This window comes from Tasmannia lanceolata, unplaced genomic scaffold, assembly GCF_043159265.1.
Source record: "Tasmannia lanceolata isolate RefF3 unplaced genomic scaffold, GAP_Taslan_0.1 ptg000012l, whole genome shotgun sequence".
NCBI lineage: Eukaryota > Viridiplantae > Streptophyta > Magnoliopsida > Canellales > Winteraceae > Tasmannia > Tasmannia lanceolata.
Window position 1 is genome coordinate 35007994 of NW_027518689.1, and position 137746 is coordinate 35145739.

Genomic DNA, 137746 nt, shown 5'->3' on the forward strand with positions numbered 1-137746 from the left:
TATGGAGTAAAAAATGGACAGATTTGTGAAGGTTTTTACACGTCCACTAGTGTATATATATATATATATATATATATATATATATATATATATATATATATATATATATATATAACCTTATAGATCGGAGGGTTGCGATCATCCCATCGAAATGATTTTGGGGGCACAACCTATTTGCGTCGCGGCCCATCAAATAGACGGCTTGGATCATCCCATGGCGTTGACCGCAAACTTAATTTGAAAATTTTAGGTGGGGCCTACAATTTGGCCTTAATGTTAATGCACGACCCACACCATAGGATGATCGAAACCATTCATTTGATGGGCCACAATGTAAAAAGGTCGTGCCCCAAAAATTATTTCCATTGGCTGATCACAACTCTCCAATCTATAGAGGTTTCCGTAATATGCAGTTTTTCTTTAGATCAGAGGGCTATGATTATCAAATGGAGGGTTTGGATCATGAGGCGGTGCGTACAATTCACTTTGAAAAATACAGGTGGGGCCTACCTCGTTCAAAGATTTGAAGAAATTATTTTTTGGGCCCACCAACTGTGGGGGATAGACCAGTGCAAAGATTTGAAGAAATTAATTTCTGGGCCCATCAAAAAGATTTTGAAAAATATGGGAGGGTTTGACCCGACCCGTAAGTGTCCGGGTGACACGGGCCAGGTCAAAATGACCCGGGGAAATTTACGGGTCACGAATCTTGGACCCGTACCCGGCCCAAGAACTGTACGAACCACATCACAGGTTGATCCAAGCCGTCCATGTGATGGAACACAACATCAATAGGTTGTGCCCCAAAATCATTTCCATACGCTGATCCTAGCCGTCCAATCGATAGAGGTTTCCATAATATGTTTTTCCTCTTACATCGGATGGTTAAGATCACCCTATAGATTTTTTATTACAAAAGCATAAAGGAAGGGGGTAAGATTGAAATTATGTGGCTTTCATGGGTGCCTTTGTTAAAAAGCATAAAGGAGGGGGTAGGATTGAAATTATGTGGCTTTAATGGGTGCCTTTGTTAGAAAGCATAAAGGAGGGGGCAGGATTATAAATATGTTGGTTTTATGGGTGCCTTTATTAAAAAAGTAAAAAAAAGTGATGTGTAATTCTCACAGATTTTTGGGAGAAATTGAAATAATTTCCTTAGTTTTCATTCCTCTTTATATATATATATAGCCTAGCAAAAAACCCCGTGCGATGCACGGGCCAAGAAAGAATTGTACAGACCACATCATAGGTTGATCTAAAACGTCCATGTGATGGAACACACCATAAATAGGTTGTGCCCGTAAAATAATTTCCATAGGCTGATCCTGGCCCTCCAATCTATAGAGGTTTCCATAATTGTTGTTCCTCTTAAGGTGCGCAGAATTCGTCAATATTTTTACAGGTGCCCGCATTCGTAATATCAAACTTTCCGTAATTTGACTTGCACATAGTGAATAAGGAAAAGTAGTTTTTTCGTCATCGTTAGGGGTGCAACTTGGGTCTCAACCCGACCCAACCCGATTTCCAATTCGGGTTGGGTTGGGTCGTGTTGACCGGATTTGATATGGTACCAATTGTTGACCACCTCAATTCAAGCTGGGTTGTTTTGGATTTTGAGAACCAATAGTGACTCACCAATAATAAGTTTTTAACTCACAATCGGTTCTCAAAATCCAAACCAAACAGGGACTAATAATTAACAAAGGGAAATGTTATCCACACTACTATATTTTGATGATCACACTCCTCACTTTATTAAAGTACGGTATGGCCCGCACCATAGGATTATCCAAACCGTCCATTTTGGATTGTGGAGACTATTTCAATGTTGAAAAAGAAAAACACGTATACAGAATTTCTTCAGATGGAACCCAAATTCGGGTTTCGGGTCGGGTCGGGTTGCCCGATAGCTCAACCCGACCTGATATAATTCAGGTTGATTTTTCCCAACCCAACCCAACCCGATTTGCGAAAAAGCTTAACCCGACCCAACCCAAATTCGGGTTGAACCCGACCCGCGTGGGAACATCCAAGCAACAACGATGGTTTCAAATTATATATAGTGCTAATGTCCTCACTACCATATTTTATAATGGCACTACTCACCGTATTTTGATGATCGCACTCCTCACTTTATTAAAATGTACGGTATGGCCCGTACCATAGGATGATCCAAACCGTCAATTAGATGGGCCACTGCCTACATAGGTTATGCCCCAAAAATAATTTTCATAGGTTGATCCGAACCCTCCGATTTATAGAGGGTTATAGGTTGATCCAAACCGTCCATGTGATGAAACACAACATCAATCGGTTGTGCCCGTAAAATCATTTCCATAGGCTGATCCTAGCCCTCCAATCGATATAGGCTGATCCTAGCCCTCCAATCGATAGAGGTTTCCATAATTGTTGTTCCTCTTCAGGTGCCCTGAATCCGTCAATCTTTTGCAAGTGTCCTGCATGAGTAATACAAAGTAATTCTTTCGTCATTGTCATATGTCTATGCCTCTTCTTGGTAGTTTTTTTCCGTAATTGTCACAGACAGGTACTCGGTGTCGGTACTCTTTGTATGTAGATTACGATTTTACCCTAAAATAATTTCTCATAGAGATAGATGTTAGATATTAGTAAAGAGGTTAATGGTAAAAGAGTAATGCTGACGTGTAAATCCCAGAAAAAAAGAAAAGAAATTTCTTTTTCCTCCCGCTATATATATATATATATATATATATATATATATATATATAGGGGAGTGATAAATCGACTCCCCAAATTGATAAATTGACTCATCATGTGTCTTTCTCTCTCCTCTAGGTTAGAGAGAGAAAGAGGAGAGAGATAGACACATGGGGAGTCGATTTATCACTGCCCATATATATATATATATATATATATATATATATATATAGGGAAATGTTAACAGCTCTACTGTATTTTGATGAGGGCACTCCTCACTTTATTAAAAGTACGGTATGGCCCACACCATAAGATGATCCAAACGGTCCATTAGATGGGCCACAGCCTAAATAGGTTGTATCCGAAAAATTATTTCCATAGGTTGACCTTAACCCTCCGATCTATAGAGGGTAAGGATCAACCCTCTAACATTCAAATCGGAGGGTTAGGATCAACCTATCAAAATGATTTTTGAGGCACAACCTATTTAGGCCGTGGCCCATCTAATGGACGGTTTGGATCATCCTATGGTGCGGGCCATACCGTACTTTTAATAAAGCGAGCAGTGCCCTCATCAAAATACAGTAGTCTTGATAACATTTCCCTATATATAATAGAGAGAGAGAGAGAGAGAGAGAGAGAGAGAGAGAGAGAGAGAGAGAGAGAGGAAAAGGGTTGTACGCTCGAGCGTACCAAGCTTATGGTACGCTCGAGTGCCCAATCACATGGGTCCCACAATTTTTGTGGTGATCCAAAGCATTCATTTGCAAGGCCCTATCATAGATAGGGTGTGTACCAAAGAACCAGCTCCATTGAATCATCCTAACCCCTCCAAAAGTGGAGGGCAGAAATGGGCAGATTTGTGGTTTGTCCATTTTGCCCTCCACAAATGGATGGGTTAGGATGATCCTATGGAGCTGATTTTTGGTACACACCTCATCTATGTAAGGGCCTTTCAAATGAATGCTTTGAATCATTCTAACAAAGTGGGCCCACATGTGATTGGGCACTCGAGCGTGCTCGAGTGCCCAATCACATGGGTCCCACATTTTTTGTGGTGATCCAAAGCATTCATTTACAAGGCCCTATCATAGATAGGGTGTGTACCAAAAATCAGCTCCATTGAATCATCCTAACCCCTCGAAAAGTGGAGGGCAAAAATGGGCAGATTTGTGGACACACAGTGTCTGTCCATTTTGACCTCCACAAATGGATGGGTTAGGATGATCCTATGGAGCTGATTTTTGGTACACAACCCATCTATGTAAGGGCCTTTCAAATGAATGCTTTGGATCATCCTAACAAAGTGGGCCCACATGTGATTAGGCACTCGACCGTACCATAAGCTTGGTACGCTCGAGCGTACAATCCTTTTCCTCTCTCTATATATATATATTATAAAGAGAAATAGAGGGAGAACTCTAATTCTACCCAAGAGAAAGGGTCCCAAATAAAAATTTAGTTAAAAATTAGGAAAGCAAACCGGAATAGGAAAACAATATGGTATTCTTTGCGTCCAGAGAGAGTCCCAAATAAAAATTCAGCCAATTAGGAATGCAAACCGGGATAGGAGTTTTTTTTATTAGGAAACTTCTATTAAACCTTTCTTTAAGAGTCTGCGTTTTAAAGGTTTAAAGGGAAGAGAGATTTACCGGGATAGAGTGCTTTGCAAGGGTTTGGAGGATTAATAGGGATTTGGGGAATAGGAAACCTATACTAAATAGGAAACCAATGCAATTTTAGGCTTTTCTAGGCGTGTTTTGAAGGAGGGTGCCACGTTGGATCAAACGTCGGATGGGGGGGCTGTCCACGTGGGTGTGAACAGTGAATAGTAATAATTATTACTACATGATTAAATGATTGGTATGTTCTTTTTATTTAGAGTTTTTTTATGCTATCTCTACTAGTCAATTCAATTGTTTTCCTCTTCATGCTTACCATCCTGTCTCACACAGTTGGACCCGTGAATATTCCATGGAGTTTTTTTTTTCATGGTTCCCAAACATGGCCTAAATTTATCTTTACTGTGGTATTTTGAGCAGGATACCCATTGTTACCAAAAATAAGAAATGTCAAAATAATATTTTTGCCAAATCATTGAAATTAGATGGGATTTTGTAAGTATCAACAAAATCATGATTTTAAATTTCTGCAAAAAATCGACATAAAACGACCAAAATATTTTTGCTTCGATCCCTTAGGAAACTGATACCGTAACGGCCAAAATGCATAAAGCAAAATGAAAGTATAATAGTGGTATACCATGTAACATAATTATATTTATGTGAATTGTATGCAAAATGTGGTGTATGTATTAAATATCAAGATTTCCACCGAAATTTCCAACCGAAACCAAAATTGTGGTATACCATGTAACATAATTATATTTTTGCTTATTTTGTCAAGGCCTTGTTTGGATTGCGAGAAAAATGTTTCTGATGAAAAATATTTCTTAGAAAATAATTTTCTTTCTAAAATTCAGAGGAAAATGATATGATTATTGTTACTTTAGAGGGATAACAACTTAATTTAAAGTCTTTTTAAATAAAAATTGATTAGGGTTGTTTCAAGTTATCTTTTTCATGTGTAAAAAGAGTAGGGACTTTTAGATATATTTTTCCTTTCCAAACTTTTCCAGAAAATTCTGGCAATACAAACAGAGGCCAAAGGCAGTTAGTATAGGCGAACTCAAATTAATCTAGTCCCTGTTTATTTCTGATTTTGATAACCAATTCTGAGTCCAAAACTGATTATTGACTCAAAATTAAACGTAAATTTGAGTCCATTAATCAGTTTGGGACTCACAATCAGTTATCAAAATCCGAAAGAAACAGGGCCCTATTCATTTTGGATTTTGGGAATATATTCTGAGTCCAAAACTGATTATTGAACTCAACTGTGACAATTACTTAATTAAAGAAAAATTAGTCTGTGTTTTAAAAAACAAGAGTAATTTCATTAGTGTTAATTATAGTATTACAGCTCCATGAGTCAACCTGTAACTCGGTCGTGTCGAATGGACTCAACAACAAATTGAGTTGTTGACCTTCAACAGGAAGAAATAATGCCAACCAAATGGCAAATTATGTGAAATTCTTAGAAGTTTTGTTATACAAAATAAATATGCTCTTATAGAAAAGCCATGAAGAGCACAGTTTTAGCTATCTATTTAAGAAAAAGCTTAATTGATTAAGGAGAGTAACACAAAACTTGCAGTGGATACTTCATGATTGGGGTGATGATCACTGCTTGAAACTTCTGAAGAATTGCTATAAAGCACTACCGGAATCTGGAAAGGTTACAGTTTCCGAGTGGATTATTCCGGTAATTCCGGCGACTGATTGGGCCACTAACTATGTCTTTCATATGATGCTCATGGTTGCCTATAATGCCGGAGGAAAAGAGAGGACGGTGAAGGAGTTCGAGGCCTTGGCTAAGGGAGCTGGGCTTGCCTGTGTAAGAGTTGTATGTTGTGCTTATGGGTCTTGGATCATGAAATTCTACGAAAAACATGTGATTTCTAACATTGCTATGATAAGGAGTTTCTTTCGATTTATGTATTTACATTGACGAAACTGTCTAGTTTACGTGTTGTAATTTAAATCCTAGATAGAAGATGAAAACTTGTTGTCACTATTGTTTAAATAAGGATTTCAGGGATTATATTGCATCTATCTATCTATCTATCTATCTATATAATATATGAGGAATGATGAAGTCGGGTGCCCTTGCAAAACGGAGATGAAAGGGCGTCCCCATTGGCTGCACATCACTGTGCTATTTTACTTTTCAGTCATTATTAATGCACTTCGGTGACATGCAGCCAGTGGGGATGCCCTTTCACCTCCTTTTTGAACGGGTTCCCCTGAGTTTAGCATTCCTCGTAATATATACCAAGGGTGTTTCCTTTCATTATCATTTGTTTTCTCTTCAATAACATTTTTTTTCAGAAAACCATTTCCTCTAGAAATTTGGTAATATCTCTCTCACACAAACTCCCTCAGCTTTGTTTCCGATTTTCACTCTTACAACTAATTCTGCAACTGAACATATGGCGATTCTTGCAATGTCATAAGAGGGTTAGAGGGTAGAAATCCTCACTTTATTGAGGAGATTTGTCCACTTTATTGAGGAGATATTGGATCGGTTGGTGGCTTGCAATGTTTGGCTTGCCATGTTTCTTTTCATGGGGCCCACTATTTTAAACATGATACTTTGATGGGTGGGGCCCAAAAATTTATAACCACTCCTAGGATGTGACGGTGCATAGGGTCGGGCCACCATTTTACACGTAAGGTTATTGATGGGATGGGAGTACGGGACCACAACTTTACGCAGGCGGAACCTGCCATTTTAGTTTGAAAACAATGTAAAAGAGGGAGCTGCATTGTGATGTCGATCTTGGTAGTGTTTCTTGGATTTTAAGCAAGAAAATCAGGTTTTAAAAATCTCTCCAACATCCTAAGATTTCTAAAACCTCGAAATATAGGAGAATCAGCTGCTCTCTTGCTGATGGAAAGAAGAGAGAAGTAAAAAATGAGTAAAAAACGACGGCTGGTCCGCTTCTTCTCGTCTCTTAGCTACAATTTTGAAGAAATCCCGAATTCAAAAATCGGCATATCCAAACGGCCCCTAAGTGTGTTTCTTTTCTTTCTCGCTCATTTTCTTACCATGAAATTTTTTATTGAAAACTTTTTCCATGAAAAATTTTTATTTGAATTTTTTCTATTACAGATTTTCTTTTACATCTCATGCATAGCATGACTGGGGCGTATCATTTTTTGATATGGTAGGGCCCACCATCTCTATCCGGACCACATTTTGAACCCATGAGTGGGCTCACCGTGTCCACCCAAATCCATGCATTGAGTGGGGCTGCTAATTTACACTATGTTTCGATAGGGTTGGTCCCACCACCTACATTCAAACCCATGCATCCGGTGAGCCTGTGCGCGCCCACCATTTTACCTCATGTTTTCATGAGATGGGTCTCACGATCTCTACTGCGGCCTATGCTTAAGATGGGCCCACTATTTTACATGGGTGGGGCCATTATTTTACACCCATGCATAGCATGCACGAAGAATGTTAGTTTACCTCTAAAGCAATTCCTTAAATGGTAGGGTAGATATTGTAAAACGTTAATTGGGAATGCTAAACTCAGGGGCGCCCTTGCAAAAAGGAGGTGAAAGGGGGCCTCCCATTGGCTGCACATCACCATCCTGTTTGACTTTTTAGGGGCACCATTGCATTCTAGACCAATGAGTCGCGATGTAGTGGGTCTCACCTTTGATTAGACGGAACCGCTCATTTTATTGATCACGATTTGGATCTCATATGGCGAAAAATGACTCTAATTATGCAATCCCAAGTGTGAAACCAGTGGCCAGGTGAGACAAATGTCCATAGGAGCCTTTCTAACAGGAAATATGTCATTGAAGGACAGCATGAACGGCCACAGGAAGTCAGCCGGTCAAGGTCAGGACAAGAAGGTTTTTTTTTCCAGGCAAATTGTATGGATTCAAGCCTCTAGTAGGAATGAACCAAGGGTCATTTTGTTAACCGTGACCACCATCTTTTAGCTAATGCAAAGGGGGACCCACTTGTATGGCTTATTAGAGATAACAAGAGCGAGCTGCATGTCTTTTTTATTATTCATGCATGTTAGACTCTTCGATGGTCGTTGATTGACTTTTCCATTGATTAGGGCAGAATTGGATGGTTTATATGCTATTGGTGTACCCCCTCTTGGCAAAATTTGGAATGAAGAAATTGATTTCGAAGGATCAAGCAATAAGAAATAATAAAGAAAGAAGGGCAAGCAAAATGCTTTCTCTTAAATACTTTAATTTCTCCACTTATGCAGGTGACTACAAGGAAATAAGTCCCGAGGATACAATGCCTACACTAAGAATAAGGGCTGCACCCCAAATTCAAAGCAACTAGTATGCCCTCTAGAAAAAATGAAAATTGCAGAAAGAGAGTCAATATAAAGAAAATAGTAAAACAAAAGAGGGGACTGTTCTTGCAGGGAAAAACAGTAGTAGTTTTTACCCACTAGTGTTTAAACATCTTTTATAATATTCTAAAGACGTGAGACACCCCAAGAGTTTCTTAAGGCACCCATTCCCAATGGTAGAAGTGACCGTTGGACAAAGACCGTATCTCTTCCCAACCGTAGTATTGACAGTTGGAAAAAGACTGTTATCCCAAAAATTTAAACTTGTGTTTTAGACCATTGGGTTATGACCGTTGGCTCCCAAAAAAGAAATACATAAATAAATAAATAATAAGTATATATATGTATATATAAGAAAAAAAGAAATACATAAATAAATAAATAAATAAGACTAAAGGGTAAGAACTACAAACACACACGACACACACTAGTAAAAAACCCCGTGGGATGCATGGGCCGAAAAAGAACTGTACGGATCACATCATAGGTTGATCAAAACCGTCCATATGATGGAACACAACATAAATAGGTTGAGCCAGTAAAATCATTTCCATAGGCTGATCCTAGCCCTCCAATCTATAGAGGTTTCCATAATTGTTGTTCCTCTGAAGGTGCCCGCAATTCGTCAATATTTGTAAAGGTGTCTCGAAGTCGTAATATTATGTAATATGTTCACAAAAATTCGTAGTATTATGTAACATATGCACAAAATCCGTATTTCTGTAAAGAAAAAACGGCCCTATGTCCTTTTTTATTTATTACAAAAGCATAAAGGAAGGGAGTATGATTGAAATTATGTGGCTTTAATGGTGCCTTTGTTAAAGAACATAAATGAGGGGGTAGGATTGAAAATATGTGAGTTGAATGGGTGCCTTTGTTAAAAAAAGTCAAAAAAAATAATGTGCAATTCTCTTTGAATTTTGGGAGAATTTCAAATAATTCTCTCATCTTCTCTTCTGCTATATAGTATATAGATATTATATTATATATATTACCCTAGGCTAGCCTTATAAGCCATGCCTTAGGAGCCTCACTCACATGAGGGCTTGTGAAAAGAGCAAGAGGATGGAAGACTTATTTATAGCCTCTCCTATCCCATCCATTTTCTCTCCCAAAGAATAAATAGAGGATTGCTTTGCTTTCTTTTAGTTATTTTGTGATTTTTGTCTTCACATGATTTTGTTTTATTAAAAAACCACTCTTTTGACTTTTCCTCTTTACTTATAATTAAAAAATACACCAACAACCCCGACCTCTAATTAAGGCTATATCGGTCTTGGGTCGTGTCTTGGATGCAAGTGCGGTTTATGGGTCCCATGTCCCTTCTTTTTGAATTGTCTTTTCCTCAATCTGGGCCCACATTGGATGTTTTAGAGATACATCTAGTGTCTTTATCCCCTGGGCCACCCCCTCGCAAGGGAATGGCCGGGAAAAAAAGGGGGTGGATATATCATTTCCGCTTTAACTAAGTTTGTCATGGAGAGAGAGAGGGGCAACCCAAGCAAAATGCAGCAGATTTGGTAGTATGCACCATTGCTTTTGCAGTACCTTTTGGTTACCTTTGGTACAATAATCAGTTCCCATTTAATTTTGAGTCCAATAATCAGTTATGGACTCACAATCAGTTCTCAATATCCAAAACAAAGAGGAACTTAATATCCACCGGAAGATTAGTGGGTAATAAGAGTAAGTACTGCCTGATTCACCAAAGAGGAATGCGAAAATCAGGGGCGCCCTTGCAAAAATCAGGGGAAAGGGCACTCCCATTGGCTGCATGTCAAGAAACTGCATTTATAGTAGGTGCGCAATTGCAAAAATAGGGCAAATGGCACCCCCATTAGCTGCATGTCTACCAACTGCATTTATAAGGCTGCAATGTCAGTTAGTTGCCATGCAGCCAATGAGGGTGCCCCTCCTCCTCTTGACCAAAATATAAAACAAATAATACTACTAAGACCACATTAACCCTATTCTACATAGAAAAATCCACCTAGATAAACGATGTAAAAATTACCCTCACTAACTATGGCCTTATAACCCATCAAAAAAAAAAAAAAACTAAGGCCTTATATATATTCTTCCAGAATGCATTCTTTTTAGTTCCAATCTCACTCTTCTACTTACACATACCAGACCAACATGGCTCCGACTCTCAACCATTCCAAATCCTTGAACAAAGAAGCACAAGAAGAAGAATCATTCATATTCGCCATGCAATTGACAAGCGCTTCTGTACTCCCCATGGCTTTGAAGGCAGCCATAGAGCTAGAGGTACTAGAAATCATAGGCAAGGCAGGGCCAGGGGCGAAACTCTCCCCTTCTCAAATCGTCTCTCAACTTCCCACTCAAAACCCAGATGCTCCCACCATGCTTGATCGAATTCTTCGCCTCTTGGCTAGCTACTCCATCCTTACATGCTCTGTTATCACCCATGAAAATGACCAACTTGAGAGACTCTATGGTTTGGCTCCTGTCTGCAAATTCCTGGTTCAGAACCAAGAGGGCGGCTCCCTTGGCCCTTTACTTCTTATGAACCATGACAAGGTCTTCATGGAGACCTGGTAGGATGAGAAATAGAAAAGAAAAAAAAAAAATGATTCAACATTTCTTTTGATGTCGGTGGTTTTTTATTTGTCATTTGATGAGTCGAGTAATTATATGGTACTTTTGACATGCAGGTCATGTCAAAAGTACCACTCTTGACATGAAGGTGGTATGTCAAAAGTACCACCCTTGATATTTGATCCAACTGAAGCCTCTTAAAAAGTAGTCTACGGTTGGATCAAATATCAAGGGCGGTGCTGCATGCACGATACTTGATGCTCGGGCACCAAATATAATCTCTAATGACTCTTGAGAAATTAGTTTTGACTCTTTGTTTGTATAGGGTCCCAGACAATGAGTTATACAAGATTTTTTATTAAACGAGGTTTTTAACATAGGCATGTCGAATCACACCACCTTAATTATGAAGAAGATTTTGGAGACATACAGAGGCTTTGAATATTTGAAAGTGTTGGTGGATGTAGGTGGTGGTGTTGGAACAACGCTTAGCACGATCATATCTAAGTATCCGCATATTAAGGGAATTAATTTTGATTTGCCTCATGTGTTGGCTGATGCTCCTAATTCTCCTGGTATATGTATAATGGGTCTTCATTCTTCTTATTTTCTTCTTCTTGTTCTTGTCTTTCTGTTTTGTTACCTTTTCATGTTGGGTTTGAAGATGAATAGATGGTATCATCTGATTGCAGGTGTCGTACATGTCGTGGGAGATATGTTTGCTTTTGTTCCAAGCGGTGGGGAAGCCATTTTCATGAAGGTGAGTTTGGTTCCTTGTGAGAATTTTACTAAAAAAAATTTAGGTATTCTCTTTTTTCTGAAAATGACAAATTACACTTCTAGATTATCCTGTGATTCGGAAAGGCCTGAAAAACTCCAAGGGTGCGTTTGGATTGATGGAATCGGAATCAGTATCGGTATCCAATTCCAATTTAGTTGATTCTAGCGTTTGGTTTCGTTTGCAAAATGGAATGGGAAATGATACTTGACTCCGATTGGAAAAAAGAAGGGGATATTTGGCGCTTTTTGTTTCCCGTCCAAGAGGGTGGTATTCTTATTCTTGGGAGAGGAAAAACAACTTTAAATTTAGGGGTGCAACTCGGGTCGATTTTTGGGAATTCGGGTTGAGTTTTTACCTTAAAATCGGGTCAGGTTCAGGTTCAGGTTGATTCCAATTCATTTTTTACCAAAAGCTCAACCCGACCCGACCCAAGTTGCACCCCTAGTTAAATCTCCTCCCAAAGGCACTTAACCGAATCCGCATGAAAATGAATAAAATACCCCCATGACATAAAAAATGATCAAAATACACCAATCAAGTAAAAATGACCAGAATACCCCTGCCTCATGGAAAATTATCAAAATACCCTCATATCAGGTGAAAATGACAAGAATATTCGTACGTTGTGAAAATGACTAAATACACTTATGACATAAAAATGATCAAAATACCCCTAGATTGGCCATATAGGGTAAAATGTCTAGAATACCGCGAGTCATGGAAATTAACCGAAATACACCTATATCAAGTGAAAATGACCAAAATACCACTAAGTCATGCTAAATAAATAAAATCATCCTATGATATAAAATGATCAAAATACCCCATATCGTGTGAAAAAGACCTAGATAGCCCCAAGTCATGAAAAATGACCAAGATACCCCCAGTCATGGAAAACGACTAAAATATCTCCATGACATAAAAATGATCTAGATACCATGTACCAGGTAAAGATAACTTGAATAACCCTGAGTCGTGAAAAATGAATGAAATACCCCTTATATCTCGTAAAATGACAAAAATACCCTTGAGTTGTGGAAAATGACTAAAATACCCCTATAACATTAAAATGATCTAACTTCCACATATCGGGTAAATATGACAAGAACATCCTAGGTCATGGAAAATGACTAAAATAACATTACTGAAAAATAATCAAAATACCCCATATTAGGTAAAAATCATGGTTTTAAATTTCGACCGGATTTCGGTGGGGACTGAAACTGGTATTTGGCGAAATTAGAAATTTCGCCATATACCAAATTTCGGTAATTTCAGACCGAAATTCCGAAATTTCGAGAAAATGCATTTTTTATTTTTTTAAAAAAAGCGTTCCAAAATTTCATCCAGAATCTCGGTTTTTCGGAAGTCCGAAACCGGTACCGAAATCGAAATTTTAAACCTTGGTAAAAATAACCAGCATACCACTAGTCATGAAAAATGACGAAAGTGCCACTAGTCATGAAAAATATGATGATCAGGCATGTTGTTGCCACATATTGTTGCATATGACGTGTGTTTTAACCCCTAGTCATTGGCATAGTTTAAATTTCGACCGAATTTTGAAATTTCGGGTTTCGGTCAACCCCGAAACCGAAATTGGGTAAACTCGAAATGTTACAAAATCTCGACTGAAATTTTGAAATTTCGGTCAAAATTTCATTTTCTCAGTCCGAAATTTAAGGAAAATCTCCAAAAAATATGGGTTTTATTCTTTATTTAAGATTTTCCCGAAATTTCATTCGTTCGAAATTTTGTACGAGATAAAATATTATTTTATTTGATTACGTTAGATTTCGTCCGAAAATTTGAACTTTCGGTTTCGGTGAGTAACGAGACGCATTTCGAAACCGAAATTTGAAACCTTGGTCATTTGTATGGCCTTTAAATTGTTATTACAGTGAAATTTCTATAATGGATCTAATTTTGGTATCTTAACAATGACATTTTTATGGTGTCAGTGTGTTAGTAATATAGATTATTTAATATTTTAGTAAAAAAAGTCTTATTGATTAAGATATTATGAAAGGCTCACATTTTCCGGTTCGTTGCACCAGGTAAGTTATCTGGTCCATCGACCAGAAATAGGATGGGCCCACGTTGTTTGGGTGATGCAAACCGTTCATCTGATGGCCCCCGACATAGATAGGGTGCGCCCAAAAAATATCTCCATAGGATCATCCTAACCCTTCGATTTGTGGAGGTTTAAAATGGAAAAACCAGTTGATATTTATTGGTGTGACATGAGGGATCTATTTTTGGAAAAGTTCGCTCCAACGACTTTTCAGGAATGCAAAATACTACAAGCTAGAATGATTTAAGAGAAGAGAGCCAAAGCTCGTGTGGTAAAAGTATAAAATTATCTTGCCTGAAGATCTAGAAAGCTTGGCGAATGTACCTATCCAAGAAAGTATAAAATAGATAAGTTACTTTAGCCATCCACATCCAGGCTTGTGTGCAAGGATTAATAGCACAGAATGTGTTCGCTGTCAAGAGTCATACAAGAGCCGCACTCGTCCTCGGGAGACAATTCCGACAGCATGTAGCCTGCTCATATTATTTAAGGATTCAGAATGCGGCACTCTGGTTTCATCAAAAGTTAGCTCGTGAACACTGTTTGATTTTTAAAAGGGCAGCAACAGTCATCCAGCAGACGTGGAAGAGGAAAGTCATTTGGCATAATTAGCAAGAGCTTCAGAACATCCAACAAAGTCATTGATCGTAGTATTTGGATCCCTCCAAGACTGTAGTATTTGGATCCCTCCAAGACTAGTACTACTTAATCAAGTCTGCACAAACAAGTCTGCACAAACGAGCATCTACAAATCTAAGGAAGTGGAAGTGGAAGAATCAGAGTTTTTTCTCCCTAAGTTTGAGTTGTGTTACGTTTTTCTAACTTTTTGAAAAACTCGACATGGGTCACATTTGAGTCGTGTCGAGTTTTTTCGACTTTTTGAAATATGATCTTAGTAAGGGACTAGTGTTCTTTAACTTTTCTCGAAAGCACTTCTGCACTTTTTTCGTTGCGGAGAATAAAATAAAAGGAGAGTGGTGTTTGGAAAATCTGACCCATTTTTCCCGTTTCTCTTACTCTTGAGCAGTATTTGGCTTGGATTTGTGATGAATTCTCAAAGAGAAGCAGAGTTGCTCCAAACTATTCATTGTTAGAGTGTGTGCCCTAAACGCCAATCGTTGTAGTATTGGAACTATTGTTTAATGATAATTTATTGTTTCATGATATCTATTGGGTACTTTATTAGAGTGTGCAATGTGTTTCTAAACACACGATTGTCCTTAGGCAACACCGTAGGATTGGTCGTACACATAGAGATTATGTGGCAGGGAGATATGACCTTCCAGTTTTTTACAGACCTAGAATGTTTCTGACCTCACTCCATACACACGTTGGGGTGGCCTATCTCATTCGCTGAGGTAGTTGACCCTAAGCAGGTGGAATGGGTGTGATGATTGGATCACGCACTGAACGGATCACTTTACAGAATAACATGTGCATAAGGTTTGGATAGGGTTATTATGTGAGACAAGGCCCTCGGATATGTTCTTAGGCTCGATGATTCGTTTTGGTCTGTGGGCACGCCGCCTTATGGCTTTGGTATATCTAAGCGTAGTTCCTGGTTCAGGATTGCTAGCGGATAGTATTGGGTCATCGGGTAAACCCATGGGATGAATAGTGATGCCCAACAAGGAATCCTTCACCTCTCTTGTAGAGGAATTCCATTTACAGTTTCGACCTCATCTAGGCCTCTAAATAATGACTCGCCAGTCAATTTGATAAATTCTCTATCAAAGGTTTTTTTGAAAGCAATGGTTTTCATCAAAAGGTGTTTGCAAATGTATTTGCGGGCTCAAGCTGATAGAGCAAAAGGTATATCATTGAGTGGGTCCAAGGGGTAATTGATGTCTACCCCCCCGTAAGGACTGAACTCGGTAAATGAAGGATTGGAAGAAGGACGTACACATTGGATGTGATTTGAGTAATTTGATCTAATGGTCTTCCTCAGGGTAATGTCCTGGTGGGGGCCACTTACCTAATGCGATCGTAGTGCATGATAGATCACAGTAGGGCCCATTCTGGGTCTTACAGAATTGATCATTTGACCCCTATGACAATCCCTCTCATAACTCACTAGACCCTTGTGAATTGTTGGACGATCCAGATTCCGGAATTAATTGTACGCATGGAATGAATTGGATCCACTATATGTGATATAGGAAGGAGGCACACCATACATAGGGTGCATACTAGTTAATTAAAGAGGAGATACACCATATTGTGATGTATACATGTTTTAATTAATATGTGCTTATTAGTAGCTCGAATCCTTATGTGGAATCATATTGGTTGATTTAACCTAGTTTCCTATTGGTGGAAATTTGAAAATGAATGAGTAGAATTTGGAGAAGGTTTCTAACATGTGGAATCTTATTGGATTTGGAAACTGTACTTTATGGAAAAACATTTTTAACTATATATGAGTTTTGGAAAAAATAATAAAGGAGTTTTATTCCAACTTGGGTTTCCAAATTCAAAGGGATCGTAGAAGGAAGTGAATTCTCACTTGGGAATTCTATAAAAGCCAATGGTGATTTGCACACTTCAGAAACCTTTGAGCCGAAAATGTCCAACCCTCCTCACTCTCTAATTTGTTTTCTCCCTCCTTTCTCTAGTTCTTTGGAAGAAGAACAGAAGCTATAGTGATTTCAAGTTGGGATTGGATCCCAAAGTTCATTTCTCCTCTTCCTCCTTCATCCATGCGACAAAAGCAGCCACTACTTCGACTTTGAGAGCGGCTTGGGTTTGAGGAATGACGAGCACCTAGCAGGTAGTAGATCAAGCAATGATTGTCTTTGTAGACAATCTGTGGTAAAGTTCTCTATTCTTCTGAAATTTCAATTCATCACCACATCAATCTAGTAATTTGGATCTTGGTTTTGACGGTGGAAAAGATTTTTTTTCGCGCACACAAGCTTTCGCTGTGCAATCTTCTTCCACCACCGACGTTCTTTATTCTCCATCCGTTTTGTAAGCTCCAAAGTTTGGAAATTCAGAAGTGTTGAAGGAGACAGTTTTAGCTATCTATTTAAGTAAAACTTGACTATCTTGGAAGTGGAAAGTGGCACTTCTAATATAGTCTTGTGTGCTCAAGGATTTAGCAACGATCCACGAAGATTCGTTAATCTTACAGATAAAATAAAAGATGTGTTTGTTTGGTGTTTGCTCTTTTTTCTCTTGATCGAGCTTCTAGCAAATCATTTTATGTGGGGCAATCTTTATCCCCCTAAGTGCACTTGTAATCCATTCTTTTTTAATAAAATTGTTTACTTAATCAAATAAAAAAAACTTAACAAAGGAGACTTACATGAAACTTGCAGTTGATACTTCATGACTGGAGTGATGATCACTGCGTGAAACTTCTGAAGAATTGCTATAAAGCACTACCGGACTCTGGAAAGGTGATAATCGCCGAGTGTATTCTTCCGGTAACTCCTGCAACGAATCACGCCACTACCAGTGTCTTTCAAATGGATATGCTCATGTTGGCTTATAATCCTGGAGGAAAAGAGAGGACGGAGAAGGAGTTCGATGCCTTGGCTAAGGGAGCTGGGTTTAGTGGTCTAAAAGTTGTCTATTGCGCTTATGGATATTGGATCTTGGAATTCTACAAAAACGTGTGACATATTTCTAACATTGCTATATTAGGAAGTAATTTTATGTTTATGTCTGTATGTTGGCGAAACTTTCTAGTTTGTTGAAATTTTATTCCTACATGAAAACATGTTATCACTCTTGTTTGAATAAAGTTTTCAGGGATTATATTTCACTAGTAAAAATGCACGTGCAACCCATTTACATGAGAAAAATAATTGAATTTTCACATCTAAGAATTTGGAAGAAGGCACTCATAATATCTTCAAAAATCCTGATCTAAACATGCAAAGAGCTATAAGAAGTAACAATATTGACCACAAATAAATTGGCATTCACGTAAACGACTATAGAAGGTTAAAATACATGAGGGAGAGACCTAAATGAAGCATTTATTTTGTTTCTTTAGTGGCCTAAGTTCAATGTTATGAAATTGCATTCTATATTAAGACTAATGCATCTGATTTATATCGGAAAACTTGTAGGAACTATTTTTGTACTATTTTGTTATCAGTGCAATTTAGACCCAATCAGATTAAAAACAACTCATATATACTATCAAATGTGTGAAGATACAGTATCGCGGAAATCGATTTGAGCATAAAAATTTGATGATCTTTTGAGGAAATATTTGAATTATATGGAGAGTTTTATCACATGGGAAAAAAGACATAGCTTTACAAATTAGATCTTACAAAATATAAATGGAAATGATATCTCCATAACAGTTTTATAGGGAAAAAGGGCATTTGTTGTTGGATTAGCTGATAACCCAACAACAAATACAATGACAGAGACTAACATGTGAAAGCCAACTCATTCCTCATTAGCAAGAAAATTATCCTCTTCCTAATTAGCAAGAAAACTCATTGAACTCCATCTATAACGACCATCAACTTCCCACCAACTCAATTAAGACAATTAATTGATTATTTTGGCAAAATATAAAGGATATATTCCTGACTCAATTTTAAAAGGAAAGAACTTGCGGTACACACATACATCAATTTAATAGGGTAACCTATAAAAAGTACAACAAAACAGGGTGTGAACATCAGCTGTTGTCATAAAACCCATTCCATGAAGATGAAGACAATGGAATATGTATGTTGATCATTGGGGTGCCTACTTTTTTTCCAGGGCCAAAACAATGTCCAGAAACCTTTCAAAGTCCAATCTGCCGGGCATAACCTCCAAATTTTCTTAACCACTATTCATTATGAAAATCTTCAGAATCCATTCAACAGGTTCAATTTCTATCAAGATGAACTGTGTGAGATTTTAAGGGACCAATTATCTGTTGTTATAGTTGCAACAAAAGAAATACTAATGCTGGCTCAAGAACTAAGACCATGTGAAATTCTCCACGCAATGAAAACCACATTGGAAAGACACGAACAAAATCAACACATAAAGAAAACAACTTACCTTTCCTTTATATAGTTTGTGCAAGAGCATTCTTTTTGACAATTCAAACGTCAAACAAACCTCGTTGCACCACGCCACTTTTCTTTAAAATTCTTCTCCAGCCACACCTCATTGTCACCCCAAGGAACAATCTAATTAAAAATCCAATCCAAATGAAGAAAGAAAAGAAGATGTAGAAGAAGATATCATAGACTTTCTTCACAGTGCCTGCTTGTTACACCATAAACACATGCTTAGTTCACCCTGAGCTTGCAACATGAGTCAAACCTGGTGGAAATTGTGCTTTGAGAGCATCACATGAACTGAAGGAAAATGTAAGCAAACTTGGTGCAAATTGTGCTCTGAGAACATCACATGAAGCGAAGAAAAATTTAAAGTAGAATGATGAAGCCCATACGATCATTAATTGGTGGAAACACCCATACATGAAAGCATGATCTACCAATAAATAGCTCTAAATGTTACAAAATAATAAGGTAGAAAGTGGCAAACATGCATACTTCTTTAGGAATATGTGTAGCGAGAGGAGAATTTGAATATAAAATCTCGTAGGGAGACAGATAAGTCAGCAATGCAAGATGGAAATGCAGATTGTGCGTAAAAACATGGAGAAAAATGAATGAGAATGAAAAATTAGAAAAAAACGGAAAAAAAAATCCCAACTGAACAATAAGAGGGGTGTATTTTTTCAACAATTGATTCAGCAGTGAAAGATTAAAGAGAACAAAAGAAAAGAAAGAGAGCACCCAACAATTGGCTCAGATAGACAACAGGTTGTCTCTACATTGACACATGAAAAGTCTATAAACTTACAATACTATTTTTTCTCACAATTGTATAGTTAATTGTAGAGAAGATTAGAAGTAATAAAATCAAACCAGAATTAAACACATGTAGACCAAAATGACGAACAAACAGGGACATACAATGAAAGAGATGCTTCGCAGGCATATTGTTCGGCATGTACTCCCGTCTCTTTCCATCCCAAAGTCTGTGCGTACATTAAAATAAAAAAATTCCCTCGCAAAGTCTGTGGGTGATGGGTTACCTGACTGTCGGTGATTGAAAGGGGGGCAAGACACTGACCATGCTGGAACAGAGCAGATGGATGCCAAAAGATGGAAAGAAACATGAAAAGCTCCAAAATAATAAAATTGTGAAAATGAAATGCTCCAAAATAATAAAATCATGAGCAAATTGTGCAAAAGATTTTGGCCATATAAAATGTAGTATTCTACCTTCTTTATTTTTAAAATTTATACATCCTAGGCAGGTTTACAGAGATCAATAAGAGCAGTATATGACTTCTAGTGGAAACTGAAAAAATTAAAAATTTATTTTGATAACATGTGTATCATGTTAGTTGTATAGTGACAAATATCAATCTCAATAATTTCTCCCTAACTTATCATTTCAGAAGTTAAAATCCCTGTGGTAGGAGTGGAAGAATTTTGTGAATCTTCCAAATAAATTTAAAAAAAAGAAAAGAAAATGTGTTAAGAACAACTTGCAAATAGCTGGAAAAAAAAACTGAAATGGTGATGTAATGCATTACAAAAAAATTAAGAAAATGTGTTAAGAATATATGAAAAACCCAAAAATCAATACAGGCTAAAATCAGACCAAGAAAGTTTAACATGAAGAAACGCAAATCCATGATCACAGAAGCTTTCTATAATATCAGCACCAGGAATGGCCAATTTCAGTCAAGTCTAAAATCAAGAAATGCACTATTCGGTTCTGATTTTAGGCATTATATTCGCACGTATATAACTATGCATAAGTAGTCCACATCTATGAATTGTTTACCACTTTAACCTCATGACATTGGAAAAAAAATCCTTTAACCTCGTCTGCAGTCCCTTGTATTCATCTGAAAAATGAATTATTTTTTTTAACGTCGTATGCAGTCCCTGTATTCATCTGAAACATGTTAAACAAAATTAGGAGGAGTTAATAAAAACGTTCAAATAGCATTCCAAAAAAAAAAAAAAAACTCAACTTTGGTTCCTTTACCCTTTCAAATTGATATTTGAAGTTATGACTTACTATGCATTAGGTCTTACCTTATTGAAGTGAAAGTAAAAATCCAATTCTTTTCACTTTTACTGTTAACCCTGAGAAATGAAAGGAAAAAGAGTCAATCTAAGAAGACACAAGTGTGTCAGTGATATTCTATTAGAAATTTTCCCTCAAATCTAGTGACGACCGAAATATTCTCACCCATGGTTAAATATTTGAACTTGAACAAATAAAATGTGTGAAAACTCCATAAGCAATTTCCCAAAACTACGTATAAATTAAAGAGCAGAGTAATTGTAACTTGGCTTAGAAATAGAAGGTATGAAATTTGCTAAAATGAGTTTTAGCTCATTCCAAAAGATGAACATAGTGTAATCATGATTCTATCACTGTACCAACCAACCTACAAATCTTCACGCTATTGAATTTCATACCTGCCATAGTAAAAGATACAACTCCCAACATCTCTAGAGAAGAACTTCAATCTGCAATTTGTGCATGTTAGAATGAGATACTTAGTCTGCTGCTCTGTTCAATCAAACCGATTCACCAAATTATCAAAATCCAAGAAGAAATCATCAAAAGAACAAATCAATGCAGATAAAGCAGAGCCTACATAGTACCAACCAAGCTACAAATTTTCTTTAGTTTAGGACATTCCATGGCATTCATCTGTGGTATTTAAAGAATTAGAGCGAGCAAAACACTGAAAGAACCAGAGCAATAAATCATTACAGCCAATAGAACACAATTTGTCACATAAACTGAAGAACTTCTCTGCTTTTATATCACAAAAGTAGAGAAGAGGCAAAGGGCTTTAGAGAGCTATCAGATGCGTGGTTGATAGAAAGGGGTAGACAGAAGGGATATGATTGGAATTAATATGAAAGGGATGAAGAAAAAGTTAGTCGTTCTAAGGATTTACCACTAAAGCAATACCTGAAATGGTAGTGTAGATATTAGAAAAAATTGAGTTCAATAATCAGTTTCGGACTCACAATCGATTCTCAGATCCAAAACAAACAGGGCCTCAATGTTTATTTTTTTGCATAAGCGACCACATTCTAGAACAGTAGCCCACGCCCACTGGTACAATGTGGTGGGTCCTACCTTTGATGAATCCAACCGATCAACCATTTGATAGATCTTGCTTTGGATCTCATATTGCGAAAAAATTACACTAATCATGCAATCCTAACTTTAGTTAAACTCCCTAAACAGTAGGGCAAAAGGTGTGCACCCAATACAATGTAATGGGTCCCACCTTTGAAGATTTGGAACGTTCATTTGAAATGTCTTGCTTTGGATCTTCCTATTACCAAAAAATACACATTATGCAATCCTAACTTCCGGTAACTTGCATCTTCTACTGTTGTTACATACTTACATGTACCAAAGGCCCAGTTCGTTTAAGATTATGATATCCGATTGTGAGTGCCAAACAGATCGTTTGACTGAAACTTAAACTTAAATTTTAAGTCCAATTATGGGTTTGGCACTCACAATCGGTTGTCACAATCTTAAACAAACAGGGCCATAGTTTTCTGAGTTCATGTTCAATGCTGAACAAGTTCATATAATTGGCAGTGGACGTGATTTTCGAAAGCAAGGCCTTTAAAATGGACGGTTTGGATCGGATCATTCAAAAACAAGACGGAGTATGTTGGAGAGAGAGAGAGAGAGAGAGAGAGAGAGAGAGAGAGAGAGAGAGTACCGGTTGGACTTAGTGTTGTACTGGTTGTGGTTTCACAACCTGTTGTTAGGAAATTGGGGCTCCAAACAACTCTCCGCAGTGACACATTAACAGTCCGAACAAAAAAGTGTCTTTTTGATATTATGAGTTAACAATACGCAACGTTTCCGAAGTAGATTTGCAAGAACAACTAAAATAAAGTGCAAGACAAACCACAAGAAAAGTACACAAGATGTACCTGGTTTGGCCAAGCTTACATCCACGAGAGAAGACTTCAAAATAAAAGGATTACAAGAAGCACTCATTGGATTACAAAAAGTCCAAAATTTTCTCCGGATTACATGAGAAACAATCTCTATGCCGTCTAGGATCCAAGCACCAATGCTCCCTAGATGGATGTGCTTTTAAACTTCAACATTCTTCAAGCTTGCTAAGAGAGATCCAAAAAACTTTGTTTTCCCCTTCTGTTTCCCTTTGCCAAATTGCCAAAAACACCCACTCATTTTTCCACACTTATTCCGTAAAAACCCATCTTGAATACTATTTTGCATTTTTTCACTTTTTTACGAAGTCGTACGCAATACACCTTGTTGCTGTTCGCGTATCCAAACAAACTCAAGGTTTCCTATTGAAATAGGAAACTGCTCTCGATCTATTGCAAAACACGTATCTATATTATGTAACTACCTAAATAAATTCAAGGTAAGTTTAACATTTGTCCCAACCAGTGAGCTGGGGCTTGGAAACCCTAGTATGTCCTCGAAGACGGTGAAATTCCCTCGGGGAAGATCTCAGTAACCCCGGTGTGCTTCCGAGGATAGTGAAATTCCCTCAAAGAAGATCTTGTAGTTCCCACATTGTAGCCGCATGGAGGGGCGAGATTATCCATGTTGCTTCCGCGTGGAGGGTGAGATTGTTGGAGATTCCACGCAAAAGCAAAGATCCCACATCAGAAATGTGAAGAGATGTTGATGGGCTTATAAGGATTTTGGCACCCTCTCCTTAATGGCTAGCTTTTAAGCGTGGGTTCTACCCATGTCCCAACACCGGTAATGGGGGGTGAATTTATCCTAAATTTTATACCCTCGTTTCTAAAGTTGCCATTTGACAATTCAGCTCAACTTTATAAGGGAGTTGGTAGGGACCATCACATAAGGCATTTCGCGAAACGGCTGTTGCATGAAAGAGAAGCCACGTCAAATGAATTAAATGAATAAGACAAAATCTCTTGAAAAATGAGCCTATGTGGCTCTCTCATGCAACAGCCGTTCCGCGACATGCCTTCGGCAATGGTCCATAGCAAACCCCACTTTATAAACAAGGAATGCTGTATAGGTGAGAGCTGCATGAAACTTGCCAAACTTGCAGGGGATACTTCATGACTGGAGTGATGATCATTGCTCGAAACTTCTGAAGAATTGCTATAATGCACTACCAAACTCTGGAAAGTGATCATCGTCGAGCGGATTATTCCAGAAACTAGGCAACGAATCGTGCCACTAACAATGTCTTTCATGTGGATATGCTCATGTTGTCTTATAATCCTGGAGGAAAAGAGAGGACAAAGGAGGAGTTCGAGCCCTTAGCAAAAGAAGCTGGGTTTGCTGGTATAAGAGTTGTTTGTTGTGCTTATCGATTTTGGATCATGGAATTCTACAAAAAAATGTGATTTCTAACATTCCAATACTAGGAAGTATTTTTCTATATATTTTTTTGATAGGTTATTTTTCTATATATGTTTGAACGTTGGAGAAACTTTCTAGTTTGTTGTACTTTTATTCCTAGGTGGAACATGAAAACATGTTTTAACTCTAGTTTGTTGTTGTTAGAGTAAATCAGATTTGATGAGATAAGCATTAGATGAGAGGAGAGGTAGTTAAGATCGATTAGGCAAATAGTTAGGATTAGGATTCTCTAGATCTTATCTTCTTATCATGATTATCTGTAAGTGCTTATTTAAGCACCTTTTAGTGTTAATGAAAGCATCCAAGATTATTCAAATACCAAAACTCTATAGTTGTGACCGCATTCTAGATCAGTGAATCACGATGTCGTCGGCCTTACCTTTGATTAAACCGAACCGTCCATTTAATTTAGATCTATATCTGGTCTAGTGCAATTCATTAAATACATTAAACTGCCCATAATTCTGGAGTATTCTAATTGGGATATACTTTTTTCTTTATTTTTCTTAAGTTTTGAACTATGATCATATGGTACACTCAAAGGAGTACTATCAAATTTGTTAAATTTTCTAAGGATCTTTTCAACATAATGAGATTGTGTCAAAACAATCCTTTCTGAATTTCTAATTATCTCAATCTCTAAGATTACATCTGCCAATCCAAGATCTTTCATATCAAAATTCTTTGACAAAAGATACCTAGTGTCATTTATAACATCTAGACTCGTATTGATGATTAACATATCATCGACATACAGGCAGATTAAAACTCTAGAATTACCTTCAAATCTACTGTATACACATTTATCAGAATCATTTATGGTGAAAGTATTTGATAACAGTACTTTATCAAACTTCTCATGACATTATTTTGGCACTTGTTTTAAACCATAAAGGGATTTTATAAGTTTACACACTTTCTGTTCTTGACCAGGGACAACAAATCCCTCGGGTTGTTCCATGTAAATTTCTTCTTCTATTTCTCCGTTTAGGAAAGCGGGTTTGACATCCATTTGATGGATTTCTAAGTTATAGATAGCTATAGCTATCAACATTCTTATTGTTGTAATCCTTATTACAGGAGAATATGTGTTAAAAAAATCTATCCCTTCTTTCTATTTAAAACCTTTGACTACTAATCTAGCCTTAAATTTTTTTCATAGATCAATCGGTTCTAAGTTTCTTTTTAAATATCCATTTGCAACCAATTGGTTTACACCCAGGAGGTAAATATGTTAACTCCCATGTGTTATTTGACATAATGGATTATATTTCACTGTTTATAGCTTTTTTCCAAAAGTTTGCATCCAAAGAAAACATAGCTTCCTTAAAAGTAGATGGATCATCCTTTACCAAGAAGGTATAAAAGTCAGAGCCAAAGTCAGTAGCTTTCTTTGCTCTTAGACTTCTTCTAGGTTCTACCTCTAGGTTACCTTCTTCTCTACCTCTTTTTCTTCCTTTAGGTTCTTGGTTTTCTATATGAGGAATACCACGACTACTAGATACAACTTCTGTTTGAGGTATTAGAGTTTGACTCATACTAGTTTGTTTAAGAGGAAACACCTCCTCAAAAAATTCTGCATCTGTGGACTCTAATATAGAGTTTACATCTATGGAATTATGATCAGATTTCACCACTAGAAATCTATAACCTGCACTATTTTGTACATACCCTATGAACACACAATCCACTGTTTTAGATCCTAACTTAGTTTTCTTAGGGGGAGGTAAGCTTACTTTAACTAAACACCCCCACACTTTAAGGTATTTTAAGACTTGGTTTTCTACATTTTCACTCGAATGGAGTTCCATTTTCATTTTTATAGGGTATTTTGTTTAGTATATGACAAGCCGATAACAAGGCTTCCCCTCACATGTTGAGTGGTAGCCATGAACTAGTTAGCATGGCATTTACCATGTCAATTAGAGTCTTATTTTTTCTTTCTGCAATTCTATTTTGTTGTGGAGAATAAGGTGCCGTCACCTCATGAATAATTTCATTTTTTTCTACAATATTCAGAAAATTCATTTGAGGTATATTCACCACCTCGATCTGATGTAAGTATTTTAATCTTTTTGTCTAATTGATTCTCCACTTCGGTTTTATAGGTTATAAAATTTTTTTTATAGCTTCATCTTTAGTTTTAAGAAGATATACCATTGTAAATTTTGATTTATCATTGATGAAGGTAATAAAGTATTTATTTCCTCCTCTAGTAATAGTATTTTTTAGGTCGCAAACATCACTATGTATTAGTCCTAGGATTTCTAATTTTCTTTATATTAATTTAAATGATTTTTGCTAAATTTTGATTGAATACATATTTGACATTTTGGTTTTTGTTCAATGGAACCATTTGGAATCATACCTAAATCTTCATCATTTTGATAGATTGAGAATTTACATGTCATAATTTACCATGCCACACATCATAAGATTCAACAATATAAGCAGAAAACTCAGAAACTTTATTAATTTCATTCATGGATACATTGAGCTTGAATAAACCCCCACAAGCATAACCCTTTCCCACAAACATCCCCTCTTGATGAGGATAAACTTATCAGATTCGAAGACGAGCTTGTAACCGTGCTTGTTCAACAAGTAGCCAGAAATTAAGTTCTTCCTCACTTCTGGAACATAGAAAACTTGGTGCAGTGTGAGAACTTTGCCGGAAGTGAGCTTGAGATCAACCTTCCCTTTCCTCATGACCTTAGCCGTTGAGGAGTTACCCATGAAAAGCATTTCGCTTTCATTTACTTGATGATAGGTGACGAATGCACTTTTGTCACAACAGACATGTACAGTGGCTCCAGTGTCTACCCACCAATCACTCACATTGAACACCATGTTCTCTTCAGAGTCTACGGTTATAAGCTTCTTCATTTCAGTCCCGTAAATAACAGTCGCGGATTCCATCATATTGGCTTGAGGACAAGCAGGTTTCGCTTGAGAGTTTCCGACATTTTGGGAAGTATCTTTCCCTTTTCGATGTCAACATTGTCTAGCATAGTGTCCAAGTTTTTCGCAATTGAAACAACCCTCTTTCTTCTTATTCTTGTCTATCTTTTTGTTACTTTTGAAGTGGTTTTAGCTCTTCATCTTCTTCTTATTTTGATGAGACTCAGGATTTTTATTTGTTTTCTTCTCGCTAATCTCAACAAGATTGGCCTTAGAAAGGAGTTCCTATTCTTTGTCATTTCGATCACGATTCCTATATTCTTCTTCAATTCAGAGTGTTACTAGGAGATCTTCTAAAAATAATTCCTATTTTCGATGTTTAAAACTTTTCCCAAATTCCTCCATGAAGGTGGAAGTTTATCAATAATAGCCGCCGAATGGAAACGGTCATCCATTTTGATTCATTCCGCTAGGATTTCTTTTAAAAGGAGTTGGAATTCATGAACTTGTCCTAAGACGGATTTTTCATCCACCATCTCATATCTAAGATAGTTTCCAACTACATATTTTTTTCACTCCGGCATCCCCTGTCTTATACTTTTTATTTAAAGCTTCCCACATTTTTTTTGCGATCTTCATTCCACAATACACGTCATACAAGGAGTTTGTCATAGCACTAAGAATGTAACCACGGCACAAAAAGTCATAATTTTCCCATTTTTGAGTAACCTCGGATTGAGCGGGTTCATGCTCTTCGGGAATAAGCTTGGGTGTGGTCAAGACATAGGCAATTTTAAGAGTTGAAAGCCAAAAGAATAAGCGTTGTTGCCAACGCTTGAAGTTCAATCTGTTAAACTTCTCGGGACGAGTGTAATCTTCACCGGCCATGTTGTACTAATCCAAATAATCTATCTTAAGGTTGTTGGATAAATGTTTGGGGTCAAGATGATTAGTTCAACAATCTATTCAATATGTAATCCGGAAAAAATGAAATTGAAATTACTTTTGATGATCTTGAATGTAAACCTCAAACCGGTTAGCAAGAACCAAACTAAAAATAATAATAAAAATGAAATGAAATTTCAAATAGAGATGAGTGGTAGAGGCACGTTACGAATTAACGCTACCCTTAAGATAGATTATCGCCCCCACCACGAATGGTATGCAATCGGGTTCTGTTGCGACCTATCCAGGATACAACACGACTATACTTGTCTTTGACGGTGTGCACGCACTGGCTCGGACCTTGCGAGCACGATTGATGCCGAACAAATTGCCCACTTGAAATGCTTTTGAAAATTTTATGAAATTGGGGAAAAAATAAAAAGAACTTGTAAAGGACAAGTATATACTAGAGAGATGGGATAGAGCCTTTTGTTTGTACTGTCCAACAAGAGGAAGAAGAATGCTTCTTATACAGTATGGATGTGTATATAAGCCACACTCCCCAACACCTCTCCATGTATAGTCACTGGAACGCTTGCAAATAGGGGTGTAAACGAGCCGAGCCGAGCCGAGCTTGGCCAGGCTCGGCTCGGCTCGTTAAGCTCAAAAGCTCGGCCCGGGCTTGAACCAGGCTCGGGCTCGGCTCGGCTCGGTCAAGCTCGGCCAGCCTTGGCCAAAGGCTGCTTTCCATCCATTTACCACCGCCCATTTGGAAAACAACAAAATCTGATTCCCTTTCTCATATTCATATTTACTTTTCTATGTGTATTCTTTTTTACTAAGAAGTATATCCAATTATTCAATAAAAGTAGTGAAATGGGCAGAAATTTTCACTTTCAATGTTTTTGATACAAAGATTGAAGCTCTCGAAAGAATTTAGTTAAAAACTAGAAGTTTTGACAAAATAAATGAATTTTTCACTTTCAATGTTTTTGATACAAAGATTGAAGCTTTTGAAAGAAATTAAAAACTCGAAGTTTTGACAAAACACATCTCGTTCTTAGATTAGAAAAATGGTATTTGTTGTCAAAGAGAAATTTTAATCTCTAGTATATGTTAAGTAAGTACTACTTAAGAATAATTTTTAAGAAATTAAACTTTTTTGGTAACTCATGATTCTCACCGGCTCGTTAGAAATTGTGAAACATGTGCCGAACATGTGCAAGACGGCGAGAAAGAGTATGATTGTGATTGGAGGCCAATGTTCCTCTCAAATCTGACTAAAATACCCCTACACTGGGACCCGGCTTAAATTTTACACCGTGTTGGGACTTGGGAGAGCCATCGGCCACCCAAAAAACTGATCCGCCTCCTTTTTACTCGGGACAGCCCACTCCAATGTAAAAGAGTAGTCATAAATACAGTAGGGGGGTGTCCGACGTAAAAAGGACAATTTTATCATTTCCCATTTAATTTTGAGTCCAACATTCATTTTTGGACTCACAATCGGTTCTCAAAATCCAAAAAAACAGGAACTTAATCTTTTATAATAGGAAGTATGGTCTTATTCAACAAAGAGGAATGCTAAACTCAAGGGTGCCCTTGCAAAAATAAGGGAAAAAGACGGCATCATTGGCTGCATGTCAACAAACTCTGACTTTGCAGCCTTATAAATGCAGTTTGTAAACGTGAAGCCAATGGAAGTATTGTGTGATTGAACAAAACGGAATGCTAAACTCAAGGGCGCACTTGCAATAATCAGGGGAAAGGACGCCCTCATTGGCTACATGTCAACAAACTCTCTCACTTTGCAGCCTTAAAAATGCAGTTTGTAGACATCCAGCCAATGGGGGCACCTTTATCCCTGATTTTTGCAAGGGCACGCGGCCTTTATAAATACAGTTTGATGACATGCAGCCAATGAGGGTGCCCTTTCCCCTGATTTTTGCAAGGGCGCTGTTGAGTCTAGCATTCCTCTTGACCAAAATATAAAACAAATACTTCTACTAAAACCACATCAGATAAAATTGAAAGAAGATTTCACTAATTCTAGAAGGAATAATGACAGAAATCCTAATTGCTAAAGCTACCTTAGTTGCCCAATATACCAAACTACCAAATCTACCACACCTAATCAAATCAAATCCAATCCAATCTCACAGTATCCAAATATTCTAACATTACCCCTATTTTACCTTGAAAAAATCCACCTAGATACACGTTCTAAAAATCACTCACAAACGAAGCCCGTATATAGATTCGTCCAAAATGCTTTCTTCTTAGTTCCACTCTCCCTCTTCTCCTTCCTCATACCAGAACAACATGGCTCCAACTATGAACCATTCCAAATCCTCTAACAAAGAAACACATGAAGAAGAAGAAGAATCATTCATGTTCGCCATGCAATTAACAAGCGCTTCCGTCCTCCCCATGGCTTTGAAGGCAGCAATAGAGCTGGAGGTGCTAGAGATCATAGCCAAAGAGGGCTCAGGGGCAAAACTCTCCCCTTCTCAAATCGTCTCTCAACTTCCCACTCAAAACCCAGATGCCCCTACCATGCTCGATCGAATTCTTCGACTCTTGGCTAGCTACTCCATTCTTACATGCTCTGTTATCACCCATGAAAATGGCCAAATTGAGAGACTCTATGGTTTGGCTCCTGTGTGCAAATTCCTTCTTCAGAACCAACACGGGGGCTGCCTTGGCCCTTTGCTAGTTATGAACCAGGACAAGGTCTTCATGGAGAGCTGGTAAGATGAGAAACCGTGAAAAAACCAATTACTTCAAAAGCTTTAGCCTCAATTTGAGATGAAAATGAATTCCCCATTGGTAACAAATGGATATCCATTAAGTGGGGAAAACAGTATTTAAAAGTTTTCTGAGATTTTTTTTTTCTGAGAGCATGTGTATTTTCATGTTCCTAATAGCAATTAAATGACGCTTAACAAATGCCCTAAAGTTAGCCAAACCCTTAATCATTTTTCTTCAACACTCTTCCTTACGTGAGGCCCCTCATTTTAATGGGTTGGCCTTAAACTCCATACCATGTGAACCAACCAATTACTCCAGAAATTTAATCTATTAGAGTCAGTGTTATATAATCATTCATACTTCAACATAAACAAAGAAGGGAAAAAATGTTTCAAGATTTCTTTTGATGTGGGTGTTTTTTATTTGTCATTTAATTAGTTATATATGGATTTTTTAATTTTTTTTTCTTTGAATCAGGCACCAGTTGAAAGAAGCAGTTCTAGAAGGGGGAGTCCCTTTCGACAAAGCTTTTGGAATGAACGCATTTGAATACCCAGGCACGGATCCCAGATTCAACGAGGTTTTTAACAGAGGGATGTCGAATCACACCACTTTAATTATGAAGAAGATTTTGGAGACATACCGAGGGTTTGAAGAGTTGAAAGTTTTGGTGGATGTGGGAGGTGGGGTTGGAGCATCGCTTAATATGATTGTATCTAAGTATCCGCATATTAAGGGAATTAATTTTGATTTGCCTCATGTGGTAGCTGATGCTCCTCCTTCTTCTGGTATATCTATGGGTCTTCTTTCTTCTTTCTTCTTTTTCTGTTTTCTTACTTCTTTCATGTTGGGTTTGAAAATGAATAGAGCTAGGGTATGATATGGTTGCAGGTGTGGAGCATGTAGGGGGAGATATGTTTGTTAGCGTTCCAAGCGGAGGGGAAGCCATTTTCATGAAGGTGAGTATGGTTGCTTGTGAGAATTTTACTAAATTTATTATAGAAAACGAGTTAATACACTTTTAGTTTATCCTGGGATTCCTCATCGTTTTTAGGAAAAGGACAAATTACTCGAAAAAGACAAACAAAAAGTGTGCGTATTCAAAAGAGGGACCATATATACACTAAAGATATGTGAGGCACAACAAATTCATTATCCAACTGACTTTATGAAATGTTGGGTATGCTTTTCTACTAATGTCACGCCACTCATCAATGACATAACATCATTTCTCAAGCATGGCGTGTTTGGCAATCATCATTCATGATTTTTTTTTTTAATAGAATATTTGCTTAGGGGAACAACTCTGGTCCGGTTGGATCGGGTTGAGGTCAACCCTAACCCGGGCCGCAGGTTGAGGATGGTAAACCCTAATCCAACCTGCCTCTAAATCTCTCAACCCTATCCGAACCCATCTACCGAAATCGGGTCGGGTTGAGTTGGGTTGGTTGGGGTTCACCTTGGGCCAAACAAAAAAATACAATGACCTAAAGAAAATCATGACAAAATTAGAGCACGAAGATGGGGTTCGGGTTGGGTTGGGTTGGGTTGCCGAGGCCTCGACCTTAAAGTCTATGAACAATCAAACTATGAACAATCAATGGATTGGGTACATGTGCTTGGTGGACCAGCATGATATCCATTCGTTAGAAATTTTAATAAGTCTACACTACGAACAATCAAGGGCCCTGGTACATGTGCATGGTGTGCGAGCGTGGTATCCATTCACTGGTAGTAGTCAGTCAAGTGTGTCTGCTTAGCGGTTTTCATAAATTTGATGGAGTTGGTATATATCCCAACACTTCGGTGCGTCTGCTAAGTGGTGATTGCTTTGGTTAGGTTGCAGGGTCAGGGGAAGAGGATATTAAAAGGAGAGCTTTTATATGGTGTATGCGCTTATAGTCAAGAATTTTTCAAAAAGTACCGTACAGCAGCCCATACCATAAGATGATCCAAATTGTCCATTTGATGGGCCACAATGTAAATAGGGTGCCCCCAAAATCATTTACTGAGGATGATCCCAGCCCTCCAATCTATAGAGGAACGGCATATGATGGAAACCTCTAGAGATTGGAGGGTTGGCATAATCCTAGGGAAATGATTTTGGGGCACAACCAATTTCACAATGGTCGAATTCAAATCAATTTTAGGCCCTGTTTGTTTTGTATTTTAAGAACTGATTTTGAGTCCAAAACTATTATTGGACTCAACTGTGACAATTTCTTGATTAAGGGCAGATTAATCTATGTTTTGATAACCAAAAGCAATTTCATTAGTTTTGATTATAGCACAACATCATGATGAGTCAACTTCAAACTCGGAATTGTTGAATGAGCTGGGTAACAGATTGAGTTAACCTTCAACAAGGAGAAAAACATCCCAACCAACTGGCAATTATGTGAATTTATTTATTTATTTATTTGAAATAGTGAATTTTTATAAGAAATACAAGGCCACGACCAAGACGGTCATGGAGCAAAAAAGCAATAAAGAAGAACACTACAAGGATAACATAGCTCAATGAGGTAAGAAATCAAAAATCTCTAATGCCGCTCTAGACACTCCCACAGGATCTAGCTGGTATGCCTCTCCATTTGGATATTTAGAAGCGTTGAAGGAGATAGTTTTAGCTAGGGCTGCAACTCGGGTCAGGCGGGTCGGGTTTTGGAGAACCCAACCCTACCCGAGAAATATCTCGGGTCGGGTTTTTTTTCGGAAAACCCACGATTCCCAAACCCGGCCCTACCCATGATAAATCTTGGGTCGGTTCGGGTCGGGTCGGGTTTTTTCACGTTGACGCAAATTTTTAAGGAAAATTCTTGTTTGGCAAGGCAACTCAACTCATAGAAGCAGAAATTACACTCACATTACACTTGAATCAAACAATGATGTAATTACACTCACATCACACTTGAATCAAACAATGCTGTAATCAAACAATGTTGTAATTACAATCAAACAATGCTGAATCAAACACTTGAATCAACTCAACTCATAGAAGCAGAAATTACACTCACATACAGTAACAGTGGGTGCGTGGGTTTTCACTTTTAACTTTGGGATAATTACATTTACACCCCCTCTAGTTTCTGACACATCCACTTCCACCCCTATAGTTTAAAACGTAACAAATACACCCCTGTAGTTTCAATTTGTTTAAGGTTTGCCCCCTCAGCTGAAGGTTCGTCCATAGATTGAAGGGTTAGGATGATCCGATGGAGCTGATTTTTTGGGCACACCATATCTATGTCAGGACCCATCAAATGAACGCTTCGGATCATCCAAATAATGTGGGCCCCTACCCGAATCCAAACACTACCAAAAAATCATCCAAATAATGTAGGCCCACATTGTTTGGATGATCCGAAGCGTTCATTTGATGGGTCCTGACATAGTTAGGGATGTGCCCAAAAAATCAGCTCCATCGGATCATCCTAACCCTTCAATCTATGGACGAACCTTCCGTTGAGGGGGCCTACCTTAAACAAATTGAAACTACAAGGGTGTATTTGTCACGTTTTAAACTATAGGGGTGGAAGTGGATGTGTCAGAAACTAGAGGGGGTGTAAATGTAATTATCCCTTTAACTTTTAACTAACAATAGAAAAAAATATACATACTATAACTTATTTAACTCGGGTCGGGTCGGGCCCCTTCAAACCCGGCTCGACCCGAGATTCATGCGGGCTTTTGAATGCTGAACCCGGCTCGACCCAAAACCCATGAAACCTGAACCCGACCCAGGCTATTTTCGGGTCGGGTCGATGCGGGTCGGGTTTTACCCGGCTCGAGTTGCAGCCCTAGTTTTAGCTATCTAATTAAGAAAAGCTGGACTAAATTGGGAGAGGAAAGTGGCTCTTCTACTATAATTTCGTTGGCGTAAGGGATTAGCGACTGTCCATAGAGACTTCTAATCTTATAGATGAAATAAAAGATATGTGTTTGTTTGGTGTTTGCTCTTTTTCTCCCATTCTCATAAGTGTCAACGATTTGGCTCATTGTTTAGCCAAATTAGGGAGCTTCTAGCGAATCATTTTATACATATCCCTCAAAGTGCACTCGTAATCCCTTCTTTTATGATAAATTTTTTTTTTTTTTTGTATAAAAAAAGAAGAAAGAAAAACATGAATATTACATGAAACTTGCAGTGGATACTTCATGACTGGAGCGATGATCATTGCTTGAAACTTCTGAAGAATTGCTATAAAGCACTACCGGAATCTGGAAAGGTGATCATTGCCGAGTGGATTATTCCGGCAACTCAGGCAACGAATCGCGCTACTAACAATGTCTTTCATATGGATATGCTCATGTTGGCTTACAATCCTGGAGGAAAAGAGAGGACCGAGAAGGAGTTTGAGGCCTTAGCTAAGGAAGCTGGGTTTGCTTGTGTAAGAGTTGTTTGTTGTGCTTATGGATCTTGGATCATGGAATTCTACAAAAACATGTGATTTCTAACATCGCAATATTAGGAAGTATTTATCTATTTATGTCAGTATGTTGGAGAAACTTTATAGTTTGTTTGTAATTTTATTCCTAGGTGGAACATGAAAACATGTTATGACTCTTGAATTGTTTTAATAAAGATTTCACTACAATGTAATGAGTCCTACCTTTGAAGAATTCGAACCGTTCAATTGACAGGTCTTGCTTTGGATCTTCTGTAACAAAAACTACACTAATTATGCAATACTAACTCACGTACGACATCCATCTGTCAAATCACTAGTGCGTCGCCACTGTAGAGCATGTCAGTTCTCCTTCATCTGTCCACACACTTACGTACGACATCCATCTGGGCCATACGGAACCTCTCATTGCCCCCCCCCCCCCCCCCCCCAGAGCTGACCAGAGCTGACCCTAGTTTTTGCCCTGGGCTGATACCATGTTGGGAGGAATGCTAAACTGAGTGGCGTACGTAAGTGTGTGGACAGGGTCAGCTCCTCTTTCTGTGGAGCTGACCCTGTCCCATTTATGTAAGGACGAAAGTGAAATTAATGTTCTTCACTTTCTTCATATTAATTATAAAATATAAATGCACTTTGGTGATTGACACCTAACCCTTTCGTCCCATTTATGTAAGGACATCCTTCAATTTAGCACTCCTCTTTCTGTGGATTGGGGACCATGTTTTATTAGCTGTACTCTCTTCTAAAATCATATCGGCAGGGCAGAGAATGAAACCGAAACCGTGTTTACCCGAAACATTGCAAAATTTCGACCGACATTTTGTTTTTCCCCAAATTTCGGTCCGAGATTTAAGGAAAATCCCAAAAAAATTGGGATTTTAACGTTATTTAATATTCTCCTGAAATTTTAGGACTAGATAAAATATTACGTTATTTGTTTCGGTGAGGACCGAAACGAATTCAGAAACTGAAATTTAAAACCTTGCTTTTTCTAATGTAGGATTTTTGCTTTTGCATGTAATCCCCAACAATCTCTCCCTTCGCACGGAAGCAATGTGGGAGCTACGTGCTCATCTCCGAGGGAATTTCACCGTCCTCAAAGATACACCGGGATCACCGAGATCTTCCCCAAGCGATTTTCTCCATCACCGGTGTTACCACGCCCGGCTCTAATACCACTTGTTTGGACCCGGGTAGAAACTCATCATTAAAAGCTAGCTGTTAAGGGGAAGCACCATGTCCTTTCAGCCCAGCCACATCCGTTCACTTTTCTGATGTGGTATCTTTGCTTTAAAATGGAACCCCATCCTAAAAGTCTTTTTCTTTAAGATATGATTGGATGCAGATGCAAATTGTTCAAGGCAAGACAGAAGTACCACCCTTGATATTTGTTCCAACACCATCGTCTCTAAAACGGTGCTGCTCCGTGAATTAATATCAAGGGCGGGACCCTGAACAAGTCCCTGGGACAATATCATTTTGAAAGTAAAAATAACGTAAAATGAAAGATCCGATTTAATTGGAAGTGATATATCCACCCCTTCTTTTAGTTGGGAAACCCCCTCTGGTGTATTTGTGACACTAGAGGCAAGGTTTCAAAATTCGGTTTCGGTATGGGTATCGGACCTTACCGAAATGAAATTTTGGCCAAAATTTTGAAATTTCGTTCGAAATCTAATGGAATATATTCCACGGCAATTTTTTCTCCTAATTTATTTCGACTCCAATTTCCAAGCCAAAGTAATTTTGGCTGAAATTTCGGGATAATATTAGATAATTATCAAAAGTCCAAATGTTTTGGTGAAATCCCTAAAATTTCGGAAGATAAACGAAATTTAGGGATAAACGAAATTTCGAAATTCGGACCGAAAAAAACTACCGTTTTGTGTATGATTGATTTCGGTTTCGCTATCGACCGAAACCCCCTAAATATAGGACCGAAATTTCCGATTTCCGTCTAAATTTAAAACCATGACTAGAGGGGACTATCCCATTTTAATAAAATGGGCGAATATATCATTTTCTATTTAATTAATTTTGAGCCCAATTATTAGTTTTGGACTTTATCATACGACTAGTAGAGTTTAATTATCAGTTTTGGACTTTATCATGTACCGGATGACTAGCGTACTATAACTAGGTGTGGCAAAATTGGCCGAACCGAACCGGAACCGAGCCAAAACTGAACCGAAAATTCGGTTTTGGTTTGGTTAAACCAAACTGATTCAAATTTCGGTTTGGTTCGGTTTGGGGATCAAACCGAACCGAAACCAAACATTTCAAATGATTATGAGTAAGAGGTCGCAAAATTGCCGAAAATTCAGTTTCGGTCGGTTCGGTTTGGTTTGGGGGTCGAACCAAACCGAAACCGAACCATTGCCACCCTTAACTATAACAGGGAAGGGAAATGGGTGTTTGCCGGGAACACCCCTGTCAGTGTATCAATGAGGCTGTTGTACTTATGTCAAAAGAATTCAATGCCCCGCGAATAGTATACCTTGTGACCCAATATAAAACAAATACTGCAGTAAGGCCGCATCACCTCCACTCTGCATTGAAAAATCTACCGACATAAAACAATGTAAAAATCACCCTCGCAAACGATGGCCATATATATTTTCTTCCAAACTACTTTTTTCATAGTTTCAATCTCACTCTTCTCCTTTCTCATACCAGACCAACATGGCTTCAACTTTAAACCAGTGCAAATCCTCCACAGAAGAAGCACAAGAAGAAGAAGAACCATTTATGTACGCCATGCAATTGACATGTGCTTTTGTCCTGCCTATGGCTTTGAAGGCTGCCATAGAGCTGGAGGTGCTAGAAATCATAGCCAAAGCGGGCTCAGGGGCGAAACTCTCCCCCTCTGAAATCGTCTCTCAACTTCCCACTCAAAACCCAGATGCCCCCTCCATGCTCGATCGAATTCTTCGCCTCTTGGCTAGCTACTCCATCCTTACATGCTCTGTTGTCCCCTGATGGGGTGTAAAAACTCCAGCCACTCACAGGCTGCCACCTGTCCCAGAGCAGGTGAACTCCAGCCACTCACAGGCTGCCACCTGTCCCAGAGTAGGTGAACTCCAGCCACTCACAGCCTGCCACCTGTCCTGGAGTAGGTGAACTCCAGCCTCTTACAGGCCGCCATCTGTCCTGGACACCTGTCCAGGACACCTCACCAGGTTTTCCCTATAAAAAGGGATTCAAAGCTCAAACCAAGGGGTAATGCGAAAATCCCTTCTCTCCCTAAACTCTTAGACATCTCCCCTTCACTCCTGCTCATACTGACTTGAGTGTCGAAGGGCCTGTCCGGAGTAAAACCCGGTCTGGTCTTCTGACCTCGCTTGTCTTGTGCAGGACTCAGCCCTCATAGCAGGACTCTTTCTCGACCACCTCACTCCTCGTTCACTCCGGTCCTTCAGGACTCAGCTCCCCTAGTCATCCAGCTAAGCTCTTACATCACTGCTGTACCTGTTACCGATTTTAGGTCTAACAGATTGGCGCCATCCGTGGGACCCCAGAACTAAAAGCTGTCTTTACACATCCCACTCACAAAAATGGCAGGACGCAAGAGTACGCGGATGCCTACTGCGCGGGCGCGGTCTACCCAAACCGCGCTACCCCGCAGGACCCGGAGCGAGCGAATTGCATCACTAGTAGTAGCAGCTTCTGCTACAGCAGATCAGAGCCCGGCTCGCTCAGAACATCTGAATCCTTTGCCCACCCCGGAGCAGGTTCAAGCTCTATTTCAGCAGATGACAGCCCTCGTTGGGCAGTACCAGCAACTACTTCAAGTACCCCCTCAACCTCCCCCAGAGGCTCCGCGATCTGTCCAAGGAAGGTCAGACGTCCATAGGGGAGAGTCATCACACCATGGTGAGGGCCGAACTCATCATTCCACTAGACAAGTCCCTCACCCCGCGACGAGGCATGCCCAAACAGAGCCTCATCGCCGTGAAAGGTCGCGTTCCCCCTCCGCACAGAGGCGCCGAGCTCATGAAGATCGCGCGCCACCAGCGAAGCGCCGACCTCGTCGTATGAGTCGGGAGAGCCAATCCGGCTCTGCGGCGAGCCAGTCTGTGGAAAGGATCAGGTCCTTGGACCACAGGACGGATCCGCTGCTACAGAGAATGGAGGAGATGGACCATCGGATAGAGGAACTGGCGAAGGACCAGAGCCGGCCCGTCTCCAGGGCGTTCTCAAGTAGGACGCCATTCACTGATGATGTTCTGGGTGCCCCAGCACCCAGAGGGTTTAAAATGCCCGCCGTCCCTCAGTATGACGGCACTACAGACCCCGTGGACCACTTGGAGACGTTCAGAACAATTATGCTCCTCCACGGAGCTTCCGATGGCTTTCTTTGCAGAGCGTTTCCAACGACGCTAACTGGCGCAGCAAGAGACTGGTATTCCAGGATCAAACCGAACTCCATCAACAATTTTGATGATTTTAGAGAGGATCTTGTCCGCCACTTCATGAGTAGCCGCAGGCCAAGGAAAACAACAGCTTCCCTGATGGCCTTGCGACAGGACGACAACGAGCCTCTGAAGGTGTTCGTCCGTCGATTCAACAGGGAAGCACTTCAAGTGCCAAATCTAGATCCCTCAGCAGCAATGAATGCGCTCCTCGCAGGCGCCAGGTCTAATGAATTCCGTCGAGCGGTGGCTCGACAAAATCCGCACTCACTAGCGGATCTTATGGCCGGAGCAGAAGAGTACATAACGGTGGAAGAAACACTGGCAGCTCTTAATTCAAATCGGAGGATAACCTCTGAAGAGAAGAATCTCCCTAAGCAGCGCAGGGAGGATAAACCTCCCAGGAGAGAGAAGTCTCCGCCTCCTCAGAGAAGAGAAGAAAACTTCACGCCTCTCAACACCTCCAGAAAGCACATACTGACGGCGATCAGCGAAGAAGAGTTCGTGAAGTGGCCTGCTAGAATGATCTCCAAGGGAAACAGGAGAGATCCCTCAAAGTATTGCCGGTTCCACAAGGACCACGGCCACGACACAGATGATTGTTGGCAACTCAAGCAGGAAATTGAACAACTCATCAGCCGGGGCTATTTGAAAAAGTATATCCGAACTGACGGCCGCAACCAAGAGCGCAGAGGAAAGAGCCCTCAGGGCCGCAGCCCTCGAAGATCACAGCAGCCCCCTGCTCGGGACAAAACTCCTCAGCTGGGCAATGCGCAGCCTGAGGCACCCCAACCTCAGCCAAGGGGGGTCATCGGTACAATTATGGGTGGGCCTGCAGCTGGGGGCACCTCTTCTACCGCCCGCAAAGCATATGCACGGCGAGTTAACGCCGTGCACACAACCAGCAAAAAGACGAGAACGGAGAATGAGATCTCCTTCTCAGATGCAGATCTGGATAATCTTATCCTGCCCCACGACGACGCACTGGTTTTAACCATGCTCGTCGCCAACTGGGAGGTGAAGAAAATCCTCGTAGACAATGGGAGTTCGGCGGACATTCTATACTACCACGCCTTTGAGAAAATGATGATAGGCGACGACCGTCTGAAGCCGGCAAACTCAGATTTATTTGGCTTCTCCGGAGAGGTCGTGAAAGTGGTGGGGCAGATCGAGCTCCCTGTTCTTGTCGGAGATCCACCTTGTCAAGCTTTCGCCATGGTCAACTTTCTAGTAGTAAGGGCCACTTCGGTCTATAATGCTATCTTGGGACGGCCTGGCCAGAACCTCATCCGTGCAGTAGCCTCGGCCTACCACCAAAAAATGAAGTTCATAACCCCCAATGGTGTGGGGGAAGTTCGAGGGGATCAGCCTCAATCCAAAGAGTGCTACGCAACGGCACTTAAAGGCAAAAATGCAGTTGAGTCACTGCCAATTGAACTGCTCGATGTAAGGGACAAGCTCAGAGGGACTCAACCTGCTGAAGACCTCCTCTCCATCCCACTGTGCCCAGAGGACAGTGAGAAAGTCGCTCTGATCGGTTCCTCCCTCAGCACCGACATTCAGCACCAGCTCACCAACTTTCTCCAGGACAATGCAGATGTCTTTGCATGGGTTCCCGCCGATATGCCCGGCATTGATCCAGAGATCAGCACACACAGGCTCGGTGTTGATTCAACCTGCAGACCGGTGAAGCAGAAGAGACGACATTTCGCCTTCGAAAGGCGGCAGGCAATAAAAGAAGAAGTGGAGAGGCTTCTGAAGGCTGACTTCATTCGCGAGATTCGATACCCGGACTGGTTGGCAAACGTAGTCCTAGTCAAGAAGACTAATGGGAAATGGAGGACCTGCGTCGACTTCACCGATCTGAATAAGGCTTGTCCTAAGGACAGCTATCCACTCCCGAAGATCGACCAACTCATTGACGCCACAGCGGGTCATGAACTGTTGAGCTTCATGGACGCCTTCTCCGGATACAATCAGATCAGGATGTACGAGTCGGATATACCAAAGACCTCCTTCGTCACAGATCAAGGGACTTACTGCTACCGAGTTATGCCCTTCGGCCTCAAAAATGCCGGAGCCACTTACTAAAGGCTTGTGAACAAACTTTTTCAAAACCAGATCGGCCGTAACATGGAAGTCTATGTAGACGATATGCTGGTCAAAAGTCGGAGTGCGCAGGATCATGCGTCTGATCTCAGAGAAACATTCCAGGTCCTGAAGAAGCACAACATGAAACTTAACCCCACCAAGTGCACATTTGGTGTCAGCTCGGGGAAGTTCTTAGGATTCATGGTGAGCCAGTGAGGGATAGAAGCAAATCCAGAAAAGATCAGAGCCGTCATGGAGCTTACTGCCCCAAAAACCATCAGGGAAGTCCAGCGGCTCACAGGAATGATAGCGGCGTTGGGTCGCTTTATCTCCAAATCAGCGGAAAGGTGCCTCCCCTTTTTCAGCGCGATCAAGGGACTCAAGACTGCGCCCTGGACGGAAGAATGCCAGGTCGCATTCGAAGAACTGAAAAGATATTTGTCCTCTCCGCCATTATTAACAAAGCCGGAGCCGGGCGAGGAGCTATTTTTGTATCTCTCCATCAGCTCCACGGCTCTGGCAGCTGTACTCGTCCGTGAAGAGCACCGCCAGCAAAAACCAATTTATTATGTTAGCAAGGTTCTTCACGACGCAAAAACAAGGTACCAGCGGGTCGAGAAATTGGCTTACGCGCTGGTAATGGCCGCCAGGAAGTTAAGGCCGTACTTCCAAGCTCACACTGTAAAGGTCTTGACTGATCAGCCACTTCGACAAGTTCTCCATCGACCAGATATCTCCGGGCGACTTGTGAAATGGGCTGTAGAGCTAAGCGAGTTCGATATTCAGTACGCACCCAGGCCAGCTATCAAGGCCCAAGTACTGGCAGATTTTGTAGCAGAGTGCACTATCCCCCAGCAGGTCGTCGACCCTGAAGCATTGCAGCTCCCAGTTATAGAGAAAGTAGTCCCTGAAGAGCGTATGACAGAGGAAATTCGGACAGAAATCAGGCCACCTTCAGCCGGACAGGACTCCATAACCAGCACACCAACTTGGGAAGTATATGTCGACGGATCTTCAAATAAAAACGGCTGTGGAGCTGGCCTCATCCTCACTGGGCCTGATGAGTTCACTGCGGATTACGCCCTGAGATTCGGGTTCCGTCCATCAAATAATGAGGCGGAATATGAGGCCCTCCTTGCCGGAATGAGCCTAGCAATTTAGACCGGCGCCCAAAAATTGAAAGCATACTGCGACTCGCAGCTGGTAGCAAACCAGATCCAAGGTGTCTACGAAGCCCGAGACGAGCGTATGATTAAGTACCTCGCCAAGGTTCGCCAACTTTCCAGCCGGTTTGCAAGTTTCGAGGTCATCAGAGTGCCAAGAACGGAGAATGCCAAAGCTGACGTGCTGTCAAAACTGGCTGCCTCTGGATATACCACTCTCGGAAGCATACACATGGAGTTTCTACAGAGGTCCAGCATCGACAGTAAAGCCATGGAAGTCATGCAGGTGGAAGATGAGCCGTGCTGGATGGATGAGATCGTGGGTTATCTGCGCGATGCTAGACTCCCGGAGGATAAGAAAGAAGCTCGTAAGGTGATACAGAGAGCTGCCCGATTCTCCCTCAGTGGTGACAATCTATACAAAAGGTCATATACTCTCCCATATCTGAAGTGTCTGAGGCCGAGCGACGCCGCGTATGCACTACAAGAGACTCATGAAGGAATTTGCGGAGAACATCTGGGGGGCAAAGCCCTGGCGATAAAGGTGCTGCTCAGAGGACTGTATTGGCCTACTATCAGGCAGAATGCCCTGGATCTGGTTAAAAGGTGTGAGAAGTGTCAGAAGTTCTCTCCTACCATCCACCAGCCTGCCGTAGCAATGGCTCCAATTATTAGTCCGCTTCCCTTTGCAGTATGGGGGATGGACATCCTAGGCCCTTTCCCACCGGCCTCTGGAAAGCGCATGTTCGTGGTAGTGGCGATCGACTATTTCACTAAGTGGGTGGAGGCAGAACCTCTGGCCCAGATCACTGAGCAGAATGTGCAGAACTTCTTCTGGAAGGCAGTAGTCTGTAGATTTGGGATTCCCCGTATCTTGATCACAGACAACGGCAAACAGTTCGACTGCCGGAACTTTCGAAAGTTCTGCTCGGACCTAAAAATTGAACAGAGATTCACTTCGGTTGCACACCCCCAGACCAATGGGCAAACGGAAGTAACTAATAGAATCCTGCTCCAGGGGATAAAGAAGAGGCTGGACGAAAAAGCTGGCCGTTGGGCAGATGAGCTCTATCACGTTCTGTGGGCTTACCGCACTACTCCTCGCACGACGACTGGTGAATCGCCATTCAACCTTTCCTTTGGTACTGAGGCTGTGATACCAGTCGATATAGGCGCTCCGTCTCCCCGAATCACCAGCTTCAACGAGCAGCTTAACGGCGACGGGCTCCGTGCCGACCTCGACTTACTAGAAGAAATCCGGGAAGAATCTCGAATCCGGGTCGCCGCTTATAAGCAGAGGGTATCAAATTATCACAACTCCAAGATTCGCCCCAGAGAATTCAGGACAGGAGATTTAGTCCTGAGAAAGGCAGCCGTCTCCCAACCGACGAAAGTCGGGAAACTCTCCCCGACTTGGGAAGGGCCATATCGAGTGAAAGAAGTTATCCGGCCAGGAAGCTATAAACTGGAGACACTGGAGGAGCACTTGTTACCTCACGCATGGAACTCCAAAAATCTCAGGAGATATTATCAATAGACAAAATGTACAGCGTAAAAAGGTGACTTTGTAAATTTGTCAATTTGTTGTTATAAATAAATAATCTTTTTTGCAGACTTTGTTTCACTCTTACTCTCTGGAAACCCAGTTCACAAAACTTGGGTACTCACTGGAAACCCAGTTCTTAAACTTGGGTACTCACTGGAAACTCAGTTCACAAAACTTGGGTACTTACTGGAAACCCAGTTCACAAAACTTGGGTACTCACTGGAAACCCAGTTCTTAAACTTGGGTACTCACTGGAAACCCAGTTCACAAAACTTGGGTACTTACTGGAAACCCAGTTCACAAAACTTGGGTACTCACTGGAAACCCAGTTCACAAAACTTGGGTACTTACCGGAAACCCAGTTCACAAAACTTGGGTACTCACTGGAAACCCAGTTCTTAAACTTGGGTACTCACTGGAAACCCAGTTCTTAAACTTGGGTACTCACTGGAAACCCAGTTCACAAAACTTGGGTACTTACTGGAAACCCAGTTCACAAAACTTGGGTACTTGTTGTTCATGAACTTGGGTACTTGTTAAAAGACCAGTTCGTCACAATTCCACTATCAACAGCCTCAGTCCCAGGTTATCAAAATTAAAAGGACACAGTCAAGCAAATCACTCAGTTGAGAAGTATCAGAGACAGACATGTGATTTCATTGATCAGAATATGTGGGGCCTCGAGGGCCATTACAAAATTCACTTTAAAAAGGCTGGTAAGAGCTGTAGGGTCTCAAGGACCATTACAAAAAGAGGTCAAAACAAACAAAAAAATAAAATAATACTAAGCATCTGGAAGAGAGGTGATGTCAGCAGGAGCATCAGCAGGAGCATCTGGCTCCTCATCAGTAATCTTCGGCCTGGCAGGGAGAGTCATGTTCTGCATCAATAAGTTTGGATTGCAGGCCTGGAGCTCCTGGAGGCAGTCGTAGTATCCAAGACTATAAGCCTCGCTCGACAGGCTGAAAAGTTCAGCCTCCTTCGCCTCTGTGGCCTCCTTCACTGCCTTCTCCTGCCTCTCAGTGGCTCTTCCTCTTTGAGCCTCCATGGCTTCAGCAGCCTTGACCAGTTTCTTCTTCTCTGCGGCCAGATCCTCCTTCAACAACCTCTTCTCCTCCTCTACTCGCCCGATGCTCGTTTGAAGCTCCTGCACCTCAGCGGCCAACTTTCCGTTCACCTCTTCAGATGCAGTAATGGCTTGGGAGAACTTCTTACTCTTCTCCTTGAGGTCATTATAGTAAAGCAAGATCTGAAGAAAGAAACAGGCATCAGTATGGTGAAAGGAAGAAATGGGCAGAAAGTTAGCAAACGGATCACCACTTCTTTACCTGGTAAGCTGAGGATAGCACAGCCTCCTCTCCTGTAGCTGGCGGCTCGTGAATGATCTGTTGCTTGTCCTTCCGCAGCAAACACTTGCTCATGAGCTCTGCTGCTACTCGGCTCTCGCCTAGGGCAGTGTCATCCTTCAGAACGGCCCAATTGGGTCGAAAGATGTGCTCACTAAGCCCCGTAGGAGGACGAGCCCCAGAACCGGTCCCGGTTGACACCTCACCAGGTTTTCCCTATAAAAAGGGATTCAAAGCTCAAACCAAGGGGTAATGCGAAAATCCCTTCTCTCCCTAAACTCTTAGACATCTCCCCTTCACTCCTGCTCATACTGACTTGAGTGTCGAAGGGCCTGTCCGGAGTAAAACCCGGTCTGGTCTTCTGACCTCGCTTGCCTTGTGCAGGACTCAGCCCTCATAGCAGGACTCTTTCTCGACCACCTCACTCCTCGTTCACTCCGGTCCTTCAGGACTCAGCTCCCCTAGTCATCCAGCTCAGCTCTTACATCACTGCTGTACCTGTTACCGATTTTAGGTCTAACATCCCCCATGAAAATGGCAAACTTCAGAGACTCTACGGTTTGGCGCCTGTATGCAAATTCCTAGTTCAAAACCAAGAGGCTGGATCCGTAGGCCCTTTACTGCTTACGAACCACGAGAAGGTCTTCATGGAGACATGGTACGATGAGAAACAAAAAAGAAAAAAAATGTTTCAAGATTTCTTTTGTTGTGGAGGTTTTTCATTGGCTAATGATAAATTCGCACCCCTTTTAACGGTAGAAAGCATTAAAGTCTGCCACATACTCTAATGTTAAAGGGGTGCGAATTATCCTACAGAGGGTACGAGCAAATTTATCATCGCCAATTTTAGTTTTCATTTAGTGAGTCTTGAGTAGGGGAGGGGTGTAAACGGATCGAATTCGAATCGGATATGGCTATATTCGAATTCGATTACCGTATACACTCTACGAATTCGGATTCGGATTCGAATTTGACGGATATTTAATATCTATTACCGAATTTTTATTCGCCGGATATTGTTTGGATTCGGATATTATCCGTATCCGTTTATCCTGTAAATTCGAACATTTTATTGCAACACTTTATCTTTCTTCTCCTTCTTACTCCTCAAATGAATTTTCCAAATCCTAAAACCAGATCTCTACCTTCTCTTCACAAAATTAACTCTCAAACCCTAAAATATATGAGATCTTCTTCTTCCTTTTAAAACAAAGGCCGAAAGAGAGGCGGTCGGGATAGATGATGGTGTTCGTAGTGGTCTTTGGGTTTTTTCTTTCTTTTTTGTGTGTGTATATGATGGAATGGGTTTGGGCTATTTTGAATAGGGGAAGTGGGGGTGCTGATTGTGAAAGATGAAGAGAAATGGGGATGGTGATGAGGATTGGGTTAGAGATGAAGGTGACTGGCGGTGATGGAGGTGGCTGTGAGAAGGTGGAGACGGGCGGCGGTGGATTTTTGTGGGGTTAGAGGCACCAAGAAATGCTGAAGATGGTGTCTCAGCCTACTCATTTCTCCTCTCTCTTGTTTCTCCTTGCAAACCTTAGAAGTCTCTTCTTTTAATTACATTTTGGGTTTTTATATAACCCTAAGTTGGAAAATTTATATGAGCCGTCCATTTAACATCAATGACCTAGATGGCCTTTTTGCTTTAGAATTCTCTAGAAACTATGACATCTTCTTTCAATCATCATCATCCATTTGTCTCTTTCATCCTACATGCCACATTTGTTTCTTCATAAATAAGCCATGTCAAACTCCAAGAATGCCCTTAAAATGAGAGATTACTTCATTTCCTACCCAAAATACTTTTTTTTTGTTTTTTTCTAAAAAAAAAATTCACTTTTCTTTTAGAAACAAAAGATAGTGTGTCATTACTAAAAATAAATATTAATGATATTATTAATAATAAACAAAAATGATTTACTTCTCGGATTCGGATGTTAACCGGATCGGATATACCATTTATCAGATTCGCATCCGCTAAGAGACAGATATTTCATAAATGGATTCGGATAATATCCGCTTGAAACGGATCCGGATAATATTCGCTTTAAACGGATTCGGATGCGGACGGTAATCGAATTTTTGAATATCCATTTACACCCCTAGTCTTGAGTAGTACTTTTGACTCTTCTTTTGTAAAGGGTCCTGAGATAATGAGTTATATGAGAAATCATATGATGAAGGGCTACATAAACAGGTACCCATCATGCCATCCTTTGTTTTTAATCCAACAACACCTCACTTTTTGAGGAGCTGCTGTTGGGTCAAATATCAAGGGTGGTACTTCTGTCGTACCATATTTAAGTAGGGGCGGAGCTACATGTAGCATAATGGGTGCAACTGCCCCTGTTGAGTTGGGCCAAACTCCTTAATATGCCCAACTCAATTGGACCTGCCTGCCCACCTTTGGTATAAATCCGCCACTGCCTTCAGTGTTTATAGAGCCATTCATCATATAATTTCTTGAGCGATATATATGATTTTTTTTTGAAACAGGCACCACTTGAAAGACGCGGTTCTAGAAGGAGGAATAGCTTTCGACAAGGCTTTTGGAATGAACGTATTTGAATATCCAGGCACAGATCCCAGATTCAACAACGTTTTTAACAGAGGCATGTCCAATCACTCCAAATTAACCATGAACAAGATTTTGGAGACGTACAAGGGTTTTGAAGATTTGAAAGTGTTGGTGGATGTGGGTGGTGGAGTTGGAACAACACTTAACATGATCGTTCCAAAGTATCCTCATATTAAGGGAATTAATTTTGATTTGCCTCATGTGGTGGCTGATGCTCCTCCTTCTCCTGGTATGTATATGGGTCTTCTTTCTTCTTATGTTTTCTTATCTTCTTTTTCTTTTTCTTTTCATGTTGGGTTTGAAAATGAGTAGAGTGTATGATATGGTTGCAGGTGTGGAACATATTGGGGGATACATGGTAGGATGAGAAACAAAAAAGAAAAAAAAATTGTTTCAAGATTTCTTTTGTTGTGGGTGTTTTTTTATTGAGCAACGATAAAAATCGTTAAAGTCTGCCACATACTCTAATGTTAAAGGGGTGCGAATTATCCTACAAAGGGTGCGGATTTATCATCACCATTTTTAGTTTTCATTTAATGAGCTTGAGTAGTAGTTTTGACTCTTCTTTTGTAAAGGTTCTCGAGATAATGAGTTATACCAGAAATTATATGATGAAGGGCCGTATAAACAGGTTCCCATCAGCCCATACTTGGTTTTTATCCAACAGCAGCTCACTTTTGGAGGAGCTGCTGTTGGATCAAATATCAAGGGTGGTACTTAGCCTTTAATAATATTATTTCTTGAATTACAGATATGATTCTTTCGATAAGGCTTTTGGAATGAATCCATTTGAATACACATAGGCACGGATCCCAGATTCAACAAGGTTTTTAACAGAGGCATGTCCAATCACAGCAACTTAACCATGAACAAGATTTTGGAGAGGTAAAAGGGTTTGAAGATTTGAAAGTGTTGGTGGATGTGGGTGGTGGAGTTGGAGCATCACTTAACATGATCGTTACAAAGTATCCTCATATTAAGGGAATTAATTTTGATTTGCCTCATGTGGTGGCTGATGCTCCTGCATCTTCTGGTACATATATGGGTCTTCTTTGTTCTTGTCTTCTTTTTGTTGAAGTCATCGTGACTCATTCCACCAGAGGGGTTGGGCTGGTGGGGCCCGCTAATTAATTAGAGTTAGACTAGGATTCTACTTTTTATCTTTATCTATTTTTTTTGATAATTTAGAAAAGTCAAGTTGAATAGGAGTAGGTCTTTATTTTGATTGGCTACAATGAGTCATAGATAGAGTAGGAGTTTGCTTTTGTTTTTTTCTATAAATAAGAGGGCCACCCAACGTTATGTATTGCACTTAGATACTTGCTACTTTGTTCTGCTCTCGTTTCTTCTTCTTTGTCGTGTGTGCTTGTGTGAGCTCTCGAAAGCATCAGTGATCGTGGTTGTCATATTCCGCTGTGGCAGTTAATATTTCGTTGTGGAAAACTCATCAATTGGTATCAAAGCAACCTGGGAGATTCGTTCGTCGAAGTTTTGATCAAGGATTCGCTTCTAGGCAATCTTGATCTTTCACATCGGAAGGAGATAGAAGAAGATGGCCGGTGACTTGGGTTTCTCGTTTTCAAGAAAGCTCAACAACTCCAACTACGATTTATGGAAATCGTGTTTGGAGTCGTATTTGCAAGGGCACGAGTTGTGAGATGTGACTAGTGGAGAAAGCACGAATCCGCCAACTGATGCCGGACAGAAAGCGAAGTGGAACGCCAAGGCTGGAAGAGCACTCTACACGCTCAAGCAATCGGTCGAAGATAACATGCTAGTTCGCATATCAGATGCGAAGACACCAAAGGAGGCATGGGACACTTTTGCTGGCTTGTTCGTGAAGAAGAACACACCGGCTTCAACTCTTGGAGAAGGAGATCGGAGACTTGGAGCAAGGGCAATCCTCAATATTTGAGTATTTCCAAAAGATGAAGGTCTCGTGCAGAGAGCTCTCCTTGTTGGATCCAGAGAACAAAATTTCAGAATCAAAGGTGAGAAGACTCTTGATCAACGGTCTACCACCGGAGTACTCAGCATACATTGCAGCCATCGCCGGTTGGGAGACGCAGCCTTCTGTGGATGAGTTAGATAGTCTACTCATTAGCCACGAGATGGTGCTCGTCAAAACCAGATCCTTGAAGATTGAAGACAAGGAGGAGGCCATGTTTTCTAAGGGATCCAAAGGGAAGCGCCAAGGCAATTCCAAGCCAAGGAACCGGAAAGGCGAATTCAAGGAAAACTATAACGGCAAAGACAATGACAACAAGAAGACATAGGGTAAGCAAACAAAGAAAGCTTGCTATCGTTGTGGAAAGCCGGGTCACTTTGCACGTGACTGCAAAGAAAAACCTGTTGTTGTTGAAGGTAATTCGGATACGGAGGAATCACGGCGTGTTGGGGCTAGTAACCAAGGGGGAGCCAGTGATGAGGAGGAATGGGACCCGCAAGCCAATTACACATCTGTTGCTGATGTCACAAAGCAAACGACAAAGGTGGTTGAAGAGCTAGCCTTGACAACCACTGTTTGCTATATGTACTGCCATGATGAAGCCGCTACAGCATTCACAAGTTGTGTGATTGGAGAGGGAGCATCTGTTGATTATGTGAACGACTGGATCGTTGATTCAGGTTATTCAAACCACATGACGAGCGATGAGAAGAAGTTTCGAAGTGGTTGTGACGGCAGACAACTCTCAACACCCGGTAAAGCACATAGGTGATGCGGAGATCGCAGCAAGATTTGGCGAAGACCGCATACTACGTGGAGTCTACCATGTCCCTGGCAAGGCAAAGAATTTGTGATCTGTCTCACAAATAACAGAAACATGACGCTATGTCTTATTTGGACCCGATGATGCCAAGATTTTTTAGAAGATTAAAATTGATGGGATTCCTGTGATGGTCGGGAAGAGGGTGAAGTCCATGTATGTGATGTCGGCAGAAGAAGCGTACATAGAGAAGACACGAAAGAATGAAACTCCAGATCTTTGGCATGCCCGTCTAGGGCATGCTGGATACAAGAAGCTTCATGAGATGGCAAAACGTGAAGTTGTGAATGGATTTCCAAAGATAGAGTTTCTTCTTGATGCGGTGTGCAATGGATATCAATTCGGCAAGGGCACAGACTATCATTCCAAGAGTCGAAGTTCGAATCGAAGGAACCTTTGGAATTAGAGCACACTGACGTGTTTGGGAGAGTGAAGACACTGTCGGTTGGAGGCAAACGTTACATGATTACCTTCATTGATGACTTCTCAAGGTACGTTTGGGCGTATTTCATGAAGGAAAAATCTGAAGCACTTGAGAAGTTTAAAGAATTTCGTGCAGAAGCAGAGATGTTGGTTGGACGGAATCTACAATGCATTCGGTCAGACAATGGAGGAGAATACACATCACACGAGTTTGAGAAATATCTGCAAGAGCACAAAATCAAGAGGTAACTCACTTGTCCGACACAACACAACAGAACGGAGCTGCGGAAAGGAAAAACCGGCATCTGGGAGATATGTGTCGGTGCATGTTGCATGCTAAAAATGTGCGACCACAGTTTTGGGTCGAGGGTATGGCGACAGCAGCGTACGTGATTAATCGGCTACCGAAATCGCATCTCGAGTTTGTTTCTCCGTACGAGAAGTTGCATGGAGGCAAGCAGACCGTCAAACATCTTCGTGTTTTTGGGTGTGTATGCTACGTATTTCTCACAAAGAATTATAGAAGCAAAATTGACAAAAGAGCACTAAGATGTATTTTTATGGGTTATGACAACCGACGGAAAGGCTGGAGGTGTTGTGATCCAACTACTGGGAAGATCCATGTCTCGCGTGACGTAGTCTTCGACATAGCATCATCGTGGTGGTCATCTGATGATGTTGTTTTACCAGATTCCTTTAAATTTGAAGATTAGGTGCAGAGTCGTCTTAGAGAAGAGGAATCAAAGCAGGGGGAGGATGATCAATCAAAGGCCAGATCAACTCCTAAAGAGAAGGGAAAACCACATGAGGGCGATCCTTCTCAGCTTGGAAGCTCTCCTAGGCAATCAAAAAGTCCTTGGAAGACTGGTGTTAATTCACCACAATGGCGAACTCCTGAGGAGAAGCGTCCTCCACAGCTTGATGATGAAGACGAAGTTACAGGAAAGCCACGAAGGCCTTCATGTGTGCAGAAACCTAACCCCAAGTTCATAGATGGAGCGTTTGCACAAGAGAAAGAGGGGAAGGAGATTCTATGCAACATCTTGGTCACCCATGCAATTGAAGAACCGACTTCATTCGAAGTTGCATCAGGAATCGAGGAGTGACAAGTCGCAATCCAAAAGGAAATTGCTGCCTTGATCAAGAATGAGATGTGGGAGCTCGTTCCATGTTCTGTTGAAGTGAAGCCAATAACATGCAAGTGGGTGTACAAGGTGAAGAGATGGTCAGACGGGACAATTGATCGTTATAAGGCGTGTTTGGTGGCGCGTGGGTTTAGCCAAGAGTACGGAGTTGATTTTGATGAGACATTCAGTGCAGTTGCAAAGATCACTTCTGTACGTGTGATGATTGCTATCGCAGCAAGCAAAGGCTGGAAGCTTTGGCAGACAGATGTCAAAATGTGTTTTTGTATGGTAAGATTGACAAGGAAATTTACATGGAGCAGCCACGTGGTTTTGAAGACCAGTAGAAGCCAGAGTATGTTTGTAAGTTGCGAAAGGCGTTATATGGGCTGAAACAAGCACTGCGAGCTTAGTACAGCAAGATCGCAGAGTTTTTAGTGTTCAGTGGTTATGTAGTAGCACCGGCAGATTCAAGCTTGTTTGTGAAGCAGAAGAACTAACAATCATAGCGGTACGGATCTACGTCGATGATCTTATTGTCACCGGAGTTGACAAAGATGAAGTTATACTAATTCGAGAGAGTCTCTCAGTGAGATCTGAGATGAAGGAGCTCGGTGAGCTTAACCACTTCCTTGGTCTGGAGGTAAACCGGTGTGATAAGGGAGTATTTTTGTGTCAAAAGTATGCTATAGATTTGTTGAATAAGTTTGGGATGGATGACTGCAATCCAATATCAACTTCGACGGAAGTGAATGGGAAGTTGAGAAAAGAAGTGGGTGATCTACTGGAGAATGGAACCATGTTCCGGTAATTGGTCGGAAGCTTGATTTACTTAGCATTTTCACGACCAGACATTGCTTACGCTGTTGGAGTGGTAAGCAGGTGCATGCAAAGTCCGAGGAAGCCACACTTAGAAGCAGTTCGGCGCATCTTGCAATATGTGAAAGGCACACTATATTTTGGGATTCTCTATGAAAAGGGAATCTCGTTTAAGGTAGTGGGATTCTGTGACGCAGATTATGCAGGAGATCTATCAACACGTCGATCCACTACTGGGTATGTGTTCAGCTTAGGTTCGAGAGTGGTATCTTGATGTAGTAAAAGACAACCAACGGTTTCGCTTTCTACAACTGAAGCTGAGTATAGGGCAGCCGCTATGGTGGCACAAGAATGTGAGTGGCTTATGCAGCTTATGTCAGACATGAAGCAGCAGGGAAACTATTCAGTTGGGTTATACTGCGACAATGAGAGCGCAATTCGATTGGCAGAAAACCTAGTCTTTCATGCTCATACAAAGCATATTGAGGTGCATCACCACTTCATTCATGAGAAGGTACAGAAAGGGGACATCAGTCTTCTCTCAGTTAACACAGAAGAGCAGACGGCGGATATCTTCACCAAAAGATTGTCTTATCCAAAGTTCTCCAAGTTTCGATGACAACTTGGCGTGATGAGCAAAGAGTCAACGCTGAGGGGGAGTGTTGAGAGTCATCGTGACTCTTCACAACATCCCACTTTAGGGGTTGTGCTGGTGGGGCCCACTAATTAATTAGAGTTAGATTAGGATTCTACTTTTTATCTTTATCTTTTTTTGATAAGTTATAAACGTCAAGTTGAATAGCTGAGGTCTTTATTTTGATTGGCGACAATGAGTCATAGGTAGAGTAGGAGTTTGCTTTTGTTTTTTTCTATAAATAAGAGGGTCATCCAACGTTATGTATTGCAGAAAGACACAGTAAGCTTTTAATAATAAAAAAATTCAAAGGAGAAGTTTCTCCCAAGCATCTGAAGTGCACATAGATACTTGCTACTTTGTTCTGCTCTCGTTTCTTCTTCTTTGTCGTGTGTGCTTGTGTGAGCTCTTGAAAGCATCAGTTAGTGTTTGTGGTTCCCATATTCCGCTGTGGCAATCAATATTTCGTTGTGGAAAACTCATCACTTTTTCTTCTTCTTTCATGTTGGGTTCGAAAATGAGTATAGTATATGATATGGTTGCAGGTGTGGAACATGTTGGGGGAGATATGTTTGTTAGCGTTCCATGCGGTGGGCAAGCCATTTTCATGAAGGTGAGTTTGGTTACTTGTGAGAATTTTATTAAATTTATTTTCAAAATGAAATGGTATTTCCACCCCAATTTATTCATCTTTTTTTTTCTGAAAAGGACAAACTACACTCCAAGTTTATCCAATTATTCTGTGATATATATATATATATATATATATATATATATATATATATATATATATATATATATATATAGGAAGCCGACGCTGCACCACGTGTCACCCTAACTGCATTCCGAAATTTAATAACGCATTAAGGGGATGTGGCACACCGTTTCACACATATTCCTCTATCACACGTAACTTTAATAACGAAATTTTAAAACGTGTTAAGGGGATGTGGCACCTGGAATTTAAAATGCCTAAAAAAATCGCCAAAAATCAAGGATTGATTAAAATAATATCTCTCCACAGATTAAATCTCCTAAAATAGTAAAATACGCTTCTTATTTTGGATTTGAAAAAAAAGGCTAAAATCAAATAACTAAATTTCGCTTAAAATTAAGGGTCTATACACAGAACTGGCATGTATATTTTTCTCTCTTTTAAAAGAGACGATACATAGAAGTTGTGTGTATAGATTAGATACACGCTATATTTATGGAGAGTAATGCGTATTGGACTTCCATGAATAGATACACACGAAATTAAAAAAAAATTGCAATTCGGTAGATAGAGTGAGGGTTATAGATAATTTTTTAGGAAAAAGACAAACAAAAAGGACGTGGGCATGCTGCTAAAGGCGTGAAAAACGTTTATACCTCCCTTTTCAGCATTTCCAAAGAAAAAAAAAAACCTTTGCTCCTGTAACTCGGACAAACGTGGTTTGTATGGGTATTCACGAAGTGGGGCTATACACAAAAGATAAGGGTTGCAACCACCGGCACAACAACCATACAGTAGTGATTCGACATGAACACTTGGTGGGGCACAATAATTGAATTGTTTAGATCTTTGAAAATGCTAGGCCCCACGCACATTTATTCTCATAACAAGTAATGTCTCTCTTTTTTCTTTGAATACAATTCCTTAGTGGGCCCAACAACGAATAGAACTTTGAAGAACCAGTACTGTCTCCCTCTCTTTTCTCTCTTCGAATACAAATCCTTAGCGGGCCCAACAATGAATGGAACTTTGAAGAAGGTGGACACCTCAAAGTGTATCCTTTTTTTAATGAAAATCACTTTTTTTTTTAAAAAAAATTAGTTGAGCTCGTTCGAAGATCCAAACCATTCATTTGTTGCAACCCAACAAATATAGGCCTTGCACGAAAAATCATCTCCCTAGCATGATCCTAACTCTTCGAACCGGGGAGTTGGGCCTGTAGCCCAATGGTTGAGAGGCTTTGTATCTCAACCTTGAGGTTGCAGGTTCGATCCCATCTTACCTTCCAAAAGGAAACTCTTTGAACCGTATAGATTTTTGTGAGGAGCCAGCATATTAGATTGGAGGGTTAAGATCGTCCGATGGGGATGATTTTTGGGGTACAATCCATTTATGGTGAGGCTCAATAAATGAACGGTCTGGATCTTCCAACAAAGTGGCTCCAATAAAATTTCTAAAGAATTTGCGTTATATGATATATGCAGTGCCATTTAAAAGGTGGGCTCTGTGTGCATTACGTCCGTCCGTTCGTAGGTAAGTCTATATTTTGGAAAATACAATGAAGTTCGCACTGTTCAAAAGATCCAAACCAGTCAGTTGTTGGGCCTTAATGTTTCTATGTTGCCCCCAAAATCATCTCCATTGGGTAGTCCAAATCTTCTAATTCGTAGATAAAGGATACCATATAGAAATCTCTATAGATCGAAGAGTTAGGATTAACGAGTGGAGATAACTTGTGTTCATTTGAGCAATTAATGATAAATCATTTATATGACTCAAAATCTATATAACATAGATTTTGAATTATTGGTTTTCGGATGATAACAACAAGACTATGGAGCAGGGACTATGTAATCACTTGTATTACACCTTAGTGGAATAGTCTTGTTGGTTTTCGGATGATAACAACAACACTTTTGTAATCACTTCGTATTACATCGGGCATAATCACTTGTATTACACCTTAGTGGAATAGTCTTGTATTACAAAAGTTAGAGTTAACATTTTAGTGGAATAGTCTTGTTGGTTTTCGGATTTTGAATCTAAAACTGATTATTGTCCTGTGTTTTGGAATTTTTTCTATGGTGTAATTATTTTTGCACATTATGCATAGCATGAGTGGGGCCCACCATTTTACACATGTTTTGATGCTGTGCATGCATCCCACTATCTCCACCCAAGCCATTGCATAAGCTGGGTCCCACCATTTTACAGCTATGGAGCAGGGCCCGCCATTTACACATGATGTTTTGATTTGGTGGGGCCCAGTATTTTCACCGCATGTTTGGGTAATGATACATTCGCCCCTTTTTTTGTTACTTGGGACAGCCATCTCTAGTGCATTAGTATAGCATAAATACACTAGAGGCGGCTGTCCCAAGCAGAAAAAGGGCCGGATGTATCTCTTCGCCTCATATTTTTATGGGCTACGAATGCTTAGTTACTCAAATCTTATGACTTGTGAGAGCTTCAAAATTAATTTGGAAGACAATCAAGTGAGTAAATCTTTTGTGGGAAGAAAAAATAAATATAAATAATTTTTAAATTGAAAGTAATTTGAATTAAAATTTATGTAATTTTATTTTTTTTACTTTAAGATAATTTATTAATTATTATATAACAACTATTTTTTGCCCCTTTTGCCCCCGGGCAAATTCTTGGCTCTGCCCCTGGTCCCACTAGTATGAATTAAATGAATAATACAAAATCTACTAAGAAGTGGTTGTTCTCTCCTGAAAAAAAATAGCCACCAAATGGTTTTTTGCGAAATTCCGTTCACCAAATTTATGGAGAGTAATGCCTATTGGACTTCTATAAATAGATCGAAGAGTTAGGATTAACGAATGAAGATAACTTGTGTTCATTTGAGCAATTAATGATAAATCATTTATATGACTCAAAATTTATATAACATAGGAGCATCATGTATCCGATGATATAAAACAGTTTAAATTTATCAAAATATAGTAGTGTGTATGTTAGAATAATTCAATAATTCATTTAATTCAGCTGAGGTGGCTATTCTATCGTACAAAAGCCAGGCGCAAAATGGCTTTCCTTGAAATTGCGCCTAGCAAATCCCTTTTGTTGGTATAGAGTAGGAGGGTTAGATTGTTAGTGGGGTAGATTTTATTCCGTGCCACATTCAATAACAAGGCCCACGAAATAAATGACTATGATAACATTTCCCTATATTTTTTTCTAGCATCCATAGTCTAAGAACTTCAAAATGTAGGGATCTGATATCTGCACTACCATATTTTGATATTGGCACCGCTCACTCTGTTTTACACTTTTCTAGTTGGATGTTAATAGCATCTTGACTATTATAACAGCCCTAAAAGACTAATTAAAAGGTTTAAAGCAACATAGCGCCATTATCAAATTATGGTAGTGTGGATATCGGTCCCGTAAATATATCGTTGTTGTGCTATTTTTTAGCTTGAGAAAATGCAAATTGTAATCTTTTATATAAGCAAATTTATTGTCATGAGAACAACAAACAAATTATTCCTAATTGATATTTCTGAGGCATGATAGATGCAAGGGCTGGAGAAGGGCCCTTGAATAGATCCACGTCGTCTTGAATAGATCCACATCGTTTTTAAAGTCGGTTGAGAAACTGAATTCGGTTGCACTTAATGACGTGGATCTATTCAAGGGCCCTTCTTTAGCCCTTGAATAGATCTATAGAGGGTTAGGATCAACCAATGGAAATGATTTTTGGGGCACAACCTATTTAGGTTGTGGTCTAATGGACGGTTTGGATCATACTATGGTGCGGGCCATACCTTACTTTTTAATAAAGTGAGTGCGATCATCAAAATATGGTAGTGCTGATAACATTTCCCTATATTCTTTGCCAAGTCAGTGAAATCAAATCAAATCAAATGGGATATTGTAAGCGTCAACACACTCACCTTTTGGTGCATTTCTTATTTTGCTATGTTTGGATTGGAGGAAAAATATTTCTTGCGGAAATTGTTTCTTCGTTGTTTTTTCATTTCCAATGATTTAGAGGGAAATGATATGATTTAGTTAGATGGATGCCATTATAAATTGAAGGTTTCCTTTAGTAAAACTTGAACCGTATATAGTTGTTCAAGTTACTGTTTTTAATTTTTTGAAATGGTAATGATTTATTAATGATAAAGCAGAGGTCCCTACTGAGAGAGGGCTGAGAGCACAAAGAGACCATAAGCAAATAGAAAGTTACTATTTTTTACTTGTAATCAAATAATGCAAAACAAGAAATTTTGGATTTTTTTTCTTTTTTTCCAAACAATTCTTTGAATCCAAACAGGACCTGAAGGCCATTGTTGGCATAGTTGAACTCAAATCGATTTAGGCCCTGTTGGTTTTGGATTTTGAGAATTGATTTTGAGTCCAAAACTGTTTATTGGGCTAATCTCTGACAAGTTCTTGATTAATGGCAGATTAATCTATGTTTTCATTAGTTTTTAGTACAGTACAAGAGTAGTTTCGTTAGTTTTAAGTATGTTGCAACAGCTAGATGAATCAACTTGAAACTCGGCTGTTTTGAATGAACTCGGCAAATAAATTGACCTTCAACAACAGGGGCAAATTATGTGAAATTCTTGAACTTTTTTGTACGTTATACAAAATAAATGTGTTCTTATAGAAAGAACCACTGGATTTTTTTATCGAGATTCCAATAACTCGACCGATTTAAGTCAACTCGGATCACATTCGAGTTGTGTTCGAGTTTTATGGTAAAAGCTCAACCCGAATTCCTAAAAATTGACCCAAGTTGCACCCGTACTTAAGATTTTTGAGCGGCATTTATCTTGAATTTGCACTAAATTCGCGGAGCAAAGCAAAGTCACTCCTAACGATTCTGTTCCACCCATTTCGCCCGCTCCGAAGTTCGGTGATCGAGAAAGCTTGAAGTACGGTAAGAGTTCTAATCATTAATATTGTTGGTGGCCGCATTTTATATCAGGTATTAGAAAGTATTAATTATTAGATACGTGCTATCTGTCACTCTCACCCCTTCCTCCTAATAACTTGGTACTTTCTCGATCCAACTCTGTCCTTGTCCAACGCGTATTTCTAGTGCACTAGTTTATATACCTGTTTGGTTGGGAAGAAGAAAACCTATTAACCTCTTACCATCATTGATAGGTATGAGTCTCCAGTGTCTGCATCTTCAATTCGTGTCATTGTCATTGCTGTTGCGACCACCACAACTGATTCCACTGAAGAGAATATTTTCTATGTACCTTCATTTAGTATGTATTTAATTAGATCAACATTAATCTTCGCCTACATGTTTGAGTAGTGTTTCCTAAGAAAGTACTCTCTTATAATTTATATCACTGAATTTTTCTATCAAGTATTATAAAAAGAGTGTAGATTACCACCATACGAACGATGTTGGTTACTGATATGAGAAATATAAGAGATTATAAATTAATTATTAGAGCCCCAACTGTGAATAATTTTAACTATCTATTTAAGAAAAGCATAATTGATTAAAGAGATTCTCATGAAACTTTCAGTGGATACTTCATGATTGGAGCGATGATCACTATTTGAAACTTCTGAAGAATTGCTATAAAGCGCTACCAGAATCTGGAAAGGTAATCATCGCTGAGTGGATTGCTTCGGTCATTCCCGCAAAGGATCGTGCAACTAACTATGTCTTTCAAATGGATATGCTCATGTTGGCTTATAGTCCTGGAGGAAAAGAGAGGACACAGGAGGAGTTCGAGGCCTTAGTTAAGGAAGCTGGGTTTGCTGGTGTTAGATTTGTGTGGTGCGCTTATGGGACTTGGATCATGGAATTCTACAAAAGCAATTGATTTCTAACATTGCTATATTAGAAAGTATCTTTCTCTTTTATGTCTTGGCGCCTGAGAAACTTTATAAATTGTTGTTGTAATTTAATTCCTTGATGGAAGATGAAAACATGTTATCCCTATAAATTAGTACTACTTAGAAAAGTGTCCTACTAGGCTGCTAATTCTCGTGCATTCACACATACGTAGACATAATACGCTGACATTCTTGGCCTATTGTATGCAAGGGTGTAAACTAATGGGCCCAGTGCCATCAAAACATAAGGTGTAAAATGGATGGCCACTCAGTTTCACCCTGTGCATGTGCTTGGCTAGAGATCGTGGGACCCCATGAAAACATGGGCAAAATGGTGAGCCTTACCCTATTCATGGATTTGGGTGTTGATGTGCCCACTCTTAGTTGTAAAATGGTGGGAAAGAGAAAGGGTGTGAGAGAGCTTGCCAGAGAGGCTTTCCACACAAAAGAGAGACCGTTTAAATCTTATCTTGGGGTGAGAGAATGAGAGGATTATGGGATTCGGGATTGGATTATTCTCTCTTGTAATCTTAATTTATTTATTCTTTTGATAGTTGAAATAAGTTTGTGCCTAATGGACCTAGGCATAGTTTTCAAACCGTATGTTTTCTGTAAGTATTTACATTTTCCAATTGCTTTGGGCTTGATCGGATGGTTTTTGCCGGTCGAATATCTACATTATTCAATGCGGAAAATGCTGATTTAGAGTATTTCTACAAGCTAACAAATCTAGTCAATTGAAAAGTTGCAGCTTTAATTAAGGGGGAAAAATCGATATGTTGACAAAAATTGCTCGATAAAGAACGTGAGGGGTACGTAATTTTCCCATTCAAAGTCACGTACTATGGGAAGAATTGGGAGTTGGGAGTACCCTTCGTTTGAAAAGTATACACTCTAAGCAAGTTATTTAGCATTGCATCTCTCGATCTCTGTTCACTCATTTGACACGCAGAAAAGGCCACATAGAACTTCCTCTTAGCCACCTTCACCAGCCTAAACATATTATTAGCACATACAAAAGATAATATTGGTATCTACAAACACAAGAAAAACCACAGAAAAGTCCCCCAACTATATGCCAAATAATCTAATGAGCAAACAGAATCAAAGAAACACATAAGTACATAGTTACGGTACATAGTACCAACCAAACATATAGCAAATAGACGTGGAAAATAGAATGGAAATAGAAAAGAAAGGGAAGGAAGCTGGAAGTTCAACCCTAATCAATTAAGCAGCATAGTTCGAAAAAAAAATGAATGCATTAGTACAATCCTGTTTCTTTTTATCAAAGCACACACTACTGGACTACACATGCTATCTTCTAAGACACCCATTAACTGCACTCCGCATCGAGATGGGGGCGGTGTAACCTAGTCGCTGCGGTCAATACCTAGGGCTGCAACTCGGGTCGGGCGGGTCGGGTTTTGGAGAACCCAACACTACCCGAGAAATATCTCGCGTCGGGTCGGGTTTTTTCACGTTGACGCAATTTTTTAAGGAAAATTCTTGTTTGGCAAGGCAACTCAACTCATAGAAGTAGAAATTACACTCACATTACACTTGAATCAAACAATGATGTAATTACACTCACATTACACTTGAATCAAACAATGCTGTAATCAAACAATGTTGTAATTACAATCAAACAATGCTGAATCAAACACTTGAATCAACTCAACTCATAGAAGCAGAAATTACACTCACATACAATAACAGTGGGTGCGTGGGTTTTCACTTTTAACTTTTAACTAACAATAGAAAAAAATGTACATACTATAACTTATGTAACTCGGGTCGGGCCCCTTCAAACCCGGCTCGACCCGAGATTCATGCGGGCTTTTGAATGCTCAACCCGGCTCGACCCGAAACCCATGAAACCTGAACCCAACCCAGGCTATTTTCGGGTCAGGGAAAACCCGGCTCGAGTTGCAGCCCTATCAATACCTATGCTAACCAATCCTTGTGAACGGGTCCACTGCCCAGTTGCATAATCATCCCCAAAAACTATCTGGGATTTCTCAAACAAATCATGTCTCCGAGTCAAAATTCTCATCTTTTCAGGATTAGACTGCATAGAATAATATAGAGGAACAGATGTAGGAATCGTCATTTTAATACGAAAACAAAACATAAACTACTACATAAACATACATACAGTAATATATGTTGTGCTTTGTTCTTTGGATACATAAATAATCTTGGTTGTTAAATCCCACGCAAACCCAACTTGTTCCAAGATTGTCTTCACTTGCTTGTACTTCTTCTTCAAGGTTCTGAACCTATTCTTGATATGGAATATGTTTAGGTTCAAATTGTGGACAATGTTGATATCGATGACGGCATTGATAAATGCCACGTCCTTGAATTCATTCATCACTTTACTATCTTCCGTAATTTGATTCATCATGCTAGTTAACAAAGTTCTGTCTATATCTGTGTTCCACATATTGCTGTAATACTACCATAGTATACAAATCGAAGGATTCAAAAATACGATAGATTCAGGTAAAAACATCGTCGGATCTATTTTTTAAGAACAAGTAAAAACTATTGAAATATCAAATATTACAAGGGGGCAGAGATTGCACCCATACAATAGCATACGAATGCCATTCTTAGCTACCAAATATGCCATCTCCTTAGTACCACCGAGAAGAATGGCATATTCACCCACTATTCTTCCCTAGGCCACCCCTTGTAGTGTAAAAAGGGCAGCTATAAATACACTAGAAGGGGTGGCCTGGAGAAGAAAGGGGGGCAAACATATAGAAATAAAAACAGAAAACGAATCTTAAATCGACCCCCATTTCTCTTTCTCCTCTCTCTCCTCTCTCTCTCTCTCTATCTCTCTAACCACGGCCCTATATGAGGGTCGATTAAATATATCTAAGGGTCGATTTATCACTGTCCATTGAAATTTGTATTTTAGGATGCGTGGATTTTAGCTCATGCCAACTAATAATAATGGGGATGGTAGGTAATGAAAAATTTTCATAGTTTCTAAACAGAGCCTTAAAAAAAGGAAATGGGTAGAGTTCCATGGATGCAGGTCTCACGTTCTGATATTGTTTTTTTGAGGGACCTTATCTCATTCTTGGGGAATTCATTCCTGTGCGGACTCTCTCTCTCTCTCTCTCTCTCTCTCTCTCTCTCTCTCTAATCTCTCGAATACACTGTTTTGGAAGGACTTTTGGAAAGCACTCTCTTTCTCTCATCATCTGGAACTCGTCGTTCAACACTCCTCTCTAAAAAATCTTCAAGTTCCCTTCTCTCTTTCAACTTTGGTCGATTCTCTCCCCTAGCCCTCCATCAACTTTGGTCGATCACTATGTATTAGTCCTAGGATTTCTAATTTTCTTTATATTAATTTAAATGGTTTTTGCTAAATTTTGATTGAATACATATTTGACACTTTGGTTTTTGTTCAATGGAAACATTTGGAATCATACCTAAGTTCTTCATCCTTTTGAAAGATTGAGAATTTACATGTCCTAATCTACCATGCCACACATCATAAGATTCAACAATATAAGCAGAAAACTCAGAAACTTTATTGATTTCATTCGTGGATACATTGAGCTTGAATAAACCCCTACAAGCATAACCCTTTCCCACAAACATCCCCTCTTGGTGAGGATAAACTTATCAGATTCGAAGATGAGCTTGTAACCGTGCTTGTTCAACAAGTAGCCAGAAATTAAGTTCTTCCTCACTTCTGGAACATAGAAAACTTGGTGCAGTGTGAGAACTTTGCCGGAAGTGAGCTTGAGATCAACCTTCCCTTTCCCCATGACCTTAGCCGTTGAGGAGTTACCCATGAAAAGCATTTCGCTTTCATTTACTTGATGATAGGTGACGAATGCACTTCTGTCACAACAGACATGTACAGTGGCTCCAGTGTCTACCCACCAATCACTCACATTGAACACCATGTTCACTTCAGAGTCTACGATTATAAGCTTCTTCACTTCGGTCCCGTAAATAACAGTCGCGGATTCCATCATATTGGCTTGAGGACAAGCATGTTTTGCTTGAGAGTTTCCGACATTTTGGGAAGTATCTTTCCCCTTTCGATGTCGACATTGTCTAGCATAGTGTCCAAGTTTTTCGCAATTGAAACAACCCTCTTTCTTCTTATTCTTGTCTATCTTTTTGTTACTTTTGAAGTGGTTTTGACTCTTTATCTTTTTCTTGTTTTGATGAGACCTAGGATTTTTATTTGTTTTCTTCTCACTAGTCTCAACAAGATTGGCCTTAGAAAGGAGTTCTGATTCTTTGTCATTTCGATCACGATTCCTATATTCTTCTTCAATTCGGAGTGTTACTAGGAGATCTTCTAAAAATAATTCCTCTTTCCGATGTTTAAGACTTTTCCCATATGGAAACGGTCATCCATTTTGATTCATTCCGCTAGGATTTCATTTAAAAGGAGTTGGAATTCATGAACTTGTCCTAAGACGGATTTTTCATCCACCATCTCATATCTAAGATAGTTTCCAACTACATATTTTTTCACTTCGGCATCTTCGGTCTTATACTTTTTATTTAAAGTTTCCTACATTTCTTTTGCGATCTTCATTCCACAATACACATCATACAAGGAGTTTGTCATAGCACTAAGAATGTAACCACATCACAAAAATTCATAATTTTTCCATTTTTGAGTAACCTCGGATTGAGCGGGTTCATGCTCTTCGGGACTAGGCTTGGGTGTGGTCAAGACATATGCAATTTTAAGAGTTGAAAGCCAAAAGAATAAGCGTTATTGCCAAAAGTTCAATCCGTTAAACTTCTCGGGACGAGTGTAATCTTCACCGGCCATGTTGAACTAATCCAAATAATCTATCTTAAGGTTGTTGGATAAATGTTTGGGGTCAAGATGATTAGTTCAACAATCTATTCAATATGTAATCCGGAAAAAATGAAATTGAAATTACCTTTGATGATCTTGAATGTAAACCTCAAACCCGTTAGCAAGAACCAAACTAAAAATAATAATAAAAATGAAATGAAATTTCAAATAGAGATGAGTGGTAGAGGCACGTTACGGATTAACTCTACCCTTAAGATAGATTATCGCCCCCACCACGAATGATATGCAATCGGGTTCTGTTGCGACCTATCTCCAGGATACAACACGACTATACTTGTCTTTGACGGTGTGCACGCACTGGCTCGGACCTTGCGAACACGATTGATGCCGAACAAATTGCCCACTTGAAATGCTTTTGAAAATTTTATGAAATTGGGGAAAAAATAAAAAGAATTTGTAAAGGACAAGTATATACTAGAGAGATGGGAGAGAGCCTTTTGTTTGTACTGTCCAACAAGAGGAAGAAGAATGCTTTTTATACACTATGGATGTGTATATAAGTCACACTCCTCAACGCCTCTCCATGTATAGTCACTGGAACGTTTGCAAGTAAAAGCTTGCAAAACTTACATCCAAGAGTTGAAAAACGTGCAAAAGATAAAAGGCTTTAAAAGTTAATAAAATAATACAAAGAAGCAAATGCCTAAAACGCATGAAACATTGAAAATGAAATAAAGGCTAACTAAGAATAGAAAAACTGTTGAAATTTGATTCAGCAGTCAAAAGACTTAAAAGACATTAAATTATTAAAATAACAAAACAGATCCATATCTCATGAAAAAATGACTAGGCACGTCTCTCACATGAAAAAATGTAACTTAATGTAAAATTATCTCAGAAAATGACCAAAGTACCCCCTCACAAAAAATGAACAAAACACCCTTATATCTTGAAAAATGACCAAAATACATCCCACAAGAAAGAAAACAGATAAAATACACTTGTCATATGAGAAGCGAGCGTCTATTATCTAAAATAGCAAGGTTAAATCCCTATGGAGGTTTCCATAATATGCAGTTCCTCTATAGATCGGAGGGTTGGGATCATCCTATAGATATGAATTTTTGGACACAACCTATTTACGTTGTGGCCCATCACATGGACGGTTTGGATCATCTTATAACATACGTGGTCCGTGCTATACTTTTTGGATCATTTTCGGTGTCGGTCTCCACCGAAATCCGAAATTTCGGATTTCGGTCGAAATTTTAAACCATGGTTGGGAGAGCCATCGGCCACCCAAAAACCTGATATGATCCACCTCCTTTTTTACTTGGGACAGCCCCCTCCAGTGCAAAAGAGTAGTCATAAATACAGTAGGGGGGTGTCCCACGTAAAAAGGACAATTTTATCATTTCCCATTTAATTTTGAGTCCAACATTCATTTTTGGACTCACAATCGGTCTCAAAATCCAAAAACACAGGAACTTAATGTTTTATAATAGGAAGTATGGTCTTATTCAACAAAGAGGAATGCTAAACTCAAGGGCGCCCTTGCAAAAATAAGGGGAAAAGACGGCATCATTGGCTGCATGTCAACAAACTCTGACTTTGCAGCCTTATAAATGCAGTTTGTAAACGTGAAGCCAATGGAAGTATTGTGTGATTGAACAAAACGGAATGCTAAACTCAAGGGCGCACTTGCAATAATAAGGGGAAAGGACGCCCTCATTGGCTACATGTCAACAAACTCTCTCACTTTGCAGCCTTATAAATGCAGTTTGTAGACATCCAGCCAATGGGGGCACCTTTATCCCTGATTTTTGCAAGGGCACGCGGCCTTTATAAATACAGTTTGATGACATGCAGCCAATGAGGGTGCCCTTTCCCCTGATTTTTGCAAGGGCGCTGTTGAGTCTAGCATTCCTCTTGACCAAAATATAAAACAAATACTTCTACTAAAACCACATCAGATAAAATTGAAAGAAGATTTCACTAATTCTAGAAGGAATAATGACAGAAATCCTAATTGCTAAAGCTACCTTAGTTGCCCAATATACCAAACTACCAAATCTACCACACCTAATCAAATCAAATCCAATCCAATCTCACAGTATCCAAATATTCTAACATTACCCCTATTTTACCTTGAAAAAATCCACCTAGATACACGTTCTAAAAATCACTCACAAACGAAGCCCGTATATAGATTCGTCCAAAATGCTTTCTTCTTAGTTCCAATCTCCCTCTTCTCCTTCCTCATACCAGAACAACATGGCTCCAACTATGAACCATTCCAAATCCTCTAACAAAGAAACACATGAAGAAGAAGAAGAATCATTCATGTTCGCCATGCAATTAACAAGCGCTTCCGTCCTCCCCATGGCTTTGAAGGCAGCAATAGAGCTGGAGGTGCTAGAGATCATAGCCAAAGAGGGCTCAGGGGCAAAACTCTCCCCTTCTCAGATCGTCTCTCAACTTCCCACTCAAAACCCAGATGCCCCTACCATGCTCGATCGAATTCTTCGACTCTTGGCTAGCTACTCCATTCTTACATGCTCTGTTATCACCGATGAAAATGGCCAAATTGAGAGACTCTATGGTTTGGCTCCTGTGTGCAAATTCCTTCTTCAGAACCAACACGGGGGCTGCCTTGGCCCTTTGCTAGTTATGAACCAGGACAAGGTCTTCATGGAGAGCTGGTAAGATGAGAAACTGTGAAAAAACCAATTACTTCAAAAGCTTTAGCCTCAATTTGAGATGAAAATGAATTCCCCATTGGTAACAAATGGTTATCCATTAAGTGGGGAAAATAGTATTTAAAAGTTTTCTGAGATTTTTTTTTTCTGAAAGCATGTGTATTTTCATGTTCCTAATAGCAATTAAATGACGCTTAACAAATGCCCTAAAGTTAGCCAAACCCTTAATCATTTTTCTTCAACACTCTTCCTTACGTGAGGCCCCTCATTTTAATGGGTTGGCCGTAAAGGTGCATTTTTAATATTAAGGAGTTGTTGGATTTTAAACTCTATACCAAGTGAGCCAACCAATTACTCCAGAAATTTAATCTATTAGAGTCAGTGTTGTATAATCATTTATACTTCAACATTAACAAAGAAGGGAAAAAATGTTTCTAGATTTCTTTTGATGTGGGTGTTTTTTATTTGTCATTTAATTAGTTATAGATGGATTTTTTTATTTTTTTTTCTTTGAATCAGGCACCAGTTGAAAGAAGCAGTTCTAGAAGGGGGAGTCCCTTTCGACAAGGCTTTTGGAATGAACGCATTTGAATACCCAGGCACGGATCCCAGATTCAACGAGGTTTTTAACAGAGGGATGTCGAATCACACCACTTTAATTATGAAGAAGATTTTGGAGACATACCGAGGGTTTGAAGAGTTGAAAGTTTTGGTGGATGTGGGAGGTGGGGTTGGAACAACGCTTAATATGATTGTATCTAAGTATCCGCATATTAAGGGAATTAATTTTGATTTGCCTCATGTGGTAGCTGATGCTCCTCCATCTTCAGGTATATCTATGGGTCTTCTTTCATCTTTTTCTGTTTTCTTACTTCTTTCGTGTTGGGTTTGAAAATGAATAGAGTTAGGGTATGATATGGTTGCAGGTGTGGAGCATGTAGGGGGAGATATGTTTGTTAGCGTTCCGAGCGGAGGGGAAGCCATTTTCATGAAGGTGAGTATGGTTGCTTGTGAGAATTTTACTAAATTTATTATAGAAAACGAGTTAATACACTTCTAGTTTATCCTGGGATTCCTCATCATTTTTAGGAAAAGGACAAATTACTCGAAAAAGACAAACAAAAAGTGTGCGTATTCAAAAGAGGGGCCATATATACACTAAAGATATGTGAGGCACAACAAATTCATTATCCAACTGACTTTATGAAATGTTGGGTATGCTTTTCTACTAATGTCACGCCACTCATCAATGACACACCATCATTTCTCAAGCATGGCGTGTTTGGCAATCATCATTCATGATTTTTTTTTAATAGAATATTTGCTTAGGGGAACAACTCTGGTCCGGTTGGATCGGGTTGAGGTCAACCCTAACCCGGGCCGCAGGTTGACGATGGTAAACCCTAATCCAACCTGCCTCTAAATCTCTCAACCCTATCCGAACCCATCTACCGAAATCGGGTCGGGTTGAGTTGGGTTGGTTGGGGTTCACCTTGGGCCAAACAAAAAAATACAATGACCTAAAGAAAATCATGACAAAATTAGAGCACGAAGATGGGGTTCGGGTTGGGTTGGGTTGGGTTGCCGAGGCCTCGACCGTAAAGTCTATGAACAATCAAACTATGAACAATCAATGGATTGGGTACATGTGCTTGGTGGACCAGCATGATATCCATTCGTTAGAAATTTTAATAAGTCTACACTACGAACAATCAAGGGCCCTGGTACATGTGCATGGTGTGCGAGCGTGGTATCCATTCACTGGTAGTAGTCAGTCAAGTGTGTCTGCTTAGCAGTTTTCATAAATTTGATGGAGTTGGTATATATCCCAACACTTCGGTGCGTCTGCTAAGTGGTGATTGCTTTGGTTAGGTTGCAGGGTCAGGGGAAGAGGATATTAAAAGGAGAGCTTTTATATGGTGTATGCGCCTATAGTCAAGAATTTTTCAAAAAGTACCGTACAGCCCATACCATAAGATGATCCAAATTGTCCATTTGATGGGCCACAATGTAAATAGGGTGCCCCCAAAATCATTTACTGAGGATGATCCCAGCCCTCCAATCTATAGAGGAACGGCATATGATGGAAACCTCTAGAGATTGGAGGGTTGGCATAATCCTAGGGAAATGATTTTGGGGCACAACCAATTTCACAATGGTCAAATTCAAATCAATTTTAGGCCCTGTTTGTTTTGTATTTGAGGAACTGATTTTGAGTCCAAAACTGTTATTGGACTCAACTGTGACAATTTCTTGATTAAGGGCAGATTAATCTATGTTTTGATAACCAAAAGCAATTTCATTAGTTTTGATTATAGCACAACATCACGATGAGTCAACTTCAAACTCGGAATTGTTGAATGAGCTGGGTAACAAATTGAGTTAACCTTCAACAAGGAGAAAAACATCCCAACCAACTGGCAATTATGTGAATTTATTTATTTGAAATAGTGATTTTTTATAAGAAATGCAAGGCCACGACCAAGACGGTCATGGAGCAAAAAAGCAATAAAGAAGAACACTACAAGGATAACATAGCTCAATGAGGTAAGAAATCAAAAATCTCTAATGCCGCTCTAGACACTCCCACAGGTATGCCTCTCCATTTGGATATTTAGAAGCGTTGAAGGAGATAGTTTTAGCTATCTAATTAAGAAAAGCTGGACTAAATTGGGAGAGGAAAGTGGCTCTTCTACTATAATTTCGTTGGCGTAAGGGATTAGCAACTGTCCATAGAGACTTCTAATCTTATAGATGAAATAAAAGATATGTGTTTGTTTGGTGTTTGCTCTTTTTCTCCCATTCTCATAAGTGTCAACGATTTGGCTCATTGTTTAGCCAAATTAGGAGCTTCTAGCGAATCATTTTATACATATCCCTCAAAGTGCACTCGTAATCCCTTCTTTTATGATAAAATTGTTTTTTTTTTTTTTTTTGTATAAAAAAAGAAGAAAGAAAAACATGAATATTACATGAAACTTGCAGTGGATACTTCATGACTGGAGCGATGATCATTGCTTGAAACTTCTGAAGAATTGCTATAAAGCACTACCGGAATCTGGAAAGGTGATCATTGCCGAGTGGATTATTCCGGCAACTCAGGCAACGAATCGCGCTACTAACAATGTCTTTCATATGGATATGCTCATGTTGGCTTACAATCCTGGAGGAAAAGAGAGGACCGAGAAGGAGTTTGAGGCCTTAGCTAAGGAAGCTGGGTTTGCTGGTGTAAGAGTTGTTTGTTGTGCTTATGGATCTTGGATCATGGAATTCTACAAAAACATGTGATTTCTAACATCGCAATATTAGGAAGTATTTATCTATTTATGTCAGTATGTTGGAGAAACTTTATAGTTTGTTTGTAATTTTATTCCTAGGTGGAACATGAAAACATGTTACGACTCTTGAATTGTTTTAATAAAGATTTCACTACAATGTAATGGGTCCTACCTTTGAAGAATTCGAACCGTTCAATTGACAGGTCTTGCTTTGGATCTTCTGTAACAAAAACTACACTAATTATGCAATACTAACTCACGTACGACATCCATCTGTCAAATCACTAGTGCGTCGCCACTGTAGAGCATGTCAGTTCTCCTTCATCTGTCCACACACTTACGTACGACATCCATCTGGGCCATACGGAACCTCTCATTGCCCCCCCCCCCCCCCCAGAGCTGACCAGAGCTGACCCTAGTTTTTGCCCTGGGCTGATACCATGTTGGGAGGAATGCTAAACTGAGTGGCACCCTTGCAAAACGGGATGAAAGGGACGAAAGTGAAATTAATGTTCTTCACTTTTTTCATATTAATTATAAAATATAAATGCACTTTGATGATTGACAACCAACAAGAGCACCCTTTGGTCCCATTTATGCAAGGACATCCTTCAATTTAGTATTCCTCTTTCTGTGGATTGGGGACCAAGTTTTGTTAGCTGTACTCTCTTCTAAAGTCATATTGGCAGTGCAGAGAATGAAACCGAAACCGTGTTTACCCGAAACATTGCAAAATTTCGACCGAAATTTTGAATTTCGACAAATTTCGGTCTGAGATTTAAGGAAAATCCCAAAAAAATTGGGATTTTAACGTTCTTTAATATTCTGCTGAAATTTTAGGACTAGATAAAATATTACATTATTTGTTTCGGTGAGGACCGAAACGAATTCCGAAACCGAAATTTAAAACCTTGCGTTTTCCAATATAGGATTTTTGCTTTTGCATGTAATCCCCAACAATCTCTCCCTTCACACGGAAGCAATGTGGGAGCTATGAGCTCATCTCCGAGTAGGGGTGTAAACGAGCCGAGCCGAGCTTGGCCAGGCTCGGCTCGGCTCGTTAAGCTCACAAGTGAGGCTCGGCTCGGGCTCGGGCTCGGCTCGGTCAGGCTCGCGAGCGGCTCACGAGCCTTACCGAGCTCGGGTTATATTATGTTCACACCCCTCATCTTCCCTGGACAGCCCTACTAGTGTAATTGGACTACTTTTTTTACACTATGGGGGGTGGTCCTAGTAACAAATGGGGTTCCAAAAATGAAGTGACATATTTTGCCCCCCCTTTTCACTCCATGGACAACCCTTTTAATGTATATATTAATATATAATATATATATTTAAATATATTAAATTCTTAACGAGCCTTAACGAGCCGAGCCGAGCCGAGCCTGGCCTAACTTGGGCTCGGCTCGTTAAGAGCTCGAGCCGAGCTCGAGCGAGCTTCCGAGCCCGAGCCAAAATTGACACCCTTATCTCCGAGGGAATTTCACCGTCTTTGCTTTTAAATGGAACCCCATCCTAACAGTCTTTTTCTTTAAGATATGATTGGATGGGGATGCAAATTGTTCAAGGCACGACAGAAGTACCACCCTTGATATTTGATCCACCACCATCGTCTCTAAAACTGTGGTGCTCCGTGATCCAATATCAAGGGCGGGACCCTGAACAAGTCCCCTGGGACAATATCATTTTCAAAGTAAAAATAAAGTAAAATGAAAGATCCGATTTAATTGGAAGTGATATATCCACCCCTTCTTTTACTTGGAAAACCCCTCTGGTGTATTTATGACACTAGAGGCAAGGTTTCAAAATTCGGTTTCGGAATGCGTATCGGACCTTACCGAAATGAAATTTTGGCCGAAATTTCAAAATTTCGTTCGAAATCTAATGGAATATATTCCACGGCAATTTTTTTCTCCTAATTTATTTCGACTCCAATTTCCAAGCCAAAGTAATTTTGGCTGAAATTTCGGGATAATATTAAATAATTATCAAAAGTCCAAATGTTTTGGTGAAATCCCTAAAATTTCGGAAGATAAACGAAATTTAGGGATAAACGAAATTTCGAAATTCGAACCGAAAAAAACTTCCGTTTTGTGTATGATTGATTTCGGTTTCACTATCGACTGAAACCCCCGAAATATAGGACCGAAATTTCCGATTTCCGTCTAAATTTAAAAGCTTGACTAGAGGGGACTGTCCCATTTTAATAAAATGGGCGAATATATCATTTTCTATTTAATTAATTTTGAGTCCAATTATCAGTTTTGGACTTTATCATACGACTACAGTGGAGTTTAATTATCAGTTTTGGACTTTATCATCTACCGGATGACTAGCGGACTATAACTAGGGGTGGCAAAATTGGCCGAACCGAGCCGAAACCGAACCGACCAATGTTTTAGCAAAAGCTAACCAGACTAATGTTTTAAAACTCCAAATTTCGCCTCATGGTAGGTTAGAGTCCCAAATAGCTACCTGCAAAATTTTGTCGAATTCCGAGCGTGTTTGCCTAGCGAACGAGATGGGAGAGTGTCCGTAGTGTAAACCACAAAAGGGGGGTGGATTATCCTAGATTGGGCTGTCCAAGGTAATAGAGGGGGTGCGAATTTGGTATCTCCTGATATAAAGCCCATTCTTTCGTTTCACAGGAGATTTTTTCATTTTTTTTTCTAAAAATCTCAGAGAGAGAGAGAGAGAGAGAGAGGGAAAAGGGGATCTCAGCCCAAATCCTCTTCTCCGATGATTTCTCTCGCCGGATTCCGGCCGGAATTTGACCGGCTTTTTTCTCCGAATTTTAAGCATTTGTGAAATTCGGATCTCAAATTCGTGCGAAGAGAACTTGCAGACCTAAGGCAGAGGAGGTTTTTTGTTTTCATTTTCTCGAAAAATCTGAGCGAGAAAGAGAGAGAACAGAGGAGAAAATCCCCAAACCTACCTTCTCCGACGGGATCTCCGGCGAGCTCCGATCTCTCAGATCTCCTACTTTTTCCAACAGATCTTTGTTTTCTAATCCGATCGAAGGATTATTCTCAGACCTGAAAAACAGAGAGAGAGAGAGAGAGAGAGAGAGAGAGAGCGGGATCAGAGCTTTTGCAGAGAAAAGGGGAGAGAGAAAATAGATCTGAGATTTCAAACCCTATTCTTTCTTTTCTTCTTCTCCGGTCGTACTCTCTGTTTCGATCAATTTTCAGCCAAGATCTGAAATCTGAGTAGAAAGGTGAGAGCATAGAGAAATCAAGGAGAAGAGATTTGAGATGGAAAGAGAGAAATAGTTTGAGAAAGGGAAGAAGAATCTTCATTTTCTCCGATGGAAACCTCATCAGAATCCTACGATTCTACTGAGCTAGGCCGATTGACTCTCCCTGCTATTTCGATCATCACAGTAACCAAAGAGAAAAAGAGAACTTGTGAGAGCTCATTTTCTGTGAAGGAGAAAATCGAGAGGGGAGCCTTGCTGATTTGTTGAAAATCCTAGATCTATAGAGAAAAATATAGAGAAGAGAAAGGGATTTGTAGCCGTCTTCAACTGCTAATCAACCACCAGATCCATTGGCCTCAAATTCCATCTCGATCTAACCCCATTTTATTTATTTTTGTATTCAAACCCTCATTTTCTACCTCTTAATTCATAAGATATATAACTATCTTTCATTGATCCGAACCTTGCTCATCCAATTCCACAGAAATATCACTATCTTCCTCATGTTCTCTCATAGATCTAGAGCTTTTTCTGATTTAAAATTTCTAGATCGGACCTTGTTCGTTGAATTTTTGGCAAATTCTGCAAGTCTCAGACACATTACGTCCGGGTGAGCTACATCAACAGGTTCAGGTAACATTTCTTACCCTACTTGAATTACTGAAATCTTCATGGTTGTTTGCCTTGATTTTTCGATATTATGGCATTAATTCATGAATTTGAATTTGACTCTTGAGTATAATTTGAGGTTTAACATCTGAGGTGAATGGATCATGAGATTAGTTGTGTTAAATTGAGAATGCAAATTAGGTGATAATTTTTACCTCATGTTGCAGGCATAAAAATGGATGAATCACCTAATTTCATGTTAATCTTCTGCTTCTAGAGTAACCAGAGATTTCATAAGCTTGATTTTGTTATGTACATGTTGGTTATTCTCTCGTTAAATCCATCAATTATTTTCCTTGTCATGCATTGTTTTCTTTAGTTGATTTCTCTTGTGTTAAAAACCATTGATTCTGATATAGACCGAGTGTAATGGTGCATCCACGGATTTTATTTTGTTCTAGTGCATTGGTCAATAGTGTAGCTGTTTTCATTGTTAGGATGTAGTCTGCATAAATCTGTTTTTTTTTTATATATATATAGTAATTTGGGGCACTAGAATTTGAAAGAAAAAATAATTTCTATGAGGTTTTAAAGTGATGAAACCCTAAGTTTTGAACCCATGCTATAGTCGACCCTCTACAACGAAATGTGAAATTCAATCTTATCACCTGTTTTAATCGAAGTTCCATTGAGAAGTTGTTTCAAGAATATTTGATGATTGTAGAAGTTTTCTACAGTATCCACTTGGTATACTTCCTTGGTTTGAATGACTACTCATGTTTAAATTTTAGTCAATTTGTCCCCTTCCATTTCCATCAAACAATAAAGTAGTCACTAGAAGTTGTCATAGCTCTGATATTTTGTGTTCAAGATGAATATTGTCGCTAAAATATGATGCCTGTGGCAATGCCTTTGCTAAAATATAGAAAGTTCAAAAATTGAATAGGCATACTTCCTTAATCTCATGGTTATGTAAATGGAAGCCTGTTGTTATCAGATTCACAAAGGGGGACATCTTGGGGCCTTTACTTTACATTTGGACCCTAATCATAACCCAGTGTTCACTCATCTGAATATGGTATCAATTTAGTCCTTTGGGCATGGACTATTTGATGGTCATTTAATGATGTGAACCCCCTGTCCCTCAACCACCGAATAATGTGAATTTCCTTTGTTGGGTCATAAGGTGGTGTGAGCCAATTTGTTTGGTCTCCAATTATTGTTTGCTATATTCTGTCATGATAAGGACATGGTTCCTGAAGAGTTATATAAGTCACTCAATTAGTTCAAATGTGCTTGATGATGATAGAGGGTCATAGCAAAATATTGCACTGTTGAAAAGATTGTCGGCTGATAAGCCCTCACCATTTTGATATCGACAGCTTAGATCGCAAAGGGCGATGAAGGCGATAGCCCAAGCCCAGTCTTAGAGGAACTTACTTGATGTGGTAGTACCCTCTGCTCTTATCTTCCTTTCTTTAGGTAGAGAGTTTGTAATCTTTTAGATGCCCTTATACTTTAGATAATCCATTCATCGCAGCGGCGATGAAGGCGCTAGCCCAAGCCCATTATTAGGGGACTTGCTCAGTCCAAGTAGCAATCCCCTCTCTCATTTTAAGACTTGCCCAGTCTTTTGTATCTCTTAAAACATAAGGTCCTTCTCATTGCCAGGGCGATAAAAGAGTCATCTAGAGCCCCTGTTTAGGGAGACAAGCTATTGTCTCGTGCAGAGAAAATCATACCCTTTGGAGACAGGCTTTGTCTCATTGGTCATAGTTGTCCTCCATCTCTTTTAAGAGACATGCCTTGTCTCAGTAGCACATCCTTCTTAGAATTCCTAATTTCAGAGTCAGTCCTTAGCATAGGAGTCTCTCCTTGGCTTGAGAGTCAGTCCTTCAGTTTCAGGAGTCAGTCCTATCATCATAGGGGTTAGGATTCTATCCACCTCTTACCAAATCATGTGTTTTTATCCACTCTTGCAAGGTATAGGATGCTGTCCAACCCTTGCAGAGTCGTGATTCTGTCTTTTTCCCGCAAAGCATAGGATGCTGTCCAACCTTTGCGAGATTTCAAGAGCCTGTCTTCCTCTTATGATGATAGAATTCTGTCCTCTTGTGTCAAAAATTCAAAAACATTTGAAAAATCAAAAGCATCTAAAAAATTCTTGAGAGTAGTTAGGAATTCTGATCCGAACTACGTTGGCTTGATCCCTTCCCATAGGGTACGTAGTGCAGCTTGGGATTCACATCCCAAGTCCAGCCAAACTTTTAAAAATAAACATTTTAAACCCTCCAAAAAATGCAAAAACTCTTCAAACCCTTTTCAAATAGATCTTCCTCTAGGGTTAGGAGTCTGTCCTAGATATTTAGGGTGTTTTAGAGTTAGGAGTTTGTCCTGATTTGTATTGATATGGTGTGTCCTGTCGTGTGAGTGTCCCTAGAGTTAGGAGGCCTCGAGTTGGTCGGTTAGACATTTAGTCGAACCGATGGCTAGACTAGGAAGCATATAGTCAGCCCGTGGTTTTCTTTAGGATGCACAGACTAGTTACACATAGGATGTAGGGCCCACTTGCATTAGCTTAAGGCTAAACAAACTTGCATTAGTTAAGGCATATAGAGAGTCCTAAAAATTGCAATTCACTTGAACTTAAGCTATCGTACAAAAAGCTTTAAAAATCAGTTGAATCTAGTGGATCGAGTCTAGGATAGCGGTTCTAGATGGTTAAACATAGTAGTTTGGCATAGGGCATCGAACTACGTTGACTCCGATTCTTCCCGAGGCCGGGATACGTAGAGCAGCTAGGATGGACGGCCATCTTGGTCCGAGTCAAGTCGCATTAGAGTTTTAGGACTCATCTTGTCCAGTCATATATAGAGTTGATTTGTGTTGTATGTTTTGCTGTGTTTTCTTACTTTCATATACAGATCATATACCTTTAGCCGTAGCTTGCATGTGTATGTCTACCAGAACTTAGACACCAATTAGGTATGACATTCATAACCTAGCTACTTTTAGGTGACACTTATTTTATTTCTTTTTAAGTGTGTTCATTAATCGTCTCCGAGACATGCATGATTAGGTTGACGTCTTCTCGGAGATATTCGTTCCCATTTCATATGACTTTCACCCAAAACTCTTCAAAATCAATAATAAATGGCATAAAAGACTAGGTGTTTGCACTTGGGCGGATGAGGTGCTCTTTAGACCTTCCGAATTCGTAACCAGGCACGAACCTTTTTTTTTATATCTCTGGTTATCCATTGCAGCAGAGCATAGTATGGGATCCTTGGCCCACTTCCTTGGATGGCAACTCTTCTTTGTTTAAGGTACGCCTCGAATCTGGGCTAGTCCCCGAATCGAGAGGTATCTCACCCTTTGTATCGCCACTCATGCTGTAAGAGGCACTTCTTTCGAGAGTTCCTTGGTAGAGCTCTCCATTCTCGTGGATGATCCTGAGACTGCGCGTGGGGGCACGTCCCCTGCCGCCTCTCTCGGATCGGGGTCCACAGGATCAAACCGAACCGAAACCAAATATTTCAAATGATTATGAGTAAGAGGTGGCAAAATTGCCGAAAATTCAGTTTCGGTTCGGTTTTAGTTTAGTAAAACCAAACTGATTCAAATTTCAGTCCGGTTTGGTTTGGGGGTCGAATCGAACCAAAACTGAACCATTGCCACCCCTAACTATAACAGGAATGCTCTGTTTGGTTGCTTATTTTGGGAGGATTGTGGGAGTTTCAAATGCTTGATATCTTCCAAAGATCTCCCCAAAACATGTTTGGTTGTTAATTAGACATTTGACAACTAGACAACTTCTAAACATCATTATTGCATTTTATCCTAGGTGGCGCCTACGTGGCGGAGATGTTCCCCTCCATAAGTTTCTCCATTTTTTCATCAGAATTGAGAAATTTGTGTGGGGAATTAGGAGAATCTCTCTTGTCTTATTCTCTCTCTCTCTCTTTCTCTCTCTTCCACCCTACATTTTGATAATTACACCCTACATTTTCTACTATTTTTCTCATGCAACCAAACACGACTCACAAATCTCCCTCCTAATCTTCTCCCAATCTCCCATGCTTGTTTTTTCTCCTTGGCTTCTTTTTCTCCTAATCTCCCACTCATCTACAAGCAACCAAATAGAGAAGAAGGGAAATGATATATCCTATCCTCCCCTTTTGTTCGCCAGGAACACTCCTGTCGGTGTATCAACGGGGCTGTTGTACTTATGTCAGAAGAATTCAATGCCCCGTGATTAGTATACCTTGTGACCACAATATAAAACAAATACTGCAGTAAGGCCACATCACCTCCACTCTACATTGAAAAATCCACCGACATAAACAATGTAAAAATCATCCTCACAAACGATGGCCATATATATTTGGATCAATTACCAATGGGGGACAAAAATTAGGTGGAATTATCAATAGGACCCATGCTTTTAAGAAATTATCAATGAGGGACAAAAGAGGTCTTATCATTAAAAGCTGGACGAAAATGCCCTTTTCTTAAGTAACACATTTTGCTTTTCCAATTTTCCCTCTTCTCTCTTCTTTCCCTCTTTTTTTTTTTACTTTTCCATTTTCACGTTGTTTTTTTTGCCCTACCAGTCATCTTCTTCATCATTTTAGCCACCATTGGAGGGGGGAAAGCTCGAAAACTTGAAACGTGAGTTCATTCCCATCTCTCTCTATATCTAGGTTTTGCTTTTCATTTGTTTTAGGTGTTTTGTATTTCTCCTTCTCCCTTTCAATGGAGGATGAGGAAGATGAATCGTACGGTAGAAAGAAAAAAATGTGAAAATGAACGAGTGAAAAAAAACAAGAAGTAAAAAAGTGTTCATAAAGGACTTGATAAGCCCATTCGGAATTTGGTAACCCCATTTTGATACTGGATAACCCCAACTCCAGAGACTTGAAAACCCCCTTCCAAAACTCCAGTACCCTTGGGCAATTTTAGGAGACTTGATAAGCCCATTCGTAAATTGGTAACCCCATTTTGATACTAGATAACCCCAATCCCAAATACTTGAAAACCCCTTTCCAAAACTCTAGTGCCCTCGGCCAATTTTTAGGGACTTGATATGCCCATTCGGAAATTGGTAACCCCATTTTGATACTTGATAACCCCAATCCTAGAGACTTGAAAACCCCCTTCCAAAACTCCAGTACCCTCGGCCAATTTTCAAGGACTTGATAAGCCCATTCAGAAATTGGTAACCCCATTTTTTATACTAGATAACCCCAATCCCAGAGACTTGAAAACCCCCTTCCAAAACTCTAGTATCCTTGGCCAATTTTCAGGGACTTGATCACCCCATTCAGAAATTAGTAACCCCATTTTTTATACTAGATAACCCCATTCCTAGAGACTTGAAAACCCTCTTCCAAAACTCTAGAACTCTCGGCCAATTTTCAAGCACTTGATAAGCACATTCGGAAATTGGCAATCCCATTTTTTATACTAGATAACCCCATTCCTAGAGACTTGAAAACCCTCTTCCAAAACTCTAGAACTCTCGGCCAATTTTCAAGCACTTGATAAGCCCATTCGGAAATTGGTAACACCATTTTTTATACTAGATAACCTCATTCCTAAAGACTTGAAAACCCTCTTCCAAAACTCCAGAACTCTCGGCCAATTTTCAAGCACTTGATAAGCCCATTCGGAAATTGGTAACCCTACTTTTAAGAGTTACTAACCCCCTTCCAGAGAGTTGATAAACCCCTTCTGCTACAAAACCCCCTGCTTATAGCAACTCTTCTAATGGCATTACAATTCTGCTCATGATAGAAATAACAAAAGAAATGGATGTTGTTTTCATTAAATGTGCTTCATGGATTACATCCCAATTTGTGTATTACAAAAAAAAAATTAAGTAAATCAAAAAATGTGTAGCCATCCATTCATGTATTACATCTACTTTTTCTTATACAACCACATCTCTTCCAAAAAAGTGAGTGAAGCCATCCATGCATTATCTCCAGAACGCACCCTAAAAAAATAGCTTAAACCCTAAACAAGATAAATCAGAAACAGAGGAATGAAAAATAGTGGAAAACCTTAAAAACAAAACCTAAATACAAAGAGATAGATGGTAAAAACTCAACATTCAAGTTTTCAAGATTTGCCACCAACAATGGTGGCTGAACAAGGAGGAAGATGACTGGTAGGGTAAAAAATCAAAAAGGTGATAAAAGTAAAAGAAGAGGTAAGAAGGAAAAACCAAGGTTAAAACGTGTTGTAAATGCCAAAGGGTATTTTCGTCCAGCTTTTACTGACAAGACCTCTTTTGTCCCCCATTGATAATTTTTGAAAAGCATGGGTCCTGTCGATAATTTTGCCTAATGTTTATACCCCATTGGTAATTGGTCCTATATATTTTCTTCCAAACTACTTTTTTCATAGTTTCAATCTCACTCTTCTCCTTTCTCATACCAGACCAACATGGCTTCAACTTTAAACCAGTCCAAATCCTCCACAGAAGAAGCACAAGAAGAAGAAGAACCATTTATGTACGCCATGCAATTGACAAGTGCTTCTGTCCTGCCTATGGCTTTGAAGGCTGCCATAGAGCTGGAGGTGCTAGAAATCATAGCCAAAGCGGGCTCAGGGGCGAAACTCTCCTCTTCTCAAATCGTCTCTCAACTTCCCACTCAAAACCCCAATGCCCCCTGCATGCTCGATCGAATTCTTCGCCTCTTGGCTAGCTACTCCATCCTTACATGCTCTGTTGTCACCCATGAAAATGGCAAACTTCAGAGACTCTACGGTTTGGCGCCTGTATGCAAATTCCTAGTTCAAAACCAAGAGGCTGGATCCGTAGGCCCTTTACTGCTTATGAACCACGACAAGGTCTTCATGGAGACATGGTACGATGGGAAACAAAAAAGAAAAAAAATGTTTCAAGATTTCTTTTGTTGTGGAGATTTTTCATTGGCCAATGATAAATTCGCACCCCTTTTAACGGTAGAAAGCAATAAAGTCTGCCACATACTCTGATGTTAAAGGGGTGCGAATTATCCTATAGAGGGTACGAGCAAATTTATCTTCGCCAATTTTAGTTTTCATTTAATGAGTCATGAGTAGTAGTTTTGACTCTTCTTTTGTAAAGGGTCATGAGATAATGAGTTATATGAGAAATCATATGATGAAGGGCTGCATAAACAGGTACCCATCATACCATACTTTGTTTTTGATCCAACAGCACCTCACTTTTTGAGGAGCTGCTGTTGGGTCAAATATCAAGGGTGGTACTTCTGTCGTACCATATTTAAGTAGGGGCGGAGCTACATGTAGCATAAGGGGTGCAACTGCCCCTGTTGAGTTGGGCCAAACTCCTTAATATGCCCAACTCAATTGGACCTGCCTGCCCACGTTACGTAAAAATCCTGGCTCTGCCACTGCCTTAAGTGTTAATAGAGCCATTCATCATATAATTTCTTGAGTGATATATATGATTTTTTATTGAAACAGGCACCACTTGAAAGACGCGGTTCTAGAAGGAGGAATAGCTTTCGACAAGGCTTTTGGAATGAATGTGTTTGAATATCCAGGCACAGATCCCAGATTCAACAAGGTTTTTAACAGGGGCATGTCCAATCACACCAAATTAACCATGAACAAGATTTTGGAGAGGTACAAGGGTTTTGATGATTTGAAAGTGTTGGTGGATGTGGGTGGTGGAGTTGGAACAACACTTAACATGATCGTTACAAAGTATCCTCATATTAAGGGAATTAATTTTGATTTGCCTCATGTGGTGGCTGATGCTCCTGCATCTTCTGGTAGATATATGGGTCTTCTTTGTTCTTATGTTTTCTTATCTTCTTTTTGTTGAGAGTCATCGTGACTCATCCCACCAGAGAGGGGTTGGGCTGGTGGGGCCCACTAATTAATTAGAGTTAGATTAGGATTCTACTTTTTATCTTTATCTATTTTTTTTTTGATAAGTTAGAAAAGTCAAGTTGAATAGGAGTAGGTCTTTATTTTGATTGGCTACAATGAGTCATAGGTAGAGTAGGAGTTTGCTTTTGTTTTTTTCTATAAATAAGAGAGCCATCCAACGTTATGTATTGCAGAAAGCAACAGGAAGCTTTTATTAAATAAAAAATTTCAAAGGAGAAGTTTCTCCCAAGCGTGTGAGGTGCACATAGATACTTGCTACTTTGTTCTGCTCTCGTTTCTTCTTCTTTGTCGTGTGTGCTTGTGTGAGCTCTCGAAAGCATCAGTTAGTGTTCGTGGTTGTCATATTCCGCTGTGGCAGTTAATATTTTGTTGTGGAAAACTCATCAATTGGTATCAAAGCAACCTGGGAAATTCGTTCGTCGAAGTTTTGATCAAGGATTCGCTTCTAGGCAATCTTGATCTTTCACATCGGAAGGAGATAGAAGAAGATGGCAGGTGACTTGGGTTTCTCGTTTTCAAGAAAGCTCAACAACTCCAACTACAATTTATGGAAATCGTGTATGTAGTCGTATTTGCAAGGGCACGAGTTGTGGGACGTGACTAGTGGAGAAAGCACGAATCCGCCAACTGATGCCGGACAGAAAGCGAAGTGGAACGCCAAGGCTGGAAGAGCACTCTACACGCTCAAGCAATCGGTCGAAGATAACATGCTAGTTCGCATATCAGATGCGAAGACACCAAAGGAGGCATGGGACACTTTTGCAGGCTTGTTCACGAAGAAGAACACGCCGGCTTCAACTCTTGGAGAAGGAGATCGGAGACTTGGAGGAAGGGAAATCCTCAGTATTTGAGTATTTCCAAAAGATGAAGGTCTCGTGCAGAGAGCTCTCCTTGTTGGATCCAGAGAACAAAATTTCAGAAGAAGACTCTTGATCAACGGTCTACGACCGGAGTACTCAGCATACGTTGCAGCCATCGCCGGTTGGGAGACGCAGCCTTCTGTGGATGAGTTAGATAGTCTACTCATTAGCCACGAGATGGTGCTCGTCAAAACCAGATCAATATTTGGTTTTGACGAGCACCATCTCGTGGTCCAGTTCTTAACAAGAGCAATATTTGCTGGAATGACAGGAACATCTCTACTTGCAAATCCTATGACCAAAATATTTGCTCCCTAATTCAATAGCTTCATGCTTTCCTTTGTAAGCTCGCCGCCAACTGGATCATAGAGAACATCAACTCCTTTGAGATTTCTTGTCTTAAGGAACCCCTTCACACTTTCTATAATGCTGCCTTTACTTAAGTCAACAACATGGTCAATTCCCAATGACTTGAGAAACTACACTTTTTCAGCACCCCTAGCAACAGCGATGACAATGGCTTCACAAACCTTTCCTATCTGTACAGCTGAGACCCCAACACCACCAGCCACACAAAAAACAAACAAGCAAGACCTGACCAGAGCCCAATTGTGCCCTGTGAACAAGTACTACATGGGAGGTTCCAAATACAACGGGAAGGGCACCAGCAGCAACCAGATCACATCCATCAGGTACTAAAAATAGATCTTTCTCATCCGCAATGATAATTTCAGCAAAAGATCTGAGAGAAACCACCGAGTAAACTCTGTCTCCGATTTTAAATTTAGAGACATCAGTTCCGACAGATTCGACAACTCCGGAGTAATCAGAGCCATGAATGAAAGGGAGAGAGGGTTTCTCTTGGTATTTTCCAAAGATTTGAAGGTAATTTGCGTAGTTTAAGCCAGTGGCTGTGATTCTAATTCTTCTAGCAGTTGGAGAATTTAAGGAGGGGATAGGATGGGATCTGGAGAAAGAAATTAGAGAGGTATCGGAGATCGGGAGAGTGGGATGCCCGATCTGGTTGTATATCAGAGCTTCCATGGAGGAATTGAGAGAGAAAAACGAAGAGATTATGAAAGAACTGCTAGGGTTTTGAAAAGGTAAATCCAAGATCCCATGTTAGAGTATAGCAAAGAAAGCTAATAGAGGAAGAAAAAAAGGATCTGCCGGAATTTACGCTCGTCGGAGGAGGTGAATCGGTTGGAATCTAGTGGATTTTGATCGGAAAAAATGGGGAAAAGCTTGGATTTGGAGAACAACTCAGATCTAATGATATTTCAAAGAAAGGATAAGAAGAAACTAACCAAAATGTGACCGGCCGGAGTTAGAATGTTGCCGGAATTTGTAGAGGTTACCGGAGAAGAAGGTGAAATGACCAGAAGAATTGACCGAAGCTTTCTCTCTCTCTTTCTCAGATCTTGGTTGAAAATTGATTGAAACTGAATGAAAGTTATCCAAAATTAGGGAAAACTGAAATTAAGGGTAGAGATGAGCAGATTTGAGCTTGAAATGTATGGATCTAGGGCTTTACTTGATTGGAGAGTATGATCGGAGGAGGTAAGAAAGGGGTTTCAGATACGAAAAATTACAGATCTGAAGGTTTCATAGCTTGGCCGGATTTCGAGCTCACCGGAGAAGAATAATTGGCTGATCGGAGCTTTGCCGGAGACAGATGATCGGAACAAGCTCTCTCTCTCTTTCTGGAAAATGAGATATCTCTCTGCCGATCCCTCTCTCTGATTTCATTTCTTTGCTATTCTTCTAGCAGATCTCGCCGGAGAAGATGCCAACGAACTAGGGTTTGGGTTAGGGTTTAACCCGATTTCTCTCTCTCTCTCTCCCTCTTTTCTCAGATCTGGTTTTTCCCCAAAAATTTCCGACGAAGATGAGAAACCCCTCCCTTTCTGTAAAAATGGATTTTTCGATTTTTATAAGTAAAAATGAGGTGCTGATATTGGCATTACTAACTTGATGAGGGCGCGGTTCACGCAGATTTTTATAAGGCGTGCGAAGAAATTATGTCCTTTCTGGAATAAAATTGCCCTCCTCTCAGGATAAACTCACCCCCCTTTCTGATTTACACTACGAACATCTCTTTGGTTCGTTCGCTAGGCAAACACACTCGGATTTCGACGAAATTTTACACGGACCTTGGTGAGTCCCTAACCTAGCTAAAGGTGAAGTTTGGGGTTCTATCTCATTCACTTGATGGGGTTTTGCTCAAAATCAGAAGGATTAGGGCACGGTCAAAATGGGGTGTCTACAATGGTAAACCCTAATCCAACCCGTCTCTAAATCTCTCAACCCTATCCCAACCCATCTACCGAAATCGGGTCGGGTTGAGTTTGGTTGGTTGGGTTCACCTTGGGCCAAACAAAAAAATACAATGACCTAAAGAAAATCAAGTCAAAATTAGAGCACAAAGATGGGGTTCGGATGGGGTTGGCTTGGGTTGCCAAGGCCTCGACCGTAGAGTCCAGACTATGAACAATCAATGGATTGGGTACATGTGCTTGGTGGACCAGCATGATATCCATTCGTTAGAAATTTTAATAAGTCTACACTACGAACAATCAAGGGCCTTGGTACATGTGCATGGTGTGCGAGCGTGGTATCCATTCACTGGTAGTAGTCAGTCAAGTGTGTCTGCTTAGCGGTTTTCATAAATTTGATGGAGTTGGTATATATCCCAACACTTCGGTGCGTCTGCTAAGTGGTGATTGCTTTGGTTAGGTTGCAGGGTCAGGGGAAGAGGATATTAAAAGGAGAGCTTTTATATGGTGTATGCGCCTATAGTCAAGAATTTTTCAAAAAGTACCGTACAGCCCATACCATAAGATGATCCAAATTGTCCATTTGATGGGCCACAATGTAAATAGGGTGCCCCCAAAATCATTTACTGAGGATGATCCCAGCCCTCCAATCTATAGAGGAACGGCATATGATGGAAACCTCTAGAGATTGGAGGGTTGGCATAATCCTAGGGAAATGATTTTGGAGCACAACCTATTTCAGAATGGTCGAATTCAAATCAATTTTAGGCCCTGTTTGTTTTGTATTTTAAGAACTGATTTTGGGTCCAAAACTATTATTGGACTCAACTGTGACAATTTCTTGATTAAGGGCAGATTAATCTATGTTTTGATAACCAAAAGCAATTTCATTAGTTTTGATTATAGCACAACATCACGATGAGTCAACTTAAAACTCGGATTTGTTGAATGAACTGGGTAACAGATTGAGTTAACATTCAACAAGGAGAAAAACATCCCAACCAACTGGCAATTATGTGAATTTATTTATTTAAAATAGTGAATTTTAATAAGAAATGCAAGGCCACGACCAAGACGGTCATGGAGCAAAAAAGCAATAAAGAAGAACACTACAAGGATAACATAGCTCAATGAGGTAAGAAATCAAAAATCTCTAATGCTGCTCTAGACACTCCCACACGATCTAGCAGGTATGCCTCTCCATTTGGATATTTAGAAGCGTTGAAGGAGATACTCTTAGCTATCTAATTAAGAAAAGCTGGACTAAATTGGGAGTAGAAAGTGGCTCTTCTAATATAATTTCGTTTCAACTGTCCATAAAGACTTCTAATCTTATAGATGAAATAAAAGATATGTGTTTGTTTGGTGTTTGCTCTTTTTCTCCTGTTCTCTGAAGTGTCAACGATTTGGCTCTTCGTTTAGCCAAATTAGGAGCTTCTAGCGAATCATTTTATACATATCCCCCAAAGTGCACTCGGAATCCGTTCTTTTTTGATAAAATTGTTTTTTTTTTGTATAAAAAAGAAGAAAGAAAAACATGAATATTACATGAAACTTGTAGTGGATACTTCATGACTGGAGTGATGATCATTGCTTGAAACTTTTGAAGAATTGCTATAAAGCACTACCGGAATCTGGAAAGGTGATCATTGCCGAGTGGATTATTCCGGCAACTCAGGCAACGAATCGCGCTACTAACAATGTCTTTCATATGGATATGCTCATGTTGGCTTATAATCCTGGAGGAAAAGAGAGGACCGAGAAGGAGTTTGAGGCCTTAGCTAAGGAAGCTGGGTTTGCTGGTGTAAGAGTTGTTTGTTGTGCTTATGGATCTTGGATCATGGAATTCTACAAAAACATGTGATTTCTAACATCGCAATATTAGGAAGTGTTTATGAGTATTTATCTATTTATGTCAGTATGTTGGATAAACTTTATAGTTTGTTGTAATTTTATTCCTAGGTGGAGCATGAAAACATGTTATGACTCTTGAATTGTTTTAATAAAGATTTCACTACAATGTAATGGGTCCTACCTTGGAAGAATTCGAACCGTTCAGTTGACAAGTCCTGCTTTGGATCTTCTGTAACAAAAACTACACTAATTATGCAATACTAACTTACGTACGACATCCATCTGTCAAATCACTAGTGCGTCGCCACTGTAGAGCACGTCACTTACGTACGACATCCATCAGGGCCATACGGGACCTCTCATTGCCCCCAGAGCTGACCCTAGTTTTTGCCCTGGGCTGATACCATGTTGGAAGAGCCAATGGCCACAAAAAAACCCATCCGTAATATAAATTGTATTTTTTCTATGGAGGAATGCTAAACTGAGTGGCGCCCTTGCAAAACGGGATGAAAGGGACGAAAGTGAAATTAATGTTCTTCACTTTTTCATATTAATTATAAAATATAAATGCACTTTGGTGATTGAAAACCAACAAGAGCACCCTTTCGTCCCATTTATGCAAGGAAATCCTTCAATTTAGCATTCCTCTTTCTGTGGATTGGGGACCAAGTTTTATTAGCTGTACTCTCTTCTAAAGTCATATTGGCAGGGCAGAGAATGAAACTGAAACCGTGTTTACCCGAAACATTGTAAAATTTCGGCCGAAATTTTGAATTTCGATTGAAATTTTGTTTTTCCCCGAATTTCGGTCCGAGATTTAAGGAAAGATTTTAACGTTATTTAATATTCTACTAAAATTTTAGGACTAGATAAAATATTACGTTATTTGTTTCGGTGAAGACCGAAACGAATTCTGAAACCGAAATTTAAAACCTTGCTTTTTCCAATATAGGAATTTTGCTTTTGCATGTAATCCCCAACAATCTCTCCCTTCACACGGAAGCAATGTGGGAGCTACGAGCTCATCTCCGAGGGAATTTCACCGTCCTCAAAGATACACCGGGATCACCGAGATCTTCCCCAAGCGATTTTCTCCATCACCGGTGTTACCACGCCCGGCTCTAATACCACTTGTTTGGACCTGGGTAGAAACTCATCATTAAAAGCTAGCTGTTAAGGGGAAGCACCATGTCCTTTAAGCCCAGCCACATCCGTTCACTTTTCCGATGTGGTATCTTTGCTTTTAAATGGAACCCCATCCTAAAAGTCTTTTTCTTTAAGACATGATTGGATGCGGATGCAAATTGTTCAAGGCAAGACAGAAGTACCACCCTTGATATTTGTTCCAACACCATCGTCTCTATAACTGTGCTGCTCCGTGATCCAATATCAAAGGCGGAACCCTGAACAAGTCCCTGGGACAATATCATTTTCAAAGTAAAAATAACGAAAAATGAAAGATCCGATTTAATTGGAAGTGATATATCCACCCCTTCTTTTACTTGGGAAACCCCCTCTGGTGTATTTATGACACTAGAGGCAAGGTTTCAAAATTCGGTTTCGGAATGCGTATCGGACCTTACCGAAATGAAATTTTGGCTGAAATTTTGAAATTTCGTTCGAAATCTAATGGAATATATTCCACGGCAATTTTTTCTCCTAATTTATTTCGACTCCAATTTCCAAGCCAAAGTAATTTTGGCTGAAATTTTGGGATAATATTAGATAATTATCAAAAGTCCAAATGTTTTGGTGAAATCCCTAAAATTTCGGAAGATAAACGAAATTTAGGGATAAACGAAATTTCGAAATTCGGACTGAAAAAAACTACCGTTTTGTGTATGATTGATTTCGGTTTCGCTATCGACCGAAACCCCCAAAATATAGGACCGAAATTTCCGATTTCCGTCTAAATTTAAAACCATGACTAGAGGGGACTCTGCCATTTTAATAAAATGGGCGAATATATCATTTTCTATTTAATTAATTTTGAGTCCAATTATTAGTTTTGGACTTTATCATACGACTACAGTAGAGTTTAATTATCAGTTTTGGACTTTATCATGTACCGGATGACTAGCATACTATAACTAGGGGTGGCAAAATTGGCCGAGCTGAACCGGAACCGAGCCAAAACCGAACTGAAAATTCGGTTTTGGTTTGGTTAAACCAAACCAATTCAAATTTCGGTTTGGTTTGGTTTGGGGATCAAACCGAACCTCAAACCGAACCGAAACCAAACATTTCAAATGGTTATGAGTAAGAGGTAGCAAAATTGCCGAAAATTCAGTTTCGGTCAGTTCGGTTTGGTTTGGGGTCGAACCAAACCGAAACCGAACCATTGCCACCCTTAACTATAACAGGGAAGGGAAATGAGTGTTCGCCAGGAACACCCCTGTCAGTGTATCAATGAGGCTGTTGTACTTATGTCAGAAGAATTCAATGCCCCGCGATTAGTATACCTTGTGACCACAATATAAAACATATACTGTGGTAAGGCCTCATCACCTCCACTCTGCATTGAAAAATCTACCGACATAAAACAATGTAAAAATCACCCTCACAAACGATGGCCATATATATTTTCTTCCAAACTACTTTTTTCATAGTTTCAATCTCACTCTTCTCCTTTCTCATACCAGACCAACATGGCTTCAACTTTAAACCAGTCCAAATCCTCTAACAAAGAAACACATGAAGAAGAAGAAGAATCATTCATGTTCGCCATGCAATTAACAAGCGCTTCCGTCCTCCCCATGGCTTTGAAGGCAGCAATAGAGCTGGAGGTGCTAGAGATCATAGCCAAAGAGGGCTCAGGGGCAAAACTCTCCCCTTCTCAGATCGTCTCTCAACTTCCCACTCAAAACCCAGATGCCCCTACCATGCTCGATCGAATTCTTCGACTCTTGGCTAGCTACTCCATTCTTACATGCTCTGTTATCACCCATGAAAATGGCCAAATTGAGAGACTCTATGGTTTGGCTCCTGTGTGCAAATTCCTTCTTCAGAACCAACACGGGGGCTGCCTTGGCCCTTTGCTAGTTATGAACCAGGACAAGGTCTTCATGGAGAGCTGGTAAGACGAGAAACCGTGAAAAAAACGTGGAAAATAGTATTTAAAAAGTTTTCTGAGATTTTTTTTTCTCAAAGCATGTGTAAATTCATGTTCCTAATAGCAATTAAATGACGCTGAACAAATGCCCCAAAGTTAGCAAAACCCTTAATCATTTTTCCATTTTTCTTCAACACTCTTCCTTACGTGAGGCCCCTCATTTTAATGGGTTGGCCGTAAAGGTGTACTTTTAATATTAAGGAGTTGTTGGATTTTAAACTCTATACCAAGTGAACCAACCAGTTACTACAGAAATTTAATCTATTAGAGTCAGTGTTATATAATCATTTATACTTCAACATAAACAAAGAAGGGAAAAAATGTTTCTAGATTTCTTTTGATGTGGGTGTTTTTTATTTGTCATTTAATGAGTTATATATGGATTTTTTTATTTTTTTTCTTTGAATCAGGCACCAGTTGAAAGAAGCAGTTCTAGAAGGGGGAGTCCCTTTCGACAAGGCTTTTGGAATGAATGCATTTGAATACCTAAGCACGGATCCCATATTCAACGAGGTTTTTAACAGAGGGATGTCGAATCACACCACTTTAATTATGAAGAAGATTTTGGAGACATACCGAGGGTTTGAAGAGTTGAAAGTTTTGGTGGATGTGGGAGGTGGGGTTGGAGCAACGCTTAATATGATTGTATCTAAGTATCCGCATATTAAGGGAATTAATTTTGATTTGCCTCATGTGGTAGCTGATGCTCCTCCATCTTCAGGTATATCTATGGGTCTTCTTTTTTCTTTTTCTGTTTTCTTACTTCTTTCATGTTGGATTTGAAAATGAATAGAGCTAGGGTATGATATGGTTGCAGGTGTGGAGCATGTAGGGGGAGATATGTTTGTTAGCGTTCCAAGCGGAGGGCAAGCCATTTTCATGAAGGTGACTATGGTTGTTTGTGATAATTTTACTAAATTTATTATAGAAAACGAGTTAATACAATTTTAGTTTATCCTGGGATTCCTCATCATTTTTAGGAAAAGGACAAATTACTCGAAAAAGACAAACAAAAAGTGTGCGTATTCAAAAGAGGGACCATATATACACTAAAGATATGTGAGGCACAACAAATTCATTATCCAAGTGACTTTATGAAATGTTGGGTATGCTTTTCTACTAATGTCAGGCCACTCAGGTCCGGTTGGATCGGGTTGAGGTCAACCTAACCCGGGCCGCAGGTTGAGGATGGTAAACCCTAATCCAACCTGCCTCTAAATCCCTCAACCCTATCCGAACCCATCTACCGAAATCGGGTCGGGTTGAGTTGGGTTGGTTGGGGTTCACCTTGGGCCAAACAAAAAAATACAATGACCTAAAGAAAATCATGACAAAATTAGAGCACGAAGATGGGGTTCGGGTTGGGTTCGGGTTGGGTTGCCGAGGCCTCGACCGTAAAGTCTATGAACAATCAAACTATGAACAATCAATGGATTGGGTACATGTGCTTGGTGGACCAGCATCATATCCATTCGTTAGAAATTTTAATAAGTCTACACTACGAACAATCAAGGGCCCTGGTACATGTGCATGGTGTGCGAGCGTGGTATCCATTCACTGGTAGTAGTCAGTCAAGTGTGTCTGCTTAGCAGTTTTCATAAATTTGATGGAGTTGGTATATATCCCAACACTTCGGTGCGTCTGCTAAGTGGTGATTGCTTTGGTCAGGTTGCAGGGTCAGGGGAAGAGGATATTAAAAGGAGAGCTTTTATATGGTGTATGCGCTATAGTCAAGAATTTTTCAAAAAGTACCGTACAGCCCATACCATAAGATGATCCAAATTGTCCATTTGATGGGCCACAATGTAAATAGGGTGCCCCCAAAATCATTTACTGAGGATGATCCCAGCCCTCCAATCTATAGAGGAACGGCATATGATGGAAACCTCTAGAGATTGGAGGGTTGGCATAATCCTAGGGAAATGATTTTGGGGCACAGCCAATTTCACAATGGTCTAATTCAAATCAATTTTAGGCCCTGTTTGTTTTGTATTTAAAGAACTGATTTTGAGTCCAAAACTATATTGGACTCAACTGTGACAATTTCTTGATTAAGGGCAGATTAATCTATGTTTTGATAACCAAAAGCAATATCATTAGTTTTGATTATAGCACAACATCACGATGAGTCAACTTCAAACTCGGATTTGTTGAATGAGCTGGGTAACAAATTGAGTTAACCTTCAACAAGGAGAAAAACATCCCAACCAACTGGCAATTATGTGAATTCATTCATTTATTTATTTGAAATAGTGAATTTTTATAAGAAATGCAAGGCCACGACCAAGACGGTCATGGAGCAAAAAAGCAATAAAGAAGAACACTACAAGGATAACATAGCTCAATGAGGTAAGAAATCAAAAATCTCGAATGCCGGTCTAGACACTCCCACAGGATCTAGCAGGTATGCCTCTCCATTTGGATATTTAGAAGCGTTGAAGGAGATAGTTTTAGCTATCTAATTAAGAAAAGCTGGACTAAATTGGGAGAGGATAGTGGCTCTTCTACTATAATTTCGTTGGCGTAAGGGATTAGCAACTGTCCATAGAGACTTCTAATCTTATAGATGAAATAAAAGATATGTGTTTGTTTGGTGTTTGTTCTTTTTCTCCCGTTCTCAGAAGTGTCAACGATTTGGCTCTTCGTTTAGCCAAATTAGGAGCTTCTAGCGAATCATTTTATACATATCCCCCAAAGTGCACTAGTAATCCGTTCTTTTTTGATAAAATTGTTTTTTTTTGTATAAAAAAGAAGAAAGAAAAACATGAATATTACATGAAACTTGCAGTGGATACTTCATGACTGGAGCGATGATCATTGCTTGAAACTTCTGAAGAATTGCTATAAAGCACTGCCGGAATCTGGAATGGTGATCATTGCCGAGTGGATTATTCCGGCAACTCAGGAAACGAATCACGCTACTAACAATGTCTTTCATATGGATATGCTCATGTTGGCTTATACTCCTGGAGGAAAAGAGAGGACGGAGAAGGAGTTTGAGGCCTTAGCTAAGGAAGCTGGGTTTGCTGGTGTAAGAGTTGTTTGCTGTGCTTATGGATCTTGGATCATGGAATTCTACAAAAACATGTGATTTCTAACATCGCAATATTAGGAAGTATTTATCTATTTATATGTCAGTATGTTGGAGAAACTTTATAGTTTGTTGTAATTTTATTCCTTGGATCATGGAATTGTTTTAATAAAGATTTCACTATAATGTAATGGGTCCTACCTTTGAAGAATTCGAACCGTTCAGTTGACAGGTCTTGCTTTGGATCTTCTGTAACAAAAACTACACTAATCATGCAATACTAACTTACGATCGAAATTTGTTTTTCCCCAAATTTCGGTCCGAGATTTAAGGAAAATCCCAAAAAACTTGGGATTTTAACGTTATTTAATATTCTACTGAAATTTTAGGACTAGATAAAATATTACGTTATTTGTTTCGGTGAGGACCGAAACGAATTCTGAAACCGAAATTTAAAACCTTGCTTTTTCCAATGTAGGACTTTTGCTTTTGCATGTAATCCCCAACAATCTCTCCCTTCACAAGGAAGCAATGTGGGAGCTACGAGCTCATCTCCGAGGGAATTTCACCGTCCTCAAAGATACACCGGGATGACCGAGATCTTCCCCAAGCTATTTTCTCCATCACCGGTGTTACCACACCCGGCTCTAATACCACTTGTTTGGACCCAGGTAGAGACTCATCATTAAAAGCTAGCTGTTAAGGGGAAGCACCATGTCCTTTAAGCCCAGCCACATCCGTTCAGTTTTCCGATGTGGTATCTTTGCTTTTAAATGGAACCCCATCCTAAAAGTCTTTTTCTTTAAGATATGATTGGATGCAGATGCAAATTGGTCAAGGCACGACAGAAGTACCACCCGAAACATTTTGAATTTCGATCAAAATTTTGTTTTTCCCCAAATTTCGGTCCGAGATTTAAGGAAAATCCCCAAAAAAATGGGATTTTAACATTATTTAATATTCTACTGAAATTTTAGGACTAGATAAAATATTACGTTATTTGTTTCGGTGAGGACCGAAACGAATTCTGAAACTGAAATTTAAAACCTTTCTTTTTCTAATGTAGGATTTTTGCTTTTGCATGTAATCCCTAACAATCTCTCCCTTCACACGGAAGCAATGTGGGAGCTACGAGCTCATCTCCGAGGTAATTTCACCGTCCTCAAAGATACACCATTATCAAATTATGGTAGTGTGGATATCGGTCCCGTAAATATATCGTTGTTGTGCTATTTTTTAGCTTGGGAAAATGCAAATTGTAATCTTTTATATAAGCAAATTTATTGTCATGAGAACAACAAACAAATTATTCCTAATTGATATTTCTGAGGCATGATAGATGCAAGGGCTGGAGAAGGGCCCTTGAATAGATCCACGTCGTTTTTAAAGTCGGTTGAGAAACTGAATTCGGTTGCACTTAATGACGTGGATCTATTCAAGGGCCCTTCTTTAGCCCTTGAATAGATCTATAGAGGGTTAGGATCAACCAATGGAAATGATTTTTGGGGCACAACCTATTTAGGCTGTGGTCTAATGGACGGTTTGGATCATACTATGGTGCGGGCCATACCTTACTTTTTAATAAAGTGAGTGCGATCATCAAAATATGGTAGTGCTGATAACATTTCCCTATATTCTTTGCCAAGTCAGTGAAATCAAATCAAATCAAATGGGATATTGTAAGCGTCAACACACTCACCTTTTGGTGCATTTCTTATTTTGCTATGTTTGGATTGGAGGAAAAATATTTCTTGCGGAAATTGTTTCTTCGTTGTTTTTTCATTTCCAATGATTTAGTTAGATGGATGCCATTATAAATTGAAGGTTTCCTTTAGTAAAACTTGAACCGTATATAGTTGTTCAAGTTACTGTTTTTAATTTTTTGAAATGGTAATGATTTATTAATGATAAAGCGAGGTCCCTATTGAGAGACGGCTGAGAGCACAAAGAGACCATAAGCAAATAGAAAGTTACTATTTTTTACTTGTAATCAAATAATGCAAAACAAGAAATTTTGGATTTTTTTTCTTTTTTTCCAAACAATTCTTTGAATCCAAACAGGACCTAAAGGCCATTGTTGGCATAGTTGAACTCAAATCGATTTAGGCCCTGTTGGTTTTGGATTTTGAGAATTGATTTTGAGTCCAAAACTGTTTATTGGGCTAATCTCTGACAAGTTCTTGATTAATGGCAGATTAATCTATGTTTTCATTAGTTTTTTGTACAGTACAAGAGTAGTTTCGTTAGTTTTAAGTATGTTGCAACAGCTAGATGAATCAACTTGAAACTCGGCTGTGTTGAATGAACTCGGCAAATAAATTGACCTTCAACAACAGGGGCAAATTATGTGAAATTCTTGAACTTTTTTGTACGTTATACAAAATAAATGTGTTCTTATAGAAAGAACCACTGGATTTTTTTATCGAGATTCCAATAACTCGACCGATTTAAGTCAACTCGGATCACATTCGAGTTGTGTTCGAGTTTTATGGTAAAAGCTCAACCCGAATTCCTAAAAATTGACCCAAGTTGCACCCATACTTAAGATTTTTGAGCGGCATTTATCTTGAATTTGCACTAAATTCGCGGAGCAAAGCAAAGTCACTCCTAACGATTCTGTTCCACCCATTTCGCCCGCTCCGAAGTTCGGTGATCGAGAAAGCTTGAAGTACGGTAAGAGTTCTAATCATTAATATTGTTGGTGGCCGCATTTTATATAAGGTATTAGAAAGTATTAATTATTAGATACGTGCTATCCGTCACTCTCACCCCTTGCTCCTAATAACTTGGTACTTTCTCGATCCAACTCTATGTCCTTGTCCAACGCGTATTTCTAGTGCACTAGTTTATATACCTGTTTGGTTGGGAAGAAGAAAACCTATTAACCTCTTACCATCATTGATAGGTATGAGTCTCCAGTGTCTGCATCTTCAATTCGTGTCATTGTCATTGCTGTTGCGACCACCACAACTGATTCCACTGAAGAGAATATTTTCTATGTACCTTCATTTAGTATGTATTTAATTAGATCAACATTAATCTTCGCCTACATGTTTGAGTAGTGTTTCCTAAGAAAGTACTGTCTTATAATTTATATCACTGAATTTTTCTATCAAGTATTATAAAAAGAGTGTAGATTACCACCATACGAACGATGTTGGTTACTGATATGAGAAATATAAGAGATTATAAATTAATTATTAGAGCCCCAACTGTGTATAATTTTAACTATCTATTTAAGAAAAGCATAATTGATTAAAGAGATTCTCATGAAACTTGCAGTGGATACTTCATGATTGGAGCGATGATCACTGTTTGAAACTTCTGAAGAATTGCTATAAAGCGCTACCAGAATCTGGAAAGGTAATCATCGCTGAGTGGATTGCTTCGGTCATTCCCGCAAAGGATCGTGCAACTAACTATGTCTTTCAAATGGATATGCTCATGTTGGCTTATAGTCCTGGAGGAAAAGAGAGGACACAGGAGGAGTTCGAGGCCTTAGTTAAGGAAGCTGGGTTTGCTGGTGTTAGATTTGTGTGGTGCGCTTATGGGACTTGGATCATGGAATTCTACAAAAGCAATTGATTTCTAACATTGGTATATTAGAAAGTATCTTTCTCTTTTATGTCTTGGCGCTTGAGAAACTTTATAAATTGTTGTTGTAATTTAATTCCTTGATGGAAGATGAAAACATGTTATCCCTATTCTTTTAATAAGGATTTCGGGGTTTATATTTCATTTACCTCTAGTTTCTGTTTATTTTGAGTCCAATAATCAATTTTATACTGACAATCAGTTCTCAAAATAGGGGGAACAAACAGAGCTAGAGTGTTTACTATTTTTGCATCTCGACTGCATTCTAGAACAGTATAAGGGGTGCCCACTACAATATAGTGGGTTCTACCTTCGATTAATCCGACAGCCCATTTGATAGATCTAGGCAATCTCCTTGAAAGAATGAAAGCTATTTGGCGGCTGAATTTTTCATGAGAACAACCATACAAGCTCATTTTCAGCATATTTTGTCCTATTCATTTTGTTGAGAAAATCCGCTTGACAATCCTATCCGATCGTGCATAAATATAACGGAAAAGTAAAATAAACAAGCCACAAGATGAACACCAAGATTTTACGTGGTTCGGCAAATCCTACACGGGCGAGAAACACGATCTTCCACTATGAGAAAAATAAAATACAAGGATTACAATGGATTAATCTTAAACCCACAAACCCGCAACCCTTTCCTTGCTTCTCAAACCCAAAACCCTACACTGAGAGAAACCAGAGAGAAAACACCAAGAGAAACCTATGAGAATACCCCAAGAAGAAAACCCAAATAGAAAATCATCTATTCTTCTTCTTCTCCCTTTATCTCTCTCTCTTACCTTCTATTTTCCTCTACTTCTCTTTCTCTCTCTTTTTCTCTCCCCCTTGAGGGGGCCGACACACCTCTTGCCACACCCTAAGAGAGAAAAACCCTCTCTCTCTATACTAGGGTTTTTCAAAAAACCCAAAAGGCAATTTCTATTCTATGCCTCTTGCCTTCCCACCCAAGTAACCCACGATGGGTGGGAAATAAGGCAACTTTTCCAACACATTTAATTTATCCGAGTTGAGGTGGCTGTTCTCCATTGCAAAATTCAGCCCCTAAATCGCTTTCAGGGAAATTGCCTAGCAAATCCCTTCAGTCATTTTATTGACTATCAAATTCAACGATGACAAAAGTAGGGCGTTTTTTTATCTTTTGCAAGCTTTTGAACACCATAAGGTGTAGAATACTAGAATGGGACCATTATACTGGCATCTATCAGAATGGAATAAATGGTACAATTGGACATGTCATGCCCTATAAATTAGTACTACTTAGAAAAGTGTCCTACTAGGCTACTAATTCTCGTGCATTCACACATACGTAGACATAATACGCTGACATTCTTGGCCTATTGTATGCAAGGGTGTAAACTAATGGGCCCAGTGCCATCAAAACATAAGGTGTAAAATGGAAGGCCACTCAGTTTCACCCTGTGCATGTGCTTGGCTAGAGATCGTGGGACCCCATGAAAACATGGGCAAAATGGTGAGCCTTACCCTATTCATGGATTTGGGTGTTGATGTGCCCACTCTTAGTTGTAAAATGGTGGGAAAGAGAAAGGGTGTGAGAGAGCTTGCCAGAGAGGCTTTCCACACAAAAGAGAGACCGTTTAAATCTTATCTTGGGGTGAGAGAATGAGAGGATTATAGGATTCGGGATTGGATTATTCTCTTTTGTAATCTTAATTTATTTATTCTTTTGATAGTTGAAATAAGTTTGTGCCTAATGGACCTAGGCATAGTTTTCAAACCGTATGTTTTCTGTAAGTATTTACATTTTCCAATTGCTTTGGGCTTGATCGGATGGTTTTGGCCGGTCGAATATCTACATTATTCAATGCGGAAAATGCTGATTTAGAGTATTTCTACAAGCTAACAAATCTAGTCAATTGAAAAGTTGCAGCTTTAATTAAGGGGGAAAAATCGATATGTTGACAAAAATTGCTCGATAAAGAACGTGAGGGGTACGTAATTTTCCCATTCAAAGTCACGTACTATGGGAAGAATTGGGAGTTGGGAGTTGGGAGTTGGGAGTACCCTTCGTTTGAAAAGTATACACTCTAAGCAAGTTATTTAGCATTGCATCTCTCGATCTCTGTTCACTCATTTGACACGCAGAAAAGGCCACATAGAACTTCCTCTTAGCCACCTTCACCAGCCTAAACATATTATTAGCACATACAAAAGATAATATTGGTATCTACAAACTCAAGAAAAACCACAGAAAAGTCCCCCAACTATATGCCAAATAATCTAATGAGCAAACAGAATCAAAGAAACACATAAGTACATAGTTACGGTACATAGTACCAACCAAACATATAGCAAATAGACGTGGAAAATAGAATGGAAATAGAAGAGAAAGGGAAGGAAGCTGGAAGTTCAACCCTAATCAATTAAGCAGCATAGTTCGAAAAAAAAATGAATGCATTAGTACAATCCTGTTTCTTTTTATCAAAGCACACACTACTGGACTACAAATGCCATCTTCTAAGACACCCATTAACTGCACTCCGTATCGAGATGGGGGCGGTGTAACCTAGTCGCTGCGGTCAATACCTAGGGCTGCAACTCGGGTTGGGCGGGTCGGGTTTTGGAGAACCCAACACTACCCGAGAAATATCTCGGGTCGGGTCGGGTTTTTTCACGTTGACGCAATTTTTTAAGGAAAATTCTTGTTTGGCAAGGCAACTCAACTCATAGAAGTAGAAATCACACTCACATTACACTTGAATCAAACAATGATGTAATTACACTCACATTACACTTGAATCAAACAATGTTGTAATCAAACAATGTTGTAATTACAATCAAACAATGCTGAATCAAACACTTGAATCAACTCAACTCATAGAAGCAGAAATTACACTCACATACAATATCAGTGGGTGCGTGGGTTTTCACTTTTAACTTTTAACTAACAATAGAAAAAAATGTACATACTATAACTTATGTAACTCGGGTCGGGTCGGGTCAAGCCCCTTCAAACCCGGCTCGACCCGAAACCCATGAAACCTGAACCCAACCCAGGCTATTTTCGGGTCAGGGAAAACCCGGCTCGAGTTGCAGCCCTATCAATACCTATGCTAACCAATCCTTGTGAACGGGTCCACTGCCCAGTTGCATAATCATCCCCAAAAATTATCTGGGATTCCTCAAACAAATCATGTCTCCGAGTCAAAATTCTCATCTTTTCAGGATTAGACTGCATAGAATAATATAGAGGAACAGATGTAGGAATCGTCATTTTAATACGAAAACAAAACATAAACTACTACATAAACATACATACAGTAATATATGTTGTGCTTTGTTCTTTGGATACATAAATAATCTTGGTTGTTAAATCCCACGCAAACCCAACTTGTTCCAAGATTGTCTTCACTTGCTTGTACTTCTTCTTCAAGGTTCTGAACCTATTCTTGGTATGGAATATGTTTAGGTTCAAATTGTGGACAATGTTGATATCGATGACGGCATTGATAAATGCCACGTCCTTGAATTCATTCATCACTTTACTATCTTCCGTAATTTGATTAATCATGCTAGTTAACAAAGTTCTGTCTATATCTGTGTTCCACATATTGCTGTAATACTACCATAGTATACAAATCGAAGGATTCAAAAATACGATAGATTCAGGTAAAAACATCGTCGGATCTATTTTTTAAGAACAAGTAAAAACTATTAAAATATCAAATATTACAAGGGGGCAGAGATTGCACCCATACAATAGCATACGAATGCCATTCTTAGCTACCAAATATGCCATCTCCTTAGTACCACCGAGAAGAATGGCATATTCACCCACTATTCTTCCCTAGGCCACCCCTTGTAGTGTAAAAAGGGCAGCTATAAATACACTAGAAGGGGTGGCCTGGAGAAGAAAGGGGGGCAACCATATAGAAATAAAAACAGAAAACGAATCTTAAATCGACCCCCATTTCTCTCTCTCTCCTCTCTCTCTCTCTATCTCTCTAAGCACGGCCCTATATGAGGGTCGATTAAAGATATCTAAGGGTCGATTTATCACTGCCCATTGAAATTTGTATTTTAGGATGCGTGGATTTTAGCTCATGCCAACTAATAATAATGGGGATGGTAGGTAATGAAAAATTTTCATAGTTTCTGAACAGAGCCTTAAAAAAAAGGAAATGGGTAGAGTTCCATGGATGCAGGTCTCACGTTCTGATATTGTTTTTTTGAGGGACCTTATCTCATTCTTGGGGAATTCATTCCTGTGCGGACTCTCTCTCTAATCTCTCGAATACACTGTTTTGGAAGGACTTTTGGAAAGCACTCTCTTTCTCTCATCATCTGGAACTCGTCGTTCAACACTCCTCTCTAAAAAATCTTCAAGTTCCCTTCTCTCTTTCAACTTTGGTCGATTCTCTCCCCTAGCCCTCCATCAACTTTGGTCGATCACTATGTATTAGTCCTAGGATTTCTAATTTTCTTTATATTAATTTAAATGGTTTTTGCTAAATTTTGATTGAATACATATTTGACACTTTGGTTTTTGTTCAATGGAAACATTTGGAATCATACCTAAGTTCTTCATCCTTTTGAAAGATTGAGAATTTACATGTCCTAATCTACCATGCCACACATCATAAGATTCAACAATATAAGCAGAAAACTCAGAAACTTTATTGATTTCATTCATGGATACATTGAGCTTGAATAAACCCCCACAAGCATAACCCTTTCCCACAAACATCCCCTCTTGGTGAGGATAAACTTATCAGATTCGAAGACGAGCTTGTAACCGTGCTTGTTCAACAAGTAGCCAGAAATTAAGTTCTTCCTCACTTCTGGAACATAGAAAACTTGGTGCAGTGTGAGAACTTTGCCGGAAGTGAGCTTGAGATCAACCTTCCCTTTCCCCATGACCTTAGCCGTTGAGGAGTTACCCATGAAAAGCATTTCGCTTTCATTTACTTGATGATAGGTGACGAATGCACTTCTGTCACAACAGACATGTACAGTGGCTCCAGTGTCTACCCACCAATCACTCACATTGAACACCATGTTCACTTCAGAGTCTACGATTATAAGCTTCTTCACTTCGGTCCCGTAAATAACAGTCGCGGATTCCATCATATTGGCTTGAGGACAAGCATGTTTTGCTTGAGAGTTTCCGACATTTTGGGAAGTATCTTTCCCCTTTCGATGTCGACATTGTCTAGCATAGTGTCCAAGTTTTTCGCAATTGAAACAACCCTCTTTCTTCTTATTCTTGTCTATCTTTTTGTTACTTTTGAAGTGGTTTTGACTCTTCATCTTTTTCTTGTTTTGATGAGACCTAGGATTTTTATTTGTTTTCTTCTCACTAGTCTCAACAAGATTGGCCTTAGAAAGGAGTTCTGATTCTTTGTCATTTCGATCACGATTCCTATATTCTTCTTCAATTCGGAGTGTTACTAGGAGATCTTCTAAAAATAATTCCTCTTTCCGATGTTTAAGACTTTTCCCAAATGGAAACGGTCATCCATTTTGATTCATTCCGCTAGGATTTCATTTAAAAGGAGTTGGAATTCATGAACTTGTCCTAAGACGGATTTTTCATCCACCATCTCATATCTAAGATAGTTTCCAACTACATATTTTTTCACTCCGGCATCTTCGGTCTTATACTTTTTATTCAAAGTTTCCTACATTTCTTTTGCGATCTTCATTCCACAATACACATCATACAAGGAGTTTGTCATAGCACTAAGAATGTAACCACAGCACAAAAATTCATAATTTTTTCATTTTTGAGTAACCTCGGATTGAGTGGGTTCATGCTCTTCGGGACTAGGCTTGGGTGTGGTCAAGACATATGCAATTTTAAGAGTTGAAACCCAAGAGAATAAGCGTTGTTGCCAAAAGTTCAATCCGTTAAACTTCTCGGGACGAGTGTAATCTTCACCGGCCATGTTGAACTAATCCAAATAATCTATCTTAAGGTTGTTGGATAAATGTTTGGGGTCAAGATGATTAGTTCAACAATCTATTCAATATGTAATCCGGAAAAAATGAAATTGAAATTACCTTTGATGATCTTGAATGTAAACCTCAAACCCGTTAGCAAGAACCAAACTAAAAATAATAATAAAAATGAAATGAAATTTCAAATAGAGATGAGTGGTAGAGGCACGTTACGGATTAACTGTACCCTTAAGATAGATTATCGCCCCCACCACGAATGATATGCAATCGGGTTCTGTTGCGACCTATCTCCAAGATACAACACGACTATACTTGTCTTTGACGGTGTGCACGCACTGGCTCGGACCTTGCGAGCACGATTGATGCCGAACAAATTGCCCACTTGAAATGCTTTTGAAAATTTTATGAAATTGGGGAAAAAATAAAAAGAATTTGTAAAGGACAAGTATATACTAGAGAGATGAGAGAGAGCCTTTTGTTTGTACTGTCCAACAAGAGGAAGAAGAATGCTTTTTATATACTATGGATGTGTATATAAGTCACACTCCTCAACGCCTCTCCATGTATAGTCACTGGAACGTTTGCAAGTAAAAGCTTGCAAAACTTACATCCAAGAGTTGAAAAACGTGCAAAAGATAAAAGACTTTAAAAGTTAATAAAATAATAGCAAATGCCTAAAAGGCATGAAACATTGAAAATGAAATAAAGGCTAATTAAGAATAGAAAAACTGCTGTACACTTTTTGAAATTTGATTCAACAGTAAAAAGACATTAAATTATTAAAATATCCAACAATTATGACTTGTTTTTCCTTTATCCTTGGTCATTAGAATCTCCAAACGATTTTGGCCATTGAATTTTCGCCAAAACTGAGAATTGGGTGTTCACAAAAGCCTTGGTCAAGGCTGCTTTCCATCCATTTACCACCGCCCATTTGGAAAACAACAAAATCTGATTCCCTTTCTCATATTCATATTTACTTTTCTATGTGTATTCTTTTTTACTAAGAAGTATATCCAATTATTCAATAAAAGTAGTGAAATGGGCAGAAATTTTCACTTTCAATGTTTTTGATACAAAGATTGAAGCTCTCGAAAGAATTTAGTTAAAAACTAGAAGTTTTGACAAAATAAATGAATTTTTCACTTTCAATGTTTTTGATACAAAGATTGAAGCTTTTGAAAGAAATTAAAAACTCGAAGTTTTGACAAAACACATCTCGTTCTTAGATTAGAAAAATGGTATTTGTTGTCAAAGAGAAATTTTAATCTCTAGTATATGTTAAGTAAGTACTACTTAAGAATAATTTTTAAGAAATTAAACTTTTTTGGTAACTCATGATTCTCACCGGCTCGTTAGAAATTGTGAAACATGTGCCGAACATGTGCAAGACGGCGAGAAAGAGTATGATTGTGATTGGAGGCCAATGTTCCTCTCAAATCTGACTAAAATACCCCTACACTGGGACCCGGCTTAAATTTTACACCGTGTTGGGACTTGGGAGAGCCATCGGCCACCCAAAAAACTGATCCGCCTCCTTTTTACTTGGGACAGCCCCCTCCAATGTAAAAGAGTAGTCATAAATACAGTAGGGGGGTGTCCCACGTAATTGAAATTGAAATTACCTTTGATGATCTTGAATGTAAACCTCAAACCCGTTAGCAAGAACCAAACTAAAAATAATAATAAAAATGAAATGAAATTTCAAATAGAGATGAGTGGTAGAGGCACGTTACGGATTAACTCTACCCTTAAGATAGATTATCGCCCCCACCACGAATGATATGCAATCGGGTTCTGTTGCGACCTATCTCCAGGATACAACACGACTATACTTGTCTTTGACGGTGTGCACGCACTGGCTCGGACCTTGCGAACACGATTGATGCCGAACAAATTGCCCACTTGAAATGCTTTTGAAAATTTTATGAAATTGGGGAAAAAATAAAAAGAATTTGTAAAGGACAAGTATATACTAGAGAGATGGGAGAGAGCCTTTTGTTTGTACTGTCCAACAAGAGGAAGAAGAATGCTTTTTATACACTATGGATGTGTATATAAGTCACACTCCTCAACGCCTCTCCATGTATAGTCACTGGAACGTTTGCAAGTAAAAGCTTGCAAAACTTACATCCAAGAGTTGAAAAACGTGCAAAAGATAAAAGGCTTTAAAAGTTAATAAAATAATACAAAGAAGCAAATGCCTAAAACGCATGAAACATTGAAAATGAAATAAAGGCTAACTAAGAATAGAAAAACTGTTGAAATTTGATTCAGCAGTCAAAAGACTTAAAAGACATTAAATTATTAAAATAACAAAACAGATCCATATCTCATGAAAAAATGACTAGGCACGTCTCTCACATGAAAAAATGTAACTTAATGTAAAATTATCTCAGAAAATGACCAAAGTACCCCCTCACAAAAAATGAACAAAACACCCTTATATCTTGAAAAATGACCAAAATACATCCCACAAGAAAGAAAACAGATAAAATACACTTGTCATATGAGAAGCGAGCGTCTATTATCTAAAATAGCAAGGTTAAATCCCTATGGAGGTTTCCATAATATGCAGTTCCTCTATAGATCGGAGGGTTGGGATCATCCTATAGATATGAATTTTTGGACACAACCTATTTACGTTGTGGCCCATCACATGGACGGTTTGGATCATCTTATAACATACGTGGTCCGTGCTATACTTTTTGGATCATTTTCGGTGTCGGTCTCCACCGAAATCCGAAATTTCGGATTTCGGTCGAAATTTTAAACCATGGTTGGGAGAGCCATCGGCCACCCAAAAAACTGATATGATCCACCTCCTTTTTTACTTGGGACAGCCCCCTCCAGTGCAAAAGAGTAGTCATAAATACAGTAGGGGGGTGTCCCACGTAAAAAGGACAATTTTATCATTTCCCATTTAATTTTGAGTCCAACATTCATTTTTGGACTCACAATCGGTTCTCAAAATCCAAAAACACAGGAACTTAATCTTTTATAATAGGAAGTATGTTCTTATTCAACAAAGAGGAATGCTAAACTCAAGGGCGCCCTTGTAAAAATAAGGAGAAAAGACGGCATCATTGGCTGCATGTCAACAAACTCTGACTTTGCAGCCTTATAAATGCAGTTTGTAAACGTGAAGCCAATGGAAGTATTGTGTGATTGAACAGAACGGAATGCTAAACTCAAGGGCGCACTTGCAATAATCAGGGGAAAGGACGCCCTCATTGGCTACATGTCAACAAACTCTCTCACTTTGCAGCTTTATAAATGCAGTTTGTAGACATCCAGCCAATGGGGGCACCTTTATCCCTGATTTTTGCAAGGGCACGCGGCCTTTATAAATACAGTTTGATGACATGCAGCCAATGAGGGTGCCCTTTCCCCTGATTTTTGCAAGGGCGCTGTTGAGTCTAGCATTCCTCTTGACCAAAATATAAAACAAATACTTCTACTAAGACCACATCAGATAAAATTCAAAGAAGATTTCACTAATTCTTGAAGGAATAATGACAGAAATCCTAATTGCTAAAGCTACCTTGGTTGCCCAATATACCAAACTACCAAATCTACCACACCTAAACAAATCAAATCCAATCCAATCTCACAGTATCCAAATATTCTAACATTACCCCTATTTTACCTTGAAAAAATCCACCTAGATATACGTTCTAAAAATCACACTCACAAACGAAGCCCATATATAGATTCTTCCAAAATGCTTTCTTCTTAGTTTCAATCTCCCTCTTCTCCTTCCTCATACCAGAACAACATGGCTCCAACTATGAACCATTCCAAATCCTCTAACAAAGAAACACATGAAGAAGAAGAAGAATCATTCATGTTCGCCATGCAATTAACAAGCGCTTCCGTCCTCCCCATGGCTTTGAAGGCAGCAATAGAGCTGGAGGTGCTAGAGATCATAGCCAAAGAGGGCTCAGGGGCAAAACTCTCCCCTTCTCAGATCGTCTCTCAACTTCCCACTCAAAACCCAGATGCCCCTACCATGCTCGATCGAATTCTTCGACTCTTGGCTAGCTACTCCATTCTTACATGCTCTGTTATCACCCATGAAAATGGCCAAATTGAGAGACTCTATGGTTTGGCTCCTGTGTGCAAATTCCTTCTTCAGAACCAACACGGGGGCTGCCTTGGCCCTTTGCTAGTTATGAACCAGGACAAGGTCTTCATGGAGAGCTGGTAAGATGAGAAACCGTGAAAAAACCGTGGAAAATAGTATTTAAAAAATTTTCTGAGATTTTTTTTTCTCAAAGCATGTGTAAATTCATGTTCCTAATAGCAATTAAATGACGCTGAACAAATGCCCCAAAGTTAGCAAAACCCTTAATCATTTTTCCATTTTTCTTCAACACTCTTCCTTACGTGAGGCCCCTCATTTTAATGGGTTGGCCGTAAAGGTTTACTTTTAATATTAAGGAGTTGTTGGATTTTAAACTCTATACCAAGTGAACCAACCATACTACAGAAATTTAATCTATTAGAGTCAGTGTTATATAATCATTTATACTTCAACATAAACAAAGAAGGGAAAAAATGTTTCTAGATTTCTTTTGATGTGGGTGTTTTTTATTTGTCATTTAATGAGTTATATATGGATTTTTTTATTTTTTTTCTTTGAATCAGGCACCAGTTGAAAGAAGCAGTTCTAGAAGGGGGAGTCCCTTTCGACAAGGCTTTTGGAATGAATGCATTTGAATACCTAAGCACGGATCCCATATTCAACGAGGTTTTTAACAGAGGGATGTCGAATCACACCACTTTAATTATGAAGAAGATTTTGGAGACATACCGAGGGTTTGAAGAGTTGAAAGTTTTGGTGGATGTGGGAGGTGGGGTTGGAACAACGCTTAATATGATTGTATCTAAGTATCCGCATATTAAGGGAATTAATTTTGATTTGCCTCATGTGGTAGCTGATGCTCCTCCATCTTCAGGTATATCTATGGGTCTTCTTTCTTCTTTTTCTGTTTTCTTACTTCTTTCATGTTGGATTTGAAAATGAATAGAGCTAGGGTATGATATGGTTGCAGGTGTGGAGCATGTAGGGGGAGATATGTTTGTTAGCGTTCCAAGCGGAGGGCAAGCCATTTTCATGAAGGTGACTATGGTTGTTTGTGATAATTTTACTAAATTTATTATAGAAAACGAGTTAATACACTTTTAGTTTATCCTGGGATTCCTCATCATTTTTAGGAAAAGGACAAATTACTCGAAAAAGACAAACAAAAAGTGTGCGTATTCAAAAGAGGGACCATATATACACTAAAGATATGTGAGGCACAACAAATTCATTATCCAACTGACTTTATGAAATGTTGGGTATGCTTTTCTACTAATGTCAGGCCACTCAGGTCCGGTTGGATCGGGTTGAGGTCAACCTAACCCGGGCCGCAGGTTGAGGATGGTAAACCCTAATCCAACCTGCCTCTAAATCCCTCAACCCTATCCGAACCCATCTACAGAAATCGAGTCAGGTTGAGTTGGGTTGGTTGGGGTTCACCTTGGGCCAAACAAAAAAATACAATGACCTAAAGAAAATCATGACAAAATTAGAGCACGAAGATGGGGTTCGGGTTGGGTTGGGTTGGGTTGCCGAGGCCTTGAACGTAAAGTCTATGAACAATCAAACTATGAACAATCAATGGATTGGGTACATGTGCTTGGTGGACCAGCATGATATCCATTCGTTAGAAATTTTAATAAGTCTACACTACGAACAATCAAGGGCCCTGGTACATGTGCATGGTGTGCGAGCGTGGTATCCATTCACTGGTAGTAGTCAGTCAAGTGTGTCTGCTTAGCAGTTTTCATAAATTTGATGGAGTTGGTATATATCCCAACACTTCGGTGCGTCTGCTAAGTGGTGATTGCTTTGGTCAGGTTGCAGGGTCAGGGGAAGAGGATATTAAAAGGAGAGCTTTTATATGGTGTATGCGCCTATAGTCAAGAATTTTTCAAAAAGTACCGTACAGCCCATACCATAAGATGATCCAAATTGTCCATTTGATGGGCCACAATGTAAATAGGGTGCCCCCAAAATCATTTACTGAGGATGATCCCAGCCCTCCAATCTATAGAGGAACGGCATATGATGGAAACCTCTAGAGATTGGAGGGTTGGCATAATCCTAGGGAAATGATTTTGGGGCACAACCAATTTCACAATGGTCTAATTCAAATCAATTTTAGGCCCTGTTTGTTTTGTATTTAAAGAACTGATTTTGAGTCCAAAACTATTATTGGACTCAACTGTGACAATTTCTTGATTAAAGGCAGATTAATCTATGTTTTGATAACCAAAAGTAATATCATTAGTTTTGATTATAGCACAACATCACGATGAGTCAACTTCAAAGTCGGATTTGTTGAATGAGCTGGGTAACAAATTGAGTTAACCTTCAACAAGGAGAAAAACATCCCAACCAACTGGCAATTATGTGAATTCATTTATTTATTTATTTGAAATAGTGAATTTTTATAAGAAATGCAAGGCCACGACCAAGACGGTCATGGAGCAAAAAAGCAATAAAGAAGAACACTACAAGGATAACATAGCTCAATGAGGTAAGAAATCAAAAATCTCGAATGCCGCTCTAGACACTCCCACAGGATCTAGCAGGTATGCCTCTCCATTTGGATATTTAGAAGCGTTGAAGGAGATAGTATTAGCTATCTAATTAAGAAAAGCTGGACTAAATTGGGAGAGGATAGTGGCTCTTCTACTATAATTTCGTTGGCGTAAGGGATTAGCAACTGTCCATAGAGACTTCTAATCTTATAGATGAAATAAAAGACATGTGTTTGTTTGGTGTTTGTTCTTTTTCTCCCGTTCTCAGAAGTGTCAACGATTTGGCTCTTCGTTTAGCCAAATTAGGAGCTTCTAGCGAATCATTTTATACATATCCCCCAAAGTGCACTAGTAATCCGTTCTTTTTTGATAAAATTGTTTTTTTTTTTGTATAAAAAAGAAGAAAGAAAAACATGAATATTACATGAAACTTGCAGTGGATACTTCATGACTGGAGCGATGATCATTGCTTGAAACTTCTGAAGAATTGCTATAAAGCACTGCCAGAATCTGGAATGGTGATCATTGCCGAGTGGATTATTCCGGCAACTCAGGAAACGAATCACGCTACTAACAATGTCTTTCATATGGATATGCTCATGTTGGCTTATACTCCTGGAGGAATAGAGAGGACGGAGAAGGAGTTTGAGGCCTTAGCTACGGAAGCTGGGTTTGCTGGTGTAAGAGTTGTTTGCTGTGCTTATGGATCTTGGATCATGGAATTCTACAAAAACATGTGATTTCTAACATCGCAATATTAGGAAGTATTTATCTATTTATATGTCAGTATGTTGGAGAAACTTTATAGTTTGTTGTAATTTTATTCCTTGGATCATGGAATTGTTTTAATAAAGATTTCACTATAATGTAATGGGTCCTACCTTTGAAGAATTCGAACCGTTCAGTTGACAGGTCTTGCTTTGGATCTTCTGTAACAAAAACTACAGTAATCATGCAATACTAACTTACGATCGAAATTTGTTTTCCCCCAAATTTCGGTCCGAGATTTAAGGAAAATCCCAAAAAACTTGGGATTTTAACGTTATTTAATATTCTACTGAAATTTTAGGACTAGATAAAATATTACGTTATTTGTTTCGGTGAGGACCGAAACGAATTCTGAAACCGAAATTTAAAACATTGCTTTTTCCAATGTAGGACTTTTGCTTTTGCATGTAATCCCCAACAATCTCTCCCTTCACACGGAAGCAATGTGGGAGCTACGAGCTCATCTCCGAGGGAATTTCACCGTCCTCAAAGATACACCGGGATCACCGAGATCTTCCCCAAGCTATTTTCTCCATCACCGGTGTTACCACACCCGGCTCTAATACCACTTGTTTGGACCCAGGTAGAGACTCATCATTAAAAGCTAGCTGTTAAGGGGAAGCACCATGTCCTTTAAGCCCAGCCACATCCGTTCACTTTTCCGATGTGGTATCTTTGCTTTTAAATGGAACCCCATCCTAAAAGTCTTTTTCTTTAAGATATGATTGGATGTAGATGCAAATTGGTCAAGGCACGACAGAAGTACCACCCGAAACATTTTGAATTTCGATCGAAATTTTGTTTTTCACCAAATTTTGGTCCGAGATTTAAGGAAAATCCCAAAAAAATTGGGATTTTAACATTATTTAATATTCTACTGAAATTTTAGGACTAGATAAAATATTACGTTATTTGTTTCGGTGAGGACCGAAACGAATTCTGAAACCGAAATTTAAAACCTTGCTTTTTCCAATGTAGGATTTTTGCTTTTGGATGTAATCCCCAACAATCTCTCCCTTCACACGGAAGCAATGTGGGAGCTACGAGCTCATCTCCGAGGTAATTTCACCGTCCTCAAAGATACACCATTATCAAATTATGGTAGTGTGGATATCGGTCCCGTAAATATATCGTTGTTGTGCTATTTTTTAGCTTGGGAAAATGCAAATTGTAATCTTTTATATAAGCAAATTTATTGTCATGAGAACAACAAACAAATTATTCCTAATTGATATTTCTGAGGCATGATAGATGCAAGGGCTGGAGAAGGGCCCTTGAATAGATCCACGTCGTTTTTAAAGTCGGTTGAGAAACTGAATTCGGTTGCACTTAATGACGTGGATCTATTCAAGGGCCCTTCTTTAGCCCTTGAATAGATCTATAGAGGGTTAGGATCAACCAATGGAAATGATTTTTGGGGCACAACCTATTTAGGCTGTGGTCTAATGGACGGTTTGGATCATACTATGGTGCGGGCCATACCTTACTTTTTAATAAAGTGAGTGCGATCATCAAAATATGGTAGTGCTGATAACATTTCCCTATATTCTTTGCCAAGTCAGTGAAATCAAATCAAATCAAATGGGATATTGTAAGCGTCAACACACTCACCTTTTGGTGCATTTCTTATTTTGCTATGTTAGGATTGGAGGAAAAATATTTCTTGCGGAAATTGTTTCTTCGTTGTTTTTTCATTTCCAATGATTTAGAGGGAAATGATATGATTTAGTTAGATGGATGCCATTATAAATTGAAGGTTTCCTTTAGTAAAACTTGAACCGTATATAGTTGTTCAAGTTACTGTTTTTAATTTTTTGAAATGGTAATGATTTATTAATGATAAAGCAGAGGTCCCTACTGAGAGAGGGCTGAGAGCACAAAGAGACCATAAGCAAATAGAAAGTTACTATTTTTTACTTGTAATCAAATAATGCAAAACAAGAAATTTTGGATTTTTTTTCTTTTTTTCCAAACAATTCTTTGAATCCAAACAGGACCTAAAGGCCATTGTTGGCATAGTTGAACTCAAATCGATTTAGGCCCTGTTGGTTTTGGATTTTGAGAATTGATTTTGAGTCCAAAACTGTTTATTGGGCTAATCTCTGACAAGTTCTTGATTAATGGCAGATTAATCTATGTTTTCATTAGTTTTTAGTACAGTACAAGAGTAGTTTCGTTAGTTTTAAGTATGTTGCAACAGCTAGATGAATCAACTTGAAACTCGGCTGTGTTGAATGAACTCGGCAAATAAATTGACCTTCAACAACAGGGGCAAATTATGTGAAATTCTTGAACTTTTTTGTACGTTATACAAAATAAATGTGTTCTTATAGAAAGAACCACTGGATTTTTTTATCGAGATTCCAATAACTCGACCGATTTAAGTCAACTCGGATCACATTCGAGTTGTGTTCGAGTTTTATGGTAAAAGCTCAACCCGAATTCCTAAAATTTGACCCAAGTTGCACCCGTACTTAACATTTTTGAGCGGCATTTATCTTGAATTTGCACTAAATTCGCGGAGCAAAGCAAAGTCACTCCTAACGATTCTGTTCCACCCATTTCGCCCGCTCCGAAGTTCGGTGATCGAGAAAGCTTGAAGTACGGTAAGAGTTCTAATCATTAATATTGTTGGTGGCCGCATTTTATATCAGGTATTAGAAAGTATTAATTATTAGATACGTGCTGTCCGTCACTCTCACCCCTTGCTCCTAATAACTTGGTACTTTCTCGATCCAACTCTATGTCCTTGTCCAACGCGTATTTCTAGTGCACTAGTTTATATACCTGTTTGGTTGGGAAGAAGAAAACCTATTAACCTCTTACCATCATTGATAGGTATGAGTCTCCAGTGTCTGCATCTTCAATTCGTGTCATTGTCATTGCTGTTGCGACCACCACAACTGATTCCACCGAAGAGAATATTTTCTATGTACCTACATTTAGTATGTATTTAATTAGATCAACATTAATCTTCGCCTACATGTTTGAGTAGTGTTTCCTAAGAAAGTACTCTCTTATAATTTATATCACTGAATTTTTCTATCAAGTATTATAAATAAGTGTAGATTACCACCATACGAACGATGTTGGTTACTGATATGAGAAATATAAGAGATTATAAATTAATTATTAGAGCCCCAACTGTGTATAATTTTAACTATCTATTTAAGAAAAGCATAATTGATTAAAGAGATTCTCATGAAACTTGCAGTGGATACTTCATGATTGGAGCGATGATCACTGTTTGAAACTTCTGAAGAATTGCTATAAAGCGCTACCAGAATCTGGAAAGGTAATCATCGTTGAGTGGATTGCTTCGGTCATTCCCGCAAAGGATCGTGCAACTAACTATGTCTTTCAAATGGATATGCTCTTGTTGGCTTATAGTCCTGGAGGAAAAGAGAGGACACAGGAGGAGTTCGAGGCCTTAGTTAAGGAAGCTGGGTTTGCTGGTGTTAGATTTGTGTGGTGCGCTTATGGGACTTGGATCATGGAATTCTACAAAAGCAATTGATTTCTAACATTGCTATATTAGAAAGTATCTTTCTCTTTTATGTCTTGGCGCTTGAGAAACTTTATAAATTGTTGTTGTAATTTAATTCCTTGATGGAAGATGAAAACATGTTATCCCTATAAATTAGTACTACTTAGAAAAGTGTCCTACTAGGCTACTAATTCTCGTGCATTCACACATACGTAGACATAATACGCTGACATTCTTGGCCTATTATATGCAAGGGTGTAAACTAATGGGCCCAGTGCCATCAAAACATAAGGTGTAAAATGGAAGGCCACTCAGTTTCACCCTGTGCATGTGCTTGGCTAGAGATCGTGGGACCCCATGAAAACATGGGCAAAATGGTGAACCTTACCCTATTCATGGATTTGGGTGTTGATGTGCCCACTCTTAGTTGTAAAATGGTGGGAAAGAGAAAGGGTGTGAGAGAGCTTGCCAGAGAGGCTTTCCACACAAAAGAGAGACCGTTTAAATCTTATCTTGGGGTGAGAGAATGAGAGGATTATGGGATTCGGGATTGGATTATTCTCTTTTGTAATCTTAATTTATTTATTCTTTTGATAGTTGAAATAAGTTTGTGCCTAATGGACCTAGGCATAGTTTTCAAACCGTATGTTTTCTGTAAGTATTTACATTTTCCAATTGCTTTGGGCTTGATCGGATGGTTTTGGCCGGTCGAATATCTACATTATTCAATGCGGAAAATGCTGATTTAGAGTATTTCTACAAGCTAACAAATCTAGTCAATTGAAAAGTTGCAGCTTTAATTAAGGGGGAAAAATCGATATGTTGACAAAAATTGCTCGATAAAGAACGTGAGGGGTACGTAATTTTCCCATTCAAAGTCACGTACTATGGGAAGAATTGGGAGTTGGGAGTACCCTTCGTTTGAAAAGTATACACTCTAAGCAAGTTATTTAGCATTGCATCTCTCGATCTCTGTTCACTCATTTGACACGCAGAAAAGGCCACATAGAACTTCCTCTTAGCCACCTTCACCAGCCTAAACATATTATTAGCACATACAAAAGATAATATTGGTATCTACAAACACAAGAAAAACCACAGAAAAGTCCCCCAACTATATGCCAAATAATCTAATGAGCAAACAGAATCAAAGAAACACATAAGTACATAGTTACTAGGGCTGCAACTCGAGCCGGGTTTTACCCGACCCGCATCGACCCGACCCGAAAATAGCCTGGGTTGGGTTCAGGTTTCATGGGTTTTGGGTCGAGCCGGGTTGAGCATTCAAAAGCCCGCATGAATCTCGGGTCAAGCCGGGTTTGAAGGGGCCCGACCCGACCCGACCCGAGTTACATAAGTTATAGTATGTACATTTTTTTCTATTGTTAGTTAAAAGTTAAAAGTGAAAACCCACGCACCCACTGTTATTGTATGTGAGTGTAATTTTTGCTTCTATGAGTTGAGTTGATTCAAGTGTTTGATTGTAATTATAACATTGTTTGATTACCGCATTATTTGATTCAAGTGTAATATGAGTGAAATGACATCATTGTTTGATTCAAGTGTAATGTGAGTGTAATTTCTGCTTCTATGAGTTGAGTTGCCTTGCCAAATAAGAATTTTCCTTAAAAAATTGCGTCAAGGTAAAAAAACCTGAACCGATCCGAACCGACCCAAGATTTATCATGGGTAGGGCCGGGTTTGGGAATCGTGGGTTTTTCGAAAAAAAACCCGACCCGACCCGACCCGAGATATTTCTCGGGTAGGGTTGGGTTCTCCAAAACCCGACCCGCCCGACCCGAGTTGCAGCCTTAATAGTTACGGTACATAGTACCAACCCAACATATAGCAAATAGACGTGGAAAATAGAATGGAAATAGAAAAGAAAGGGAAGGTAGCTGGAAGTTCAACCCTAATCAATTAAGCAGCATAGTTCGAAAAAGAAATGAATGCATTAGTACAATCCTGTTTCTTTTTATCAAAGCACACACTACTGGACTACACATGCCATCTTCTAAGACACCCATTAACTGCACTCCGCATCGAGATGGGGGCGGTGTAACCTAGTCGCTGCGGTCAATACCTAGGGCTGCAACTCGGGTCGGGTTTTGGAGAACCCAACACTACCCGAGAAATATCTCGGGTCGGGTCGGGTTTTTTGACGTTGACGCAATTTTTTAAGGAAAATTCTTGTTTGGCAAGGCAACTCAACTCATAGAAGTAGAAATTACACTCACATTACACTTGAATCAAACAATGATGTAATTACACTCACATTACACTTGAATCAAACAATGCTGTAATCAAACAATGTTGTAATTACAATCAAACAATGCTGAATCAAACACTTGAATCAACTCAACTCATAGAAGCAGAAATTACACTCACATACAATAACAGTGGGTGCGTGGGTTTTCACTTTTAACTTTTAACTAACAATAGAAAAAAATGTACATACTATAACTTATGTAACTCGGGTCGGGTCGGGTCGGGTCGGGTCGGGCCCCTTCAAACCCGGCTCGACCCGAGATTCATGCGGGCTTTTGAATGCTCAACCCGGCTCGACCCGAAACCCATGAAACCTGAACCCAACCCAGGCTATTTTCGGGTCAGGGAAAACCCGGCTCGAGTTGCAGCCCTATCAATACCTATGCTAACCAATCCTTGTGAACGGGTCCACTGCCCAGTTGCATAATCATCCCCAAAAACTATCTGGGATTCCTCAAACAAATCATGTGTCCGAGTCAAAATTCTCATCTTTTCAGGATTAGACTGCATAGAATAATATAGAGGAACAGATGTAGGAATCGTCATTTTAATACGAAAACAAAACATAAACTACTACATAAACATACATACATTAATATATGTTGTGCTTTGTTCTTTGGATACATAAATAATCTTCGTTGTTAAATCCCACGCAAACCCAACTTGTTCCAAGATTGTCTTCACTTGCTTGTACTTCTTCTTCAAGGTTCTGAACCTATTCTTGGTATGGAATATGTTTAGGTTCAAATTGTGGACAATGTTGATATCGATGACGGCATTGATAAATGCCACGTCCTTGAATTCATTCATCACTTTACTATCTTCCGTAATTTGATTCATCATGCTAGTTAACAAAGTTCTGTCTATATCTGTGTTCCACATATTGCTGTAATACTACCATAGTATACAAATCGAAGGATTAAAAAATACGATAGATTCAGGTAAAAACATCGTCGGATCTATTTTTTAAGAACAAGTAAAAACTATTAAAATATCAAATATTACAAGGGGGCAGAGATTGCACCCATACAATAGCATACGAATGCCATTCTTAGCTACCAAATATGCCATCTCCTTAGTACCACCGAGAAGAATGGCATATTCACCCACTATTCTTCCCTAGGCCACCCCTTGTAGTGTAAAAAGGGCAGTTATAAATACACTAGAAGGGGTGGCTTGGAGAAGAAAGGGGGGCAAACATATAGAAATAAAAACAGAAAACGAATCTTAAATCGACCCCCATTTCTCTCTCTCCTCTCTCTCTATCTCTCTAAGCACGGCCCTATATGAGGGTCGATTAAAGATATCTAAGGGTCGATTTATCACTGCCCATTGAAATTTGTATTTTAGGATGCGTGGATTTTAGCTCATGCCAACTAATAATAATGGGGATGGTAGGTAATGAAAAATTTTCATAGTTTCTGAACAGAGCCTTAAAAAAAAAGGAAATGGGTAGAGTTCCATGGATGCAGGTCTCACGTTCTGATATTGTTTTTTTGAGGGACCTTATCTCATTCTTGGGGAATTCATTCCTGTGCGGACTCTCTCTCTCTCTCTCTCTCTCTCTCTCTCTCTCTCTCTCTCGAATACACTGTTTTGGAAGGACTTTTGGAAAGCACTCTCTTTCTTTCATCCTCTGGAACTCGTCGTTCAACACTCCTCTCTAAAAAATCTTCAAGATCCCTTCTCTCTTTCAACTTTGGTCGATTCTCTCCCCTAGCCCTCCATCAACTTTGGTCGATCACTATGTATTAGTCCTAGGATTTCTAACTTTCTTTATATTAATTTAAATGGTTTTTGCTAAATTTTGATTGAATACATATTTGACACTTTGGTTTTTGTTCAATGGAAACATTTGGAATCATACTTAAGTTCTTCATCCTTTTGAAAGATTGAGAATTTACATGTCCTAATCTACCATGCAACACATCATAAGATTCAACAATATAAGCAGAAAACTCAGAAACTTTATTGATTTCATTCATGGATACATTGAGCTTGAATAAACCCCCACAAGCATAACCCTTTCCCACAAACATCCCCTCTTGGTGAGGATAAACTTATCAGATTCGAAGACGAGCTTGTAACCGTGCTTGTTCAACAAGTAGCCAGAAATTAAGTTCTTCCTCACTTCTGGAACATAGAAAACTTGGTGCAGTGTGAGAACTTTGCCGGAAGTGAGCTTGAGATCAACCTTCCCTTTCCCCATGACCTTAGCCGTTGAGGAGTTACCCATGAAAAGCATTTCGCTTTCATTTACTTGATGATAGGTGACGAATGCACTTCTGTCACAACAGACATGTACAGTGGCTCCAGTGTCTACCCACCAATCACTCACATTGAACGCCATGTTCACTTCAGAGTCTACGATTATAAGCTTCTTCACTTCGGTCCCGTAAATAACAGTCGCGGATTCCATCATATTGGCTTGAGGTCAAGCATGTTTTGCTTGAGAGTTTCCGACATTTTGGGAAGTATCTGTCCCCTTTCGATGTCGACATTGTCTAGCATAGTGTCCAAGTTTTTCGCAATTGAAACAACCCTCTTTCTTCTTATTCTTGTCTATCTTTTTGTTACTTTTGAAGTGGTTTTGACTCTTCATCTTTTTCTTGTTTGGATGAGACCTAGGATTTTTATTTGTTTTCTTCTCACTAGTCTCAACAAGATTGGCCTTAGAAAGGGTTCTGATTCTTTGTCATTTCGATCACGATTCCTATATTCTTCTTCAATTCGGAGTGTTACTAGGAGATCTTCTAAAAATAATTCCTCTTTCCGATGTTTAAGACTTTTCCCAAATGGAAACGGTCATCCATTTTGATTCATTCCGCTAGGATTTCATTTAAAAGGAGTTGGAATTCATGAACTTGTCCTAAGACGGATTTTTCATCCACCATCTCATATCTAAGATAGTTTCCAACTACATATTTTTTCACTCCGGCATCTTCGGTCTTATACTTTTTATTTAAAGTTTCCTACATTTCTTTTGCGATCTTCATTCCACAATACACATCATACAAGGAGTTTGTCATAGCACTAAGAATGTAACCACAGCACAAAAATTCATAATTTTTCCATTTTTGAGTAACCTTGGATTGAGCGGGTTCATGCTCTTCGGGACTAGGCTTGGGTGTGGTCAAGACATATGCAATTTTAAGAGTTGAAAACCAAAAGAATAAGCGTTGTTGCCAAAAGTTCAATCCGTTAAACTTCTCGGGACGAGTGTAATCTTCACCGGCCATGTTGAACTAATCCAAATAATCTATCTTAAGGTTGTTGGATAAATGTTTGGGGTCAAGATGATTAGTTCAACAATCTATTCAATATGTAATCCGGAAAAAATGAAATTGAAATTACCTTTGATGATCTTGAATGTAAACCTCAAACCCGTTAGCAAGAACCAAACTAAAAATAATAATAAAAATGAAATGAAATTTCAAATAGAGATGAGTGGTAGAGGCACGTTACGGATTAACGCTACCCTTAAGATAGAATATCGCCCCCACCACGAATGGTATGCAATCGGATTCTCTTGCAACCTATCTCCAGAATACAACACCATTATACTTGTCTTTGACGGTGTGCACGCACTGGCTCGGACCTTGCGAACAAGATTGATGCCGAACAAATTGCCCCTTGAAATGCTCTTCAAAATTTTATGAAATTAGGGGTAAAAATAGAAAGAACTTGTAAAGGATAAGTATATACTAGAGAGATGGGAGAGAGCCTTTTGTTTGTACTGTCCAACAAGAGGAAGAAGAATGCTTTTTATACACTATGGATGTGTATATAAGTCACACTCCTCAACGCCTCTCCATGTATAGTCACTGGAACGTTTGCAAGTAAAAGCTTGCAAAATTTACATCCAAGAGTTGAAAAACGTGCAAAAGATAAAAGACTTTAAAAGTTAATAAAATAATACAAAGAGGCAAATGCCTAAAACGCATGAAACATTGAAAATGAAATAAAGGCTAATTAAGAATAGAAAAACTGCTGTACACTTTTTGAAATTTGATTCAACAGTAAAAAGACATTAAATTATTAAAATATCCAACAATTATGACTTGTTTTTCCTTTATCCTTGGTCATTACAATCTCCAAACGATTTTGGCCATTGAATTTTCGCCAAAACTGAGAATTGGGTGTTCACAAAAGCCTCGGTCAAAGGCTGCTTTCCATCCATTTACCACCGCCCATTTGGAAAACAACAAAATCTGATTCCCTTTCTCATATTCATATTTACTTTTCTATGTGTATCCTTGAATTCATTCATCACTTTACTATCTTCCATAATTTGATTCATCATGCTAGTTAACAAAGTTCTATCTATATCTATGTTCCACATATTGCTGTAATACTACCATAGTATACAAATCGAAGGATTCAAAGATAGGATAGATTCAGGTAAAAACATCGTCGGATCTATTTTTTAAGAACAGGTAAAAACTATTAAAATATCAAATATTACAAGGGGGCAGAGATTGCACCCATACAATAGCATACGAATGCCATTCTTAGCTACCAAATATGCCATCTCCTTAGTACCACCGAGAAGAATGGCATATTCACCCACTATTCTTCCCTAGGCCACCCCTTGTAGTGTAAAAATACACTAGAAGGGGTGGCCTGGAGAAGAAAGGGGGGGCAAACATATAGAAATAAAAACAGAAAACCAATCTTAAATCGACCCCCATTTCTCTCTCTCTCCTCTCTCTCTATCTCTCTAAGCACAGCCCTATATGAGGGTCGATTAAAGATATCTAAGGGTCGATTTATCACTGCCCATTGAAATTTGTATTTTAGGATGCGTGGATTTTAGCTCATGCCAACTAATAATAATGGGGATGGTAGGTAATGAAAAAATTTCATAGTTTCTGAACAGAGCCTTAAAAAAAAGGAAATGGGTAGAGTTCCATGGATGCAGGTCTCATGTTCTGATATTGTTTTTTTGAGGGACCTTATCTCATTCTTGGGGAATTCATTCCTGTGCGGACTCTCTCTCTCTCTCTCTCTCTAATCTCTCGAATACATTGTTTTGGAAGGACTTTTGGAAAGCACTCTGTTTCTCTCATCATCTGGAACTCGTCGCTCAACACTCCTCTCTAAAAAATCTTCGAGTTCCCTTCTCTCTTTCAACTTTGGTCGATTCTCTCCCCTAGCCCTCCATCAACTTTGGTCGATCACTATGTATTAGTCCTAGGATTTCTAATTTTCTTTATATTAATTTAAATGGTTTTTGCTAAATTTTGATTGAATACATATTTGACACTTTGATTTTTGTTCAATGGAAACATTTGGAATCATACCTAAGTTCTTCATCCTTTTGAAAGATTGAGAATTTACATGTCCTAATCTACCATGCCACACATCATAAGATTCAACAATATAAGCAGAAAACTCAGAAACTTTATTGATTTCATTCATGGATACATTGAGCTTGAATAAACCCCCACAAGCATAACCCTTTCCCACAAACATCATTTCTTGGTGAGGATAAACTTATCAGATTCGAAGACGAGATTGTAACCGTGCTTGTTCAACAAGTAGCCAGAAATTAAGTTATTCCTCACTTCTGGAACATAGAAAACTTGGTGCAGTGTGAGAACTTTGCAGGAAGTGAGCTTGAGATCAACCTTCCATTTCCCCATGACCTTAGCCGTTGAGGAGTTACCCATGAAAAGCATTTCACTTTCATTTACTTGATGATAGGAGACGAATGCACTTCTGTCACAACAGACATGTACAGTGGCTCCAGTGTCTACACACCAATCACTCACATTGAACACCATGTTCACTTCAGAGTCTACGATTATAAGCTTCTTCACTTCGGTCCCGTAAATAACAGTCGCGGATTCCATCATATTGGCTTGAGGACAAGCATGTTTTGCTTGAGAGTTTCCGACATTTTGGGAAGTATCTTTCCCCTTTCGATGTCGACATTGTCTAGCATAGTGTCCAAGTTTTTCGCAATTGAAACAACCCTCTTTCTTTTTATTCTTGTCTATCTTTTTGTTACTTTTGAAGTGGTTTTGACTCTTCATCTTTTTCTTGTTTTGATGAGACCTAGGATTTTTATTTGTTTTCTTCTCACCAGTCTCAACAATATTGGCCTTAGAAAGGAGTTCTGATTCTTTGTCATTTCGATCACGATTCCTATATTCTTCTTCAATTCGGAGTGTTACTAGGAGATCTTCTAAAAATAATTCATCTTTCCGATGTTTAAGACTTTCCCTAAATTCCTCCATGAAGGTGGAAGTTTATCAATAATGGCCGCAGAATGGAAACGGTCATCCATTTTTATTCATTCTACTAGGATTTCATTTAAAAGGAGTTGGAATTCATGAACTTGTCCTAAGACAGATTTTTCATCCACCATCTCATATCTAAGATTGTTTCCAACTACATATTTTTTCACTCCGGCATCCTCGGTCTTATATTTTTTATCTAAAGCTTCCCACATTTCTTTTGCGATCTTCATTCCACAATACATGTCATACAAGGAGTTCGTCATAGCACTAAGAATGTAACCACGGCACAAAAAGTCATAATTTTTCCATTTTTGAGTAACCTCGGATTGAGCGGGTTCATGCCCTTTAGGACTAGGCTTGGGTGTGGTCAAGACATAGGCAATTTTAAGAGTTGAAAGCTAAAAGAATAAGCGTTGTTGCCAACGCTTGAAGTTTAATTCGTCAAACTTCACGGGACGAGTGTAATCTTCATCGGCCATGTTGAACTAATCCAAATAATCTATCATAAGATTGTTGGATAAATGTTTGGGGTCAAGATGATTAGTTCAACAATCTATTCAATATGTAATCCGGAAAAAATGAAATTGAAATTACCTTTGATGATCTTGAATGTAAACCTCAAACCCGTTAGCAAGAACCAAACTAAAAGAAATAATAAAAATGAAATGAAATTTCAAATAGAGATGAGTGGTAGAGGCACGTTACGGATTAACGCTACTCTTAAGTTAGATTATCGCCCCCACCACAAATGGTATGCAATCGGGTTCTGTTGTGACTTATCTCCAGGATACAACACGACTATACTTGTCTTTGACGGTGTGCACGCACTGGCTCGGACCTTGCGAACACGATTGATGCCGAACAAATTGCCCACTTGAAATGCTTTTGAAAATTTTATGAAATTGGGGAAAAAATAAAAAGAACTTGTAAAGGACAAGTATATGAGAGATGGGAGAGAGCCTTTTGTTTGTACTGTCCAACAAGAGGAAGAAGAATGCTTTTTATACACTATGGATATGTGTATATAAGCCACACTCCCCAACGCCTCCCCATGTTTAGTCGTTGGAACGTTTGCAAGTAAAAGCTTGCAAAACGTACAACCAAGAGTTGAAAAACGTGCAAAAGATAAAAGACTTTAAATTAATACAAAGAGGCAAATGCCTAAAACGCATGAAACATTGAAAGTTAATAAAATAATACAAAGAGGCATATGCCTAAAACGCATGAAACATTGAAAATGAAATAAAGGCTAATTAAGAATATGAAAACTGTTGTACTCTTTTTAAAATTTGATTCAACAGTCAAAAGACATTAAATCATTAAAATATCCAACAATTAGGACTTGTTTTTCCTTTACCCTTGGTCATTAGAATCTCCAAACGATTTTGGCCATTGAATTTTCGCCAAAACTGAGAATTGGGTGTTCACAAAAGCCTTGGCCAAAGGCTGCTTTCCATCTATTTACTACCGCCCATTTGGAAAACAACAAAATCTGATTCCCTTTCTCATATTCATATTTACTATTCTATGTGTATTCTTTTTTACTAAGAAATAGTAATCTACGAAGTACATCCAATTATTCAATAAAAGTAGTGAAATGGGCAGAAATTTTCACTTTCAATGTTTTTGATACAAAGATTAAAGCTTTCGAAAGAATTTATTTAAAAACTAGAAGTTTTGACAAAATAAATGATTTTTTCACTTTCAATGTTTTTGATACAAAGATTGAAGCTTTCCAAAGAAATTAAAAACTTGAAGTTTTGACAAAACGCATCTCGTTCTTAGATTAGAAAAATGGTATTTGTTGTCAAAGAGAAATTTTAATCTCTAGTGTATGTTAAGCAAGTAGTACTTAAGAATAATTTTTAAGAAATTAAACTTTTTTACTAACTCATGATTCTCACATACTAGTTAGAAATTGTGAAACATGTGCAAGACGACAAGAAAGAGTATGATTGTGATTGGAGGCCAATGTTCCTCTCAAATCTGACTAAAATACCCCTACACTGGGTCCCGGCTTAAATTTTACACCGTGTTGGGAGCATGGTTTAAAATTTCCGTTTCAGTACTGGTTTCGGTACTTGAACTTTCGACCGAAATTTCGAAATTTGGTACAAAACACGAAATGAATATTTTATTTAATATTAAATTTCGGCCGAAATTTCAGTAAAATATTAAAAAAACAGGTTTTTTGGGTCAAATTTCGGAAAAACCGAAATTTCGACCGAAATAAATGACCGTTTCGGTTTTGGTCAATTTCGGTGTCGGCCACCCAAAAAACTGATCCACCTCCTTTTTTACTTGGGACAGCCCCCTCTAGTGCAAAAGAGTAGTCATAAATACAGTAGGGGGGTGTCCGATGTAAAAAGGACAATTTTATCATTTCCCATTTAATTTTGAGTCCAACATTCATTTTTGGACTCACAATCGGTTCTCAAAATCCAAAAACACAGGAACTTAATCTTTTATAATAGGAAGTATGGTCTTATTGAACAAAGAGGAATGCTAAACTCAAGGGCGCCTTGCAAAAATAAGGGAAAAAGACGGCATCATTGGCTGCATGTCAACAAACTCTGACTTTGCAGCCTTATAAATGCAGTTTGTAAACGTGAAGCCAATGGAAGTATTGTGTGATTGAACAAAACGGAATGCTAAACTCAAGGGCGCACTTGCAATAATCAGGGGAAAGGACGCCCTCATTGGCTACATGTCAACAAACTCTCTCACTTTGCAGCCTTATAAATGCAGTTTGTAGACATCCAGCCAATGGGGGCACCTTTATCCCTGATTTTTGCAAGGGCACGCGGCCTTTATAAATACAGTTTGATGACATGCAGCCAATGAGGGTGCCCTTTCCCCTGATTGTTGCAAGGGCGCTGTTGAGTCTAGCATTCCTCTTGACCAAAATATAAGGGCGATGATATTGTCACCCCCCCTAAATTACGCATTCGCTCCCCTTTTGGCTTGATTTGACGTCAAAAAGCATTAATAAGGGGGGCAGACAATATCATCGCCCAAATATAAAACAAATACTTCTACTAAGACCACATCAGATAAAATTCAAAGAAGATTTCACTAATTCTTGAAGGAATAATGACAGAAATCCTAATTGCTAAAGCTACCTTAGTTGCCCAATATACCAAACTACTAAATCTACCACACCTAAACAAATCAAATCCAATCCAATCTCACAGTATCCAAATATTCTAACATTACCCCTATTTTACCTTGAAAAAATCCACCTAGATACACGTTCTAAAAATCACACTCACAAACGAAGCCCATATATAGATTCTTCCAAAATGCTTTCTTCTTAGTTTCAATCTCCCTCTTCTCCTTCCTCATACCAGAACAACATGGCTCCAACTATGAACAATTCCAAATCCTCTAACAAAGAAACACATGAAGAAGAAGAAGAATCATTCATGTTCGCCATGCAATTAACAAGCGCTTCCGTCCTCCCCATGGCTTTGAAGGCAGCAATAGAGCTGGAGGTGCTAGAGATCATAGCCAAAGAGGGCTCAGGGGCAAAACTCTCCCCTTCTCAGATCGTCTCTCAACTTCCCACTCAAAACCCAGATGCCCCTACCATGCTCGATCGAATTCTTCGACTCTTGGCTAGCTACTCCATTCTTACATGCTCTGTTATCACCCATGAAAATGGCCAAATTGAGAGACTCTATGGTTTGGCTCCTGTGTGCAAATTCCTTCTTCAGAACCAACACGGGGGCTGCCTTGGCCCTTTGCTAGTTATGAACCAGGACAAGGTCTTCATGGAGAGCTGGTAAGATGAGAAACCGTGAAACAACCAATTACTTCAAAAGCTTTAGCCATTAGAGGTGGTAATATTTAATCATTGGGTTTTGCTAACTGGGTCATTTAATTGCTCTTGGCAATATGAAATTACACCTATTTTTAGACATTTACACAAAAATAAAGATCTATCATATACCTCAATTTGAGATGAAAATGAATTCCCCATTGGTAACAAATGGTTATCCATTAAGTGGGGAAAATAGTATTTAAAAAGTTAGAAGAGATTTTTTTTCTCAAAGCATGTGTAAATTCATGTTCCTAATAGCAATTAAATGACGCTTAACAAATGCCCTAAAGTTAGCAAAACCCTTTATCATTTTCCTTCAACACTCTTCCTTACGTGAGGCCCCTCATTTTAATGGGTTGGCCGTAAAGGTGCATTTTTAATATTAAGGAGTTGTTGGATTTTAAACTTTATACCAAGTGAGCCAAAAATTTAATCTATTACAGTCAGTGTTGTATAATCATTTATACTTCAACATTAACAAAGAAGGGAAAAAATGTTTCTAGATTTCTTTTGATGTGGGTGTTTTTTATTTGTCATTTAATTAGTTATAGATAGATTTTTTAATTTTTTTTTCTTTGAATCAGGCACCAGTTGAAAGAAGCAGTTCTAGAAGGGGGAGTCCCTTTCGACAAAGCTTTTGGAATGAACGCATTTGAATACCCAGGCACGGATCCCAGATTCAACGAGGTTTTTAACAGAGGCATGTCGAATCACACCACTTTAATTATGAAGAAGATTTTGGAGACATACCGAGGGTTTGAAGAGTTGAAAGTTTTGGTGGATGTGGGAGGTGGGGTTGGAACAACGCTTAATATGATTGTATCTAAGTATCCGCATATTAAGGGAATTAATTTTGATTTGCCTCATGTGGTAGCTGATGCTCCTCCATCTTCAGGTATATCTATGGGTCTTCTTTCTTCTTTTTCTGTTTTCTTACTTCTTTCATGTTGGGTTTGAAAATGAATAGAGCTAGGGTATGATATGGTTGCAGGTGTGGAGCATGTAGGGGGAGATATGTTTGTTAGCGTTCCAAGCGGAGGGGAAGCCATTTTCATGAAGGTGAGTATGGTTGCTTGTGAGAATTTTACTAAATTTATTATAGAAAACGAGTTAATACACTTCTAGTTTATCCTGGGATTCCTCATCATTTTTAGGAAAAGGACAAATTACTCGAAAAAGACAAACAAAAAGTGTGCGTATTCAAAAGAGGGACCATATATACACTAAAGATATGTGAGGCACAACAAATTCATTATCCAACTGACTTTATGAAATGTTGGGTATGCTTTTCTACTAATGTCACGCCACTCATCAATGACACAACATCATTTCTCAAGCATGGCGTGTTTGGCAATCATCATTCATGATTTTTTTTAATAGAATATTTGCTTAGGGGAACAACTCTGGTCCGGTTGGATCGGGTTGAGGTCAACCCTAACCCGGGCCGCAGGTTGAGGATGGTAAACCCTAATCCAACCTGCCTCTAAATCTCTCAACCCTATCCGAACCCATCTACCGAAATCGGGTCGGGTTGAGTTGGGTTGGTTGGGGTTCACCTTGGGCCAAACAAAAAAATACAATGACCTAAAGAAAATCATGACAAAATTAGAGCGCGAAGATGGGGTTCGGGTTGGGTTGCCGAGGCCTCGACCGTAAAGTCTATGAACAATCAAACTATGAACAATCAATGGATTGGGTACATGTGCTTGGTGGACCAGCATGATATCCATTCGTTAGAAATTTTAATAAGTCTACACTACGAACAATCAAGGGCCCTGGTACATGTGCATGGTGTGCGAGCGTGGTATCCATTCACTGGTAGTAGTCAGTCAAGTGTGTCTGCTTAGCGGTTTTCATAAATTTGATGGAGTTGGTATATATCCCAACACTTCGGTGCGTCTGCTAAGTGGTGATTGCTTTGGTTAGGTTGCAGGGTCAGGGGAAGAGGATATTAAAAGGAGAGCTTTTATATGGTGTATGCGCCTATAGTCAAGAATTTTTCAAAAAGTACCGTACAGCCCATACCATAAGATGATCCAAATTGTCCATTTGATGGGCCACAATGTAAATAGGGTGCCCCCAAAATCATTTACTGAGGATGATCCCAGCCCTCCAATCTATAGAGGAACGGCATATGATGGAAACCTCTAGAGATTGGAGGGTTGGCATAATCCTAGGGAAATGATTTTGGGGCACAACCAATTTCACAATGGTCGAATTCAAATGAATTTTAGGCCCTGTTTGTTTTGTATTTTAGGAACTGATTTTGAGTCCAAAACTATTATTGGACTCAACTGTGACAATTTCTTGATTAAGGGCAGATTAATCTATGTTTTGATAACCAAAAGCAATTTCATTAGTTTTGATTATAGCACAACATCATGATGAGTCAACTTCAAACTCGGATTTGTTGAATGAGCTGGGTAACAAATTGAGTTAACCTTCAACAAGGAGAAAAACATCCCAACCAACTGGCAATTATGTGAATTCATTTATTTATTTATTTGAAATAGTGAATTTTTATAAGAAATGCAAGGCCACGACCAAGACGGTCATGGAGCAAAAAAGCAATAAAGAAGAACACTACAAGGATAACATAGCTCAATGAGGTAAGAAATCAAAAATCTCTAATGCCGCTCTAGACACTTCCACAGGATCTAGCAGGTATGCCTCTCCATTTGGATATTTAGAAGCGTTGAAGGAGATAGTTTTAGCTATCTAATTAAGAAAAGCTGGACTAAATTGGGAGAGGAAAGTGGCTCTTCTACTATAATTTCGTTGGCGTAAGGGATTAGCAACTGTCCATAGAGACTTCTAATCTTATAGATGAAATAAAAGATATGTGTTTGTTTGGTGTTTGCTCTTTTTCTCCCATTCTCATAAGTGTCAACGATTTGGCTCATTGTTTAGCCAAATTAGGAGCTTCTAGCGAATCATTTTATACATATCCCTCAAAGTGCACTCGTAATCCCTTCTTTTATGATAAAATTGTTTTTTTTTTTTTTTTTGTATAAAAAAAGAAGAAAGAAAAACATGAATATTACATGAAACTTGCAGTGGATACTTCATGACTGGAGCGATGATCATTGCTTGAAACTTCTGAAGAATTGCTATAAAGCACTACCGGAATCTGGAAAGGTGATCATTGCCGAGTGGATTATTCCGGCAACTCAGGCAACGAATCGCGCTACTAACAATGTCTTTCATATGGATATGCTCATGTTGGCTTACAATCCTGGAGGAAAAGAGAGGACCGAGAAGGAGTTTGAGGCCTTAGCTAAGGAAGCTGGGTTTGCTGGTGTAAGAGTTGTTTGTTGTGCTTATGGATCTTGGATCATGGAATTCTACAAAAACATGTGATTTCTAACATCGCAATATTAGGAAGTATTTATCTATTTATGTCAGTATGTTGGAGAAACTTTATAGTTTGTTTGTAATTTTATTCCTAGGTGGAACATGAAAACATGTTATGACTCTTGAATTGTTTTAATAAAGATTTCACTACAATGTAATGAGTCCTACCTTTGAAGAATTCGAACCGTTCAATTGACAGGTCTTGCTTTGGATCTTCTGTAACAAAAACTACACTAATTATGCAATACTAACTCACGTACGACATCCATCTGTCAAATCACTAGTGCGTCGCCACTGTAGAGCATGTCAGTTCTCCTTCATCTGTCCACACACTACGTACAACATCCATCTGGGCCATACGGAACCTCTCATTGCCCCCCAGAGCTGACCAGAGCTGACCCTAGATTTTGCCCTGGGCTGATACCATGTTGGGAGGAATGCTAAACTGAGTGGCGCCCTTGCAAAACGGGATGAAAGGGACGAAAGTGAAATTAATGTTCTTCACTTTTTTCATATTAATTATAAAATATAAATGCACTTTGATGATTGACAACCAACAAGAGCACCCTTTCGTCCCATTTATGCAAGGACATCCTTCAATTTAGTATTCCTCTTTCTGTGGATTGGGGACCAAGTTTTGTTAGCTGTACTCTCTTCTAAAGTCATATTGGCAGTGCAGAGAATGAAACCGAAACCGTGTTTACCCGAAACATTGCAAAATTTCGACCGAAATTTTGAATTTCGACAAATTTCGGTCTGAGATTTAAGGAAAATCCCAAAAAAATTGGGATTTTAACGTTCTTTAATATTCTGCTGAAATTTTAGGACTAGATAAAATATTACGTTATTTGTTTCGGTGAGGACCGAAACGAATTCCGAAACCGAAATTTAAAACCTTGCGTTTTCCAATGTAGGATTTTTGCTTTTGCATGTAATCCCCAACAATCTCTCCCTTCACACGGAAGCAATGTGGGAGCTACGAGCTCATCTCCGAGAAGGGGTGTAAACGAGCCGAGCCGAGCCGAGCTTGGCCAGGCTCGGCTCGGCTCGTTAAGCTCACAAGTGAGGCTCGGTTCGGGCTCGGGCTCGGCTCGGTCAGGCTCACGAGCCTTACCGAGCTCGGGTTATATTATGTTCACACCCCTCATCTTCCCTGGACAGCCCTACTAGTGTAATTTGACTACTTTTTTTACACTATGGGGGGTGGTCCTAGTAACAAATGGGGTTCCAAAAATGAAGTGACATATTTTGCCCCCCCTTTTCACTCCATGGACAACCCTTTTAATGTATATATTAATATATAATATATATATTTAAATATATTAAATTCTTAACGAGCCTTAACGAGCCGAGCCGAGCCGAGCCTGGCCTAACTTGGGCTCGGCTCGTTAAGGATTCGAGCCGAGCTCGAGCGAGCTTCCGAGCCTGAGCCAAAATTGACACCCTTATCTCCGAGGGAATTTCACCGTCTTTGCTTTTAAATGGAACCCCATCCTAACAGTCTTTTTCTTTAAGATATGATTGGATGGGGATGCAAATTGTTCAAGGCACGACAGAAGTACCACCCTTGATATTTGATCCACCACCATCGTCTCTAAAACTGTGCTGCTCCGTGATCCAATATCAAGGGCGGGACCCTGAACAAGTCCCCTGGGACAATATCATTTTCAAAGTAAAAATAAAGTAAAATGAAAGATCCGATTTAATTGGAAGTGATATATCCACCCCTTCTTTTACTTGGAAAACCCCCTCTGGTGTATTTATGACACTAGAGGCAAGGTTTCAAAATTCGGTTTCGGAATGCGTATCGGACCTTACCGAAATGAAATTTTGGCCGAAATTTTGAAATTTCGTTCGAAATCTAATGGAATATATTCCACGGCAATTTTTTTCTCCTAATTTATTTCGACTCCAATTTCCAAGCCAAAGTAATTTTGGCTGAAATTTCGGGATAATATTAAATAATTATCAAAAGTCCAAATGTTTTGGTGAAATCCCTAAAATTTCAGAAGATAAACGAAATTTAGGGATAAACGAAATTTCGAAATTCAGACCGAAAAAAACTTCCGTTTTGTGTATGATTGATTTCGGTTTCACTATCGACTGAAACCCCCGAAATATAGGACCGAAATTTCCGATTTCCGTCTAAATTTAAAAGCTTGACTAGAGGGGACTGTCCCATTTTAATAAAATGGGCGAATATATCATTTTCTATTTAATTAATTTTGAGTCCAATTATCAGTTTTGGACTTTATCATACGACTACAGTGGAGTTTAATTATTAGTTTTGGACTTTATCATCTACCGGATGACTAGCGGACTATAACTAGGGGTGGCAAAATTGGCCGAACCGAAGCGAAACCGATCCGAAACCGAACCGACCAATGTTTTAGCAAAACCTAACTAGACCAATGTTTTAAAACTCCAAATTTCACCTCATGGTAGGTTAGAGTCCCAAATAGCTACCTGCAAAATTTCGTCGAATTCCGAGCGTGTTTGCCTAGCGAACGAGATGGGAGAGTGTCCGTAGTGTAAACCACAAAAGGGGGGTGGATTATCCTAGATGGGGCTGTCCAAGGTAATAGAGGGGGTGCGAATTTGGTATCTCCTGATATAAAGCCCATTCTTTCGTTTCACAGGAGATTTTTTCATTTTTTTTTCTAAAAATCTCAGAGAGAGAGAGAGAGAGAGGGAAAAGGGGATCTCAGTCCAAATCCTCTTCTCCGATGATTTCTCTCGCCGGATTCCGGCCGGAATTTGACCGGCCTTTTTCTCCGAATTTTAAGCATTTGTGAAATTCGGATCTCAAATTCGTGCGAAGAGAACTTGCAGATCTAAGGCAGAGGAGGTTTTTTGTTTTCATTTTCTCGAAAAATCTGAGCGAGAAAGAGAGAGAACAGAGGAGAAAATCTCCAAACCTACCTTCTCCGACGGGATCTCCGGCGAGCTCCGATCTCTCAGATCTCCTACTTTTTCCAACAGATCTTTGTTTTCTAATCCGATCGGAGGATTATTCTCAGATCTGAAAAACAGAGAGAGAGAGAGAGAGAGAGAGAGGGATCAGAGCTTTTGCAGAGAAAAGGGGAGAGAGAAAATAGATCTGAGATTTCAAACCCTATTCTTTCTTTTCTTCTTCTCCGGTCGTACTCTCTGTTTCAATCAATTTTCAGCCAAGATCTGAAATCTGAGTAGAGAGGTGAGAGCATAGAGAAATCAAGGAGAAGAGATTTGAGATGGAAAGAGAGAAATAGTTTGAGAAAGGGAAGAAGAATCTTCATTTTCTCCGATGGAAATCTCATCGGAATCCTACGATTCTACTGAGCTAGGCCGATTGACTCTCCCAGCTATTTCGATCATCACAGTAACCAAAGAGAAAAAGAGAACTTGTGAGAGCTCATTTTCTGTGAAGGACAAAATCGAGAGGGGAGCCTTGCTGATTTGTTGAAAATCCTAGATCTATAGAGAAAAATATAGAGAAAAGAAAGGGATTTGTAGCCGTCTTCAACTGCTAATCAACCACCAGATCCATTGGCCTCAAATTCCATCTCGATCTAACCCCATTTTATTTATTTTTGTATTCAAACCCTCATTTGCTACCTCTTAATTCATAAGATATATAACTATCTCTCATTGATCCGAACCTTGCTCATCCAATTCCACAGAAATATCACTATCTTCCTCATGTTCTCTCATAGATCTAGAGCTTTTTCTGATTTAAAATTTCTAGATCGGACCTTTTTCGTTGAATTTTTGGCAAATTCTGCAAGTCTCAGACACATTACGTCCGGGTGAGCTACATCAACAGGTTCAGGTAACATTTCTTACCCTACTTGAATTACTGAAATCTTCATGGTTGTTTGCCTTGATTTTTCGATATTATGGCATTAATTCATGAATTTGAATTTGACTCTTGAGTATAATTTGAGGTTTAACATCTGAGGTGAATGGATCATGAGATTAGTTGTGTTAAATTGAGAATGGAAATTAGGTGATAATTTTTACCTCATGTTGCAGGCATAAAAATGGATGAATCACCTAATTTCATGTTAATCTTCTGCTTCTAGAGTAACCAGAGATTTCATAAGCTTGATTTTGTTATGTACATGTTGGTTATTCTCTCGTTAAATCCATCAATTATTTTCCTTGTCATGCATTGTTTTCTTTAGTTGATTTCTCTTGTGTTAAAAACCATTAATTCTGATATAGACCGAGTGTAATGGTGCATCCACGGATTTTATTTTGTTCTAGTGCATTGGTCAATAGTGTAGCTGTTTTCATTGTTAGGATGTAGTCTGCATAAATCTGTTTTTTTTTTATATATATAGTAATTTGGGGCACTAGAATTTGAAAGAAAAAATAATTTCTATGAGGTTTTAAAGTGATGAAACCCCAAGTTTTGAACCCATGCTATAGTCGACCCTCTACAACGAAATGTGAAATTCAATCTTATCACCTGTTTTAATCGAAGTTCCATTGAGAAGTTGTTTCAAGAATATTTGATGATTGTAGAAGTTTTCTACAGTATCCACTTGGTATACTTCCTTGGTTTGAATGACTACTCATGTTTAAATTTTAGTCAATTTGTCCCCTTCCATTTCCATCAAACAATAAAGTAGTCACTAGAAGTTGTCATAACTCTGATATTTTGTGTTCAAGATGAATATTGTCGCTAAAATATGATGCCTGTGGCAATGCCTTTGCTAAAATATAGAAAGTTCAAAAATTGAATAGGCATACTTCCTTAATCTCATGGTTATGTAAATGGAAGCCTGTTGTTATCAGATTCACAAAGGGGGACATCTTGGGGCCTTTACTTTACATTTGGACCCTAATCATAACCCAGTGTTCACTCATCTGAATATGGTATCAATTTAGTCCTTTGGGCATGGACTATTTGATGGTCATTTAATGATGTGAACCCCCTGTCCCTCAACCACCAAATAATGTGAATTTCCTTTGTTGGGTCATAAGGTGGTGTGAGCCAATTTGTTTGGTCTCCAATTATTGTTTGCTATATTCTGTCATGATAAGGACATGGTTCCTGAAGAGTTATATAAGTCACTCAATTAGTTCAAATGTGCTTGATGATGATAGAGGGTCATAGCAAAATATTGCACTGTTGAAAAGATTGTCGGATGATAAGCCCTCACCATTTTGATATCGACAGCTTAGATCGCAAAGGGCGATGAAGGCGATAGCCCAAGCCCAATCTTAGAGGAACTTACCTGATGTGGTAGTACCCTCTGCTCTTATCTTCCTTTCTTTAGGTAGAGAGTTTGTAATCTTTTAGATGCCCTTATACTTTAGATAATCCATTCATCGCAGCGGCGATGAAGGCGCTAGCCCAAGCCCATTATTAGGGGACTTGCTCAATCCAAGTAGCAATCCCCTCTCTCATTTTAAGACTTGCCCAGTCTTTTGTATCCCTTAAAACATAAGGTCCTTCTCATTGCCAGGGCGATAAAAGAGTCATCTAGAGCCCCTGTTTAGGGAGACAAGCTATTGTCTCGTGCAGAGAAAATCATACCCTTTGGAGACAGGCTTTGTCTCATTGGTCATAGTTGTCCTCCATCTCTTTTAAGAGACATGCCTTGTCTCAGTAGCACATCCTTCTTAGAATTCCTAATTTCAGAGTCAGTCCTTAGCATAGGAGTCTTTCCTTGGCTTGAGAGTCAGTCCTTCAGTTTTAGGAGTCAGTCCTATCATCATAGGGGTTAGGATTCTATCCAACCTCTCACCAAATCATGTGTTTTTATCCACTCTTGCAAGGTATAGGATGCTGTCCAACCCTTGCAGAGTCGTGATTCTATCTTTTTTCCCACAAAGCATAGGATGATGTCCAACCTTTGCGGGATTTCAAGAGCCTGTCTTCCTCTTATGATGATAGAATTCTGTCCTTTTGTGTCAAAAACAACAAAAACTCAAAAACATTTGAAAAATCAAAAGCATCTAAAAAATTCTTGAGAGTAGTTAGGAATTCTGATCCTAACTACGTTGGCTTGATCCCTTCCCATAGGGTACGTAGTGCAGCTTGGGATTCACATCCCAAGTCCAGCCAAACTTTTAAAAATAAACATTTTAAACCCTCCAAAAAAATGCAAAAACTCTTCAAACCCTTTTCAAAAAGATCTTCCTCTAGAGTTAGGAGTCTGTCCTAGATATTTAGGGTGTTTTAGAGTTAAGAGTTTGTCCTGATTTGTATTGATATGGTGTGTCCTGTCGTGTGAGTGTCCCTAGAGTTAGGAGGCCCCGAATTGGTCGGTTAGACATTTAGTCGAACCGATGGCTAGACTAGGAAGCATATAGTCAGCCCGTGGTTTTCTTTAGGATGCACAGCCTAATTACACATAGGATGTAGGGCCCACTTGCATTAGCTTAAGGCTAAACAAACTTGCATTAGTTAAGGCATATAGAGAGTCCTAAAAATTGCAATTCACTTGAACTTAAGCTATCGTACAAAAAGCTTTAAAAATCAGTTGAGTCTAGTGGATCGAGTCTAGGATAGCGGTTCTAGATGGTTAGGCATAGTAGTTTGGAATAGGGCATCGAACTACGTTGACTCCGATTCTTCCCGAGGCCGGGATACGTAGAGCAGCTGGGATGGACGGCCATCTTGGTCCGAGTCAAGTCGCATTAGAGTTTTAGGGCTCATCTTGTCCAGTCATATATAGAGTTGATTTGTGTTCTATGTTTTGCTGTGTTTTCTTACTTTCATGTACAGATCCTATACCTTTAGCCGTAGCTTGCATGTGTATGTTTACCAGAACTTAGACACCAATTAGGTATGACATTCATAACCTAGCTACTTTTAGGTGACACTTATTTTATTTCTTTTTAAGTGTGTTCATTAATCGTGTCTGAGACATGCATGATTAGGTAGACGTCTTCTCGGAGATATTCGTTCCCATTTCATATGACTTTCGCCCAAAACTCTTCAAAATCAATAATAAATGGCATAAGAGACTAGGTGTTTGCACTTGGGCGGATGAGGTGCTCTTTAGACCTTCTGAATTCGTAACCAGGCACGAACCTTTTTTTTTTATATCTCTGGTTATCCATTGCAACAGAGCATAGTATGGGATCCTTGGCCCACTTCCTTGGATGGCGACTCTTCTTTGTTTAAGGTACGCCTCGAATCTGGGCTAGTCCCCGAATCG

General features: G+C 39.3%; 7 protein-coding genes, 1 long non-coding RNA gene and 2 pseudogenes across 20 annotated transcripts; 9 read left to right on the top strand and 1 right to left on the bottom strand.

The window, feature by feature from the left end:
* The first annotated feature begins 10774 nt into the window (after nt 1–10774).
* Nucleotides 10775–11200, top strand: LOC143888752 (caffeic acid 3-O-methyltransferase 1 pseudogene; annotated as a pseudogene).
* Nucleotides 11201–11552: 352 nt separating this feature from the next.
* On the top strand, nt 11553–17839 carry LOC143887967 (flavone 3'-O-methyltransferase 1-like; annotated as a pseudogene). The gene is made up of 3 exons (XR_013254459.1): nt 11553–11772; nt 11890–11957; nt 17373–17839. The product of XR_013254459.1 is annotated as a flavone 3'-O-methyltransferase 1-like (transcript).
* On the bottom strand, nt 17145–21973 carry LOC143887968 (uncharacterized). 2 transcript variants are annotated; one of them, XR_013254460.1, is made up of 4 exons: nt 21724–21973; nt 21531–21581; nt 21141–21191; nt 17145–20997 (listed from the first exon to the last, which is right to left on the bottom strand). It is a non-coding gene; the product is annotated as an uncharacterized LOC143887968 (long non-coding RNA). The 2 variants fall into 2 exon arrangements; XR_013254461.1 differs by having other exon boundaries at nt 21531–21624.
* Nucleotides 21974–30414: 8441 nt separating this feature from the next.
* Nucleotides 30415–35623, top strand: LOC143887970 (caffeic acid 3-O-methyltransferase-like). 4 transcript variants are annotated; one of them, XM_077392223.1, is made up of 4 exons: nt 30415–31010; nt 31489–31799; nt 31885–31970; nt 32066–32293. In XM_077392223.1, exons 1-4 carry the CDS (start codon nt 30583–30585, stop codon nt 32276–32278), a joined length of 1038 nt encoding a protein of 345 aa, XP_077248338.1. In that variant the 5' UTR covers nt 30415–30582; the 3' UTR covers nt 32279–32293. The 4 variants fall into 4 exon arrangements, with proteins under 4 accessions (XP_077248338.1, XP_077248336.1, XP_077248339.1 ...); XM_077392221.1 differs by lacking the exon at nt 32066–32293 and adding an exon at nt 35160–35623 and having other exon boundaries at nt 30419–31010; XM_077392224.1 differs by having other exon boundaries at nt 30419–31010; nt 31903–31970.
* Nucleotides 35624–38102: 2479 nt separating this feature from the next.
* LOC143887971 (caffeic acid 3-O-methyltransferase-like) lies at nt 38103–60867 on the top strand. Of its 4 annotated transcripts, none has more exons than XM_077392229.1 (6): nt 38103–38390; nt 42034–42046; nt 46513–46636; nt 48478–48788; nt 54873–54940; nt 60565–60867. In XM_077392229.1, exons 1-6 carry the CDS (start codon nt 38103–38105, stop codon nt 60865–60867), a joined length of 1107 nt encoding a protein of 368 aa, XP_077248344.1. The 4 variants fall into 4 exon arrangements, with proteins under 4 accessions (XP_077248344.1, XP_077248342.1, XP_077248343.1 ...); XM_077392227.1 differs by lacking the exon at nt 42034–42046 and adding an exon at nt 44646–44653 and having other exon boundaries at nt 46493–46636; XM_077392228.1 differs by lacking the exon at nt 42034–42046 and adding an exon at nt 38948–38949 and having other exon boundaries at nt 38103–38387; nt 46493–46636.
* Nucleotides 60868–67769: 6902 nt separating this feature from the next.
* On the top strand, nt 67770–71855 carry LOC143887972 (caffeic acid 3-O-methyltransferase-like). 2 transcript variants are annotated; one of them, XM_077392230.1, is made up of 4 exons: nt 67770–68398; nt 68915–69225; nt 69304–69389; nt 71381–71855. In XM_077392230.1, the coding sequence occupies exons 1-4, from the start codon at nt 67971–67973 to the stop codon at nt 71681–71683; spliced, it is 1128 nt and encodes a 375-aa protein (XP_077248345.1). In that variant the 5' UTR covers nt 67770–67970; the 3' UTR covers nt 71684–71855. The 2 variants fall into 2 exon arrangements, with proteins under 2 accessions (XP_077248345.1, XP_077248346.1); XM_077392231.1 differs by having other exon boundaries at nt 67772–68398; nt 69322–69389.
* Nucleotides 71856–81929: 10074 nt separating this feature from the next.
* LOC143888753 (caffeic acid 3-O-methyltransferase-like) lies at nt 81930–88411 on the top strand. The gene is made up of 6 exons (XM_077393167.1): nt 81930–82356; nt 82961–83271; nt 83972–84235; nt 84746–84944; nt 85059–85137; nt 88090–88411. Exons 1-6 carry the CDS (start codon nt 81932–81934, stop codon nt 88390–88392), a joined length of 1581 nt encoding a protein of 526 aa, XP_077249282.1. The 5' UTR covers nt 81930–81931; the 3' UTR covers nt 88393–88411.
* Nucleotides 88412–90998: 2587 nt separating this feature from the next.
* LOC143887251 (caffeic acid 3-O-methyltransferase-like) lies at nt 90999–94754 on the top strand. 2 transcript variants are annotated; one of them, XM_077391367.1, is made up of 4 exons: nt 90999–91458; nt 91905–92215; nt 92294–92379; nt 94283–94754. In XM_077391367.1, the coding sequence occupies exons 1-4, from the start codon at nt 91031–91033 to the stop codon at nt 94583–94585; spliced, it is 1128 nt and encodes a 375-aa protein (XP_077247482.1). In that variant the 5' UTR covers nt 90999–91030; the 3' UTR covers nt 94586–94754. The 2 variants fall into 2 exon arrangements, with proteins under 2 accessions (XP_077247482.1, XP_077247483.1); XM_077391368.1 differs by having other exon boundaries at nt 92312–92379.
* A 13006-nt stretch (nt 94755–107760) lies between these two features.
* On the top strand, nt 107761–111553 carry LOC143887973 (caffeic acid 3-O-methyltransferase-like). 2 transcript variants are annotated; one of them, XM_077392232.1, is made up of 4 exons: nt 107761–108256; nt 108701–109011; nt 109090–109175; nt 111082–111553. In XM_077392232.1, exons 1-4 carry the CDS (start codon nt 107829–107831, stop codon nt 111382–111384), a joined length of 1128 nt encoding a protein of 375 aa, XP_077248347.1. In that variant the 5' UTR covers nt 107761–107828; the 3' UTR covers nt 111385–111553. The 2 variants fall into 2 exon arrangements, with proteins under 2 accessions (XP_077248347.1, XP_077248348.1); XM_077392233.1 differs by having other exon boundaries at nt 107762–108256; nt 109108–109175.
* Nucleotides 111554–126498: 14945 nt separating this feature from the next.
* LOC143887974 (caffeic acid 3-O-methyltransferase-like) lies at nt 126499–130756 on the top strand. 2 transcript variants are annotated; one of them, XM_077392234.1, is made up of 4 exons: nt 126499–127196; nt 127820–128130; nt 128209–128294; nt 130293–130756. In XM_077392234.1, exons 1-4 carry the CDS (start codon nt 126769–126771, stop codon nt 130593–130595), a joined length of 1128 nt encoding a protein of 375 aa, XP_077248349.1. In that variant the 5' UTR covers nt 126499–126768; the 3' UTR covers nt 130596–130756. The 2 variants fall into 2 exon arrangements, with proteins under 2 accessions (XP_077248349.1, XP_077248350.1); XM_077392235.1 differs by having other exon boundaries at nt 126501–127196; nt 128227–128294.
* The last annotated feature ends 6990 nt before the right edge of the window (nt 130757–137746 follow it).

What these genes read in the sequence shown, in the direction of transcription:
- LOC143887971 (XM_077392227.1), top strand. Translation starts at nt 38,103, where the DNA reads ATGGCTTCAACTTTAAACCAGTGCAAATCCTCCACAGAAGAAGCACAA. An exon ending in AAGGTCTTCATGGAGACATG is followed by an intron (nt 46,637 to 48,477) that starts GTACGATGAGAA and finishes TTTTTGAAACAG; the next exon opens with GCACCACTTGAAAGACGCGG. An exon ending in TGATGCTCCTCCTTCTCCTG is followed by an intron (nt 48,789 to 54,872) that starts GTATGTATATGG and finishes ATATGGTTGCAG; the next exon opens with GTGTGGAACATGTTGGGGGA.
- LOC143887251 (XM_077391367.1), top strand. Translation starts at nt 91,031, where the DNA reads ATGGCTTCAACTTTAAACCAGTCCAAATCCTCTAACAAAGAAACACAT. An exon ending in AAGGTCTTCATGGAGAGCTG is followed by an intron (nt 91,459 to 91,904) that starts GTAAGACGAGAA and finishes TCTTTGAATCAG; the next exon opens with GCACCAGTTGAAAGAAGCAG. An exon ending in TGATGCTCCTCCATCTTCAG is followed by an intron (nt 92,216 to 92,293) that starts GTATATCTATGG and finishes GAATAGAGCTAG; the next exon opens with GGTATGATATGGTTGCAGGT.
- LOC143887970 (XM_077392221.1), top strand. Translation starts at nt 30,583, where the DNA reads ATGGCTCCAACTATGAACCATTCCAAATCCTCTAACAAAGAAACACAT. An exon ending in TGATGCTCCTCCTTCTTCTG is followed by an intron (nt 31,800 to 31,884) that starts GTATATCTATGG and finishes GAATAGAGCTAG; the next exon opens with GGTATGATATGGTTGCAGGT. An exon ending in GGGAAGCCATTTTCATGAAG is followed by an intron (nt 31,971 to 35,159) that starts GTGAGTATGGTT and finishes TGAAACTTGCAG; the next exon opens with TGGATACTTCATGACTGGAG.
- LOC143887973 (XM_077392232.1), top strand. Translation starts at nt 107,829, where the DNA reads ATGGCTCCAACTATGAACCATTCCAAATCCTCTAACAAAGAAACACAT. An exon ending in TGATGCTCCTCCATCTTCAG is followed by an intron (nt 109,012 to 109,089) that starts GTATATCTATGG and finishes GAATAGAGCTAG; the next exon opens with GGTATGATATGGTTGCAGGT. An exon ending in GGCAAGCCATTTTCATGAAG is followed by an intron (nt 109,176 to 111,081) that starts GTGACTATGGTT and finishes TGAAACTTGCAG; the next exon opens with TGGATACTTCATGACTGGAG.
- LOC143887972 (XM_077392230.1), top strand. Translation starts at nt 67,971, where the DNA reads ATGGCTCCAACTATGAACCATTCCAAATCCTCTAACAAAGAAACACAT. An exon ending in AAGGTCTTCATGGAGAGCTG is followed by an intron (nt 68,399 to 68,914) that starts GTAAGATGAGAA and finishes TCTTTGAATCAG; the next exon opens with GCACCAGTTGAAAGAAGCAG. An exon ending in GGGAAGCCATTTTCATGAAG is followed by an intron (nt 69,390 to 71,380) that starts GTGAGTATGGTT and finishes TGAAACTTGCAG; the next exon opens with TGGATACTTCATGACTGGAG.
- LOC143887974 (XM_077392234.1), top strand. Translation starts at nt 126,769, where the DNA reads ATGGCTCCAACTATGAACAATTCCAAATCCTCTAACAAAGAAACACAT. An exon ending in AAGGTCTTCATGGAGAGCTG is followed by an intron (nt 127,197 to 127,819) that starts GTAAGATGAGAA and finishes TCTTTGAATCAG; the next exon opens with GCACCAGTTGAAAGAAGCAG. An exon ending in TGATGCTCCTCCATCTTCAG is followed by an intron (nt 128,131 to 128,208) that starts GTATATCTATGG and finishes GAATAGAGCTAG; the next exon opens with GGTATGATATGGTTGCAGGT.
- LOC143888753 (XM_077393167.1), top strand. Translation starts at nt 81,932, where the DNA reads ATGGCTTCAACTTTAAACCAGTCCAAATCCTCCACAGAAGAAGCACAA. An exon ending in AAGGTCTTCATGGAGACATG is followed by an intron (nt 82,357 to 82,960) that starts GTACGATGGGAA and finishes TTATTGAAACAG; the next exon opens with GCACCACTTGAAAGACGCGG. An exon ending in TATTTTCCAAAGATTTGAAG is followed by an intron (nt 85,138 to 88,089) that starts GTAATTTGCGTA and finishes TGAAACTTGTAG; the next exon opens with TGGATACTTCATGACTGGAG.